The following is a 123,780-nucleotide window of genomic DNA, read 5'->3' as shown; positions in this document are numbered from 1 at the left end:
TCTTTACCGTTTTTGCGCAGACAGTTGAGGTCTTATGTTAAAAATGCTAAACACCGTTTTTTTTAACGTCACCTTGCATAACTATCTGCTTAGTGATCCCCGAAAGTTTTGGAGGTTTTTGAAACGAAAGAAATGTTCTTTCTCGGACATGAAACTGTGCAATATCCTAACAAATAACAAGCAGTTAATTTCAAATGCTTAAACGAGTACTTCACGTCTCTATTTACTGTGAAAACGGGAATACTTCCAAGTTAGGAGAGTTCTAGAATAGTGATACCGGACATCAGCATTACTGAAGAGGGAGTTTTTGCGGCCCTCCTTAACCTTGACGTTAGGAAGAGCCACGATCCCGACGACTTTCCGAATGTTTTTTTTTTTTTTTGTTTAGATACGCTGAATGGTCGGCAAAGTTTTTGCATTTGATTTATTGCCATAGTCTCAATACGGGAGACGCGCCTGATGAAAGGAAAAAGGCTAGGGTGATACCAATATTTAAATTGGGTGACAGTCAATGCGTCGAAAACTACAGACCTGGTTCACTTTTGTGTACGGCCTGGAAAGTTCTTGAACACTTCGTACTCAAACATCTTATAGTATTTTTTTTAGGACAATACGTTTTTTTCAGGACGAACAGCACGGATTCAGACGTGGTTTTTCCACTGTAACACAACTTGTTCATACGATACACGATCTTGCGGTTGTCATTGAAATCAGCGGACAGACTGATGTTATCTTTTTAGATTTTGCGAAAGCGTTCGATCGCGTCTCCCATGGCAAGCTATTGCATAAGTTACGCTACATCATCTGTAACGAGAACATACTACGATGGCTTCATTCCTATCTTACTAACTGTGCGCAGTGTGTTAGCGTTGATTATTTTTTCCCCCGACTCACCCGTTTCATCGGGCGTGCCCCAAGGCTCAGTCCTTGGGCCGCTTTTGTTTTTAATTTTTATTACCGATCTAAAGATACACCATCCCAATCTTCAAAGCCGATTTTTTTTGCTGACGATTGTGTTTTATTTGCTAAGGTAAACAACCCGTCTGATAAAGAAGAATTAAATTATTGTCTATCTTTGGTTCATGCATGGTGCATAAAATAGAATATGGTTCTGAACTCTAAAAAGTGCGTTCAAATGGCCGTGACGCGGAAGAACAACCCTTTGTTTTTTACATGTTCTATGAATGGAGTACCACTCCAGACTGTTAAACAATATCAATACCTTGGAGTTTTAATTACTTCTGATTTGTCATGGAGTGCACATGTTGAGTTTATAGCTCGTAAAGCAATGAGGAAGCTCAGGTTTTTTAAACGAAATATTAACCTCTGTTCACCTGAAACTAAACTACTGACTGCTTATAAAACCATCATAAGACCAATGCTAGAATATGCATGTATTGTATGGGACCCTCATACAAAGCTGTCAATTGATATGTTAGAGACTGAGCAAAAAAAGCATTGCGGTTTGTGTACAACCGTTATGGTTTTACGTCATCCGTTTCACATTTGTACCCAAAATCGGGATTGAGTGATTTAGCAACCCGGAGAAAAGCAGAACGGCTGAAGTTTCTTTATAATATGATACAAGGTAATTTGCGACTGCGTCTCGGTGATTACAGTTCATTTAACGAAACAAGGCCCACGAGAGACAAACACCAATTAACACTTGTCGAACCATTGTGTCGAACCACTTTGTTTAAAGCATCCTTTTTTCCTAGAACCACGTGTGAGTGGAATAAGCTTCCTGAAAGTGTTGTAAATTTGAGATCATTAGATACTTCTAGTGAAGCACTACTCTCGCACTTTGTTGAGTAGTGGCTCTGTCTGTTTGTTTGTACTGCTTCCGCTTGTTCTTGAATATTGTTTTTGTACACCTCTGCCTGGGCGTTCTATAGAATGCTGGCAGTATCACCAAATAAATAAATAAATAAATCACGTACGCGTAGCACATATCGACACCAATACACACCGATCCAGATGGCCCTAACGTTGAGGCGGTTTTGGTTAAAAGCACTGGCCAGCTGGCCAACGGCGTGGGTACATAAAGGTTGGATTGGATTGAAACAACCTTCTGCCTTAGTTTATATTAGTACTATTAATACTCAACATAGTTTTAAAAAAATTAAAGGGATAAATGTATTACCATGTTAAGTTTATTTCTTGTTAGAAAAAAACATTGTTTGTTCATCGTTGGTTGTTTTCCTGCAGTCTGGCTTGCAGCTACAAAATTCAATTCAATCCGATGTGAAATAAACCAAAACCGAAACTACCGCTATGCAGGGCTCAAAGCTGTGAAGCAAACTCCCGTTTATATCGGCCTCGCTTCCCATGGATTTGGTTTTCGCATTTTATGACTTTAAATATGCATGTCATAAAATGGTTGAGTTTGATAGCTGAAACTGTTAAATTGAAATGGCGTATATGTAATTTTCTGATTAAAATATTTTATTAAAAAATTATCACAGTTTAGTTTTGCGGTCTGATAATTTCTGGTCGCGTTAAATAGAGCGATCTCACCAGCCAGCTTGAGTACGCCACCGCTGCCACGGTGCATCGAGGGAACTTTAGTATTTTTGCACGTGCGACAACCTCGCTGGAGCTCTTCGCGTGTAGAGCACGATAAGGCACGAGCCCTCCCGTGCACGGTCGGCTGCCTCCTGTGAAATAAAGTTATGGCGGCTTTAGGCATGCGCCCAACGCTTAGTGAGATCGGTCTATTGTGTATACCGGTAGAGCCTGTACGAGGTTACCGACCGCCGGTTTCAGTGTCGGCGCCGGTAAGGCGTTACAGTTCGCTCCGATACGTGGTTGCTGGTGGCCACGCATCGACTACTGGCCACCGGTACGTTATTATGGCCCACCAGTGTGGCGTGCCGGCTTCGCCTGTTCGTGTTCACTCGCCGCCTTTACATGATATGGGCAACCGGTACGGCGTATCGGCTTCGCGAGTAAGCGGTTACCGAATACCGGTGTTGCGTACCGGCTTTGCCAGTACGTGTTTCCCGGCCGCCTGTGCATGGTATGGGCAGCCGGTACGGCGTATCGGCTTCGCCAGTACGTGGTTACATGTCTCCGGTACAGAGCTACCGGTTACCGATACGAGAATACAGGAGTCCGGTATGAGCCGGTATAGGCCGGTATACATTTGTACAGGATTTTTCAGTAGGGTCTTCATCGTTTCGTCACGTAAACCCCCCTGCAGAAAAAAGGCGATGCCGTATTCGCGCTAACAGTTTCGGACAATGCACATACATGCATACATGAAGCCATTTTTGGCACGGTCTTTAAACTGAATTATCTGAAATAAAAGAAATTGTAACTAATTAATATTTTCATCTATGCGTCTCAGAAATGTTTCAATCTATCTTTTACATTGGTGGATTTCAACCTTTCATCTTTCGCGGATCGCTTGTTGATCGGCGGAGATTATGGAGGACCGCGCTCGTGATGAGGGAAAAGGAAGGGTATAGGTTAATTATGACAATGATTTAATAAGCGTATATAAGTAAGGGCTAGTGTGAGGTATAGACTTCCCTCATTGACATGCACCCGAGAAAACGCATCCGAAATTCGGAACGTTTGTCCTCAATCTAAAGAAATACATATTTTTGCTCGAGTTTGACTGATGAGGCAGGGCTTCGCGGACCCCTGAAGGCCTTGGCAGACCCCAAAGGGTCTGCGGACTTCCATTTGTGAACCACTTTTTACATATTAACGAATATTTGCTCTAATAATCAAACACAAAAGAATTCCACAGCCTGTTTCATAAAAATGCACTACCAAAAATTAATTTTAGACTGGCTGCCGTCGGCTTCAATTTGAAACCGCACACTAGCGCCAGCTTAATCTCTAGCGTACCCTATAGTAACTCTATTGTTTTTGCACGTAAAACTACCGAATTCGAGTGTGTCTGCTTGCATGCGTATGTTTTCGGATATGTTTATTTGATTGTGCGTTCATGTATAATTGGAGAGCAATCTCTGATATATTTATGATGTTCCCGCCTTCCAACGTTATCATTGTGTTGTAATGCTACGAATATAAAACTGTTTTGCAGAGCGCGGGAACAGCGGGGCACGGCACCGAAACTAGGATGAGTTATTTATACACTGTTGTTTTTCAGGTCGCTGCTGTCAGTGTCATTCTCACCGTGCTGCTGGCCTCGCCAGTGTTTACTGCACACGATGTCCTAAATGAACCCGCCGCGGTACACCACCGCTTTTCAGTGTCGGCTTGGCAGTGCTGTGTATTAGCACCGTCTTCGTCAACTCTCACGGACATTTTAACGTACAACTGGCAACACTTGCCGGTATCACCTGACGAAGTGGGTGTGGCGAGACTACAAAAAGCGGCGGCACTCATTGAAGCAAGCTACCAGGGCACGGCAGTGAAGCAAAAATGCGTCACTTATACCATGTTGCTTCTCAGATTGGTGTTTTTTCAACCTCTTACCAAGACAAAACCTACGTCATTGTGGTATCGTGCCCTCCGGATATGCACACATCGCGACACTGTTAGCGCGAACACGACATCGCCGGTTTTTCGCATTTTACTTCTAAATAGTATTAGCGAGCACGAAATTTTATCACTTACATTATAGAACTAAATGAGCTTTTTCCGTAGCAATAATAACTTGTATGACATCCTTTCATTTCAAAAATAAAAACTGGAAAAAATCGGTGATAGCTTGTTCGCGCTAACAGTGTCACACTCTGTACAAACGTTTGATTTTTATGCGGCGTAACCTATGTGATTGTGCTGCGAAAATTTCATCTATTGCTCATTTTGTAGCACACTTGCTTTTACTGTTTGGGTATGTTCAATCTAATCCCGACCCGGATACCCTAGTTTCTGAAGAAAACTACCCGATATCTCAGATTCTCGCCTCGTCCAACAGTATTTCTTTACGTGCAGCAGCAATTTTAAATTAGAAAAAAATCTTTACAAGACAAACGAAAAGAAACTGACAAAGTCCTTGGGGACTTGAGGACTCAAATGGACCATATGAGCGAGACTTTTCTGCCTTAAAAGAGATAAAAGATGAAGGCGCTTCAATATCCACAATCAATTCAAGAGCCGGTACAGATCTTGAACGTGTAATTAAAAAATGCAAAAACCTAAAAAACCACACCAGACGAAATAACCTTTTGTTTTTCAACCTCCCTGACGTTCGCGATGAAACACGGGCAATGTGTGAGGAGAGCGTGATTGCTTTTTGCAACGAAATGCTTCCCCTCCTGCTATCGAGCGGGTTAATAGGCCTGGCTCTTTTGCGAAAACCGGGCATCTCCGGGGCCCTTCACTGTAAACTTCAACTCGTACAAAGCAAAAGAGCTGATCCCGTCAAAGGCGCTTAAACTAAAGGGAAATAGTTTTCGTTTTAGTGATGACTATTCAATCGATGTCCGTAACGCAAGAAAGTAACTTGTCATGTTTGCAAAATCTAAGGGGAAAGAATTTAGATTTCGGCCTGACAAGTTGATAATGGGGAACCTGAAGTTCATTTACGATAAACAGTCAAACACGGTGAAAGCACCCCGTGCATAGCAACCCCGCGTTTATCAACCGCATTTCTCCTCCCCCGAGAGCTGCTCTCACCCTTTCTCAAGTTTAAATGGTTTCATCGACAACACCAGAAGCGTTTATTCAAGGCAGGACGATCTTCTTTCGGCAGCCCAGTCATGCTCAGCCGACAGTATCATTTTAAGGGAAACCTGTCTCACGGCTGATATCTCAAAACAAAACTAACCATACACCCATCATATTTTATTTTTCGTAACGACAAATCAGGCCGAAAGAAAGGAGATGTGCTTGTACAAGTCAAAAAGCCATACGGCATTGATCGTCTAGATACTATTCCAACCTTTGAAGCCATTTGGGTTAGAATAAAAAGGCTTACGATGCTTATTAATTAATTTCTTGTTAGAAGCCCTCAAGTGTTTTAGATTTTGCGCCGCTGCTTTATGATTTTCTGGAGTCGCTTATCCATTTATACCCAAGTTATGTTCCTATCCTTTCTTGTGATTTTAACTGCCCTGAAGTTTAAGTGGCCTCTTCGTTTGACAAAATACCATTTTTACCGTGGCAGAACCTTTCAGAACAATCTCGGGATTTTGTTGACGTTACATATTTCTTTTCACTTTCTCAAAATGTTAACAAAGCAAGTCATGGTGCAACCGTGTTTAAACTTTTTATTTTTATTTCAAAACTCGATCTAGATGTAAATGCTGTGTCTATGGAACCATTAAGTGATCACACATCTATTAATGTTGAACTTTCTATTACATCATATAAGCAACCCATTCAGGCAAAAACAATTTTAGTTACTCTAGGGCAAACCTTGACGCTATTTACCAACACTTATACCTATCTTCTGCTTGGTTCTTAGAGGATTTTGAGTCTAGGTCTCTGAATGAAAACTGGAATTTGTTTAAGTGTAAATTGCTTGAATTGCGTGACGAATCTATTCTGAAACTAACCATTCCCAGGTCTTTTTCGAACCCGTTGTTTTCAACAGTCTTGAAGAGGTTGATTAATAAAAAGAATATGCTTTGTCTTGCTGCAAATGCGTCTCGTACTGCTGTTTCGTGGTTAAAATACGAAGAGTGTTATTAAACTCAAAATATAAAACAAAAAATGCAAAATATAGGGTTCCGATCCCAGTATTGTTTTCGGAAAGTACTTTCCACCACAACACAACTCATCGAAACAGTCCATGACCTCTCTTATACGACTAATTGTCGCGGTCAAACTGACTTAGTATTTTTATACTTCACGAAAGCGTTTGACAAAGTGTCGCATTGTAACCTATTACTAAAAATTAATGTCATTTTTAAAGATCCAGTTATCACACAGTGGTTTTCATCGTACCTTTCTCATAGGGAACAGTTTTCCAAGTTATGGGGCATAAGTCTAGCCTTTCACCGGTATCTTCAGGGGTTCTCCAGGGGAGTGTTTTGGGCCCCCTTTTGTTTTTAATATCCATAGATGTCCTGCATAACGACATATCCGTTCCGATCAAACTATTCGCAGATGACTGTGTGATATGCCATAGGGTAGAAACTCCAGATGACCAGGACGAGCTCAACCGCAATCTATAAAAAATTCAACACTGATGTGATAATTGGCAGATAGTGTTAAATCTTCAAAAATCAGTCCAAGTCAGTATCTAGAAAAAACATTTTTTGGCATACTACTATCCCATTGACTGCGTCGGGCTTCCAAGAGTAAAAGAGCGTAAGAACTTAGGTTTAGTATTACACCTGACCTACGTTGGAATACCCACATTGATGAAGTCTGGCTCAAGGCCAACAAAGCACTCTGGCATTTCATGCGAAACCTTACTAATGCAACTCCGGAAATAAGAAGCACTTGTAAGACCGGTTATTGAGTAGGCGAAAATTCTGTGGAGTCCACGTCCTGCGACCAATTGTCTTAAACTCAAAACAGTTCAGCGACTTGCTTCAAGGTTCATGTGTAACGAACTCGGCCACGCTTTTTTCCCTACAAAACTATGTGAGCTCGCAAATCTCCCAACGTTGACATCCAGGACCAAATACGACAGATTGAAATTCCTTTTTTTCATATTATACATAACTGTATAAAAATCAACAAACCGGATTATTTCAAAATCTACACAAACGAATCCTCAGGGCATCGCCATAGCATGTTCATTCGTAATCCATCCGTAAAAAATGATTGTTCTAAATTCAGTTTTTTTTTCTAGATGCATCAAAAAGTAGAACATTCTGCCCGATCTGCTGTTTCGTCAACATCCCTTAATGCCTTTTTAGAAAGTGTAGACAATATTGTCGAGTGTGACAGTCCTGAAAAGTCGTAGGTGTACAAATACGGACAAAGTTTTTGTTTTTCTGTGAAATATTCACACTTTTGTGGTTTTCAGTTTTGTGACTTTTCTTGTTCCCTTTTAAGCGTATGAAGCGGTCTTGTGAAATCCACTGTCTAGGTTAATTACTCCTTGTATACTGCTTACTTTTATCTTTTTTTATTTTTGTATACCCACTCCCGTAATAGTCCAAAGCGCTGACATCATCAATAAATGAATAAATGAAATACTGAAAACAAACCCCGAAAATTCTGGTCCGCTGTAAATCAAAAGCAGAGTTGGTCAGCGTGACGGACAGCCCTGAGAGACGGTTACCGACAGCCGAGATTTGTGAGCTGTTTTGCACTTTTAGCGAAGTTTTTGTTGATGAAGTATTTCAATTGCCCTTTCACTTCCCATAATATCTAATAACCACCAAAATGGTTCAGATCACTATAGCAGATGGCGGAATTTCAAACTTAATATAAAATTTACCATCCCACTCGGCTCCAGGTCCAGACTTTACATTTACAAAGTTGCTTAAGATTATAAGTGGCATGCATTTCTGGAGTGCTCTTATCTCGCATATTAAAAAAAAATCTCTTGAGTCTGGTGTGGTTCCTGCTGACTGGAAATCTGCAATGGTTGTCCCAATTTTTGAAGCTGGTGCAAAAGACGTCCAAACAACTTTCAGATCCATATTTGTAACCTCTGTTGGAACTAAATTGATGGAACATTTGGCTTATTCGTATGTAATAAAATATTTATGTGTAAAAAATATTCCCTTTACGATCCTGCACGGTTGCCGGCGGTCATACTCCTGTGAATATCATTTTTTTAAATTTTAACTGGACATTCACCATAGCTTTAAAAAAAAGGAGCTCATGCTATTTCTATTGACTTTAAAAGAGCGTTCGATGAAGTCCCCCATTGTCATCTTATACAAAAAATAAAATAACTCCAAGTAGAAATAAATGTCCGTTATAAACTGGATTTAAAACTTATCTTCAAACCGAACGCATAACGTTGCTGTAGATAACATTTGTTTGTCAAGATTCTTGTTAAATCGCAAGTACCCCAGTAAGCCATGCTGGGTTCATTCTTGTTTTTAATTTACATAAATGACCTGTCATATCTACTGAATTCCACATTTAGATTATACGTGGACGACTGCGTTATTTATAAAAACTAACGAGTGTAACTGACTGTACACTTTTGCAAAATGGCTTGTCACATATTCATTCATTGTGTTGAGAATGGTGAATGGAGATCAATGTTTGCAAATTTAAATTTCTTAACTTCACTACAAAAAAAGCACATTGCTCAGATTGACTAATGATTTTGTACCATACCAATGGACGCCGTAACGTCCTACAACTTTAAACACAACTTGTCATGGGAGCCTCATATAAAAAGGAGTTCTGGATTTTTAAAGCTCCATCTCAATAAGGCCACGCAAGAAACGAAACTCATCGCATATAATTTTCTCATCCGTCCTTAACTAACTCGAGTATGCATCCATTGTCTGGAACCCCCATCAGTTGTATCTAGAAGAAAAACTGGAAGCTGTACAGAACCGGGCTACACGTTTAGTTCTCAGCAATTATCAGCCCACAAGTGTTACCGCAATGAAAGCTAAATTAGACCTCCCTCTTTTAATGCACAAGAGAAAAAGTATCGCGTCTTACTAACCAGCACAGAATGCGTCATAATTTTCCTTTAAAAACGGTTAATAGTGCCCCACCGGCCACCCACATTTCCCCCTGCACCGATCATCCACTCAAAAATCAACTGAGTACATCCACGAATAACATAATTAAATTTTTTTTCTGTTAAAATTGGCTATTTCTTATTGGAACAACCTCCCGGGACCTATTGTAAGGATCCCAGAATTCCGTAACTTCAGATCTGCCATTCACTCTCTCGTCACCATCTAGCGTCCTGTTTCCACGTCCCCTCAAACCAACACAAACACCTGTCCTGTATACTTCTTGTCCTAGTCTTTTTTTGCGCTATTTTATATTTTTTACTAACACAAACATCCTAATTATTTTTGTTTGTTGGCTTACTTTGAGTGTTTGAATTTGCCCCCCGTCCTCTTGTATGTAAAGCCCTCTGTGGGAATTTAAGACTGAAATGAATAAAATAACATGAAATTTCACGCACGCGACGCCATTTTTCCTGGCAATCGCGAATGTTTCTATAAATCTCGTACGAAATACTTTCACGTCTTAGGAACTAGAGGAACTGATTAGACAATACAGCCTTTCAGAGCTCTTGTGACTACGATGTTGAATGATGCAAAAGGGTGAGAGTACAAGCAAGCTGGTGAATGCGCACGACTGCATGTGAAAGCTGAGACCCAGAAAAGATGAAAAAGAAAAACACTTATAGAAAGGCGCTTATACACACTGGGAAACGATACACACACTGCCTTTCAGTGCTTCTCTGAATGTGTCATAATTTTTTTCCTCGATCTAGTTATCTTGGTGCGTAGCTCAATTTATTATGTTTATGCCTCGCGATGTCACGTATATATATATGTAAAAAAATCAGATATCCTGAGCAAGCGCTAGATGTTGTTGCTGTTTGCGGGTTCTATGGCACAAAAGCTCCAACGGTCATACTGCGCCAAACTAGGTAAGCTAAAAAAACACTGATAAAAGTGCACTAAGACTAGACTAGAACTTGGTTATAGATTATGTAAGATACCTGTAGTTTTGAGAAAAGCTAAAAGACGTTCGAATGGTATGAGAGGCTGCTCTCCTTGAACCAAGACAGGGTGAAATGGGATGTTGTACTTGAAAACCTCAGGGAAATGCGTCTTGTATTCTTGTAGAATGCGTTCTAGATGACGCATTTTTAAAGGTAATAGCGATCAATTAAGATCTCTGCCGCGGCAAAGTCTGATTCGTGCTTGAACATAAAAATAGATCAAATCCTAGTGTTTAGTAATAAATCCGGGTGCATCAAACTTTGCGAAGAAATTAATTGGGTTAACGATTCAAATGGACATAAATAATGCAGTTTTATTTATTTATTGATTTTTCCATGCCCGATACCCTGGGAGATTATCGTAAGCTCTTAGGGGGCGCAAACCCATTCAAGCCACGATTTTGGGCCTTTTTGTCTGTCCTCTCAATAATATGTTTTTTGTTATGAAGAAAGATTATTTATTCTGAAAATATGACCGTGCTAATGCGTTCACTGGGATGATGCGGAACCCAAGGCTGTGCTAGCTTTACGACCTCGAACAAAAATATGCCTATGGCAGATTTCTTACACCACCAGAGATGGAAGAGTGGAACAAGGTGGTTTGCTCCCACGGAGAAGGATCAGCTAGACAAAACCGTGCCTGTTGTGTTGAGTATAATGCCCAAAAAATAAGACTTCCCCTTCTCTCCGCAGACTGAGCTCTTTCGCTGCAAAATCTAGGCTTGAAAGACGACTGCGCAGAAGAAGAACCTGCATGATTAACGCTTTTATGGAAAGGAGAAAGCCTTCGAGGTTAGCAGAGGTCAGAAGGAAAGAAAACTAGATGTAACCTTAGTGCCATCCTGAAGGATGAAACCTGGAGGCTCTTTACTTCCCATCAGGTTTCAAATTCATTGCAATTCAAAACTAATATGTTGATCTGTCTTCCAAGTTAAATCATCTAAATAGCAGCTTGAGGGGCTCTGGGGGCTCTTTATGTGGGTAGCAGCAACATACACATTTTGCACATTCTAGAAGTTCTAAGTTTTTAGAACACAAACAAACCAAATTATGACTCTAGGTTTTCTATTGCAATTTCTTTCTTTGTATCGTAAGAACACAAAACTCCTAGAATTTACAAAATGTACCATATAGAATATCAATGGGGGTAAGTTCAAATACATAACTGCCTTTCATTTGTCACATAGATTTCGGTGCAACAAAGCAAACCCCATAAAATATTTAACAATACATATAAAATAAGAATGAAGATTAGGATTTGAAAGCACAAATGAATCCCTATGGATATAAAGCAAGGTAGTTAAAATTGACTGAATGATGGGATGGAGAGACCTTAAATGTTAATTTCTATGGTACAGGGGATCCAGCCATTTCTTAGATAATCCAAGAATGATTAATGATTTATTATTAGTTCAAAGTGTGATACAGAAAACAAAAAAAAAGTTGGATCAAAAGCGAAGGGAGTAATGTAAGTGTTACTGGAACTGTGATTTACGCGAGTTCTTTGTATTTAGAAATGTCAGTTTTGTGTAAGGGATATATAAAATATCTGGGACATAAGTCTAGTTGTTTTTTTTCACCAAAGGCATACTATTGAGTTTCATTTACGTTGTAGTTGCGATGAACTGACGGTACGGCACAGAAATGCGATCTGCGCAACGACAGCATGAATGGTGTCCAGACTAAAAGATCACAAAATAGACATGCCCTTTCGTGTAGTGGTGAACGAGAACGGAACGTGGCAGCCACCATCTCTCGATTTCTTCAACAAGGGTTGAATCTTGTGCTGCTTGAAAAAAGTCTGGCCCTTAAGAATTCGAATGAATTAATCAGTATCCTGGAAGAAATTCATGGAAAGAGATGTTGGGTAGTCTCCATGAACATAAAGGACTTATGTTATTCGCTAGACAAGACACGTCTAATGCAGAGGGTTCGTGAGGCTTTGGAATTGAATTTGGTTCATTTTCAATCCAACTTAGGAATACCGGCGGATCGTTTTTTGTTTTTCTTTCAATTCTGGGTCTATACCTCCAGGTAACGGTAATCGAGTACAGTGAAGTCGAATTCGTACAAAGAGATAGCGTATGTATAGGTTCATCGGGTGCTCCAATGCTAGCAGAAATATACCTTAACAACATGAATGCTGCCGTAACAGATAAACTGAATTGTATTTCATCGAGTACGGGCTTTGTAAGGAGATATGTCGATGACATATTGATCTGCTCATTTCGCGAAGAGGATCCACTCGAGTTGGAACGCACAGTGAGGAGAGCGGCGCCGGAGCTTAAGTTCACCTAAGAAAAGGCAGACAATGGTATTTTACAATTTCTGAACTTACGAATTCACATGGAGGGGGGGGGGGAGGTTATGTTGGGAGTACGAAAAAATGGCCGGGAAACCTGTTTTGAGTAGGAAAAGTTGTCATGCTAAATCAGTAAAAGCAGGTGTAGTCAAGTCTCTAATCAGCAACGCACTGGAGAAGTTGTCTGCCCATTTTATGGGTTGTGCGGTAGAAAGGCAGTGGTCAAGGTTAGAAGATGCAGGCTATGACAGTGTGTTCATAAAAAAGACAATTGGAATTACAGCAAAAGGCTAAGCAACGACCAGAAAAGGAAGCGAAAAAGCATTATGCGGTTATTCCCTATTTTCACGCAATTTCTCATAACCTTAAAGCATGCGCAAAACAATTTGGGATAGATGTTGCGTTTAAGTCCGACTTTAAGCTGAACCGTTTGACACCGTTTCAGACGAGTCAGAAAGTGTGTCGGAAAGCGCACTGTGATAAGTCGGTTGATTGCAAGGACGGGGTGGTCTATGAAATACCACTGGAATGCGGTTTCAAATATGTATGACAAACGGCAAGGAGTGTAAATTACAGAGTGATAGAGCACAAAAGAAATGTAAAAATAAACGCATTAATTCAGAGATTGCTAAGCACATTAGTGAGTGCAACGATTGTACGGCACATTGGTCGCAAACTCACATTGTGCACAGAGAGCTCAACAACACTAAGAGGCTCATAAGAGAGGCAGTTCGCATGAAATCCATCGGTAATTGTATTAGCCATGCTTCGATACAACTCGGAAGTAGTTCCAAGTTGTATCGAATAGTAGTAGTTGTAAGTGAACGTGTGATGAGTCATTTTGCGGGCAGGGGTTCAGTTGGAAGTCCTATCAGTTCTTGTTTAGATGAAGCACAGCCTTTCCATACTCCGGCTGGAAAGGGAGTGGGTCCGTGTGTTTGTTTTGTTGTGTTTGTTTTATTTAAGGTCCTAAGCTTTCAGTTTGAGATTGAGGTCACCGTTTACGGTCGAGGTGAAGACCAGTCTGGGTAGGATTGTATTGATAACAAAGGTTGACCTTGTGACGTCGGTGGTCGGTCGTTAGTTTGTGGAGATATAAGACATTGAGGAAATAAACCCAGTAGCTGAGTTTGAGACGTTATTTTCCCCTGTCTTTCTTCTTCGGCCAAGCTTCTCTGCTTTTACCACAGTCTCGAGTTTTCTACATCATGATCAATATCCACCAGCTTTCCTGCGCACTCACTGTTTTCTTGATAAGATCTCTCTCTAGCAACGCAATTATTTTAGGTGCTATCTTCGAACATTACCAACTCAGCTCTATTATCGTGATCTAGATATTCAGGTCTTTGTTTTCATATGCTCTACAGGTCGATGAAAAATACGATATATGCGGTGTTGTTCAAAGAGAAGACGCGTAATAGCTCAAAACTCAGCTTACCGTTTTTGTTTTTAGAGCGCAGCTCTTAGGCGCCCGTTTCCGGCGTGAGCGGCGTCGCCGTCGCCCTCGGCGTAACCGCGCGGTGCACTACGGGTAAATTCTCCCGATAAATTTTGAAAAATTTCCCCGCTAAACCTAGCGAAAAAATTTCCTCGCTAAATCTAGCGGAAAAATTTCCCCGCTAAACCTAGCGGAAAAGTTTCCCCGATAAATCAAGCGGGAACATTTCCCCTAGATCTAGCGGGAAAATTTCCCCGCTAAATCTAGCGGAAACGTTTTCCCGCTAAATCTAGCGGAAAAATTTCCCCCTAAATTTAGCGGAAAAATGTTCCCGCTAAATCTAGCGGAAAAATCTCTCCGCTAAATCTAGCGGAAAAATCTCCCGCTAAATCTAACGGGAAAATTTCTCCGGTGGGTCACGTGACCTGGAGGGTCCCCCAAGGTCACGTGACCCCTCGAAGTGACGTGACCCCCTCCCCCCCCCCCCCCCCCCGCGAACACGCGACCCTCAGTACCCTTCCCACCTCCTTCTCAAGAGCTGCGCTCTAATTTGGCGTTACAGGGAGCTGTAAACGGCTTTCATTTTTTTAACTCTCTCCAAAATTTATGTTTACGGTCTGCCATTCACATTTTGCATACACCTATACGAGAGTCGTCTGAAAATTTATGTTCTGCCTCCGATTCAGGCCCTTTCGTTGCCGCCCGGCCGTCCGTCCGACTCACTGGTCCGACTCCGTCGTCTGTCTTTCAAGGGCGACTCTTTTTTTTTTTTTTTTTACGAGGTTCAGGTGTTCATAACTTTGTTGTCCACGAACTGCGGTCTCGTACGCCAAGGACGACGGGAACCACGGCGCTGCAGAACATGGTGTGATACGGTGCAGAAGACATCGGGTGCCGCGACCGTAAAAAGTGTACTGGATCGTGCATTTCATAATTTCCAAATCCTTTTTGAATTAAAGCACCTCCCACCCTCTCTTTGAACATCGCGGGTCTGACAAAAAGGGGTGCGTAGAATCGAATGATAACGATAGTAATAGGGAGGTTTTGTTGATCGTCTCCGCTGTCCCGCAACGTTGTCCGCAACCCGCTACGAGGTCCGGGACTCTGCAGGCAAAGCTAGCGTCGCTCATGCGCGCTAGGGGCGTCCTTATTCCAGAGGGCGTAGCAGAGGTGCGATAACGGTCTACGAAAACACCCTACTTAAAAAGAAAGATGGAATGAAAATTGTCAGAGGAATCCCAGCGATACGACCCTTCCCAAATCCCGGTTACGTTCGACGTACCTTTAGACGTTCGTCCGGCGTGTCTTTAGGCTCCACGTTCCGGGTACGTCGGACGTGCCTTTAGACACAGAGTATTGTTCATTATTTCTTCTTTCTGAGGGGCCGATTTCCTATATCTCTCTTTTCCAGAGCCGTGTTGGCAATCTGTTAATAGCGAGTAACCTTATAGATATGCTGATTGTTCAATGTAATTTTTTTTTCTCCAAACATTGAGAAAATTAGATAGTATGGATATGAACCTATAGCTTCCCAACACATGTCTGTCCCCGCTCTTAAAAAGTGATGCAACCTTTGCAACTTGCATCAGTTTATGAAATACTCCGGAAGACATTGAAAGATTGAATAAAAACGTCTACGCTGGAGATAGGAAGTCAATAAACAATTTCATTGGTTGTATGTTTAAGTCATTCATATCTTCCTCTTTTTTTATGCTGAGAAACGCTGGCGTTACTCCTCTCATCTGTGGGACTTAAAAACAACGAATGTATGTTATTACTAACGCGCTTGGATAGGTCTTCGCTGTTTGTTACATATTGAGTGTTGTTCGCTAGGTTGACTAAGTAGTCATTAAAGGTATTCGCAATATCTGTACCACACAGTTCTTGCCCACAATGAATAATTTTGTTTAGCGTGGTTTTATGATCGTGTGGCTTCAGGACACTGTTATTATGTTTCATATCTTATCCGGCTAGCGTTTCGCTATATTACCCAACATATTAGTGTAATAATCTAGCCTAAATTTTATATTTAAGGTATTTAATTTGTTGCGGTACATATTAACTTCGCCAAGTCATGACTCTTTCAGGGTTAAAAAATCTAGGATATAAGTAATGTTTCATTTAAATTATTTTGATTAAATCTTGGGGGAGCAAAGGATTTTTTTTTTTTTCAATATTTGCCAGGCTTGATGAACGAGTATGAAAAGTTGTTCTTGTAAATATGTTGGAATGTTTCCAAAAATACCTTATAATCTTGCCGGGAGAATCGTTAGCATTGTCTAAATCCCAGTTAGAGGTTTCGATGGCGTTCCTAAATAACTACAGTCTCTGCAATGTAATAGTGCGTAACTTAAAGCCTTCACGCTTTCTCTTTTTATTTCGGCAATGCTTGTTTCTAAGAATAAGTATAGGCAAATTGTCCCTGTTGTCGGAGCTAATTACAACGGAGGAAGATACATCATCATGAAAGCTATTCGTAATTAAGTAGTTAAGCAAAGCATAGCCCTTATCAGTTATTCTTGTCGCTCCCGTAGCAACGCATTCGAAACCGTTTGATTAAATTCGAAAATGCCTGTGAGATTTACACATGTCACAGGCATTTCCGAAATTACAGTTGAGTACATCTTGTCCCACATCCTAACATGCACAAGGTCTCCGCCAGATGAGTTACAAGATTGCTCTCGTGTGATCACCAGGCACAAACGCACTCGCTACCCCACATCCAGGAAAAATGTCGAGCTACTCAGGTCACATCCCGTAGACTTCCTTGCCCGATTTGTGAAAGTAGACGAAACCTGGTTTTTCCACCTTTAATCCGGCAGCAAAGCCCAGACTAAACAGAATAGAAAAAAAAAAAAAAAACTCCTCTCGACCGCCGAGGAAGGCTTGCTTTGTTCTATCAGCACCCAACGTGATGATCACTGTCTTTGGACTCCGAAGGTCTGCTGCTCAGCTGTTACTTTTTAGAAATGCAACATCATCGGGAACTACTACGCAAGCCTGATTCACCGCCTGCGGGATGCAATCAAGACCAAATGTCGTAGTAATGCTCCGGAAGGGGGCTCTGTTCCATCAGGACAATGCGGCCCCATACCGCGCTGCTGTGGTGATGGCTGCCATCCACTCCGGCGGTTTTTCTGTTGCCAACCATCCACAGTATTCACCAGATCTTGGATCATCAGGCTGCCATCTCTTCCGCCAACCGAAAAAGAAACTTTCAGGTGTTCGCTCTTTCAGTGATGATGACGTCACTGATGCTGTGACCGGCATTTAAAAGAAAACAAGCTTCCGAGTTCTCTTTTTTTTTTTTTTTTGGGGGGGGGGGGGGGATTCAGGCACTGGAGTATCGTTGGGAGAAGTGCGGGATCTCAAAGTTGGCTATGACCAAAAGTAACACAACATCATTCATCTCTATCGCCTCCTGCTGGGTCAAGTCGCGAAATGTTTGGAACCCCGTCGTACTGTAATTGTTCCTAGTAATGATTTTTTTTTGCTTGAACATGTGACACATATCCGAGTATTGTTTCCCCCTTCTGTCTGCCAAACTCTATTGTAATTTCTAGATTCCCCCCCCCCCCCTCCCCCGCGAAGGCTACGTCGCAAAGCATGAGTACCGCTGTGTAAACTACTTTGCTGAAAATCACACTGCGGGGGAAGTGTCCGGGATTTGGAGTGTCGTAGCGTTGAGCACGTACTAGTCACTTGATAAAATCTTATAAATGCAGAACAAACTGTATTTGCGAAAACAAAAAAGTTATTTCTTCTTTTGCGTCGGCGGCGCAAAAGAAGTACCCTCCAAAACGTAGAGATCCGTACCGGGGTTTTCTCGGAGTAAATAAACCAAAGAAACGCTGTTGTTGTTATCAAGTTGGTGACTCACAATAGAAGGGTTCGTTAGTAAAGCTACTAAGAGAACATAAGGGAAGAATAAGCTCGAGGAAACAAAAGCACGCCATCTTCAAAACTGAGAGCACAGTGAATGCCATGTTCTTGATGAACCAATAAACCATTGACATTGCAATAAATATGCGTGTCTGTCGCCAATATAATATAACTAAGAGAGCAGCTACGAGGTACATTGCGGGGGTGCTATTGGACAGTCACTTAGGTAGCTTCCGCTCCACCCACACTCAGCACAGCTGAATTCTGCGCTGTGTATCTATTTAATAGGTTACTTATTTGTGCATCCTAAATTTCAACTCGGACATGACATAGGGGACTGGGGAGACGTGATGCAATAAACATATACCAAAAACAGCACAAAATATAGCAGCTGAAGTTTAGAAAAGGTACGAAAATGGAGGACTTAGTGAATCTATATTTGGGCCGCAGGATGCAAAGTTTACGTAAGATTTGTTTTTATAGGCAGTTCATTCATTTGCCGCTTTATTCTGCCCCAGATATCGTGTCATTTTCTAATTGGCGCTTAGAGTTTAGACTATTCAAATCCGGCTCAGTGCAGAACTTCCCCTCGCCCATCGCTCCTATTCAAGATGTTTCATGAGACCACCATCACAGATATATTGATATAGAATAATTTATTAAAATGGGTGCTTATAGGTGATAAAAAGTAATATTATTGGATTCAAGTCTTTTTACTATTCATATATATATATATATATATATATATATATATATATATATATATATATATATATATATATATATACGTGTTCGATAAAAAATATTGACAATTGATACTCTGAGATTGGTTAAAAGTCGGCCATACTTAAAGTCAAAAGATTCGTTAAGAAGTGACGAGAATCTCTACAGAGCGCTCGAAGGCTTTGTTTCTTAAAATGACATATAAAAGTTTATATTTTCACGGTACATAGCATATGGTGCTTTTATCTAATATTAGAAAGCACCAGAGCAAGAACACCAGAACATTAGGCTTGCATTGCCGACAAGAAAGTCAGCTCAAGGCTTGTCTAACATTGATGATTCGAAGAGTCGTTGGCCTTCTGTAGCTTACATCAACAACCCTCTGCGGCATGCGTGGCCTGCCTGTTGCTTACTGTAGCTTTCGGCTAAAACGTTAGAGCGAGGAGTCGCCTCTATCTGGGCTAGTGTCAGTGGGAACAGGTGCACTGTCATTCTTCCATTGTAATTAGTAATCATAACTTACAGCGCGACTCTTACCAACTCGCCCAATGGTCTATTTTGCTATGTAATAATTCACCTGAAACTTTTCTTGCTTATGTAAAAAGGTAAGATAAATGACATCAATATATTGCCACAGGCATGCCACATCAAGCATTTCATCTGACTAACAAGTAACTTAATGAATGTGCAGTGTAAAATACCTAGTAACGTGTTATTTGGACTACGATAGGTCTGCGACGAAAACGATGTTAACTAAACGACACATCACTAAGAAGAGACATTGATTACGAACTGATATTCTGGACATTTCACTGTCGCCCAAAAAATAATGGAGTCATTACAGCCCTGTCGACGGACGCCCTATGCTCCTAGAGTAGAGAGGCCTTCTCTTAAAAGGAGTAGGAACTCATACGATAGGGTGCCAAAGGTGCCCTTTCTGCTAAAATGTCATTTTCAGTGGTTTACGGATGGCCATTACCTTGAAAAAGGAGCTTTCTCTACTCTATGCCTAAGGGTACACTGCTCGTATTGTATAAACTTTAGATTTAGGTTTAAATAACGTCCGATTAAGAAAATGTGCAACTTTTATTTTCTTCTAGGACTCCGTGCATGTTGATGATAATAACTTGGCATATTCTCCCGGTTGCCGGATATACCCAACGGTTCCTCTTGATATGAGCGGAAATTCGGTCATGACATGAAAACTTGTATCCGCTGTGTGTGTACATGTATTGGTGAGGACATCCATTTGTAGAACGTTAGTAAAACTACCGTTGGCACTCTATATAATTTTAAACAGGTATAAATACTTTTTATATGTTCTGGGTGTCTGGTTTAGGTTGGTACTGGTCTGTCCCAGAGCAGTCATCATCAATCCTAAATCAAAATTCGTCGGACGTGTGACTTCAGCTAATTTAGCGGAATAGCATCTAGCGTAAAGATCGTGTACTGAATGTATTTTTTCGGGCGTCGTGTGACGGGAATTTGTCATGACCCTCCTCTTTTAGACATACAAAACTAAAAACCCTGCCAGCAGGCTTCAAGTTCAACTCCTAGAATCACATATTCGAGTGAGCACCTCCCACTAGCCACAAAAGAACGTGTCTGTGGACAATTGCTGCCTTGCGGCAGACTGTCCGAGTCGCCAAATCATTATTTCGTTGTTCATCGGCGAAGAAAATTGACCCTTGTAGCATTCCGCCAAAATGTAATCAATGTAGCTCCTCTGAATACTGAAACTCAAGCCGCGCGAACTTACGCAACCTTCACAGTTGGGTACGCGCCGCATGGAAACTTTTCCGGAAGATCGCGAGTGTGGAAATGTTCCCGATGAATAAGACCGCGTCTATCCTTTCGCGGCCGAAGATGGAAGCGGTACGGTGTGGCTCCTGAGCTGCTACGCAACCGCTGACGCCGCCCACTATCGCCCTGACCTTGATCTCTGTGCGGTTATCCGGAGGCTAGAAAATAAAAAAAAAAATGCGCTGAAATGCCCGCACCTGCGTCACGCTCGTAATTGCCTGAACGGTTTCCCGCCTTCGGCCGCCAAGAACACTGGTACCGAAATCCTATACGTTATTTTTATTACTTACCGATAGGGAAATTATTTCCCTTTTCTCTTTTTATTCTTTATTCGTAGTTAAATCACATTCCTTGGTGACTTGTTGGGCGGTTCGTGCTGGGACAGACGATATACTCGAACACGCATTAAAGCCGGAAAATAACGGAGCTGGAAAGAGCACCTCTAGTCCGGGGGGGGGGGGGGGGGGAGAGGGGGGGGGGGGGGAGGAGAGGGAGAGAGGGGGGGGGAGGGAAGGAGAATTTACGGTTGCTTTTTTTTTCTTTCTTTCTCTGCTTCCTTCACCTCATAGCGGGAGCAATTAACACAGTGTGCCGGCAAGTACAAAAGTCTCGCTTCCCTCTGTTCATTTTTTTTAGGACCGTGAGCTTGGGAGCCGACAATTGAGTAAGCTTGAAGCTTATCAATTCTGCAGAAAGTGACCGACCATGAGGCCGAAAGCTACGATCGTATTTGTGGCCTGCGTGTTTGGTAGTGTCGTCCTCTGCTCCGATGAAGTGGACAATGATGCGTCGGCGACGACGCACGCACCTAACATGATGGACACCATAACAGCGTTCATGGACAAAGCAATGCAGTCTCCAGACCTGGCGGGAATATCTAGAAAAATATTGGAGGCGGACATATCTACCAGCTGCACGATAGGGCTGCTCAAGTTTATGCGTGGGATCAGGGCACTGGAGCCCTGGGCAGTCAGATGTGAGTACCCTTTTTTTTCCTTACACTTAACATCGCATTTTTAATGCGAAAGCATTAGCTGCCCCATGGTGCAAACCGACGTCATCAGCTTTGAAGCCGCGCAAAACTGCATCTTCCTCTGTGCCAATGGAGCAAAGTCTGTCGTCTGTAGCTGAAATCTGATCGATAGGCTCCCCTTGGCTGGCGCGCGTGATCAAGGAACGAGGCTCCCATAGTCTCTCGCGCGGCGTAGTTCCAAGAAACGCCAGAAGAGAAACCCTCTCCATAGTGGCGCGGCGCACTTATAGGCCCGGCCGCCAGCAAGGCCCGCTTCAGACAATTTCACCTAGCAACTTGTCGTCGCAGCAACAGCAAGCACGCAGCAACCGAATTGCTACGACCTGCCATCATCATCATTCAATTTTATTTTTCCTGCACTATTTCCACAGCTACGCGCTAAAACGTGTTTTTATATCGGCGTTGAGAATACTAACTCATCTTTCTGAAAACGTTTATTTCCAAAAACGATCAATTTAAAACCAGAACCAAGTCTTCAGCTGTCATCATCACCACCACAGGGGTGTCACGTGAAAATATCGCGTCCCTGATTGACTGCTGCCGCTTCAAACGTCTCCCAGTTGCTCCAGTTGCTCGTCCGTTTCGAGCCGGACTCGATCTCAGCAATTCGTGTCGATCTGGGAAAACCTAGGGGACAACCCGCCAGCAACCTCAAACTTGCTGGAAAAGTTGGCCTTTCTGAAGCGGGCCTGAACACTTTCCTCTGCAGTTCTTTGTTTGGTGTTTTATTAGACATTCATTTTGATCACATATTGAAATACACGCCAGCCGTATACCGAAATATTCCTAGAGATAGCCCCGCCCGAAATTGAAAGCAAATCGGGTGAAAGTAAAAGCTGGAAAAATTGTAGTTTTGGATTTTGTGATCTGCGGAATTTGCCACTGCAGAGAGGGGTGATGAACCAGACGACTGTCCCTCCCAGTCAGGAATTTTCGCTTATCTCCCGCCTTGGCTAAGTAATACCGTTTTTCCCGATGTCAGCATTTGACAGGACCGTGCGATTACTGAAGTGGGTTATCTTTTAATGTTTATAAAAGATAGCAAATCGTGCCTTAAATAGGGGTGGATTATCTTTCGGTAGTGGGGTACCTCTCGGGATATTACATTACTTGCACTTGCACGTGATAAGAATTGCTAAATTTACAGGATCAAGGCCTTCCCTACGCAAATTTCAACATGAATATAACCAAGGTGATATTTTTAATTTAAAAAAAAAGGATGGCTTTTACCTGCATGAATGCCTTCTCTGTAGTGTGTTTTTTGTGCTCGGCGGACAATAAGCGGGAGAATAACAGCCACAATGAGTAAACTAATAAGAATAAAAGTCTAATCACTTTAAAATTGATAGTTTAATCGGTCATAATTATAGTATAGAAGGCAATTATTATAGATTGTTTGTTTGGTGTTGTCTATAGAAAAGATAGCCGGAAAACGGTGTGATTAGCATAGAGTTTGTGAAGAACCAACATATTTGAGAGCGCTTAATTTACGCAGCAAATAATAAAGAGATGATACAGGGATGGGCAGTATTTCAATTACAAGTATTCCAAATACTTTGTGTATTTTGCATTTGTCATTTAATTACAAATTGGGTAATGTATTTGACGTATGTATTTAAATACTAAAACGTGGGTATTTCAAATAGAATTGTAATTAAATACAATTTTGTGGGCGAAAATACATCCCTCAAATTTATTGCCATTGTCCAGAGCAGGAAGAAAACTACGTTCTGCACCGAATTCAGTGTCTCTCAATCAAGCACAAGCGTTTAGTGACTTTGTGATTACGGTGCTAGTCCAGGGCAAGAATAGTGAGGAAATCAACGTTCACAGGCAGACTAGCTAAATAAGTGCCTGTGGCAACTTGTGATGCTTTCCAGTCTGATTTCCATCCATATTTTTGCCTGGAAAATTCGAAATGCGCGGGTCGTCCAGACTTTCGTAGGTGGTGCGAGTTGCTACAATAAAAAATTCTCTAGCTAGTGCTGCGTCTCTTGGTCGTCTCGGTTCTTTGTTGGTCAATACCAAAATGTAATGGACAAAAAAAAAGCTGCGTGAAGCTCTGTACTTTTTTCACCTATTACGTCAAAGCTGATTACATTTTTTGTGTGATTATATTTTTATTACGTTACTAGAGCCTCGCACACTAACTCCCGAGTGTGCGATGCAAAATTAAAATGAGATACCCAGAAACTCGTTGCAGGTTCCCTAAAGTCGCTGACGCAAATTTTGAGGAATGTATTTGGAAAGGTATTTGGAGGAGACGAAATACATTTGGTTGTATTTGTATCTTGTACTTAAATGCTTTTTTTGGAAATGTAATTAGGTTTGCGATGAAATACATTTTTGACGAAGTATTTTGTATTTGTATCTCGATACATATTTGCATGTATTTTGCCCATCCCTGAAATGATAGATGCCCGGGATCGATGCCCGGATGATAGTGCGCCGGGAGCGCAAAGACGCTGAAAAGAGTTAGGTGGTCGTTTTAGTAATGTCGTCACTGGCAGCGCATTCTTGTTGGGTTTACCGAAGGTGTTGTACAAAGGCAGTGACGATGCTTCCAAAAACCAGCACGTAACTCTTCTTCGGATTGCTCTGCACAGATAGTGCTGCAATATTTCAAGATAGAGTTCCGGACTAAGACAAAAAACCTAAATACTGATAGATGAATATCTCCAAAGGCTGTTTTCCTTTCTCAGAATCCTTCAATCCTTAAATCCTTCAATCCTTAAGACATGTCACAACATGCCAAGACTTGTTTCCACACGCGTATTACTTTCTTTTATACTCAGCTAAATGCATTAAACGTCTTCATATGCCGGTTGTTTAAGCAAAAAGTCTTAAGAATGCATACCTAGTGGGTGGGGGGGAGGAAAAAAAGACTGCTTTGGGAAAAAAGCTTTCAGTAAAGGCGGACGCCAAGCGTTTAAAAAAAAATTACTCATGGGCTAAGTTTTAAAATATAGAAAAATAAACATATAGTTCGAATTAGAGACTTGCTCTTCAATATGGTAAACATCTAAATAAGCAAATTCTTTTAAGATTCGAAGCACATGTTAAGCGCAAGATTGAGCTAGTTATTCCTGGTGCAGCACGCACAAGGATCGTTGCATAAAACGCACAGAATGATGATACTCACGTTTTCGCATCGCATCTTTGTTCCTGCTACACGAGTGGAAACTTCAGCGCAGCGCAACTCTTCACACGCGCTTTAAACTTCCTGATATTGACTGCTATTGGTGTTTTCGACGGCGCTTGACAAGTTTCTAAATAGAACCATATGTTTATTTCAATGATTAAAAAGTAACAAATACATTTAGTAATTACTTAGCTAATTAATGTATGCTTTTTGTAATTTCTGACGCCCGCGGTGACTGTTAAATGGTTGCCGAAAACTTGGTGGTTTTAAATATCAATTACCCTGTAGGTAGGAAGCTTTAAAGGTCATCGCTAAAAGACCCGGTATATATATTTATTTATTTCAAAATACTGCGACCTCGATGAAGTCATCGCAGGAGTGGAAAGAAAACATGCATATACATTCAGAAAGGCCATCGATTAAAGATGTACACACCCTACGAAGCAAAACTTAGAAAACCGTGAAAAATGCAATATAAAAAGAGTACAAAAACAAACACATACACTTCAATTACAGATTCCAGGCACCATACCAGAACACCTACTGTATTTCTAATACAAACATATCAAAATCGAGACAACAAACTGATCAATTTATGTTATTCCAGTTTTCTATCGTTCGAGGAAAAAGAATATTTAAAACAGTTGAGGTGGGCTCTGTACGGTACAATATTTAATAGATGGAAGCTTCGATTGCGTGATTCAGTAACAAAACTAACGTATTTTCCCGATTAAGTGCACGGTTATTATTGACTATTTTGTGTAGGAGCTTGAGCCGTTCTACAGCGTGTCTAGAATCAAGAGGCGTAAGTCCTATGTCAGTCATAGTAGATGTGGGAGAAAAATTGCGGTCATATCTATTACAAATAAATCTTGCTGCCTTTGATTGTATTGCGTCAATCTGCTTAATATCACCCTTTAGATACGGTTCCCACACCACACAGCCATACTCTAAGATAGGTCTAATCAAGGTCTTATACGCCGTTATTTTAACTTCCCTAGTTGAAAATTTTAAAGTACTCTTGACATATCCTAGCCTTTGCAGAGCACGAGAACAAATAGAACTGATGTGCTCATCCCATTTGAGACTAGGTGTGAAAAAAATACCCAAATACTTGTATTCATGAACTTGACGCACAATTATATTACTAGTACCATACCTAAAATCAGACGGTTCCTTCTTATTGGTAAATGACATAACTACAGATATCTTAAAATTAATTTCCATCTGCCACTTTTTACTCCGATTAAAAAACTGTTCAAAAGAGTCAGTTAGCAAGCCATGGTCATCTACCGAGTTGATTTCGTTGTACGAAACGCAATCATCGGCATAGAGGCGAATCTTAACTGGAAGACCATTTGCGACGTCCTTAGTGTAAAGTAAAAACAAAAGAGGTCCTAAAACTGATCCCTGTGGGACACCGGAACTAACTGAGACATTGCTATAATGAACATCCCGGTATGAAACAAACTGTGACCTATTTTTTAGATAATCTTCGATCCAATTAACTAATGACGTATTATTTAAAATCGCTTGTAGTTTCTGAAGAAGCTTATGATAGGGCACCTTATCAAAAGCCTTAGAATAATCCACAAAGATGGCATCAAGTTGTCCTCTTTTATCTAAAGCTAAAGCTATGTCGTGAGTGAATTCAAGAAGTTGGGTTGAGGTGGAATAGCCACGACGAAAACCATGCTGTTGCGGGCAAAGAATAAAATTAGTCTCGAGGTACTCAGATATCTGTTTATAGACAATATGTTCCAAAAGTTTGCATGAAGACGATGTGAGCGAAATGGGTCTGTAGTTTGCAACCACCTATTTGTTGCCTGACTTGAACAAGGGGACAATTTTAGCCGACTTCCATGACCGAGGTACTGTTGCAGTAGAAATAAATTTTTTGAAAATGACAGATGGATATTTTGAACTCCAAAGTGAATATCGGCGAAGAAAAGAATTCCATCAGGGCCAGGGCTTTTTTTACAGTCAAGGTTCATTAGTAGATTGAGGACACCAGAAACACTAATCTCTAAATCAGATAAAGCTGGGTATATACCTTCAAAGAAAAACTCTGAATCATTGCCGTTATCACGACTGAATACAGATTTAAAATAATAATTAAAGCAGTTCGCTATCTTTGTCGGCTCACTTACAGATTCACCTTCAATAGTAAAACTAGGTTATATGTTACATTTTGGAATAATAGATCTCCAAAATTTGGCAGGATTTGATTTCATAAAGTTAACCAAACTTACATTAAAATATTTGGTTTTAGCTGTTAACATCTTTTCTTTCAAGGTTGTTTTCAGATATTCAAACGAGGTATGAACAACTGATTCTGTGTTATTTTTCGTTGAACGACGTCTCCTCTTCGTTTGCCGCATCAACTGCAGCACCTCTCTCGTAATCTAGGTGTGCGCAGGGTTCTTTTTCTTTCTAGTAACAGGTACAAATTTGTTGATGCATTTATTTATAAGGGAGTTGAAATATCTAAGCAACGTATTGACGTCAGCGTCTAGACTTATGGCACAAAAATCATCAAAATAAAAACTAAGCTCATCAATAATTGATACATCGTCAGCTCTGTTGAAATCAAGGAACGTGACGAATTCAGGGTTCGAACGCTTGATATGAATGTTAAGGCTGACAAGGACCGCTTTGTGATCAGAAATTCCCTCGACCACCTGGCAGTCATAACCTAGGTTTGTGATACTATGGGTTAGAAAAACAAGAGCAAGAACAGAATTATCTCTGGTGCACGTTTTGACAACCTGATCTAGGTCGAATGACACAGCCATATCTACTAGAGCATCACAAATGGCCCTATCGCGGCAGCCAACCACTAGCGTTTCCCAGTTTATATCGGGTGCATTAAAATCGCCCAGCAAGACAAGCTTGAAATTGGCAAGATTGTATTTGTGAATGTAGTCATATATGTCAAAGATGGCTTGCAGGCTCAAACCAGGAGCCCGATAAACCGCGCCGATAACAAGAACGAACTTATCAAGCCGCACCTTACACCATAAAGACTCTGTGTTAGGTAAACTGGGAAGGACAGAAAAGCTAATACGAGATTTTAAAAAAAGCGCAACACCACCACCTCTAGAAGACCTATCGCATCGTACCACGTTGTAATTAGGAGGTGTAAATTCGCAATCAAGAATGCCATCCTGTAACCAGGTTTCAGTATTACACATGACGTGCGGTGAATAAGAAGCTGCAATGCACGAGAACTCTGTAAATTTAGGGACAAGGCTCCGAGCATTAATGTTTAACACAGACAATGGTTTATTCAGTATCTGTCAGTTTGATCCAGTGGCAAGAACCGGAGGAAGAACTTTTATCAGCATTTTATTTGCTGAATCCCACGAGTATCGGTCGTTGTTAACAAGAGCGTGGTCGTAAGGTAGACGCCATTTCTTCGAAATTCGGCAGTACTAAGAAAAGTTGTTTTTGAATGTCTCTGATACGTGGTGAAAAATCCTCGTTAACAAATATCCGTGTGCCTTTAAGTTTAGAAACATTTTTGAGTATCCGAATCTTGTCACGAAAGTCAATCAATTTAAATATTACAGGTCGTATTTTACCTTCTGCGGGGATAGCAAGACGATGACAGCGTTCTATGGCATCGCAAGTTACAGACAGTTTTCTGTTCAGCAGTTCAGTTACACTATCCAGTAGTGATGCAGGAGTTTCATTAACAGGCTCCTCTATACCATACACGACCAAGTTGTTTCTGCGAGAACGTTTTTCTAAATCATCATTCTTATCTGTAAGTTGACAGACAGCTGTCTCGAGAGCGGCACTTTTTTTTCCAGATACCGCAACCGTCGGGCGATATCAGATATCTGGGACGAGCCAGCTTCGATTGCAACAAGTCGGGATTCGTAGTCGGCAAACTTAGCATCCAGAGCCTCTTGTCTATTTTTGATAGAAGTAACGTCCGCAGCAATTTGTGTTTGGCCAGTTAGTATTTGCTGAAGGAGAGCTAGCGTCTCGGGGCCGGGATTAGATTCAATATCGCCACTACACAACAGGATGGATGAACATATGCTAAACCATGACAGTATATCAGAACAAATGCCAACCAGTGGCCCCGGTAGCAGCAAAAGAAAGCAATCATCGGACTTAAAACCGTCAGGCAAAAAAAAAAAAAACTCTACCTGTAGGGTGAGACAGAAGAAACTCAGTGGCATATTCGTCTCGCTGCCACCAGGCCCACTGAAGAGAAGAGACTGCTTTGACGGCCTTATGGCATCTGTAGCGGAAGCAGGTGTCGCTGAAGTGCCTCCGTAGAAGGGCCAATCCAGTGTTGGCAGATGAAGTGCAGGCCAGTCGTCAAAATGTGTCGAATCATCGCACGATGACGGGGGTTCAGGAACGAGAAAGCGGGAACTGGTGAACCCGTGCGGCAACAAATCCGCGGTGACGCGGCATACGGAAGCCGGGGATGACCAGACCATTCCGAAGACAGCGATCTGTAGGGTGAGACAGAAGAAACTCAGTGGCATATTCATCTCGCTGCCACCAGGCCCACTGAAGAGAAGAGACTGCGTCGATGGCTTTATGGCATCTGTAGCGGAAGTATGTGTCGCTGAAGTGCCTCCGTAGAAGGGCCAATCCAGTGTTGGCAGATGAAGTGCAGGCCGGTTATCAAAAGGTGTCGAATCATCGCACGGTGACGGGGGTTCAGGAACGAGAAAGCGAAAACTGGCGAACCCGTGCGGCAACAAATCCGCGGTGACGCGGATTTGCCACTTTATATAAAACCAGATGCTTTACTGATATATAAAGTAAGGTGGAAAGTTGGGCCAGTTGGTTCATGGTTCTTTAAATAAATAAAAGCGCCGAAAAAGACAAGGACAAAGAAGTGGAACGACACAAGGCGCACTCGCAACTGTGGTATAATTTTGAAATGTACATGGATTTATACTAACAGGGTTCTGGGGCCTATAAATGCATGTACATTTCGAAATAAACCACAGTTGCGAGTGCGCCTTGTGTGGTTCCACTTCTTTGTCCTTGTCTGTTTCGTCGTTTTTAATTATTTAATGATAATGAAGTATCGGGGTTGATGGAGTCAGTGCAAACGTGCGAGAAGTATTTTTGAGTCAAATATTTTATTTGGCTTCATCGTTCTATCTTTCTCTCGGGACCCGTCCATTAGTGTCCCTTGGTTTAAGAAAAAGAGTAAACTCGTGAAATTTCGATATCAGGAATAAACTGATTGGAAAGCGGATGTTTTGGCGTTTAGATGAGTTTTTGTCAGGTACTTTGATGCGCTCTTCTTTAGTATGCTACTTTAACTTAGAATGCGAAGTCTTCTTTTGCCTTCACTATAAACTTATCAAGGAGTGAGGTGTCAATATACGACGCTCAATAAAATGCCCCTTAAAATAGAAAAAAAGAAGTAAAACAGACTGGTTGGGAGACGCGTGTAAAAAAATAAAATTTACGCGCAAAGATTTTTGAGAGCAACATTCACAAAAATACTTTAATCAGATTATAAGCATTATAATTAGAGCAATATGGATGGCGAGAGATTTATTTGAAAGTCTGTGCACGAAGTCCATGACGTCACGGGTCATTCCGGAAGCACCATCTCGGACGTGGAGGCGAAGCCGCTCCACCTCTCCTCCACGCTCCCGAAATGCCTAGAGAGAAAACAAGAGGAAAGGAGGTGACTGCCGACTAAATCGCCGTCTCGCGCCGTCAATATTGCTCTAATTTGTTCGTTTTTTCGCGTAGAATGTTTTTGACAGGCGTGTCCCAACCGGACTGTTAGAAACGCTTTTTTTTTTTTTGACGGTCCCTTTAAGCAAATATGTTTTCATTTGTATTTTTTAATACCATGTCACGTGTCGCATGGAAACGTACTGCTGGTAATATTTGAACTTTGAAGTTTATTAGAGCCTACTTGTGCCGATGAGACAGAAAAAAAGGCCTCCAACTTGATGCTTGACTAGGTACGGTGTCCTTGCACATACAGTACACAATACAATATTAAAATTTAAAAAAAAAACATTACTACGTATAGAAAATAGTTGCACACTGTTTTTACTTAAAATATGGATAGGTGGGAGACTTGGTGCGAATATATCGTAGGAAACAGCATGAAAAACAGACGAGGACGAAGAAGAAACAGCAAAAAACTGCAGCGAAAAACTGCTCTGAGCAGGAAGTGGATAAATAAAAAAAGGAAGGTACCGTCCATCCCCTCCGTTCACCGCGTTTCGCACAGGTTAAACGGGATTGCAGCGAGATACGGAGTGAGTGTCGTATTTTCGGCCAAAAGCAAGCTGAGCTAGATATGCTCCGCCATAGAAAGGCGTGTTAGCCAAAAACAGAATAGTCAGGGTTGCACCGTGAAGCATGGCGCGCAGTTCGTATCATGCAACATTGGAGCAGTGTAAAAGATGCCTTTCTCATGCGGGTGGGTATATATTCGTCGAACGGGCGCTGCTTGAACATTCGTTTAGGAGAGCACTAGTGTTCATTGCAGGGGTGTGCATACTTTCATCTTGCGATGTGTGAGCCAAGATTGAGTGACACAAGCGCAGGGACCAAGTGTCTAGAGTGATAGTAGAGGCATACCAAATAAAAATGGCGGGAGCCTCTTGTGTGATTCAACCGTCATTGGGACTGCTGGATAGCGAGGTGGCATTTTTGGATAAGGGATATCACTTTTTATCGTGTTTAACATGTGCCATCACGCTGCTATGAAGTGTCCCGTGATACGCAGACTGAGGGCGTACTAGCAAAGATGAATGGAGGTTTTCATGTGTTTTCCTATTAAAATATGTCAGTTGATAGTCAGCGCTCGTCCCCTGTGTTTCTTCTTCGTCCTCGTCTGTTTTTCTCGCCGCTTCCTACGATGTATTTTCAATTAAACAATGAAGATACACATGTTCGAAGGCGATGTTGCTAAGCAACAAGTGGGCAAGTTATGAACGAGAGATTGAAGTGCGTATTTAGTACGGAAATGCTGAGCAATCCAGAATTCCTGGTGATGAATACTGATCATAGATTCGCGTCTAGCCAAGTTTGAAAGATAGGACAAAGAAGCAATACACTCCACGCTTGAGAACAAATACAAACATAATAAATCATAGACCAAAACACTGGCAAATCTCATGATATTGTGGCTAAAAAAGAATGGTTCCGCATAAATTTCGTAGGGAACATTTTCAATTAAAATCAGTACTTTTTAGAAAAATCATTAGTTTTTTATATTAGTTTCAGTCCTTGTACCCTAAACAAAACGGCAATAGTTCGTTCGTAGAACAAAAAAAGCGTGATAAACTTAATATTTGTAGGCAAAAAAGAACGACCGTGACCGAAAATACACATTATTTTCGCCAGTTTTGCGAACTAAACATTCTACATAATCATCTCATTACATATGTGCCGGAAAATGGCACGTATGTTTTTGCGCTGGTTTACTATGTCATCTGGCTGTTTTTAACAATGTGCCTATTTATGGATATAAATACAATAACTTATTACTTGGCAGAATTTATTTCGACACATTTTTGTCAATAAGAGGAAATGCTCGAGGATACCATTTCCGTTAGCTTCAGGTTCATTTATATTCGTCTCAGACAGAACAATTTTAGTGTTCTGTCTGAAACTTCTTGACGTATGAATTTGTTTTAATATTATTTCGAACAACGCCTCACCCTACCGGCATCAAACTAAGCTATCTTCACAAATTTTATATGGGGACCATGGCGCTTCTTTATGTGTTACAAGGTTGTGCTATATCTGGAGTACGGTCGTTGAGAAAGCACACACTCGTGGTTATCCTTTGCAGGTTTATTGTACACGATTATATAATTCCCCGCACGTATGAGGTTTTCCCATTATGCTACACCTACCATTCCGTTATTTCTTCTTAACAGTTCCAAGTCTACCGGAAAATACCTTCTAGAGGAAAGCGAGGAAAGAAAATAAATTTTTGTTTGATTTCTCGGTAAACTCAGGCAAGCTCAGGCTCAATGGCCCTGAGCAATGATGCTACGAGTTTGGATTCTACGTGACTTCTACCGGACTCTCGGCATGCATTTATGAATGCGTTAGCATTAGTACCGACAGGATAGGGAAAAGTTTACGGCGTCCATCTGTGGACGAAACAGTGGAAAGGGAAGCGCGCCACGTAGAGGGGAGGAGAGTGCTAAAGGACAAAGGCGGGAGGGAGGCGACGTCAAGGGGCGGAAGCCAATGATCCCGCGGATGCTGGGGCTAGTCTGAACTGGCAGGTGTGCGGAGCGCGCATGCCTTGGTTTGGGCTACAGAATAGAGTGTGGACCAAGTACTGTGGCTGGTCCAAGTAGTTGGCAAAAACATTAGAGCAAGATCCATTGGGGGACTTTTATTGAATGCGTTGGTATGATCTTCGTTCGACGCCACACACATCCTCCTTCAGCGAAACGTTAACACTGACCCCGTAACGAAATTAAAAAGAGGCAGCAAAAAATAGCACGAGCGGAAGAGAAAACCAGAAAACAAAACCAAAACAGTAAAGTGACGCGGTTAGTGTTAGCGCTTCCTAACGGGCGACATGTGTAGCGTTTCGCACGGGTCATCCTAACGCAGTCTGTAGAGATCCAAGTACACTGCAGGCACGTTGCCAGGATGTTGTTTTGGGGGGGGCCCGCCCATGACAAAATGCTGTAGGGGGGGGGGGGGGGGGGGAAGAGGAGGCCCCAGACTGGCTACGTGCCTGGATCCAACCAATGGGTGTACCTTTAAAGGGGCCATGAAATTACCTTTTTACTTTTGCCAGATAACTTTTACATTGAACCTTCAACGTTGACTGAATGCCGAACAGGCATCTGTTTTCGTTTGGGTTTACTAACTTCTACACGAAAAATTAATGAAATAACAACTTTTTCTTTCTCTCCAACTGACCGCAAAACAAGTTGCGGCGTAATTTTGACGGTCGTGACGTACCCTGGCGCAGGAACCGGAAGTTTTCTCGGCTGTAGGAGAATGAGAGCCTTAGCGGCGGCGAGTTGGCGGTGCGCCGGTAGGTTTCACTGCGCTGATGGTGCTGATATCACCGACGTACTTTCTGAATCGGCGCCTCTCATCGCCACGATAGCCATGGACACATCGCAGCTGAGCGAAATTCAATGAGATATGTTGCCCAACAGCGACAGCATGGGACTTGTCCCATACGTTGGTATGCCTGTCGGGAAGTGCGGCGAGTCTTCCGGTGGAAACTTCAGAAGTCAACCCAGCTGTCATTGTTGGTAAAAGGCGGCCCGTGTCAGTCGTTTGCACAGCCACGTAGATGGAAACAAATTGTCCCGGCGTTTTTCGCGGCCTCGGAGATGCAGGAGCGAGCCGACGTTAAAAAGATACGTTTGAACTACGACAGTGTCAGCAAGAGCCACGTAAATACCTGTTCACACTCGGAGTGGACGCGCGCGTTTGATGGAAGTGCTGTATTCGAGCTCTTGGTAAGCGCTTCGGGACCGATCTTTTACGATTGCAACTCGATACTGAAGTGACACTTGGCAAAGGAAGGTTGAACCGGCATTGCACGTATATCTCCCACGAACTGTTATAATTTGACAGTGATGTGCAGTCGTGTCAGAAGAAAAATGGCCTCCTAATAAAGAAGTGTAAATACCGTGTTACGAAGGTGATCCATAGGGCGTTTATTTGAGCTCTGTATCCACGAGAGTCCCTTTTCGACGACAGTGTTCATCAACACTGTCTCGGAAGACAAGGGGAAGAGACTGACCTCACCTCATTCTAAAATTGAGGTCAGCGGTTAAACTATAATACGGGAAGGGTCCACAAGAGTCGCGCGGGCATATTCCATTCGCCACGCCAGCCGGTCAAGGGCAGACGGTCTGGGCCAAGTAACGTTGAAGCAACGCTGCGCCGAGTCGGAGTCAAGGAGGATCCTTTTTGGTAGGAGTGCCTGCTAGGCCTATCTACCGAGCTCGCTTGGTCGGGGTTGGTGGATTCTTGGCCGTTGTCACTTTTCTCGTGTGTTTGTGGATCCAGCGTTCTTGTTCGTCGTGGTCTGTTTCAAATACTTTTTTCTTGCTGCTTGGAGTCGGGACGCGCGAGAAGAACACGTAGAAAAATAAACGTTCGTTGGTCGTCGCGACCAATTAACTGGGCGACGCTGTCGGCCCTAGTGCGCACGCTCAGTAGTTGCTTCGTTTACCACACAATAGATGGCGCTTAGCTCTCAGCATTATCAAATTTGGCAATTTTCGTCACATCTCTAATTATGGTACAAAATGTGGATCTGAATATTATTTACCAAAACTTTTAGGAAACATTTGCCGGCTATTTATTTTTACTATCGCGGTGCTGGTCTGGTAGGCTCTTACCCAATAGACGACGTGGATTCGGCTGACGCGCAGCGATTCCACGGATGCATCGCAGTGAAAAGGCAGAGAGCTTTCGAAGGAAAGAAGGCGCAAAAGAGTCCAGTTTTCTTTTAAAAGTTCTATAGCGAAGCGTTTTTTTTTTTTGGCTCCCTATTTTTGTGTTTTTGCGTTTTTTTTCACACCTTTTACGACCATCGGTGGATGAAATTTGATTTCAGAGTCCTTTCATGGTCCCTTTGAATGTTTACTGGTCAGTTTTAGCATTCCGTATACGAGCAAACACAAGCACTGTGGGTTTGTGTTAGCGTTGCGTTTTACACACTCAGCGTCACAAGAGCCCCAAACTACGTCTTAGGCCTGGTTCACATTTGCGAATCGGCGGGCGAATCTGCAAGAATTCGGCCGCCGAGCGTAGCGTCCACTGTGCATTGCCGCGGCTGATTCCGCTTCGGCGGCAGCGGGTTAGCTGTAAGTGTGAACCAGGCCTTAGATTAACAAACGTAGACGAAGCGAATGCGCAACGTGTAGCCCGCAGCGCTAACTCTAACGCACAGCGATCACCTTTGCTCCTATAGATGCTAAAATCTGAAGTAATAACATAAGGGAGTTAAAAAAGTTTATCTGTTATTTTTTTTTAATTTTATATAACTGCAATGTATGAATTCCATTAATGCAAAACTGGTCACGAAATCAATATTCTAACCGCACTACATGGCAGTAGGCTATGTGTATATAAGCTAACCAACGCTGAATGAATAACGACGCGACATACCCCGGCTGTGGAATTCGTTTGTATGTACGTCCGATTAAATTGCCTTGTGACCGACCGACAGCTCTTTCAGGACGAGTCCAGGTCATTATTTTGATGCTAAGAATATTTGATTTTAGGGTGTCTTGGCATGTCGCTTTTGCGTCGGCAAGACTGCCTACACAATAATCTATTTTATATTAATATATAGGGCATCGATGGCCGAAAGTGTATTAGCACGCCGCAGCTTGGAGCACGCGAAGCAAAAGCTCGCGCTGCAGAACCCAAGGTGTTGACCCAGGGATCCTGGATTCAATTCCTAGCCCTGCCAGTTTCGATCTGAATGAGCATCGTACCTGCATGCGGTCATGTACCACTACTGCGTGATGCAAGTTAAAGACCCCAGGCTAACAGTCGTACGGCACTGACTAAATTTCTAATTTACAGCGTAAACCAATCTCGCCGCACCTCAAAGGCAGAGCAACCTCAGGCTGTATAAGCACGAATGTGGATCTCTTTCTTCATAATATATACCGTATTTTGCTCTCCGAATTCAAGACATTATGCATTATTCCCCAACACTCTTTGTTATGTACAGCTCATGCTCACGTATAATCCTACTTATATTTTTAGTGACCTCAAAACAAACAAAAAATTAAGCACAAGCTTTTACAAACTTGTGCAAGCTTATACTTTGATTTGTAAGCTTTTAAAACACGTATGTCCTTTTGAAATCAACGTATACACGCTGATATTTACAATACGTTAATTTCGCAGCGATGAAGAAATTGTACCAATGGCCTCAAATGAAATACGAACAGCGCAGCGCGTGACCGTTGGTACATGCTGCGCCTCCTGGTGGCCTCCTGAAACTGACAAAAACCACGGGTTGGAGAGTAGGACGCTGCGAGGGTCTGTGTCCTACTCCGATGTGTTTGACCCTCGCACAGCACAACCCAAGCTGCGAAGAGGCGCAACATGTACCGACGGCCACGCGCTCCGCTGCTCACATTTCATTTGAGGCCGATAGTTCAAACCATAGCGAAGACACTGTAACGCTTTAATCGCATTACCGAATATAAGACTCTATTTGAAAAACTAATGAAAATTTTGCATAATATGTCTAGCCTCTCAAGGGCTCTTTTTCATGGAGTGTTCCGCATGAACAGCACCTCATTCAAACCTATATGGCGCAGAAGACATTTTGTCATGGGTTTCTATATTAACCTCTGTTCTTGCCATTCGTCAATGGTGAATAAATACAAACGTAGAAACAACTAAATTCAATGTGTGCATTCAGTTTGTTTTCCTTAATCATGACAAAACCGGCTACGAATATATAAATCTATAAAATTCAATGGTTCTTGGATCAATTTTTTATACATAAAATTATAAAGCATAAACCGTTTCATAATATATGTTGTTCTAAACTAAAGCATGACGTCTTGTATGCGTGCTTTAGAACGGACTCTCGCGGTTAGTCGCTTCAACGTTTTTGGGCATCTCTCTCTTCGACAGTAGTCGGAGAGAGAAGGGAAGTTAATCTGGAACACTCTTATCGCAACAAAACGGCGAGCTTGTCTCGGCCTGTCACCTCAGGCGCCTCTCCGATAACGCTCGATGGCGTGGAATATGCAGTATTTTGAAAGGATACACAACACCCACTACCGGACATGGGTGGTGTAAAAAAAAGATTTTTCCTTCCTCATTGAATGGCGAGTACAAATGCATGCCCCAAAGCAGTATCGCTACGCAATGACAAATACAAAATAATAGAACGTCGACTCTGACGTACGTGAGTTGCTTAACATATAAAGCTAATATAGAAATCAGTAATGTATAACCTATGTAACACGTTACTGGCTCCAAGTCAGCGGGAGTACTTTCTTGCTCGTTTAGGAGCGCTTATCCGGTGGTTCGCGTTCGAGCAAGTGCTGACGTTATAGACTCGTTCACTTGTCGCATCAGGATAAGTTTATCAGCAATGGCAAACTGCGGTACTAAATAAATAGCGCTGTAGTAACCGCACCTTAAACACTGTAAAGAGAGCCGGTAAACTGTTTCATTGCGCTTTGGATATTATGAGTGATGCATCGCTATTCGATTCCAGCAACGATTGGCCCCTCACACCATCAGTTATCATTTCTTTCTGGGTCACCTTGATCTCAGTGAAAAAAAGGAAGTTGAGTTGAAAGACGTCTTTATTTAATGCCACACATGGCTGCTCTTGCCTTAAAACATCCGCAGCGGCAAAAAAAGAATAATAACATACACACAGCCGCGCCCGAGAACGGCCGACGGCAGTTTCACTATTGGGCGCTGCAAAACGTCGCCAGACGCTCTAAAGCGCGACCCATGCGATGGGATTGTTGAAGGGAGTTCGCAGTCACCGTTGGCCATTGGTGCAAGAACGCCGCTGGTCCACCGTCCGCGTGGACGGTGGACCAGCGGCGCTCTTCTGGGATAAGCTAGTCCTCAGAGGTGCTAGGTTGGTCTGCTACCGGGACGTCAGCCATGGCCTCGAAACAAGCCGCAGCTTGCTCGGAGCACTCCGAGATAATGTGCTGCGTCGTCGCAAGGGCATGCTGTACAGTAGCCCTGCTGCGGGTCATCTTGAGATATGCGGTTTCGCAGGGCCGGCAGCATAAAGGTGTTCGTGGCGGTATGGCGGACGAGAGTCTGGGCCTCGCGGCTCACTCCTGCAGGCATAGAGGGCATCATTCTGTTGTGCCTGTTGAAAAAGGAAACCGCAGTCCTCAGGTTGCGGAGTATTTTCTTTCGCTCCAGCTTGGCGAGAGCGGGTCTTTCAGTGATTTCCGGTTGAGTGTCGTCGGGTTGCGAAGAATCGAAATGGGGCCCGCTGTACATGGTGGCTACGATTGGCACGGAAGGTTTGCTCAGTGCTGCACGCGCCTTGTTAGTGGCCCATTTGTTTTTTTCCGAATACCCGAGTGGGCGGGTACCCAGGCGACACGGAGTTGAGTGTGGTGGTTGGTATGCAGGCGGGACGCGATGCCGTGGATTTTGCGCACGCGGTCTCTGGTCGAGTTGGATGCGTGGAGGCACTCCGAGTAGGCCACTTGCGAGTCTGTGTAGAGGGTGATGTTCGTCGTTGATGTTTCTGAGTGGTTGTGTTCAGCACGATGGGGCGGCTTGTACAATGACTTCTAACTCGGTGCCCTTAATGCCCACTCCCGTGGAGAGTCGCTGGGATTACACATCAGGATGGGTAATGTTCACCCACGCAGCCGACGTTGGGGGTGCTCCAAGAGGGAGAGGATTCTACGAAAGGGTCTGCGCGGCTATCACAGGTTAGAGGGCATATTCCAAGGAGAGAAAGACGCCCTTCGTTTACCGCGATTTGCCACTTTACGTACTTTTTTGTTAGAAAATACGCTAGGTTAGCAACTGGGCCAAGCAGGAGTGTAAATTACGATTAAAATACAAGCAAACACTTTTAGAACCAAAATTAAACCTCATAGATATACATATCATTTGCATACTGTTATATTTTATGAGATACCGGCAGTTCATTTGTGTCGATGGCGCGCCAGTGGTGACAGCACTAGTTCGATTTCAAGTCGAGAGCTCCTCAGAAAGGAAACACCTGCCCGGGTTGAAGTGTGTGAGTGTGTGTGTGTGTGTGTACGTGTGTTTCGTGCGTGCGTTTGTAGTATGTGTGTATGTGTGTGTGTGTGTTTGTGGTGTGTGTGTGGCAGAGTGTATATATTACTATAGGTATATGTGGGAATAACCCTACCCTCCATATTTCATCTTCCTTTTTATTTTCAAACATTTTGGGTTGCGGCCTTGTGTAAAAATGTGTGTACATGTGGATATGTATGGGTGTGCGTTTTTTTTACTTAATTTATCTTCATTTTTTTTTAATTCAAATGTTGGATGGCGGGCTGGCAGGCACACTCGCTTACGTTTTCTGACTTTTCTTCAGAGCCTTGCACGCCATCCAGCTTCATATTTTTGTATGCTAATAAATAAATAATAATAATAACCCGAAGGAAAAATCCATCAATGTAACCCTGTTTGGCAGTCAATGTTTTCTAGTGGACCGCTGACTGTACCTGACTGTACGTCAAGCATGTCTGATTGGCCAACAAGTTACTCTGACCTACAGTCAAACTCCAGTCAGACCCCGCTTGTCGGCTTTCTGATGGTTTCCTGGTGGCAGTCGGCCGCCGCGAAATGCCATCAGGATGTCTTGGTGGTGATTCTGACTGTACATCGATTGTCTCTGACTGTACGTCAGAAAGCTTTGACGTGCAGACAGACGTACGGTCAAAGGACGTAAAGTTCGTTCTGATACCACTATTTTGTCAAATCTATGAATACGGAAAGTAATCTATGCACGAGAAAACGATTTTGGGACATGAGCCCATAAAACCGCTGACGTTAGAGATATGACAGGCAACCGACCGACAACCTTGATCAGAAGCCCGCCGAAGCGCCGAACACGACACTTCGCACTTCGCTTCGCCCATAGAGGCTTCGCCGAGCTTTCATGAACTATCGCTCTCGACTCGTTTTGTTTGCCCGCTCGCTCCAACCTGTCGATCCTGCCCGGGCTCTACAATGTCTTATGCTTTAGTAGAATTTCTAATCGACAAGACCCAGCCTGTTGTGAGTTCCGACGATGTAAGGGACTTTAGCGGTGTAGTTGAAGACGACAGGTTGTACCAGGTCTACTGGGCCGCTGATGCGCGAACAAAAGGATCGTTCTACGACGCGAAAGTACTCTACATGGCAGGTGAGTAGAACTGAAGTACGGCGAGTGATGTACGAGTGCTTTGCATAACATGGTGACGGCTTGACTGCATTTGCAGCCAAAGCATTTCGTATAAAACGAATAGTCAAATCGGGTTTGTCTAACGGTGGCGTAGCATAGCGGTTGAGGTGCCCGATTTGTACGCATGTGGTCGCGGGTTCGATGCGCGGTGGTGCTGCTTTTTTTTTTTTTCTCGAGCATTTTGTTTTATCGATGCATTTGGCGATATTTATGAGTGCGTATAGCTTTACTCTTATATAAATGCTGCCCTTGTTGATGAAATTCCATTGGCAGTGGCAGTCAGACTTCATCTGATGGACCATCAGATGACGTCTGATGGTCCATCACGTTCCACCAATGCTGCTGACTGGCAGTCAGTGTCCCAAATTACGTAGCTTGATGGAATTTTCAATAGGGAATATTATTATTATTATTATTATTATTATTATTATTATCATTATTATTATTATAATGATGATTATCATCATTATGATAATCATTCGTGATGATTATCATCATCAAGAAGTCCCCAGGAACTGTCGCTCCTTTGACTGCTCTAAAAGTTTCTACTCGTAATCACTTCAAATCGAGACATCCGGCGCCAACGAGCGGTCTGTGGCGTGGATGGTCCCCCCGCGTCGTCACTGGCACCGCCTTTGACCAAGATTGGGTCCCCAACGTCTCTTCTCGGCAGCAACGTACCAGGTAGGCCTAAGTGCCTTCGCGTCTTCGCCTGGCTCGGTTTCTGGAACGCCCGTCGTGCGCGAGCTTGCCTGGCACGACGATTTTCACGGTGAGCGACGTATCTCGCGGCAGCCTGCCAAATACATCAGGGCGCCGCACGTGACACGGGTGTGCAGCACAGAGCAGAGAAAGCTTACCGACGGCGGACAAGCCATCCGAGACGCAAGTCAAGCCCTCTGTGATCCCGGGCACGTTCATTGCTCCTTACAAGGCCTCCACCGCCTCGATCGGCTGTCGGCTTCCAGTCAAGCCTCCACAACATTACCCGGCCGACCTGTTTTCACGCTGCCAGCTCTACGCCTTTCTTCTTGAATGAGCTCCAGTACTCAGATCGACTAAAGGGACAAGACATGGGGACGAGAAATACGGAAACCTTTTCCAAGACGCCGGGCACGGTCATTGTGGCCCTTACGACATCTACAGTTCTCACCCATTGAATCTCTGTGTCGTACAGATTCACGGGTGGGACACGCCGCTCCAATCCAACACGAGACAGCCACATGAACTGAGCGTGGAGTTACAGTGGCGAATTGTTTTCGCGTGCTAAGCGCTGCACAGGACATAGGTGAGATCAGAGTTCACTTTCCTTTCAATTTTGCCCTGTTTCGCCATAAACAGTCGATTGCGACTTTTCAATTGTCATAGTTCTGATATAGTTTCATAGCTACTGTACTCAACATAATGAATTGTATCAAATGTGTTCGCGCTCTGCCGGCTGACGGAAGGTTTTTGACATGTGCATCTTGTCGGAATGGTTACCACCTTGGTAAACCCTGCTCCGGTGTAGCGGATGGGACTTTTGCGGGAATGGGCGCTGCTTGACGAGAAACATGGAAATGTCCCACTTGCCGGACCGGCGAGATCCGTACAGGCGAGATCCGTACAGGCGAGATCCGAACAGTCTCAGGGACTGCTGGTAACTGCTCACTAGAGGATTCCGGCAACGCCGACGTGAGCAGACAGGAGCTTGTAGATTGCGCTTCTGTTACTAATCAGCTGGCTTCGATCAGCGCTACGCTTAACCAGCTTCTTTCGTTGAAGGCTAGTGTCGATACCCTTCTGCCCCTTCCATCTAAAGTGGATCAGTTGCTGGCTCTAAGACCAGCCGTCGATGAACTGCGCAGCACGGTCGAAGGATTACAAATGACCGTTGACTCTTTTAGCCTAAAATACGATTCCGTGCTCGCTATGGCAATGACCAATGAGGAAGCTGTGAAGGATTTACAACAGGAGGTGGACACAGTCAGGACAACAATGGAACATCAGGCTGACACAATTGAGCGACTGAAAGAAGAGCTCAATGATACGCACCAGTACAATCGCCGTTGCAATATGGAGCTACACGGTCTTCCCTTTGTTCATGGCGAGGTCCTGATGCAAATCATGAACGACCTATCTCAAAAGCTTGATGTTCCAACACCTCAGCCTTCGGACATCCTGGCAATTCATCGCCTTACAAAAAAACCTTACTCAGTTGCAACAGTTCTGATAAATTTCACCTCTGTCGCCATAAAGAACTCTTGGATGTCTGCACGAGGGAGGCTACGCAAACTGTGCCGGTCTGAAGATCAACCGAACTTATTCTTCAATGACAACCTTACACCAGCGAATAAAGAACTTTTTTGGCTGGCGAGAACTCAGGGCAAAAAACATGGATACCGGTTTGTTTGGACAAAGAACTCTAAGATTTACGCAAAGAAAGCCGAAGACTCGCCAGTCGTTCGCGTTAACACACAAAAGGATCTAGTGCAACTGGTCTAAAGTATGACCATTTGTTTGTCGGTTCCAAATTTTTGTTCATTTAATCAACTGTTGGGACCTGTTTCTGATAACACTTTCACGATTATTCACGTAAATGTTAGAAGTTTGCGTAAACGCTGGGACGAGTTCCGTGCTCTAATAAGTAACTTAAACGGATTTATAGATGTTTTCGTTCTAACTGAAATTGGTATTTCATCTTTGCAAAGCAATCAATATATTTTAAATGGTTATAGGGAGTTCTTTCACACCCGTGACCATGGTAGAGGCGGTGGTATTGCAATATACATTAAAGATAAGTGGTTCCCGGTGAGTCAGAACGTAAATTTGGCTCATGCTGAATCACTAGCTGTTCACATTTCTCTGCCTGGCTTCTCCATATTCTTGCTCGCGGTCTACAGGCCTCCTTCAGAAAACGTTTCGCTTTTTCTTACTGAACTAGATGTCGTGCTAGACAAGTTTCGCTCGGAAGGACACTTTTGCATGGTAGGTGATTTAAACATTGATACTCTTAAACCAAATAAATCGATAGTCTGCGATTATTTGACACTGCTGTCAGACTATGGCATTGAAAATACTATCACCCTACCCACTAGAGAAGAACTGCTGGCTGGACGGTTAGTAACTTCCTGCATTGATCACATAAATATTCGGGCCCCTGATATATCAGTAAAATCTGCCGTAATTACTCAAAAACTATCCGACCATTACTTCACAGGCTGTCGTCTAGATGTACCAGTAGGTGAAGAGCAGATGTCAAGGCGCGATTCTTCGTATGTCTCAATTATAGATACAATTACATTTGATGCTTCGGTCTCTGCCTTTGACTGGAGTGAATTTCTAATGACCGTCGAACCTCACCATGTTTACAGTGCCTTTGCTGCGATATTTCAATCATTTTATAGTACCTCAAGAAAAAATATCAAATTCAAGAAACGATCTGATAAGCCTTGGTTTAATACTGACATCATGACTGCAATCAAGGAAAAAGATGTGTCGTGGCTACGTTGCCGTCATGCCCCAAAAAACGTGGAACTAAGAACACAGTTTCGAAGCGCTCGAAACAAAGCCAATGCGATCATTAGGTCTGCTAAACGACGCTACTTTCAGAAAAAGTTTTATGAATTCCGATCGAATGCACGCGAAACATGGAAGCTGATTAACTCTATTAGAGGACACGGAACGAAAAAATCTCTCCTTGACTTTCTTCAACAACACTTTGGTTCCGATCTTCAATCTGTTGTCAACGACTTCAACAAGCTTTTCGCTACTTCATCCGGCATTGCAAGAGATGATAACTTTATAGCTTTGAACTCAAGTGTTATTAAAGGTATGTCTAAGTCTGCGTTTCTTCCTCTTCTCACTATGGACACACAGCGATCAATTTTGTTTTCTTTAAAATGCAATAAGTCTCCTGGTATTGATGGCATTCGAATTATTGACCTCCGCCGCAACATTAGTCATATTCAATACGTGCTTCTCACCATAGTTAATGAGATTCTTGATTCTGGTGTAATTCCCAATGACTTAAAGACCGCTCTTGTTAAACCAATTTTTAAAGGAGGAGCTCCGGAAAAAAAAGAATGTTATCGCCCAATCTCCATCTTGCCTTGCATTGGCGAAATTTTAGAAAAGCATCTCTATATTGTGATGTCCGGCTTTATTGAAAAGTCAAACCTGCTCTCTCCAAACCAATATGGTTTTGTCACTGGGAAGGGCACCCAACCTCTGCTTGAAAATTTTTCTGACCTTTTACATCGGGCTTTTGAACAAAATTTATATTCCTGTGCTATTTTTTTAGATGTTGCAAAGGCCTTTGACACGGTTAGTCACAAAGTACTACTTTTTAAACTGCACAACTACGGCTTCCGTGGACCATTTTTTTCCTTACTTCAAAATTTCTTTCTTGATCGTACTCAAGTTGTATCTATGGGAAACTTTAAAAGTGATTGGGTCAGGTTAAAAGCTGGTGTGCCACAAGGGTCAATCTTGTCACCTTTGTTATTTAATCTTTTTGTTAATGACATCTCAACCAAGCTTACTAGTTGCAAAATTTACTAATATGCGGATGATACCTTACTTGTTTCTAGCCACGTCAATTACCACCAAGCTGTACGCGCGCTGCAACACGACGCCACGCGAGTAATGGATTGGTTCTTTGAAAATTTTATCACTGTTAACGCATCTAAAACTAGACTTGTGTGCTTCAGGAATCCGTTAAAGCAAGTGAATTTGGACGAATCTCTTGTTTTGCACAGATCCAACTGCCAAGATTGTACGTGTGCCCCCCTAAAATATGTTGAGACCGTAAAGTACTTAGGCATATTTTTTTATTCAGATTTATCATGGACAACGCATTTATCGTATGTATCTGGAAAGCTTCGATCCGTCAGCTGCTTACTTTATAACAATAAGATATTTATGACATTTGCCGTAAGAAAATCAATTACATATGCTCTTGCTTATAGCATACTCAGATATGGAATCACATTATTTGGTAACTGCGCAGAAACTTGGAAAACAAAAATTGACAGAATTCTTAAAAGTTTGTTAAAAAGCGTTGGGTATCATTTCGATCTTCCATTAGATACAGACATCTTCGAGGCTTTACAGTTGCCGAACTTTCGTTCACTCCATCTTCAATGTGTTGTGATCTCTCATTTTTGGTGTAATGATTTCAAGAATCCCCTTGTGTCTAGCAGGAATTTGCGTAGCTCAGAGCGTTTCATAACCCCCCGATGTTATACGAGATATGGTAAACGAGTCCGTTCCTACTATGTGCCATATATATTTAATAGACTCCCTGATTCCTTTTTTAAAGCTACCACTAAGAGAAAATTGAAAAAATTGTTGAACAATTTCTCAGTGTAATTCTGTTGTAGACTTCTGTTCATTACTGCTCGTTGTGTGTGTGTTTTTGTTTAATTTTTCCACTGTTATTTTGACTGATTATTTGACTGAAATTACTGTCAGCTTTTTGCTCCCTATGTGTTCCTAGGACTTCTTTGCAATTTGTGTCATTTGACTTGTTGGGTTCTGTCCCTCAAGCCTCCACTGGCTTCGACAGACCCGTTACTTTATTCTGTATTGAAGATATGCGAAATAAAATTATTATTATTATTATTATTATTATTATTATTATTATCTAAAGTGACTGCTATTAGCCTACCAAGAACGCCCGTTTACCACTCACATTGGCTAACATCATTGCTGGGTCGTGTCACACAAGCCAACCCTGGCTTCGACAGACCCGAGTCTAACATAATGGAAAAAATCAAATGCTGGAATAAAATAATATTATTATTATTATTATTATTATTATTATTATTATTATTATTATTATTATTATTATTATTGTGAGCTCTTTACTTAGAGGCATTTTGCAAAGCATGGCATTTAGTAAAAAGTAAACGTTCATGCTGTAATGATTTGCGAGAGCCAACAAAACAGCCCAATCCACTGTGGCTCCTAGCAGCCATTCGTTGGCTTCCACTCAAACCACTGCGAAAAAAGGACGCGAGGAACACCAGATTTTCTAGGAAAGTATGTGTTCGCGTTTCTGCGCTGCTCGTGGGTGGCGGCAGTGGTCGTCGTGAATTAACCTCTGTAAAGGGCGCATTCCTTCAGCAGCTGGAAGATATGTTTTAACGGCAGAAAAAACGCTTTTTGACCAAAATGAATGCAGCCAAAGCCACAATTCGCAGCATGTGTTTTCTACGCTTAGCTACTTCATGATGCGTACGAAAACCTGAAAATCGTCTGGATAACTTGAGTACTATCGGGGAAAAATGAAATGCGAACAGAGGAACGCGTGGCTCGCGGTACAGGCTGCGCCGCCTGGAAGTGAGCCTAGGAGCGAGGGTGTGTGGCCTACTCAGACGTGTTCACGCCCCTCCCTCTGCGCTCCCCAAGCTTCAGCAGTGCGCCTCTTAGTGCGCTGAAAGCTATCACCGCTATCTTTGCTGGCTCAGCGCGTGCGGTGCAAAGAAGGTCGCCGCTCTCGCCGAGCAGGCAAAGATAGCGGTGACAGCAGTGACAATTTTCAGCGCACTGAGAGGCGCACTGCCGAAGCTGGGGGAGCGCTAATCGAGGGGCGTGAACACATCGAAGTAGGCCACGCACCCTCGCCCCTAAGTTTACTTCCAGGCGGCGCAGTCTGTACCGCGAGCCACGCGCTCCTCTGTTCGCATTTCATTTTTCCCCGATAGTACATACGTAACTATGTCGTGCCCGGTTTTACACTGTCAGCGAAAGATATAAAAGTTTATTGGCCGGTTATTATGTTGAGTGGCTCTGGCGAATCCGCGGAACTACATCCATGTACGCGGAGCACTCGGTGTTCCCAAGTTGGCAGTGCATTATTTTGATGGTGAGCTTTATATGTTTAGAGATAATAAATTTGAAATCGACGAGAGAACTATTAAATGCACATACGAAATCGAAGCGCGTTTGGGCTCGATCCAACAACCCGAGGTTAAATTTGATAAAAGTAGCACGAACGCGGTTTTGCTTCAAGAAATGGACTGAACAGCCTCGGGTAGTTCGAAACATGTGTCCTTTATTAGCTGCATGAAGTTCCGGGATTGAATGAGTGTGAAAATCAAAAAAGAAGAAGTTCGATCGGTGGCACGTACGTTTCGTAGGCTGGGCCGACTGTCGTCTAAACGCCATTCGACTCTACCAGAGAGCAAATGTTTCTAGCAACACACCGTTGGATCTCTGTGATTTCCTTTAATCCTCAAATTCCAAACTCTAAATATACGTACGTGCTCTCTTGCCTTCATATTTTAAGCCTGTTCAGCCCATTCCAGAAGTGCCCAACCGCTCTCGGAGAGAGCACAAAACGACCTTGCGGACAACAGTTACATTGGCCACTGCACGATAGGAGCTATGGTTCAGACCAGCGTTCCGTCATTACTATCCGCAGGTCAATTCATTGCACCCTAATCGCCCAAGCCGTCTTCCAAAACTCTTTACTGTAAAGACGAATGTCAACCTGCGACCGTGAACATCATCACATTTCGCGGTTACAGTGCTGGAACGCGAAAGAGATTGACGACAATTCCATACTTTCTTCACAACGCACAACACTGTCGTAGCGATGTTTGTGACTTCCAGACATACAAAACCAAGTTGGTTGTCGGATGGCACACAATAAAAGGAAACAGGCCCAAGCCTAGCGCACAAGGCGCGGAGGGACCCGGCAAGAAAACCCGCCCGACTTGCACGCAAAGTTGGCAAAGGTACGGAGTCGGCCGTCTTAGCCCAGGGGACGTACTACGTAGCACTGCCGGCACTGCTCTGGAATTGGGCTCTTCGAATCGTTTGTCTGCTCTTTTGACAAAATTAGCGCTTAAATGCGCCAATGGAACCAAGGTGCGTGTGAAACTGAGAGGCTAAATTAGAGGCAACGAAAGTTTCGTTGCCTCTGACGCTCACTAAGCTCAATGGCGTTTATTAAACATCGTGTGCGACGTTCCTTGAAAATGTAACGGAGAGGAGGCGGGAGTACGGACCGTTCCTTACCTCTACGTGAGAAGGAGAGAAGACGTTTCGTTCCCGCCTTCTCGTGTCCGCCCGTGGGCGCGGATGTAGAAGGGACGAAAACGCGCCTTTGCTACCTTTTCATGTTTTTATTGTTTTTCTCATGGAGAATTTTACAGGTCGTTTTGGAGTGCGTCGAAACCGACTTTTTTTGAAGCACGTGTATTCCACTGGGCGATCGATATCGAGACGGACGTGTTACAATTGTCATTTTGGATCAGCTCCAAGCCCACATCTCGAACCTATTCCGAGAAAAGTCGCTCCGCTAATTTCGGAGGATTCGACCGGAAGCCAGTCTAGGCTGCCCTCGGCACGCACACGTGACTTGATTTCTCGACAGGCATCTCGCCGGGACCGCGGGAAGAGGATTCCCGGGGAGGTGAATGACGGCAAGGCACGAAACGATTCCAAAGGAGTGCTTATGTTCCACTTGGGATCTGGAGCAGGAAGCCGAGATAAAGATCAGAGGGTAAAAAGTGTCTACCTCGTGTCGAAGAGATTGACGACAGGACGCAAATGTAATGTGTCCCTCAATGGCTCCGTGTGGGAGTATGGTCGGACGAGGCAGTCATTGTTTGCCTGATTTCTCATGGTACTGATCCCAACAGCATGACTTTGCATAGACAGCAAACTTCCCATATACGTCAATAGTGCTTTGAAGGCGTCATTTGAGCAGGCATACTTTACTTAATAAGGCCAGCAGACGAGCAGACGGAGTCCGGTAAGGCAGAATGGCTGTGACTCGAGCGTCTCACGCAGAGTATCGCGTCGATAGTGGTAATCAAATCGTTTTCAGTCCGTTTCACCAAAACAGACCCCGAACAAACGCCAGTCCAACGGCCACATCCAAGACCGGTTCTAGGGGTAACCGACCTTGGTGGTCGCCCAAGGCGAAATCAGAAGGGGAGCACCGCGGAGACCCCTTTGGAATTTGTTTTGATCTCCGATTTCTTTGAACACGGCGCCCGACACGACGCTACACGCTCGGTCGCCGTTCATTTTTTTGGAATACGGCTCTCGTCTAAGAAAATGCTTGTGTTTGGCCCACTTGTTTACTAAGAACGTGATGTCGTACGTACCTAGAAGATAGGGGCGCATAAAAAAAAAGGAAGAGGCGCCGGAGATCGCCCAGGGCGCTCGATGGTATAGGCCCTGCGCACAGCATCGTGATTTCTCCACCCAACTTGTCAAGGGCGAACAGCAAGCGAACCAAGCCGTGGGCGCCGACAAGGCTACCTCCGGTCTCAACGGGACTTGGTCTACCCGATCGATCAAACGGAGACATTGAACACTCGACGGCAGTACGACAGTTGAATACTCACGTCGTCATATAGAAACTACGCGCACAAAAGCGGATACCGGCGTAAACGTGCGTCGAGAGAGACGTAACCCGGGAAGGTAAAGAGCAGAATAATCTGTCCGAGTGGCAGGAAGCACGCGCGTTCGGCAACGCCGTCTTCGTAGACGGCGGTTATTCTTGAAGCACGCTATGAGCCCGTGATAAGCTCTTCTCGAAAAACCGTTGTGGCGCGGGAAGGAAGCGCCCTCCGTGATTGCCCGCGCCCCCGATACAAGTGCCGGAAAAGTTGAAAACTTTAAACTTAAAAAAAAAAAAAAAAACAAGACAGGAAAACACAAAATATAGCGGTGACGTCCGAAGCGGGAATCTTTCCGTGTTCGGGCGCACGTAGGCGTTGTTACGTAAGTATCGGCTTGGCACGCTCTTCGCTCTTATGACCTCGGCCAAGCTCCAGAGCAATCGCACAAAACCCGTGTCTTGGCAGGTCGCCCAGAGGTATTAAGAATGAACAAAATCGGTTGCCGAACGCAGCGCATGCGAACGCGTGGAATAGGTCGTTAGCCTACTAAGCACGTGGCGAAAGTCTACTTGAGACGTTCCATTTATTTCGGGCGACAGGCTGACAATTTACGGCGCTAGGCTTTCCACCTGAGGCTGGGGCTATCTAAATTGAATCGGATGAAAAGTGAATTATCCGAAGCAATGAGTTGTATCTCGGAACCACTTTGAAAAAAAAAAAAGACGCTTATGACACGAAGACATTATCTGTAACTCCATAGAAACAGCGATGCCCACTGCTCAATTCGGGTGCAGGCGACGCTCGCTTCACACAGCGCACACGCGGACATAAAAGCGGAGCGTGTGGAAGGTTGAGTTTACGCGAGTGTTTTGCATAAACTCGAAGAAATTGTTTAGAGTGCTTACGGGAAACAATGGGCACAGCTGTGTACATTGACATATTCGTGTTGCCATTTAAAATCGATACTTCCGTTTCCTTGGTTTTTGCGCCCAAATATATGAACACGCTCAGTCTCGTCCTTACTTTAGTCAGTGAAAATGATTGAGACTCAATTATATTTGCGTTGCTTAGTTACTCCAAAACAATTCAATCGCCTTTGTCAAATTCTTTTCGCGATAGATCTATTTACCGGAAAAGATATTCCGTGGACTACTTTATTTTATCTGAGCTTTAAAAATGAATCGATTATGCATTATATCTTCACTAACATTGTAATTTAAATATTGCTCAAAATAGTTTCTCCTATTTTCGGCCTGAACAAAGTATTTAAAGTTTTTATCAATCAGTGTAGTTCGTTTCTTGATATCGAAAGTAACATTTTTTTTAATGATTTAGGGGAAAGTTCTTTTCACCCAAACGATAGCGAGTAGCAAGTCTTAGTCACTTCTCGTTATGTGTTAATGTCCTTTGATTTGGAACTGAAGTTCAAGGTTAGAAGACGTTTTTACTTGAAATGCTGCGAAACACGAAAAGCGTCGGAAACTTTCTTTTGTATTTATTAATTTATTTAGTATGCCTCAAATGCCCAAAAATGGGGGGTCTACATATAGAAAAATGACTGGTTCAATGGCTGTCATATAATTTGCAGGGCTAGAGAGGGGTACGGCGGCGGTGGGCATAATATTCCAGCGCTTAGCTGCCTCCGAACACCAACAGAGATGGGTAGTATTTGGGGGCACATGTTGGATAAAAGGTTCGCTCATGAGAGATGAGACGGTAAACACAATGAGCTGGCATGATGGCAAAGTTAAGGCTTAAGACAATTTGCATAAATGACTGTGTCTGGACATTTTGCATGGTAACTAATTGTTCAGTAGATTAGCCTAGTAGTCGGAGTAGAAAAACGTTGTTGAACGATATGCGCAAATATGCCAGATAGATAATCAAGTAAAAATGATCTCCTGAGTACATATGTCATTTTTTGTTTTATTCCAGTAATCGACGCCACTGCCAAGTATCCTACCGGGCTCTTCCAAGGAACATGGGCGGATATCGGTGCCTACGACGAGTGTATCGAAACCATTGTAAAAGATGAATATGGTAACGAAAAAATTAGAGGACAGTATTGCAACGTCTACGTAAGGATGATGAACGACACCTCATTTATCGATGCCATGCTGCCAGCGTTTCTCATGTCTCATGAACGGGTAAGTACTTCGAGGTTCACGCTAAATTCGTGTTATTCCAATTCATTCGTGTTCAGTCTAATTGTTTCAAGCTGCTCAAAACAAAATAGATACACCATCATTTACGGCATCTGATTGAAACCACCTTAGTCCAGTCAAGTAGCCCTGGAGTTTAGAAAAAAGATTATTAGCGGTAGAGAAATAAATATATATTTAAATCTTACGCATACTCCAAGCCCTTAAACGCACTTTGCACATAAATTTCCAGTTGGGATAAACTTGAAATGGAAACGCAAGTAAAAAGGTTGTGTACATGGATCTATATGTTGAGTTTTGAAGCACATCGTTGTGTTCATGATATGTTCCGCAAACAACCAATCGTGATGCTGAATGAAAATAATATCCATTCATTCGAACACTTATCACCACTTTATTATTAATTCTTTTCTGGAGAATCCTAGTATCTTCTTCCAGGTTCAGTTTCTATTTGATCTTAAAAAAAAACCTATAATAAATGCCACTAAAGGCCCGTTCACACACTTTCGACCTCTTGGACCAAGTGCCTTAAAACTATGGTGCCTGGAACGCGTCTCCGACTGGTGTGTTTACCGCGGCCAAAAAAGTGGTCCCTCGATTCACGCCTGATGACGTCATACAAGTGTCATGCTGTCGCCGGTTGTGATCCTGGCGGCGCCCTAACAGTTGTGGTGTATATGGCATACGCCTGTTCTGCTGTAGGTCGCTCTCCCGCTCTCCACTGTGACAATCCACGGATGCTACAGCAGCTGGAAGTTGGGACACTTGGGACGCTGTGACAACATTGACACTCGCGTTCGCTCGTGCTTTTCGCCAGCATTTCTACGAAATGCTGGGGAGGTTCAAGAGGTTTCAACAGGTCTCGTCTCTCTCGATCGTACTTGGTTGCAAGTGTAAAAACGGGCCTTAAGGTCAGTGACAAAAAGGACAAAAGGAACGTTCCGCAGATAGTGGAGCCGACATACAAATGTGCGTGTTCACATTATTCTATAGAAATAAAACTGAGCCATACGGTGTATAATGTGATCGAAAGTGGTCCTTTGTGAACCACGCTGTGCTATATTTTTTATCCACTACCCTGTTTGAATAAAACAAAACAAAAAAACGCCCCAATGTCTTGCTCGCGCTGTCCCATCAGTACTCAAAACTCAAGCTGAAGATGTTAAACTTATACAGACGCATAGGTACACTCCATTATTTTACTTCTACTCAGACTCCCGAGATTCTGAATATTCAGAAGGACGAAAGGGTTCCGGGAATCCGACTGGGAATCTGCTTCATTTCGGACTGCGACAAAAAAGATATGCAAGCTCTCGCAAACACGTGTAAGTTGTTGACACAAATATTTTTTCTCGCTCCTTCTTTTCTTAATTCTGTAAACCGAAAAGAGCAAGATTCCAGTGTCGATGGAACAAAATGTGACTTCTCCTGCATTGTTGACCAATTAAAAAATCATTACTCAATCACATTTTTAATTCCAATATTATTTATTTTGAGAGTGGTCGTTTATCTATTTTAAAAATGTATCCGCGTCTACTTTATCACAGACAACTCAAAAAGGCTATTGGGGAGTTCCGGGGATTAAAAGAAAGCTCCTTGAACGTCTGACGCGTGCCTTGTTCTGCTGAAGCACGTTTTAGCAACGAGAAAGTCAGAATATCAAACTAAATTATTACCACTTCACACGCAACCTGCAGGTAACTGCAAACTTGAGTGTTTATTCTTAGCGATCTTGTCTGTGAAGCAGGAACCTAAATATCTGCAACCACAAAGGCCCTTCCGCAAACATTCAAGGCGACTTACTTTATGTGCAGTCTTGGTAATCAACGAGGGGCCATTTTGTGAATTCCCCCTTTATTAATTGTTAATCTAACATTTTATTACTTGAATATTTTTTAGTTCAGCTAAAAATACTAAGTAAATACAAAGTCGCATCTTTTATAGGACGGAAACGGTATGTCTAATCTGTCCAGATGCTAAGTGAAAGTGTAAACATTTCCTAGAGCAGTCAAAGCATAAGGGTCATACATTTTTTTACGAGAAAATGAATATGAAAACAAAACAAAGGAGCAATGGTGTCGTATTGTTTAACTTGACGTTCTAAATACCGGAAGGACCTTAGAAGAGAAAGTCGTGTTGATCGTCCTCCTAATTAAACTATGCACCGCAAAATGTTCAGAATCCATGTGGATGTGATATGCCAGTGGCTGGTATAAAACGCGAAAGCTTGAGTACATGACTTTACCGGGATAAAAAAAAATATATTAAAGAGAGACGAAAGTACTCAATGAGCCGACGTCGACCTAAGCCTTAATTTGTCAAAACAAGAACTGACATGTTGGATATACCAGTGAAAATCAGTTTTTAGAAAGAAATACAATATTGCTCCCTTTCTTTGTGACAAGATGTATTCTTCAAATTAAATGGATGCTACAGGCGCCCAGAATGTCATTTCTTGTTTTCACTGGGCTCAGGTGGACGTCGGCTTATATAAACATTTTGACGACCGCAATTATTATTTGATGCAGGTAAATTAATAGTCTAAAATTTCCGCTTTATACCCAACCACTAGCCTGACATTCTCGTGGTGTTTTCTACATCTGTGATGCTCAGTTTACTGACCCGAGCCGAAAAACATGTTTTTCTTTCTCCAGAGAACGCCCTGTAGTTTTTGTTAAAGATGGTCACGAATATATAATGCATTTTAATTACGCAAATATTGTATTAAACTTTTAGAATAATCTTATGAAGATATTATTCGGAGAAGGAAAAAATGAAAGCCGCTTACAACTCCCTGTAACGCCGAATTAGAGCGCAGCTCTTGAGGACGAGGAGGGAAGGGCACGGGGGGGGGGGTAAACTAACCAGGGGGGGGGGTCACGTGACCTTGGGGGTCACGTGACCCCCAATGCCGATGATGTCATCACTGACGTCACTGATGACGTCATCCGTGACGATGACGATGCGGGTACCGATGACGTCATTAGTGACGTCACTGATGGCTTCACCAGTGATGATGACGATGACGATGCGAATGTCGGTGACGTCATCAGTGACGTCGCTGATGACGTCATCAGTGATGATGACGATGACGATGCGGATGCCGGTGACGACATCAGTGACGTCACTGATGACGTCATCAGTGATGATGACGATGACGATGCGGATGCCGGTGACGTCGTCAGTGATGATGACGATGACGATGTGGATGCCGGTGACGTCATCAGTGATGATGACGATGACAATGTGGATGCCGGTGACGTCATCAGTGATGATGACGATGACGATGTGGATGCCGGTGACATCAGTGATGATGACGATGACGATGGGGATGCCGGTGACGTCATCAGTGATGATGACGATGACGATGCGGATGCCGGTGACGTCATCAGTGATGATGACGATGACGATGCGGATGCCGGTGACGTCATCAGTGATGATGACGATGACGATGTGGATGCCGGTGACGTCATCAGTGATGAGGACGATGACGATGGGGATGCCGGTGACGTCATCAGTGATGATGACGATGACGATGTGGATGCCGGTGACGTCATCAGTAATGATGACGATGACGATGCGGATGCCGGTGACGTCATCAGTGATGATGACGATGACGATGTGGATGCCGGTGACGTCATCAGTGATGATGACGATGACGATGTGGATGCTGGTGACGTCATCAGTGATGATGACGATGACGATGTGGATGCCGGTGACGTCATCAGTGACGATGACGTCATCGGGGGTCACGCGACATCGGCGGGGGTCACGTGACCTCGGGGGGTCACGTGACCTCGAGGAGGGGGTCACGTGACCTTGAGGAGGGGGTCACGTGACCTCAGGGGAGTCACGTGACCTCGGGGGGTCACGTGACCCCCCACGAGGTCACGTGACCCCGGTGGGGGGGCTCGCGCGGTGCATTATGGGACATTTCCCATGATGCACCGCGCGGTTACGCCGACGGCGACGGCGACGGCGACGGCGACGGCGACGGCGACACCGCTCAAGCCGGAGACGGGCCCCTAAGAGCTGCGCTCTAAAAGTTACTTGGCAAAGTTCATGTAACGTTACACTAATGCCAATACAAAAATGTATCTAGGAGCGACGAAAATCGAGTCCATTCAAAAGCGAAGTATAAAAACAGGGAGAAATGCAAACACAAAAAATATATTTGTGAATGTTTTGTTGAATAGTTAGAATAAACTGAACCAACAAACAAAATGCTTGATGCTAGAACTCTATAACAAACCAATCTACAAATAGTGTTTTTATGTATTACAGGCTACAATTTAAACAGCCGTCAACTTTTTAGCATAAAACAGAGTAAACCTTGCAGTAAGGTTTGCTCTGTCTTATGTCTGTCTAACATTCTCTGCATAGGTCTAGCAGAGTGACTGTAGGTTACTGTGGTATGCTGAAAAAACACCACACAAGGCGACCACTCTCTGTGTGGTTTGCAATTTGGAGTCTGTTCAAAGTCTAACAAAGAAATATTATATTTTTTTTTGCATTGATCAGATAACAGATACCACGATGTCCCTTACGTTGACGAGTCAAATCTTTTTTTTTTTTTTTGACCTCTTTCATTTTGCTGTATGACGCTTTAACTGACTCGCTGTAGAACATATAGTCATTCTGTAAAGTAATAGGAAGATCCACGTGACTGAGGAGCGCCTGACAGGATAAGAGCATTCTCTAACATATGTCTCATTCGTCAAAACAAGCATCATGAGCTATTTTGTCTGCAGAAACGCCGCACGTCATTAAGAGTCGACAGACATATGTCACTAAGAACGATTCAGCTATCTTCGGCGTCACTGTGATGTATGGCTGCATAAACTCCAGTATTTTTCACGACACTCAGGCGTTCGGCGCTCCGCGGCCTTTTGTGAGTATTAACAACTTCAGCCTCACCATTTACGTATTTACCGTGGCCTGCCTCTGCTAATCATCGCAGTTCAGAAAGCGCGTTTTATATTTATCCTAATATCCTAAGAATTCGGTGCAGTAGCAGTCCCACCTGACAAAAACGAAACACACAGCTAGCGAAAGGTAAGAGGTCAAAAAACAAGGCTTGCCTCGTCAACCTAAGAGACATCGCAATATCTGCTATCTGATCGATCCCAAAAATAAATATATTATTTCCTTGATAGTCTTGGCACAGACCACAACATTGCAAAATACACAGACAGCGGTCGCCTTGTTTGGTGCTTTTTTCAACTTACCATAACTAAATACAGTCATTCTGATAGACCTATGGCGTGAATGTTTACTATCCACGGAATACATACGCCCGTTCGGTTAACGAGCTGGACGCTTTGCCATCGGCCAAATATCGACCAGTAAGAACTAACCACCATGTTTAGTTTTATTGTTGCTGTTGTTGTTTTGTTTTGTTTTTCAGTGATTACCGGCCCCACGAAAATAACTGTGAAGAACTGCGTAACCGGCGAACCTGTTCTCTGGACGACTGCCCAGCTGGTGATAGCGTAAGACTTGCTGTATTTCTGTTTCTAGCCTCAGAAAAGAAAACAAAATGACGGGCTCCAACATTTGATAAAATGTACAGAAAGTTGACATCCGTACGAAAACTGTGCCCATAGGATTTCTGCATAAAATTTGCCTAACGCGGACCCGATCAACAGTGGCGATTGATTGACGAAAGCGGGTGGAGTTGAAAACGTCACAAAAAGAGCACAATTACGATGAATAGTAAAATACTGGACGGCGAATTCTGCGAATCAGAAAGAAATCACGACAATCAAGATGCCAAATTTTAAAGTTATTTTTATAAAGATACTTTAAAGAAACACTAATGCGCTCTGAGCAGGTGCGTTATATTGCTAGGGGGACAATATGGAGCTTGCTAATCGTCAGGATAAGTCAAATCATTAATTAAAATGTTTTTCTTTAACTTTTAATTTGTGTAACTAAATGTATGGTTTCAATTAGAAATTATCAGAGCTCGCTGTGGATAAACAAGGATGAAAATATTATCATCTGCGTTTTCTCCGTGCCGGACTTCTGTCTCTTACACGAGTGGTAACTTCAGTGCGCCCTCGCGCTTCCCACGTGCTTCGGGCTCTCCTAAAATGAGCCGAATGGGTTGCTTCAGATGACGCTCAGGAGGTTTTTAATTGAACTCATCTGGGCTTAGATTGGTTGACTAAAAGTGAATATACATAGTTCAGTAATTATTTGACTGACAGTGAAGGTGATCCTCTTGTATTATGATCCGCATGCCGTAGAACTCACCTGCAGAGATTTCATTTAAGGTTTTCTTTTTTCTAAGAAATATGTTAAAATGAAAATTAAAAAAAACTCGTTTTTCTCTAAAACAATCGTAATTGTATCTACAGACAAAAGGGCTTATTGAAAAGCTTCAATTTTTGTCATCTATACATTCTATTTGCACACTCTAGTTTTTTCGCTGCATAATATTGCATACTGGTGTAGGCTCTATAAACAATTTACTGTGGTCACTTCCCCACTGAGCACTCGCATTACCGAGTATATAGAAGACGAGCCTAACACAGCTCAGAAATACGCAGAGTGAGGCGAACTATTGCTGGGAACGTACCGGAACAAAAACTACAATATTACCATACATACCTTGTTATGGTCTGGTCTGCAGGCTGAACAGACAAGAACATTATCCTTGTCGAAATGTATTACAAGAGTTGTGTTGCAGTTTTGGAAAACGTTAGCTCTCTTAGCTCGTAGTTTTTAATATGACATCAAAATAATCTTCGGCAAAATAATGGTTATTATAATCGATCAAAGAGGTAATCAATAACCAATCACGAGCACCATCATCTCAAAGCGCTGTCGAAGAGAAATTGATCTTTAGATGTAGGTAGGTAGCATACATACATACATAAAAAGATTATTGCAGAATGAACAAGTACATGGATCGTCAAGACCCGCAAAAGCACGTGTGTTTGTAGACGGGACTCTGTTGTAATGGATATGATGTTGTTATTCTTACACAAAACAAAGTACCATGCCGGTACTTTAGGCGTAGAAAAAAAGAAAAAAAAAGTCTCATTTAGTTTTCCGGTACTTCAAAGACCACACGCAATTTTTTGTGGGTTTTGAATTTTGACTCTCGAGTGCACTCGGCGAAAAGATAGGCCTTGGCGGCGCGTCTTCTTTATGCCACTTTTAAGCAATGCTTCGCCGGCCGAATAGCGCTGGGATTAAGACAATGCCTCCTGCTCGAGTTTTCGCTTTTCTCTGCCCCTTCTTTGGTTTGAAGAGAAAGGAAAAACGTGACCCCACTCTGCATTGAATCAGGTGCGACAATGTGGTGTAACATATCAGAATCAGCGTAGGACTTGAGGAATATTTGTTAATGTCGCATCATATCATCGATAGAATCATCGGGAAGGTTTTATAAATTATCTCCCCATGAATTTTAGTTTCATTTTTGTAAAGATTGGGACTATGCTGTAGATGTATCATCGGTTTTTAGGAAAGAAAAATGAGGAACGTTTACTGAATATGCATATAAATGGTGCAAAGCCATACCTGGTACTTAATTCTTTGTGACATTTCACTTGATTAACAGCTTAACAATGTCCATGTTTTTTTTTTGTTTTTTTTTCGGAAATGCGTATGAAAGAATTGTCAATTTCTTCGGAGTTTAAAGTTGCGCAAATATGCAACCCCATATTCTAAAGTGTTCATATGAAAGCTTTCAAAAATCCCTAAATATATGATGTTCTAGATAAAAAGAAACACTTTGCGGGAACAAACCAACAGTCTTGGCGGACGTCAAGTATTGTAAAAGCGCACTAATTCGCAAAAAGACTAACCAACATTTTTGAATTATTTTTAATTAATGAAAATGAACGCATGCTTCACTGAGAAACTTGCCAAGCATCATCGAAAACCATTAAATCAACTCTTTTTAGAAATATGTAAGGCAGGGGCAGTTCTGTCCAGTAAATGTTAAATGTCCAGTAGGTGTTGACCTTGCAGTCAACACCTACTGGACATTTAGCTATGCATGTGCGAGATTGCTCCTGCACACCTTTGCTTTCAAACACAAAAGTGATCAGACGTTTTAAAGACAAGAGGAACAGGGAAATCTTTGAAGCAGAAACCGTACAAGCCAATGGAGAAAAATGTGTCTCCGCACCATCTTTGGCGTTGACAGACAAAGAGGTTCAGTACTTGAACCACTATACATAATCACGTTTGCACGTGAGCGCGTGAGGTGGTGCACCGGGTGGGTCTTCGCGCTCGCGCCGGTATAGCTTTGGCTGTGGGGCCTGTTGGATGTAAAAAGGTAAATAAGCTGTACGAGGCACTGATCGGCGGCCTTTGGACGATCACTTATTAATTTTCTATTCATTTTTTGTCCATTTTTTTATTTTTTATTCTCATTTTGTCTCCCCCGGTCCAGGGGATATTTTCTAAGCCTTCAGAATAGTATCGTATAGAGTTCAACATATTTACCTTTGTTTAATTTCTACTAATTTCGTTTTGGTCTACTGTGTTTTAGTCTTTCTAGTCTAACAATATTCTTAGAGCGCCCGGTTAGAAAAAGACCTATTCTTTTTTCAACTCCAAACACTTCCTTCACCTTCTTCTTTAACGCTGTATATAAAACCGTCAGTTGTGAGTTAGCGCCGGTCCTGTCCACTTCTTCGTCTGTCCTCGTCCTAGCGCTATTTGTAATTTTGTGGCAGTTCTTTTACGGCGTTTCCGTAAAAACGCTCAGTTTGGACGGGTTTCTCGGTGTCGCTTTCTTATCGGAGCGCACCTCTGCGCCCGCGGGCCCGCTTCCCAGTGGTCGAAATGCGCAACACACCTTAGCCATACAGACCTCTATACTACGGAGGCAAGGCGGTGGCTTCACGAAGCGACCACCGGTATGCTCTTATACCATTATTACAAGCATAAGACTCATTGGTCACAAAACATCTCTCTATTTTAAATGTAGATAGAAGCTGTGTGCGTACTATTAAACGGAACGCCGCAGGGCATCTTTATAAATTCACTTTTTCCCGTGCTATTTCAGCCTTAAGCGACTAAAATGTGCCATTATTATATAATGTTGAAAAATGTGCTACTATACGATACCGTTTTTTTAACTAAAAATATAATATAAAAATACCTATACTAGTAATACTCAAAACAGTGATCTTGCGGTATTCGAGCTTGCATTATCTGGCTAGTAAGGAATGGTTGTGTCATTCCAGTAGAAAGCGTATATGACTGTAGAAAATATATTGTATCTGACGAAAGAACAATATATGGACAATTTCATTTCAAATACTTGCATTAAAAAGTACTGCTATCTTAAAAACGCTGGTAAAAGAACATTATATTGTGGGAAAAGTCTTCCCATAGACAAAACTGAAAAACATGGCACTCTTCGTCCTGCAAAATTTTAAACTAAATCGCAAGAAATAGAAGAACACTTACTCTATGCCCTTCGGCAGCCCAATTTTCAGTTTGGCAAAACAGACCAATATGGGAAGCTTAAAAATTAACTTTTTTGTCTTTATTATATTGTTTGAGAATCTGGGCTTTTAATATATATATAGATAACGGGCATGGTGGCGGGAGGCCGAAGGCGTGTGTATATAACTGAGGAGAAGATTATATATATATATATATTTAACTATTTTAAAACATTCTTGTTACTATTTTAAGTTCATTAAACATGTAAGCGCGTTCGATGCTCTGTCGTGAAGGACGAAAATAATATTGCGGCCGACTCCGAGCCGAGGTAAAACGGTTCCATTTCATTTCTCGTGCGCTGCTACGTGCACCATCCCGTGACGTCAATCACATCGAGCGCATCTGCTCTTTTTAAGCGGCAGCGCTTTTTTTTGCTTCTTTTTTTGACGGGGAACATTTGCAAATTATGTTGGTGATTTGATTAAAGTAATAAAAACAGACATAAGAGAGCTTAAGAGCTGTATCAGAACTCATGCATATTATTACCCTTCCAGATCTCTCCTCGGAGCGCTAATTTTAGTGTCAGTCATCAGCACCATCATTGACGTCCGCGTGACACAAAGTGAAAAACTGCAGAGCATGCCAGCACGGAGAAGTAAGTGAACATTACACATTTGTTTCTAAACCTGAGCAAGGGTTTTTTTGCAAGTGGTCTCTCACAAACGGAGAAAGCATCACAGCAAAGATGTCGCATCTTAAAAAGCATTTATTTTAAGAAGAAGAATATGTTTTGAGAACTTCCTCTTTTGTGTTGAATATTCTACATCTGACCTTTTTTTTTTCCAAGTAAAACGCATATACCTAGATTTCCCCATAAACATGACGGTAAGCCCTGTTCGTAATATTCTTAAGTAATAATCTCAAAATTGGAAAATGCATTCACAAGTATTGATTGCAAAAAATACAATTTTGATTCCGGTATTTTTATTTAATGAATAACAAGTACCTGGCTATTATATTTGTTAAAGGAAACAAAGACTGCACAATGTGTTTGCCTCTTTTGATGAGAGGAGTATATAGGCGAACGAACGAGTAGAAATAAAACTCATGACTCCGAAAAAAAGAAAACAAACAGAGGCAGCTGCATATCCTTCTTCATTTCGTCTCATATAACTATAAGACTAAAAGAATTGCCGTTTGAACGTTACCAAGCCTAGCTTTATTTTCCTTTCTGGGGAGCTGTTAGACTCAGCAGTAATAGAAAAGATGAGCTAATAATGCAAATATCAATTTTATGTGTAATATACGTTTCTACCGAAAGCCTTAGAGCAGTAGCTCGTATATAGAAATCTACTGGACATCTCAAAGATATGCGCTTAATTATACGTAACGCCTGTAAAGGCAGCTTGTCTTTCACTTTGCTAAATATTTGCACATACTGCGACCTCATGTGCGGTCATTGGGGGAGTGGGGCTGCAACAGCTCACAATTGGTGAGAAAAATAACAACACTAAACCCGAAGCACCCTATGATACAACCCTTCATGCCAGCCACACATTAAGACAAAGGAGATGCATAATTGCCGAAGTAAAACTGCCAGAATAAGCTATCTCGTAGCACACTCGACCTTCCACTACCTTATCTCTTTTGTTTTTATGCAATGGAATACAGTAACCGTGGTGCATCCGCATTTAGGTTAAACAAATTCAGAAAACCGTAAAGCTTATGGTCACTCTGGAACTGTATACCATTCAAATGAACATATGAAGCATAACACCCCTTTTTTTCCTATTACAGGCAAACTGATGAAGTGCATCACAGCATTCTCGATTCCTGCTAGTACCCGCCTCCTCCTTGCTGTCTCCCACGACAAAACGGACGAAGCTTATTCCTACCGCTTTCTGCACGGTCTGCGGTTCTTCAGCCTATTCTGGATCGTGCTTGGCCACACTTCCATCGCTTTTGACCCCATCGTGTGTAAGTTGAATTCAGTTTTTCTCCTGAAAGTAAAAGTTCGAAAATTTATTTAACTATGGTAATCGAAGTAAAAATACATGAAACCATCCAAATCTATGTTCTAGCCTGGCAGCTCTGCCGCAAATATAGTTGACAGAGTCGCGTTGCTTTTACAGTATTACAATTCATTATCAACCAGTTCGTAATAACCTAATGCTTTATTATTTCATGTTTTGTTTGCTTCTTTGTAAGTTTTATTCGTTGGATTTTCTGAAAATAAAAGACAAGGACTTATCAAGCTGCATATGTAGACTTCTTTTATCTACTTTCCTGGTGTACTTTCCTAAAGAACACTCGGTATTGTTATTATATCTGTAGTAGCGTAGCCAGTGTCGCTAGGGTAGGAGACGACGCCAAACCGGAGGACGGTGCAGTGAGCGCTCACGACGTTCATGTGCGATCCTGGAACCTATACGTAGTAAATGCTTGTGTATGTACTCTGTTACAAGCTGGCGGCGAGGTGTCCTGGCAGACAACTAAAAAACGACTGAGTGCAATGGCCAACTCGGGTGATGCATTGCAGAGAGCGTCTTCAAACGTCTTATTTTTTTATGGGTCCAGGGCCACTAGATCTGCCAAAAAAGGACTGGAACGTGTACCAGATAAGGTTTCAAGCACCTCTGGACATTGCCAGAACGACAGATGATGCTACTAAAACAAATTTCTTGATCTCATCGCTGGGGTCGGAAAGGCTCAAGCTGCTGCACTTTCTGGTTCAGCCAAGACAGGTCGCTGAATTCCGTTATGCGGAATTGGCGAAAACACTTAAATTTCATTTTGCGCCGCAGTGCTTCAAGGAATTTGAGCTAGCCAAGCTGCTTTCAGCGCGCCAGGATGAACGTCAGTCACCCACCGGCTTCCTAGCATGACTACGGTCAGTCATTAGCGACTACAAATTTGAGAACGAAGCCGATGCACGCACGTGTTCGTTGCTCACTGCTTTCATAATTGTACTAGGAGGTCAACGCTTGAGAGCACATCTCGTCCAAGACGAAGAGCTATCGATTGAAATTGCTCCAAGATTGTCGAAAAGCGTTCTTTGAGCGGAAAAAGAGTCTCGCCAATTGCCAAACGCTGATGATACCCATCTCGCAGTCAGTAAAGTAACAGAAGTACAAAGACTGTATAAAATGAGGTAACTCTAATCATGTCACAGACAAGTTCCGCTTGGAGTCTGAAGACTGCGGAGTTGACCGAACAAAGAGCACATTACCAATATTTGCAGAAACCAAGGCCAGACTGGCAAGCATTGACCAACAAAGAAAGGGTAGGCACAATTAGTCACAAGCGTCCTGTGCACATTACACCAAGGCGGCAAGCTTTCTGGAATATCAAATTGAAGGCAAGCGAGTGGAACTTCCAGTAGAAACAAGTTCAAAAATCACCTTACCAGACATTTAATCTTAACATTGTCTCGGGAAACCAGAGCTCGCTGAAGCTCATCACAGACTGAAATATGTCAACAAGGAGCCGATCAAGATCAAGGGCCAGCGTACATTTCAAGTGCAATTCCAAGGAAACGAGTAGTCTTGAGGCAATCGTTTCCAATACGAGTCACATATACTTGCAGGGGAGATTCTGGGTCAGATCGCTCAAACTGGACCTGAACAACATATTCGTCGCGCCTATGAACACGAAAAAGGGCCTCAAGGTATCGCCAACTAAGTGTGCAAAACTATTGGGAAGTGAGCTTGGCCTGTGCACGAAAATCAACGTTACACTTCAGCTCAAGGAGAACGCCCTCCCCAAGTTTGTGCGGCCACAATCACTACCGTTTGCATTACGCGAAGTGGTAGAGTCTGACTTGAAGAGGCTAGCTAAAAATGAATTTTTCACTTAAGTGGAAACAGCGCAGTGGGTCATCCGTTCGTTGTTGTCCCGGAGAAAACTGGATCCGTGAGGGTATGTGGAAATTTCAGCGTGACTTTATGTCCCTAGTTGTATGTCGCACACTTCCCGCTTCCACCAACTGAGGAACTTTTGTTGAAGCTCAAGAAAAGACAGAAGTTCTCGAAATAATAATAATAATAATAGTGTTTATTTCCACCATAAGATGATGGGGGCGATCAGGAAAAAAAGCTGCGAGGTACAGCTTGACGGGTTCCTGACCACCTACAGCAGCAGTGACAGAGTGGGGAAATAATACAGCAATCAAAAGAGGAACACAAATGTACAGAAAATGATCGCCATCACAACATGTTAAGCACAACACCTTAGGTGATCACAATGTTGACATATAGGGCATGACGGGCAAACAAAAACAAAAACAAGCTCATAGTATTAAGAACAAAACACGGAGTAAAGAGAGCAACTACATCAGTGAAAAAAGGGTGACCTCACTTCCCTCAACGATAATTTGTCCCAATCAATACCTTTAGCTAGAAACAGATTAAATAATTTGGGAACAGCATATTTCAGCGTTTGTGTGCCATAGTTTGTTCTCGGTGTGACCACCCCCCAACATTCAGCTCCGCGGGTAGAGTAACTATGAATGTGTTTCGAGATTTGTGCAAGATTTATAAAGAGAATTCGTATTTCTAGTTCGCTCCACTTTTAGGCTAGTGGCAAGCCTGTAATCATATAATGTGTGAACATTTATGACTTGAAATTTTTTGAATAAGCTAGCTGTATGAAAGTCAAACGGGACATCTCCTATAGCTCTAAGTGCTTTCTTTTGCAACACAGGCAGCTTTTCTAGATTAGTAGAAGTCGTTGTACCCCAAACTAAGTGGCAGTAATTTAAGTGGGAGTGGAATAAAAAATTATACAATAATAATTTTACGTTTTCTGGCAAAATATAACGATGACGATTTAACGTGCCCACAGCCCGGGATAGCTTTGGAATAAGGTTGTTTATATGATTTTCCCACGACATATTCTCATAGAAAGTAACACATAAGAGCTTAAAGGAGTTTACCATTTCAATGTTGCTAGATTTTAAATTTAGGTCCTTTGTAATGTTTACAAGTTTATTTTTTGGGCGAAAACGCACAGCTTTTGTTTTCTTCATATTTATTTGCAACGCGTTGTTTTCACTCCATATTTCTAATCTAGACAAAGTCAGGTTTGCCATATCAATTAAGGTATCAGCATTATTTTGAATTAAATAGTATACTTGTGGTCGTCAGCGTAGTTGACAAATTTTGCATTTGGATTAATATTGGTAATATCATTAACATATATATTAAAAAAGAAAGAACCCAAAATACTGCCCTGTGGTACTCCAGAAAGAATAGGCTTTATCGTGGAGGAGTTTTCATTAATACTAACATATTGCATCCGATGCCCCAGATACGACCGTATTAACTCTAAAGCGTACCCTCGAATTCCATAATTATCTAATTTAGAAAGTATAATTTGATGAATGCGACAGTCAAAAGCTTTAGTAAAATCTATGAATATTCCAAGGGCCATCATTTTGTTTTCAAAGCTTTGCAAAATGAATTCTTTTTGAACAAGTAGAGCGGATTCCGTCGATTTGTGCTTTCTAAAACCGTACTGAGACGCTATTATCAAGTCGTACATATTAGAAAAATTAGTTAATCGGGTATGAATGACTTTTTCGAGTGCCTTGGAAAACACTGGCAATATTGAGATAGGTCTGTAATTTCTTATTTCATTTACGCTTCCTTTTATATGCAATATTGAAACCTTAGCAATCCGCATTCGCTTAGGAAATACTTCTGTGGATTTAGAAATATTAAATATGTGAGTTATTACAGGTGCTAACAAATGAATCACGTGCTTTACAGGCCTTATTTGAATACCATCTACGTCACAGCTTCCACTATTTTTAAGCTGCAAAAATACACTCAACTCTTCGGGTTCTACCACAGGGTCTAAAAATATCGTGTCACTGTTTCTTTTATCGCTAAACATAGCAGCATTATTTATTGCAGACGTACTCGCAAGATTTACAAAATGTTCATTGAAAGCATTTGCCAATGAGCAACCAGTACGTTCAGTGCCGTTATGCATAATTTTTTCAATAGAACTGGATGGGCGATCACGATGAGAAAGAGAGTTTAGCTGCTTCCACATGACGTCTGCACGACCCTGTGCGGCTTTAAACATGTCGAAATGATAACCCTCTCTCGCACGCCGTAGTTATTTCGTTAAGCTGTTGCGATAGTTTTTGAATATTGATAGATCATTCTTGTCTCTTGATTTTGCGAATTTGCCATACAAGACGTTTTTTGTGTTAGTTTTACAAAGTAGCTCTGGAGTTATCCAAGGTTTTCTTATGCGTTTATTTGTTTTTATAGCTTTGAAGGGAAAGTATGCCTTATACAAACTTAGAAATAATTCAATAAAAGTGTTGTAAGCACCATCGGCACTAAGTTCGCAAAGTATACTATTCCAATTTGTCTTTGACACAGCGATTTCAAAGGCGTCTAGTCGATCTAAAGTTATTTTTTGAATCAGTGTCCGCTTCGTTCTGCAGACCTTTTTCGGGACGTTTTTAAGAGAAATGACTATAGGGAGGTGGTCACTCAGATCACAACCAATGAAACCGGCCTTTATATATCCAACAGGGCTATTAGAAATGAACAAATCTAACTTTTACCATACAGATGCTCTTTTTGTCCGTTTTAATGTTGTCAGAATAACACACCTACATTACTACCGCCTTCTTGTATCTTATAAAATAGCACAAAAAAATCAGCATAGTTGTTTTCTGCAAATAGCAAATTTAAATAAAAATATTAGTGTTTATAAATCACGGCGAAGTGAAGAGTGGAGTGTACCCACCCCCCGAACAAATTATGGACTGACATCGCTCACATACATACTTCCATCTTTCTTGAATAAGCTGAATGTTGAAACAGATCTTAGCCATAGCTTACCATTTGAAGCTTTAATGTTGATACTGTCGAAGTTGTGAATTTCAGGCTTCGTGTTGTATGTGTACCGTGTCAATTGATATCATATGTTACATTAGAATCTTGTTAATGTCTTTATTTATTTATTAATTTTTTGTTTTTTTGTTTTCTGAACTTGAAGAGTGTTTTCATTTTAGATTTGATTTTTGAGCAAAGCCCTGTACGCGCGCTGTTGTCTTGGAGCTGGGGCCTCGTCAAGCTGCACATGTTGCAGCTTTTTGCCCCAGCTACCATCTTTCCTGTGAAAGAAAAATAAAACGATTGATTGATTGATTGATTGATATTAGCGTTTCAGATGAAAGAGTAACACGTGTCGGTCTATTGATAACATTTGCGCAGCCATTTGCATTGATTAGCAATTCTAAAGTCCTTTTAACAGCGTTATGAGCAAACATATCAATGTTTAAATCCCCACCACATATTAAAATGCAGTTTTCTTTGCTAAGAAAAACCAAGAAAGATTAAAAAAAATCAAAAAACGACTCAACATTACCGTTTGGTGGTCTGTAAACCGCTGCGAAAATATGCTTATTATTACGTATACACAGCATTTCGTCATCCGGAGTGATAACACTGTAATCACTTTCTAATTCACAAAGAACATACTTTGTCAGTATCGCTAAACCACCACCGCGTTTGTCAGTACGATTTATATAAAAAGAACGGTATGATGCAGTCTTAATATATCAGTTTCTTCTGTGTACCAAGTTTCAGTAAGCATTATTACTTCAAAATTAAAACCAAATTCGTCAAAAAGCAACTCGAGTTCGACAGCTTTGTTTTTTTCCGACCTAATATTTAAATGAAAGCACGTCATACATGATATATAGTCCGCACCAAGATTACTTTTCAAGTTTTTACGGTAGCACAAGGCCTTCATTTGCCATTAAAAATTAAGATAACATACGTATATAGTACTAGCGCCCACCGTCGGATAGAGAATTGTAAATAAATTGTATAAAAATGTCCTTCATCGTGAAAGTATTCATTAAAAATAAAGTTGTTGTGATAGCCGTACACATATTGCCTGTCTGCCGCGAGGCAAGTCTGCTTTAGGGCTGCCATTTCAAAGAAAAAATAAAAAGAAGTTTATCATAAATACTTCCTTACTTAATCTTTTCCAGATCGCCCACGTGCTCAATTCGAATTGTCGCTTCGCCTTCTTGCTTCCTCACGTACGAGCACCCTTCTTTGTGCCAAGCAAACTTATAGCCGAGGAGTTTGGCCTTCATTCTGACGTCGTAAAACAACTGTCTGTTTAATGCCGTCATATTCTCTGAGCAATACACGTTATCATTACGAGTTTCAGACCTCAAATTCTGCTTGTTATGAAGCCATGCGTTTCGCTCATGTTGATTTACAAAACGCACAATCACCATGGGCGCTTTTTTTGCTTTAGTTGGAACGCGGTGGACCGCCTCTACGTTTTCTTTTGTCAGCCGTGGAACTTTTATCTTGTCAGCGGTTCTGTTTAGTTTTTCCAGAAGGTTTTCATTCAAGGTTTCCATGAGACCGTGCACTTCGAGATTGTTTTTCCGTCCCTATTGTTCCAACTTATTTAGTTCTTTCTTCAATTGCGCAGTTTCATCAGTCTTTTGGTCTTGTTCCAGTTGGTTTACTTTCTTTATTAATTGTTTAATCTCGCTGTCGTGTTTTTTCATCTTTTTTAGCACCTCGTCGTAGTGGTCAGACATTGCCTGCACTGACTTTTCAATGTGCATGACGGTTTCTTTTATCACTGCCAACTCGTCAACTTGTTGTTTGAGTGGCGCGAGTATTGCCAACATGCTCGTTATTTGAGTTAACTGCTGCTGCACATCTGGTGTCACCTTTGTAGTCGACACATCGTCATGAGTGCTGCGAAGTTTTCCCTTGGCTCCCAGACACGTTTGGCACTGCCAGGTTTCTTTGAACCCGGGCTTTTTCCCCCGGAGCGATTTTTCGGTTAGGCCCGCGCAAGTACCAAGGTGATAATTGGAGTGACATTCTGTACACTGCAAAACAGTGTTATCGTATATTGTCTTTTTACAATGCAGGCACACGTCGTCAACGTCATCACTATTCAACATTTCAAATGGCACTCTCGAGCAGCAGTCAGCGACAGGGATTACCTAGTGTTTAGTTAAAAATAGACACTTTTTCCTACCTGCAGAAACAGTCGATTAGTGTTTCGCCAAAAAGCCCTGTCGCCGACTGCTCTCCGTCGAAGCTGCGACGCCCCTTTTTCCAGTGTCTCGGGAGCGTGGTGTAGCTGCAGCCGCTCTTATCGCTGATGATCCAGTAGCCTGGTTGCGGCCGCTGGCTTGAATCCTGTCAGCCAAAAAATTGAAACGTCGTCTTGCAGGTGTTGATGCCGCGCAGCTTTCCGTTGGCAAAAATGACCGGATCTGCAGAAACAGGCGATTAGTGTTTAGCCAAAAAGCCCTGTCGCCGACTGCGACAGGGCTTTCGGATCTGTCGGAGGCATACCTACAGATGAAGTTGGAGGAGGATACAAAGTATCTCGTTATCAACACACACAAGGGATTGTTCCCGCTTAACCGGAAGACATTTGGGATATCATCAGTGCCCACCATTTTCGAGAGCACCATGGAACAAGTAACTTCTGGCCTGGAAAACGTGACATGCAACTTAGATTATATAATTGTCACCGGGAAAAATGACAACCAACTCACAAAGAAATTGGAGCTCATTTTCCTACGGCTCAAGGAATATATATTCACACTGAACAAAAAAAAAAGCGTGAGTTCACGTGCTTCGGAGTGGAGTGCTTGGGTTAGATTTTGTCAGCCGTAAGATACGCCGATCTCAAAACAAAGTGGAAGCAATATAGAACATGCCGGAGTCGACTAACCTTCATGATATAGGAGCGCTTTTGAAGAGCGATACGTTCAATGCGCTACATTTGTAAAAAAAAATTGTTGCACATTATACGAGATGATAAGACCAAACTTTACTTAAAATTCATTAATTAGGAGGACTTTATAAAAAAATGAGCAATGGAGGAAAGGAAGAAGCACGAGAGAATGCAAATGTCACCAGCTGTTGAGCGTCATGCTCTCCGCGGTTATGTGCGATGACTAGTTCTAAGGAAATGTTGCACCATACTACCGGCGCTTTAGCTTCTCTCCACGACGCTTCAAATTGGGAAAGCCACAAGGATTAGTGAACACACTTTCTAGACTCAGAGGTAGGAATGATTGCGACCATTAAACTCGTTTACTTCACGTTTGTCTGCTGGTAATAAACGGGTCATGAAACAATATTGGGTTAAAATATTCATGACTTTAGAGAGCTGTCCTGGTCCTTCTGACCCAAGTATGCTCGCAAAGACCGCCACTGATTCACGAGCTTCTTTGTCGTGGTGAAACTGCGAGGATAAAAGAAGACTATTTCTTTCAGTCTTGCCTTCGCAAAGCTCGATGACGTAATTGCGGAATTGAAACCGCCCGCCTGACAACAGTGGAGCGCGGCTCGTGAATTGAACACGATAACTGCGTGAGGACTCGACTTCTGTTCGTAAGAACCAACGTCTCGGCGGACACTCATGTAGGGGCTCGTGTCCAACCACTGCGGCGATGACAATAGCCGAGTGCATCCGAAACCGCTTAGTGCCTATAGGCTCTCTCTTAAAAACGCATACGCGTCTACTTACCCGCAAAAAACTCGAAGAGTCAATCTCTGCGATCTACCAAGTAAACTCACCTAATGATGAGGCGGAACATCCGTTTACACCTCGGAACACCCGTTTACACCTCAAAACTACGTCTGCGCTCTGGTATTAATCTGTGCCGAAGTTTTCGGCGCTGCAGGTTTTTTTCTGTAAATAAACAACACAAAAAATTCAACCAAGACGCCTTGCATTGCGTAATGCCACAGCGTAGACTTCCGTTTTAGGTCTAAACAGTTATTCCGCCTCATCATTAGCTGATCTGATTTCGTAGATCGCGGAGATTGACTCTTTGAGTGTTATTGCGGGTATGCAGAAGCGCTGGCATTTTTCAGAGTGTACGTTTTTTACCGGTTAAAGCGCTATCTTGATATGGCTGTTTTTCGCGAGCACCGCAATAGCTTATTAACGTCACGAGCACTCACTGCAGCATCCTCCGGTTCATCATCGTCGTCTAGCGACACTGAATACGCTACTACATTCCTCCCTTCTCAGATTGACGTGAAACGGTCAGGAGCCTTGAGTAGTCTGGGGAGATAACGACGAACACAGTAGCAATATCTGTAGTTACGAATGGTTCCACAGTTGTATTGGTGTGCCGGATACAACTAGCGTTCGATCACCCGTGTCTAACTTGATCGCCAGGACTGGGCGATATGTTGCTATCCAATTTTTTTCGCAGATTCTTTTCTTATGCTGATCTGCTACTACCAGTTGTCGCGTATTTTTCTCTGTTTTAATTTGCAGCAGGACCCGGCCCTCTTGGCCGGTGATGACACCTTTGCTCCAGTGATTCTTCTTTAGACTATCTTACATCCACACTTTTTGATTTATCTATAACGGCGGTCACGACTTTTCTTGTAGTAGTTGGTCTTTTCAGAAATAGGATCGGAAAACTCTTGGATTGACACATCAGGGTTGATCAGTTCCAATGTCGTTCTATAGTGTCTCTCGTTTAGCATGTCACACGGAGGCTGTGCTGTTGTGGAGTGAGGCGTTGCCCTGTACTTCTGAAGGCACTGTCTCAGTCCTTACTTTTCTTCCCCATCCTTGGATTTTCGTAAGGCGGCCTTCAGCGTTCGGACAAAATTCTTCACCAAACTGTTTGATTAACGATGATAAAGTGGTGGTAGAATGTGCTGGATGCCCTGCTGTTGTAGGAAATTCTTGACCGTGGCGCTAGTGTACTTTGGGCCATTGTCGCTGACCACCTGATTTGGCGGTCCCTGACGACGAACAATGTCTCTGAACACTTTGACATTTGATTCTGTTTTTGTCGACGGCATAAGAGAGACTTCTGGCCACTTCCGGTAGGCGTCTACTACCACCAAATACATGGTGTTCTGGTATTTTGCGAAATCGGTGTGAATTCGATACCAACGCCGTTTTGGGACTTCCCACGGATGTAGTGAAACTTTCCCGTTCCCATCGCACTTTGAAGCGCATGCTTCACATGCTTGACTCTTCGCATCAATATTTTTGTCCATGTTCGGTCACCAGATATAATAACGGACAAACATTTTCATCTTCGATTGTCCTGGATGTTCCTTAAAATTGGATAGCCCAGCAGACACTGTCGAAACTTTGAAGGAATCACTATTCGCATACCCCATACTAGACAGCCGTTTACTACCGTGAATTCTGACTGCCTGGATGAGTAGTGTTGTATTTCGGCGCTTCGTTCAACTGACAGCCATCCTTACATTGCATAGCGGTAGACCTCCAACAGTGTTTTCTCCTCAGCTGCCTCTTCCGCGATGTCTGATACTCTGACTGGAAGTTTTATCATATTTTACTCAACGGTTGCCAACATGACTGTAGAAATCAAGCTCACAACACTGGCCAGTGCATGCGTCAGGTCCATGAGGTAGTCGTGACAAGCCATCCCCGTTTCCAAACTAATATTTTGGCGCGTATTTGATTTTGTACGAGTACCCTTGCAGAATCAAGGCCAATCGTAAAAGTCTCTGGCAGACGTCACAGGGATTTTTTTTCACTGAACCAAAATAGACGCCAATGGATTACGATTGGTGTACAAGACACACTTTGTTCCACAAAAATATTGGTGAAACCTTTGTACTCCAAAAATAAGTTCAAGAGCTTCTCGCTCGATCTGGGCCTATCGTTTTTCTGCTGACGTTAACGTTATATATGCATGTGCGATTGCACGTTTTATTCCGCATATCTTGTGAAAAATGGCGCATTCGACGCCAAGCGATGACGCATCAGCTACCAGGTAGATTCTGTCACTTCGGTCAAAATGAACGACGGTCATCATGGATGTCAAACAATATTTTATGTCATCAAATGCCTCCACGTAGGGCAAGATCCACTGCCAAGGAACACCCTTCTTGAGCAGCGTATTCAGCGGTGCGCCAATTTCTTCTAACCCGGGCAAATAATTCGCGTAATATTGTACCATGCTCAGAAACGCTTGAAGATTATCAAGGTTAGTTGGCTCTGCCATGTTCCATATTGTTTCCACTTTGTTTTGAGAATGGCGCATTCCTACGTCTTACAAAATCTAACCCGAGTACTCATCTCCGAGGCACATGAACTCACGCTTTTCTTTGTTCACTGTGAATATATATTCCTTGAACCGTAGGAAAATGAGCTCCAAGTTCTTAGGGAGTTGGTTGTCATTTTTTCCGGTGACAATTATATCATCTAAGTAGCATGTCTCGTTTTCCAGGCCAGAAGTTACTTGTTCCATGGTGCTCTCGAAAGTGGTGGGCACTGATGATATCCCAAATGTCATCCGGTTAAGCGGGAACAATCCCTTGTGTGTGTTGATAACGAGATACTTTGTATCCTCCTCCAACTCCATCTGTAGGTATGCCTCCAACAGATCCAGTTTCAAGAACTTCTGTCTTTCGTTGAGCTTCGAGAAAAGTTCCTTAGTTCGTGCAAGCGGGACGTGGGCAACATTCAACTGGGGATAAAAAGCCACGCTGAAATCCCTACGTACCCTCACGGATCCAGTATTCTTCGGAACAACAACGAATTACCTATCTCCAAGGGCAAAATGCAGACTGCTACATTCAGCAGATCCACTGCTACACAACGTTCAGACCCTCGTTGCTACGACGTCACCACCAAAGGCCAAGCCAGATATACAGGGTGAGGCAAGGAGACGGCAGGCTCTCTAAATCGACCGAAAAATTCGGTTTCTTAACCTATCGCGCTACGACTTTGTGCAGCGTTGCCCACAGATGGTGCATTTTTTTTTTTTTTTGTAAAATTTGCGAAGAGCGAATTTACCCGAGGAAAAAGTAAAGAAAGAAAAAGGCTTAGCTCCTATGGAAACGCAGCGGCGCCTCCGGTCTGCAAACAAAACGGCGCCGCTTCGCACGGGAGACAAGAGATGGCGCAAGCGGTCGCGACGCCAACTGCCGCCAACGAACGAGCAGACGACGCCGAGAGTCGGCCCTTTTGCAGAAAAGGAACTGCAGTTCCTTGCTGTTACCGCGCCTGTCTTTTTTGTTTCTGCGACTGTCGCCGCCTACGGAACGCGCTCCGCTTTTGAGTCGAAAAGATCGTCTGCTAAAAAGGCCTGCTCTCGGCGCCGTATGCTCGTTCGTTGGCGGCGTTTGTTGCGCCATCTCTTGTCTCCCGTGAGAAACAGCGCCGTGTTGTTTGCAAACCGGAGACGTCGCTGCGTTTCCATATCAGCTAAGCCTTTTCCTTTCTTTACATTTTCCTCAGGTAAGTTCGCTCCTTGCAAATTTTACACAAAAAAATGCACCACCTGTGGGCAACGCTGCACAAAGTCGTAGCGCGATAAATTAAGAAACCGAATTTTCCGGTCGATTTAAAAAGCCTGCCGTCTCCTTGTTTCATCCTGTAGATTTCATACCATACTATCACTTGTGATCTGAGCTATCAGAGATCGATGGATTACTTGTACGTTGAAAACGGACAGTAGTTCCCCCTGCAAGGACTCAAATCATCTCCCTGGCACGTTATTCACACCTGGGAATCGTCCGTATACCAAACAACAATTGAGGCATTGGTACTGGTGGCCGGCCATGTATGCTGCTGTGGAACGTGCCGTTCATGTTGCTTGACCTGCCAGACAGCTGACAAGCTGGCAAAGACTTTTGCTACTCCTTTGCATCCAATGCCACTTCCTGCGCATTCAAGACAGAAGCTTGGTTTTGATATTGAGGGACTAATTCAGGGAGCATCAGAGCGTCATCGCTTCGTCATCACAGTCATGGATTATCACTGTCGCTGGCTGAAATTGCTTTTGCCGTTACGGTAACACCAGAAAAAGTGACCGACGTCCTGCTGACTCTTTTCAGTCGTGAAGGTTATCCGAGTTAGATCCTATCGAATCACAGAAGCCAATTTACATCAGCAGAGTTTGAAGATTTCTCACGGGAGAGTGGCATTTGTAACATCTTCTCATATCTCTAATATCTACAGTATAACGGAATAATCGAAATAGTTTACAGAGTTTTGAAATGCTTTACTTAGATGGCATTTCTCGAAGAGCGAAAGCTTGATGAGGCGCTTACCGAATACATCGGTGTTTATCGTGGAACGCTACACTCAGCTACGGGTGCGTCACCTGCTTTTCTGCTACACAATCGGTACCCCGAACGAAGATGAACCTCATCGGAAAGCCATCAGAAAAGTTCTCCACGGGCACAACGGCCGCGCTGAGCGAGCTGAGATAACGAATCAAGAACGAAAGCGCGCCTCGCAAGAGTACGCTGATGACAAGCATGCCGGCATTTCAGCTTGTCGACTTTGTTTCAAGTGAAGGTGCCGGGACTTCTCGCGAAAGTAAACCTGCCTTATTAAAAGCCAAGAAAACTTATCGATCGCCGGGGACGGAACGCATTCATACTACTAGATGGAAAGGTGTGGAACGCAAGCAAGCTTGCTTAAGTTCCATGTGAGGTTCTGCCACAACTTATGTCGGATAAGGACAACGAGTTGCCACCTGTGAACTTGTGGAGCTCATTACAATGTGCACTTCAGCCACACGACTTTCCATTGACTGACATCGCAGTCAATTAATCTTGATACCGACAGACAAGACCAGCAACCCCTTCGTCGGATTTGCGGACAGCGACGACCTTCGGGGAGTTTGGAGACTATGTGTTATGTGCAGTGCTATTCATTATCTGGGGGTTTGGTTAACTGATGAATTTAATTATTTTATTAATACTCATTTTTGCTTCGCCTGATGCGACATATGCATCCCTTTTAAAAAAGGGTTCATGTTATCTCAGAAGAGAATTATGTGGAATTAGGGAAAGGACTCGTTGGTTTTTAGAATAACAGAACATGGTTTATTGATATTGAAAACTAATTTAAGCAAAGTTAGAGAAGGCACGTCCTCCTTCGACTGTCGTTCCAACAAGAAGGGCGCAGTCGCCCCCACCAAGCGTCGGTCCAAGAGGGGCTCGTCGTTTATGACCCCACGGTGGGGCGCGCTCTCCCCGCGGCTCTCCGTCCCTCTTCCCGGTTTCCCGGAAAGGGGCTGGTGCCTCGGTTTCTGCTCGTCTTCGAAGTCGCTCTTCCTTCCCTCTTCCCGGCTCGGGCATCTCCACGTTTTCTTCTTTTTATTTTACAACACATTCCCCCCCAAAATGACAGCGTCATTTTTTTGTCCCGTTATGCGATCTCTAGAGGGTAAAATAACTGTATGAGTCTTTTGAGCGTTGACCCTCCGGGCATCTTGAGCAGGCATGATCGTACTTTCCCGTCTCTTCCCGGAAACACCTTCTGGATCCTAGCGAGTCTCCACTGCTGTCGGGGCCGCAGGCCGTCACTGAGAAGAACCAGATCACCCTCTTCCAGCAGTTTTTCCTGACGTTGTTTCTGGCTTTGCACTTCCTCAGTTCCGCCAGGTACTCTTGGCTCCATCGGCGCCAGACGGCTTCCGTTATTATCTGTCGGTGGGTCCAAAACCTGCGGAGGTCAGTGTGAACACCTTCGACATCTTTCCTCCCCATGCTTGGCAGCGTCGTCAGACGTCCGCCCGTCAAAAAGAATGACGGACAGAGTGGCTCGGGCTCTCCGGGTTCGTCGTAGACGTGAGTAAGCGGTCTCGAGTTCAATACCGCCTAGATCTCGGTCAGTGTTGTTGCCAACTCGTCGAAATTTAAACATCTGGCACCAATCGCTTTCTTTAGTGAGAGCTTCGTTGATCCGACGAGGCGCTCGTAGAACCCGCCCCACCATGGGGCGCGCTCGACGATGAATTTCCACTCGATTCGTGCGTTGGTAACGTAACCAAGGACCTCGGGATCACGAATAGCGCTCTATAGTTGTTGGAGGTCTCTGTTGGCTTTCTTGAATGAGAGTGCGTTATCGCTGTAAATGGTCCGAGGGACACCTCTTCGTGAGATGAAACGTCTCAGCGCCATCAAAAATGACTCGGTAGACATATCTCTGACGAGCTCCAAGTGAATCGCTCTCGTCACGGCACAAGTGAACAAAGTCACATAAGACTTGTGCAGTCCGTTTTCTCCCTTTACCAGCAGTGGTCCTGCAAAGTCGACTCCAGTGACCTCGAAGGGCTGAGCCCGTGTCACTCGGTCTCGTGGAAGCGGAGCGGTCACTTCCGTCGCCGGACGGGCATTGAAGCGCTGGCACGTCACGCATCTCTTGATTATCTTCTTCACCAGTTGCCGTGCTCGCACCACCCAGTACCTCTCTCTGAGCTGGACCAGGGTGTCCCGAACTCCCCCGTGTAGCACCTGACGATGCGACTGTCGGACAAGCAATTCTCCCAAGCGATGTCTGCCTGTCGATACGCTGGGGTGTCGTTCAGAGTACGGCTTGTCACTCTGTTGAAGCCTACCGGTGACACGGAGAGTGCCGTCATCACCATTGTGCACTGGGATGTCTCGTAGAGGCGAGTCCGACGGAAGACGCTCCCCTCTTTGCGTACTCTCGATTTCCCGTTGAAGCTCTTCCCGCTGTACTTGACGTATCCAGTATTTTTCGGCCTGATCCAGCTCGATGGCTGTTAGTTGACCGGTGTTACTGTTTACATGCCTTAGCTTGCCGACATAGCGCAGAATTCACGCTGTCACCCGAAAGAGGCGTGCTGCATCGCTGTAGCGTTCAATGTTCAGCACTGAAGGAACTGCAGTGGAGCTCGTTGCCTGGAGCACCTCAATCGTCCTTCTCTCTACCAACGCTGTCGGCGGAGAGTCACCCACTAGTGGGGAGTGTGGCCAAGACCTCTCGTGCATCTTGATCCACGGAGCTCCCTCCCACCAGAGAGAACTGTCAACAAGCTGATCAGCACTGACCCCTCTGGTCATGAGATCTGCCGGGTTTTCCAGTCCGGGGCAGTGTCTCCACGCAGAGATGTCGGTGAGGCGTTGAATCTCAGTCACCCGGTTCTGCACGAACTGTTTCCACTGAGATGGCTCCCCTGTGATCCAATGCAGAGCTATCGTCGAGTCCGTCCAGAAGTGTGACTCGTCTGGGGTTTGTTTCAAGCTTCGCATGACGTAGCTGTGCAACCTGGCCGCCAACAGACATGCCATCAACTCCAGTCGCGGTAGTGTCAGTTGCTTGACTGGAGCGATTCGTGACTTGCTCATCAGGATGGTCGATGTAGTACTTCCATCCGTGTCTGTGACACAGATGTAAGCCACTGCTCCGTACCCGATTGGGCTGGCGTCGGCAAACACGTGCAGGGTAGTTTTCTCCGCACTTCCAGTCGTGCCGGCTTGGTAGTAGCGCTGCACCCGAATGTTTTGCAGATTGTTCAGTTCACTACACCATTGCATCCATTTCCCGTTCAAGTCCTGTGGCAGTTTTTCATCCCATTCCACATGTCGTTGCCATAGCTGCTGGAATAGAGCTTTTGCCCTAACAGTGAATGGTGACAACCATTCGAGGGGGTCGTACAGGCGAGCCGTTGTTTTGAGAAGGGATCTCTTCGTGCTCATTCCAGAATCTGGTTGCGTAGTCGTCGATGGAGTGAACGTCAGGTGATCAGTGTGGGGGCTCCACGTCAGTCCCAGCACCTTGAGGACGCCCGTGAAATATCCCAGGTGCTTGGCCTCACAACTGTCATTCATGAAGCGTTCGTTCATACTCTGGTTATTTAAGGCCCACTTGTGGAGTGTCATGGAAGCAGTTCCGAAGATGGCGTTTGCGTCGTTGTAAAGCCTCAGAGCTTCCTCCTCGTTTTCTGCTCCCGTCAGGAGGTCGTCGACGTACAGGCAATCCGCAAGAAGCGTTGCTGTGTCTGGGTAGTCTTCCTCCATGCTCTTCAGATGATGCCTGAGGGTTGCCACGAGCAGGAATGGCCTGGCTGTCGTTCCGAAGGGAACTCTCGTCATGCGCCAAGCTTGTACCTGGGGTCGCGGTTCAGTCGCGTCTGGCGTCGTCTGGTACCACAGGAAGCGCAATGCGTCCCGGTCCTCTTCCTGTATTACAATCTGCAGGAATGCTTTTTCGATATCTGCCACCAACGCGATTCTGTGGCTTCTGAAGTTGAGTAGCAAGCCAACGAGGTCAGCGGTCAAGTTAGGTCCGCTTTCAAGGTTTTGGTTAAGTGACCTTGACCTGTTGCCATGCGATGAAGCGTCAAACACGACGCGCAACCTCGTCGTACTGCTTGAATCTCGGAGCACCGCCTGATGTGGCATGTAGTAGGTCGGCTTCTGCTCGTCGACGTCGTTCCTCGTTACCGGCTCTGCCATTCCTTCCAAACAGTACTGTCTCATTACAGCGTCGTACTCGCGAAGCAGGTCCGGTGTTTTTTGGGGACGGTTCGTCAGCTGGGTCAGTCGTTTTTCTGCTATTTCCCTGTTGTCGTCGAGATTCACGTTTGATTTCCAGGGACCACAACTTCGTATCGGGAACCACCTCGTTTGATGGTCTCCTCGAAGGAGTCTAGCTGCCGTTGTTTCGCCGAGTCAACTCCTTCGTCTTCAGTCACTCCGATTGACTGCAGTGTCCAAAACCGCTCTAAGCAGTCTGTTGCTTCAGCCGTTGCCACTGATGTCTTGAGGGCGATCGTTTGCGTACATTGTACGTCGTGAACTGTTCCTCTCACGGGACCCTGGATACTCCATCCGAATGCAGTCTCGACCGCTCTTAGTTTCTTTTTTAGTGGTTTGGATTTCCCCGTCACAAGGTCCCAGTAGTGCTCTGAGCCGATGAGAAGGTCAATATCACCACGTTGCTAGTTTTTACTCGAGTCGGCCATCCTCAATTGCCCGAGTAGTTTCTTCAGGTTGGGTTCTGGGATAGGGATCTTCTGATCGCATATCACGTCCGTTTCAAGAACTTCGAGCTTATGTGTCTTGCCGTTTTGTGCCGTTAATGAAACCAGTACCCTGCTAAATACTCGTTCTGATTGGTGTCCGCCGAATACTCCGACGGTCAGTGTCTCCTGTCCCAAGATCTTGCACTCGAGACGTTCGGACGCGTTCTTTGTAATGAACGAACGTTGGCTCCCTCCATCGAAGAGAGCTCGGACGAACATCCAGTTGGTTTCTCCTGTACACCAGATTGTTGCAGTCTGGAGAAGGACAGCTGGCCCGGCAGCTTCGCCTGTGGCGGTTTCCAGATTCACTGGGACGCTCGTTATCGCATTTCGGTTTGCTTCTACCTTGGTTGACGTGTAGCCTGGGTCGCACATCGTTGTCGCATGCCGTTTCGAACACTTCGTGCATTGCATGCTGCTTCTGCATTCATTCGAGCGGTGATTAGGTTTCGTGCAACGGAAGCATCGTCTCTCCAAGCGCAGCAGTCTTTTCTTCTCTTCGATTGAAATGTCAGCAGAGCAGGCAGCTGTCGCGTTGTTTTTTTCTTTGCAGAAGAAACAGCTATCAGGTTTCGTTGTTTGATGCAGTAATGCTGCGGAGGATTGATAGCGTTCTCTGGGACTTCCCTTTTTCTCGTTTTTTTTCTCTGAACTGAATCCACGCGGCTGTTGCCTCGTGTCCATAGCTTGTTGTGCAGCTAGGTTCTCGCGGCTCTGGACTTCAGCTCTCAAGGCAAGCAGTCGTGAGAATAGTGTCACGATACCTCGTTCAGTGGTGCTTGTCTCCGTCGGTCGTTCCTGAGAGTCCTCGGATCCGGTGGACATCCCTCCGGCTGAAGCGTCCAGCGTCGACACGTCCGATGCTTGCTCGTTCACGATCGTTCTGTTAAAATCCAGCAGGATTTCTTTTGGCAGCGCACGCTGAACCACTGGAAACAAAAGAGCACAGAAGGTCTGATGCCTCTGTCCGAGTGCCTCCAGTCCTCGGAGATGGGAGATGATGGTGTCGTAGAGTCGACGGAGACCCCGGACGTCGTCGGCGTCTCGCACTGGCTGTAGATCTAGGAGCTTCCGCATGTGTGTCTGAACAAGGACATCCTCATTTCCGAAGCGTTTCTTCAGCAGAAGCACGGCGTCCTCGTAGCACCGTGATGTGGGAGGCAAACCCCTGATGGCACTTGACGCCTCGCCGGTCACCGCAGCCCTCAGGTACCCGAACTTGTCCAAAGTCGTTAGCTGGTCGTTGGTGTGTATTACTTGCTCGAACTGCTCCCAGAACTCTTGCGAAGAGATGCTTTTGCCGTCGAACTTGTGTAGCTCGAGCTTCGGGAGCCTCCCTCGGCAGGCAGTGGTTGTCGCGTTTCCGTTGTTGCTCATCGGCGATGAATCCAAATTTCGTGGTAATCCTGCTCGGACTTCCTTCAACTCTTCTTGAAGTGTTGCAATACAGGTGACGACCCGATCATTGTATTCAATTGTTCGCATAAAGTTTTGCTCGGCTTCTCCTTCCGGCACTAGTGGCTCGATGGCGGCGTCCACCTCGTTCAGTTGTGCTTGGAGGGCGCCAAGCCTTGCGGAGGAGATGCTGAGGTTTTTTTCGTTTTTCTCGTTCCTTTCGATGTACGAATCAATTTCAGAAAGGAGTTTGGTCACCTGTGTTCGCAGTGCAGTTCGTTTCCCCTTGAGTCGTTCCATGATCCGGAGCTTGTTTCCTCAGTCGTTGGCGAATCCAAGATGGCTCCCGCCTTCTTCTCGTTGCCTGAGCCGTTGGAGAATCCAAGATGGCTATCCAAGATGGCTCCTGCCTTCTTCTCGTTCGTTGTTTTCACTTTTCTTTCGTTGGATGTTCTGCTTTGAAGTCATGTCCTAATTTCCTTCATCCCGGGTTTCGGCACCAACTTTTTAACAGTGTGGAATTAGGGAAAGGACTCGTTGGTTTTTAGAATAACAGAACGTGGTTTATTGATATTGAAAACTAATTTAAGCAAAGTTAGAGAAGGCACGTCCTTCTTCGACTGTCGTTCCAACAAGAAGGGCGCAGTCGCCCCCACCAAGCGTCGGTCCAAGAGGGGTTCGTCGTTTATGACCCCACGGTGGGGCGCGCTCTCCCCGCGGCTCTCCGTCCCTCTCCTTGGTTTCCCGGAAAGGGGCTGGTGCCTCGGTTTCTGCTCGTCTTCGAAGTCGCTCTTCCTTCCCTCTTCCCGGCTCGGGCATCTCCACGTTTTCTTCTTTTTATTTTACAACAAATTATAAAGAAGTAGATTGAGTATATAAAAGCGTAGAAAACGATGCAACGCCTACTAGTCTGTGGGTGTTCATGCATTACTCATTCGGCTAAACCATAGTCCTGCGCCGTTATCGCATCGTCGAGGCCGCGGCACGTCGCCATGGTGAGAATGACGTCTACATGTACTTTCTCTGCTCTGTGCAACAGTCTTTTTGATAACCGTGATTGCAGCTTTTTGGAAGCCACAGAAACGGGGGTTCGTATTCGTTTCTATTTTTACTATTGAATGTGTGCCTTAGATGACTTACGACTTTGATTATATTTGATATGGATCGGTTCGAACGGCACGTGATCGTGGAAAGAGAGTTAGCGCGACTGAAACCGGTCGATTGTCGACCGCTGATTTTGCGGGTGGAAAGAATGCAAACTTCTAGCGACAAATTGTGTTCTGGGTAGTCGGGCTCTTGTCGGTCATGTTCAAACAAAAATCTCGGAGGGCACAAATGCCCCGTCAGTGTCCCTTCAGTCTCGACATTCATTCTACCATCACCTTGCATTATAGACACAATGTCGCCGAGGTAATATTTCCTCAATTAATGCCTAAATATAGCTGAAGATCTTTGAAATAACAACTACTTTTATGTTGTTATGACGTAAAGGAAGGAATGAAACTCTAACGAAAGTTGTTAATGGATCATCCGCATTGCACCACCACGCCGGCATTTCTTTCTTGCCACCCTACATATATGTATACATCTCTTCAGTTATCTGCATAAACCTGGCGGTAAAAGCAAAATATGGTTTTAAGTATATTAATATATTTTGATACCAAAATGTAGCTCTGGCGCTCCTATAGTGCCCGGAAAGGTTGCGGAATTGTATGTTCCTAACATGAAGTGTAGGCGACACGACATACCTAATAAAGTTTAGCCTTTCAACAAACTGCTTAGACTTTTTGAAGGGAAGGCACGCAAGTCAGTATCCACAGTGTGTTGCTAGCTCGAATGTGTATGCCAGTACCCGAAAGTGTGTCTCAAATTTAATTTCTCTATTCATATTGTCTCTACTTCAGAACTTCGTGGATTTAGGTTTTTCAATAATGCGTTACTTACCCTATTCTTTTAAGCTTCTAATATTACATAAGGTATTCTATTTTACTTTTTATTATGATGCGATGTGACTCTAATGGCGTATTTCCTCCCATATATTCTTAATAATGTTAGTAACCTTTATATACTTTCAGCGCGGTTTGTCAATCTCCTCGAGATGGCGGGCAGCTGGTCTTTCTGTGTGTTTTCGTCAGCGTTCCTGAGTGTGGATACATTCTTCTTCTTAAGGTAAACAACACGAAACGCTTTTTTATGCACGTTTCTATAAACAACAAAACAATATAATTACACCTTTGCACCGAACTGTCGGAAGAATACATGGCTTTAAACAGTTCCAACAAGTAATAGCCCACACCCTCGTTTAATCAGATTTATGTGTTACTCCCTTCAACTGCGTTGAATAAGTCAGATACTTGCAGATGGAAAAGCACATGACTTCGTTTGAAAAAAAGAAGAAGGATATAACTGATTGCGAAGGCTGTGCCACGCTCAGTTCACTGTTTTTGTAGTGTTTCGAACAGTGCTGGCAAAGCCAACGGGCATTCTCGGTGAAAGCTGAGGAGAAAACAACACAGCCTAATAATTTCTTCTATGTTTGTTTTCGCAGTGGTTTCTTGCTTGCCTACAATATCGTGCAACAAGATGCCAACAAGTTCTTGGTTTTTTTAATAGCCATCATACGCCGACAAATCAGGTGAGCAGAGAGTAAACAATGATAAAGATATATTAGTCTTGTGGCTACTGAATTATTCTGTAAAAAAAATGTAAGCTCATTTACGCGGTTACACAGGAACAGCAGCTTGCTGCTTGCGTAGTTCGCAATCACTGAGGCTCTGTTGTCCTATGTGCGCTTCCTCGTCAGGACGATTCTAGGAATTTCGAAGACATTTTCGCTTCCGCCTTCCCTTCCACCCCCGTGCCTCATTCGTACTTCGTCTACAACGAGCTTCCTTACGCCGCCGTAACTCAAATCTGCATTCTTCGATTACAGAACGGAATTATTTTCGAGGTCGAGTTATACGGCGTGCTAAATCGCCCGGGCAGATGGTTGCGCTCATGTACGTGCAGGCACTGAGGGGTGTCGACCAACTTTACTATCGACGCCCTCAGATCTATCAGTACACAAGCTGTGCGGAAGAGGCGTTTGAAAACAATTCTTCTCCGTTGTCGCCACGCGAGAAAGTACTAATTAGCGCTTTGGAGCCTACACTAGCCTCGACTGTGTAGCACCGAAGAACCTTGGTTGCCATTGACGAGGTGAGAGCGAGAAGGAGAAGCTTCAGTTGTCTGGCCTCCAGCGTGAGCTTCCTACCTTTCAGAACGCTTCGGCGTCCCGCGCACCTCGATCGTGCACTCGCAGCCAAAGCACGACGGAAGGCATGAAACACGTGCTAAGGCCGGGCGTTCGAAAGACGCGCCATGGTGTTCTCACTCTGGCAGTGACCATAGATCAAACAAACCGATTTGAACGAGCATTTGATGCATGCGTGACGCCGCCGTCACCTAAGTTGGCCTCCAGCGAGTTCGGTCCTTGTGCGAAAATAGTTACATTCCCTGGATGGAACGCTGCAGCGGTATCGTAACCACGCAAGCTGATAGCATCGAGTTATTGGCGTCCACTACAGCAAACTTTACTATAGATCACGGAACTTCCCCTCGACGATTCAAATACTTTACTAATAAAAATGTATCCTACTCCTCGATAATAAAATGGCATCGGCGCGGACAGGTCTGGCACAGTGGGAATGGTTGGATGAACAGGAACCTTGGGTTTTTCCCTGTTTAATTTGGAGCCGTGGGAGGCGCCGCCTACTTCCATTAAAGTCTCCTCGGTTATCAGGCATTCGCGCCGGTGGTCGAAAGTCGCGCCCCAGGCTTTTGGCGTTTTCAGACACGATCGAACAACCATGTCCGGCGACAATTTTTAATTTTGATGAAAAAAAATATTTTGCTGGATTCGTGCCCAGAAAAACAAAACTAACCCTTGTTTTGAAAAAAAAAATAGCGTATTTGATGAAAAAAAATTATAAGCACCCTCTTGGTCGCGTGCGCATTTTGCGGATCGCGCGATGTTAGCATTTCGGGCGGCTTTCCCCAAAAAACTGTTCTCGCTCCGGGTCTAGAAAATTTACTGTGAAATTAGGCTTAGGAATGTATGACAAAAAGTATTATTCACTGTCAAATAGGATCGTTATTTTGAAAAACGAAATCGCAAATATGACACAATGCGCAATAACGCTCTGGATTAAAGATTTGTTTTCTCCATATCTACAAAAGCTAAGGTATTCAAACTTTGCCAGGGTGTTTCTATGTATATAGTTCATCTTTACATAAAATATTGATGTCCTGGTTACCGGGAAAAAATACAAGAATTGCTCACATAGGGACATTTGACTAAATATTCATTATTTTGAAAACCAATTTTCAAATAAGGCCATCGTGAATATTTTTTAAACTATCCGCATTTAACGTTTATAATATGTACTAAAAGAATCTGCAAAAACATAATAAATATTAGCGTGGCGTTGAAGTTAAACATGGATAAATATAAACAAATTGACGCTAACGCGATTGCCATAAATGGGGTCGTGCACATACATATTCTTGACAATTTCATTATTATTAAAATTCTAAAAATGCTATCGGGTGGTTAGAAAAAGACAAATTGACAGCACAGAGCTGGACGGTAGTTTTGAACGGAAACTTCCTAATACATTTTTGTCCAACCCGGCCACTGATCTTCATTATAGGAGGCTGGATGGCGCATAGCCGCTCTCCCCGCAGGGCGTAAGTGAAGCCAACTGAAGTGTGATGCTTGCGCCGTAAGCCCGGCCTCTGCTGAGTTTCCTAGTGCATTCAGTCGATGCTTTGGTCAGTACTTTTAATTGTCTTTGAGTGGATTTTAATAATGATACTCCGAATTAAGTCCCGAAAATGAGGCATTTCAAGCTGGGAAATATGCACCCTTGATCAACTAGAATCTCGAAATGTTTACATTGAATGGTTTCCCATAATCCTTGTCGGGTCTGCATGCGCTCTTACTGCGTAACAAGCAGGCTCTCTTGAGGGGACAAGCGAAAATCCAGCGCCGTCGACGCTTTTCGAACCAGCACTCTGAAGGGACTATTTCCGGGACAAGCCGCTCACTTCCGGTGTCTTCATAGCTGTGCAACCGACCCAAAAATGTTCATTGGGCGGAGAGATAGAGCGGAGGTGGTCCGTGGAAGCAGAAGGGGGTGGGTACTCTTCGTGGAAGCAAGGTCTACGGGTGGTTCCGTAACTGAGCTAACTTAATTACTATAATTGCAGCCAACACCTCGGACAATGTGGGAATCTTGGTACCGCAACAGCGGGTCTTTCGAACGCCCGACCTGCAGCACGCGCAGAGCTAACTGCCTTTGTCTCGAATCACTCTTCAAACGGGTTCGAAAGCCGAACGCCGGCGTTCCCATGTTCGGCCTTTCCGTTTGAAAGCGGGCACTTTGCCGTCTCCGCGTGCTCTCGCTCTCCTCTCCTCCTTTCTCTCAATTTGTACCCGTTTACCGCCTTCAACTTGCGGAAATATGTCCCGCCGACAGCTCAGTTGGTAGAGCGGTTGATTATAGAGGAAGTGATTGCTGTCATACGAGCATCCCTGGTTCAAATCCGGTTTGAGAGGACGGGGAATTTTGTTTCCTTATAAACCCAGCGCCGGGGGTGGTGGCGGCTGGGAGTTATCACGTGATTAATGACGCCACAGGGAGTTTTCGCGAAGGACGAGCATGCAATTTACTGGTCAGGTTCCCACTTAAAGCTATCGTTGTTAAAGGAATCACTTGGCAAGAATCTGTTCGCTTTAGTGTAAAGTGAGCTTTCGCTTAACTTGTCTCGAGTCACTTTATTTACTCGCCGAATGAGTGAAATCATATCTTTATTTTCGACATATTCGATTATCCCGAATTAAAAACAAACAAAATGTTGCAATACCCCGAACAAAACCGCATATTTTTTATGCGTTAAGCGTAGTGGTGCAAAACGCCAGCGAAGCCATAGGAGCGCGTGGCCTCGGGCTATCGCGGTCCTCATACCGGCAGCAAGAGTGACCACTCACGTCGCGTGCCGGCCGGTTCCAAGATTAGCGGCTACTCACGGTGTTATTTTTGACAGCGATGTTCGGAAACGTGCCGAAACAGCCAGACCATGAAAGCCGCTGACCTCGGAACTCGTCTAAGCTCGATAGGACTGCTTCTTTTCGTCGCCGGCACAACGCGCGTGCCTAGTCCGAGGCCACACGCTTCATTGGCTCCGTTGGCTTGGCTTCTCCACGCATATAAAGATGTGCAAGCAAGTATGAACCATATAGCCAAGGAAATAGCATAGTAGAATCTCATAACAAAACAAAATACACAAATTATTCGCATTTAATCAAAAAATCAACGTAGAAAAAGTAAATTGGAAGTAATTTAATTCAGTAGCTTATTTTAAATTAATATTGAACGTGACAAAAAAAACTACTATTTGAAAGCAATATTGCGGCGCGCCAAGTAGGCAGCGCGGCCGTAGCCTAACGGTTATCGCGCTTGCCTCCCACGCGAAGGGCCAGGGTTCGATTCCTGGCCGCGGCTATGCATTTTTGTTAACTCTGTAATGTGATGTTCTGGTGAAAGCGAGAACCGTCTAGCTGATTCGAGGTCAGAATGTTCTACGCTTCGAACCTTCTACGTCGAATGCTCCAGAAGCCAACGTGTGTACAAAAGCAGCTCCGCGGGCCAGCCAGAGCCAGTCTCGCCCCAGCGTTCGACTCCGCTGCCACGCCGAATTCGACGCCCGCGACGCTCTATTATTATCTTTTGTACTCTTTTATTTTTCGGCACAAGTTCGCCACATTAAACGTTTATTTCTCCCTGTTTATTTCCTGTTTTCTTTTGGTCACCACCCGTGACATTTTGGTCGAGGTGCGGGGTAATGCCGCGCGCCAAGTAGGCAGCGCGGCCGTAGCCTAACGGTTATCGCGCTTGCCTCCCACGCGAAGGGCCAGGGTTCGATTCCTGGCCGCGACTATGCATTTTTGTTAACTCTGTAATGTGATGTTCTGGTGAAATCGAGAACCGTCTAGCTGATTCGAGGTCAGAATGTTCTACGCGTCGAACCTTCTACGTCGAATGCTCCAGAAGCCAACGTGTGTACAAAAGCAGCTCCGTCTAGCTGATTGACGTAGAAGGTTCGAAGCGTAGAACATTCTGACCTCGAATCAGCTAGACGGTTCTCGATTTCACCAGAACATCACATTACAGAGTTAACAAAAATGCATAGTCGCGGCCAGGAATCGAACCCTGGCCCTTCGCGTGGGAGGCAAGCGCGATAACCGTTAGGCTACGGCCGCGCTGCCTACTTGGCGCGCGGCAATATTTTTACGTTTAAAATAGTTTGTGTAGTATGTCCTTATCTTTTCTATGTGTGGCCATGAGGGGCTTGAAGATTGTCCGACGATTCTTTTATGCTAGATGGTCCAAATACGCGTCCCACGGTGGCTATAAAACAGCCTTATGACAGTGCGTGGAAAGGGTCGTAAATATAAAATTAATATTTGCGAAACAAACCCGAACCGCCCAAGGGTGTGGAGGCTATGTGCAAGCGCACAAGGGTGTGAAGGCTTGGAGAATGTCGTTCTGTCAAACATCAAAAGTTTGAAAAATATAATCGTTTTATGGCAAGCGGCACGTCTGGTTTAAAACTATTCACATTTCCTTTGTATGTGTCACTTACCTTATGCGTGTTTATTTTGAATATTTATTTATATATAGGTAAGCGACGAAGTATTAAAAACTGCGATAAATACATTTGAAGCCATAAAAAACGCAGACAAGAGAAAACGAGAAGAGTACCAACCCAACAAAGTATATTTTCGCATTTCGTCGTGATTGTCCTCTGCATTCCTTTCCTGCTTTGTTTCTGGATTTCTTTTCAATACGTCGTGCACCAGCTCACCTGATGTGTAACTCTCATTTCAACATGTAGTCCACTTCAAAGCAATTCGACTACTCCGACAAAAAAAAAAAAAAACGGAAACAAGATACAGACGCGTTTCTGAAATGCAAACATCGATTGCTGCAGGTTGGCATAAGTGCGCACAGCGCATTTGATCTTCAGGTTCCGCATTGCTCTTCGGCACCTCGCGCGCGAGCTCGATATGTTACGTAACCATACAACTCACAGAGCGCTAATTCTGCAAAGCTGTTCGTCAAAATTTCACATTCTCCAAGTCCTATGTTTGCCTTATAAAAAAAAAAACATTGTGTTCCAGGGTGACGGTACCGCTTGTGTTCTGCATCGGCTGTTTCTACCTCGTTCCTCTTCTTACATCGGGTCCGAATTCCGAGGTCCTGTTCGATAAGTTCTACAACGAAGTTCAGACGCACTGGTGGAAGCTTCTGCTGCAAGTCCGAAACTTTGCGAAAGCATCTGATCTGGTATGTATGATTTTGCAGGTGTATTAGGATAAACGTGAATATTAAATGACGACTGCAGAATGATAAAGAACACTTCCTCATTCAGCGCGAATAAAGAACACATAGCTTGAAAATGTTGCTATTGCAAAGTTATTTTCACTTACTGGTTTCTTCGAACCACAACTTCCGTGGTGTGAAACTAACACAGCGAGCCGAACGCTCGCGGCGCGTAAAATACTGGCATGACCGCAGCAAATGACGCCACATGCATGAAATGCATTATGTTTCGCTTTAAAAGAAGGTTTCTACTTCAAACGCCAATGAAGGTATGGCGCTAATATAAAAATTGGCGAGATCCCTGCTGGATCTTAGACTGTTCGCAGGGTTATGTTGTTTCTTTGGCAGAGCTCAAAGTGTCATATTTACTCTGGTCATTTGTAGTTTTTTTTTTTTTTTGTTCTTCTTACGAGAGATTGTCATAAGGCCAACTCATAGTCCACCAATCTGCGCAGCTGGTATTGCTAAGTTGTTACAAACGTCAATACTTTCCTGAACGCTTAGATAAAGCGCGAAACACATGTACGACGAAACCGTCCGATCCGACGTGCGAACTGCCGGAATGACCTTGGGGGCGAGGGTTTTCTCAGCACCGGAGAGCGTTGAAAACCCTCGCCTCCGACCGTCATATCGCCTGATCGGACGTCGGATCGGACGGTTTGGTCGTAGTGTGTTCCGCGCTTAAGAGATACAAGTAGTGTTTTTCCATGCCGTGTACATTGCCTGAACTGAAAGTCCTTCAAGGATAGCGCTACCGCCTTTTCTTGTTGGTATGGTTTGAGTCTTAATAGTATTATTTTTCAAGGTAGGCGAAACAAGAATTACATTGAGAACGACACTACATGACCTCAAGAGAAAAACGAATCCTATAATGTTCAATCGAGTGGAATTCGAGTGCAGAGTGTGTTAATACTATTGGCACCTCAATAAAAGGCCATGCTCTTTTACCGAGAATTAAAAAGGAATTCCTAAGAATAATTATGCAAGTTACTCATTTCAATCCTGGTTGAAAGTTATTCTTAGGGAACAATTAAGCGCCGTTCACACTCTTGCGACCGACTTCGACCGAGAGAGACCAGACCGGTTTTCAAGCCTTTTGCGACTTCTTAGGACCGGATGCCCTGCAGCGGAGCTGGTCCTAAGAGGTTGCAAGAGGCTTAAAAACCGGTCTGGTCTTTCTCGGTCGTACTCGGTTGCAAGAGTGTGAACGGACCTTTAGAGTCATATTGTGGAGTGTAAAATTTGTGATTTTAATTCCTTGCTGCTTTCGACTCGCATCAATCACGCTTTTTACGGTTCAGAAACAAGATCTTAGAACAGTACGGTCAGTCTATCCGCTTGTGTTTCTTGATAATTTATTAGTTGAGCCTTTGCATAAATAAATCAACGCTATGTCTTTTTGTTTTTTTCCAGGAATGCTTTTCCCACCTATGGTACCTCTCAACGGACTTCCAATTATTCGTAATTGGCCTCTGTATTCTCCTTATTTTTAGAAAGTAAGATTTCTTGCTTCACTTTACATTCTCTAATTACATTCGAACAATTCCCGTAATAATCCTTTGCAGTATTTGGAATTAAATATTAACTGGCAATCTGCAAAGGCTTATTAGCACCGCTAAAATAATGTATCTGCCCATAAATAAGGTCTTACTTCCGAACTTTGGGAGGCAGAATAATCGCCACAAACTCAAAAGTTTTATTCCAATCAATTTATTTAGAGTTTTTTTTTAAATACGAATACTCGTCTGCTCTCGCCTGTTAAGAATATACTAAATTTTGAATATTTAAAAGCGCGTTGTTAATGATTGCAAAGCTTCATCAGTAACAGACTTCAGTCTATTCTAGTAGCTCAGTATTCGTTCTAATAATAAATACACTGTACCATATCTCGTTTAAAAGGTTTTGTTAACAACGTCAGCACTCCGTGGGCCTCCACATCGACCAGTGATCTGGATTACTCAATCAATTAATATTTCAGTTTGAATACAAAAACTGAAGCTGTTGAGTAAAGCAGTGTTTCTCAGTTTTTAAAATGTATCACGAACCATAACTGACACTGCTCAAGGTTTTTCTTCTTGTAGACGGTACAGTTGGTCAACACACACCTGAGACATGGGTTGTATTACAAAGTATACAAGGGTAGAAAACAATATCAAATTCAAATTATCACATTATAGTAAAATCAAATTTAAAAAAACAACAATTGTGACTAACGTATGTTAACATTTACATAGCGTAGTTTGTTTTAAATATGGGTAATAAAATTTTTTTTATTGTATATTTTATTTATAACATATTTAAAACGTTCGAAGTCTTGAAATCAGTAGTAATTATTTGCTCTTGTTCCTTACACGTAAACATAAAGATATATATTCATAAATGTTTTTTTCCGGTCATAATTTTAAATTGTAAGTATTTTATGGCCGTTGAAGAGTTATCTGTCACACTTTAATTTCTCAGCATTTCATTTTTCAAAATTATATTTTGGAAAACTAGTCACCACCTAGTTACTCCAATCAATAAGTTGGTAACCTAAATGCGAATATCAAATAAACTATGCCTTCAGTGGTAGAGATATATGAGTCCATCCCATCAAACGCTGTCGAACACACATGGGACTAAAATTCAAGAAGACAAGAAAAATTAAGGTAATGCTTTATTAATCTCCCGGAAGCAATAAAATCAACAATTTTAAATTGCAGTGTCATGACTCGCTTTGGAATACAGGCGTTTCTATATAGTACGAACGATTGCAACCCCTTGCACACAACCGAATGCCAAATTAAATGGAAGGACTGGAAATAAACTCACGATTTTCTTATTTGTTCGATATATATGGTGTACCACATAACTTGCACCAAACATAAAAAAACGTTTTGCTATGTGCGAGTGAAACCAACTGTATATTGTTAGCAAACGTCTGATGAAAGTAACGAATTTTTCTTAGTGCTCCTCGTCATTTAAATACTTAAGACTAATCAGCTAACTTTGCATTATTCGTTAAAGAGCCAAGGCATGAATTGGAAAGTTGTAGAGCGCATTAAGGAACAACGAAATAAAGTGTTTGCTACATGGCACGTTTTGCGTGCTTTTTCTAATTATCCCCAAAAGAAAGCTCGTGAAATATAAAAAAAAACACAACTTGACAACGCGTTCTCAGACGTGCTCTTAAGGAACGAAGTGCACCTTATCACTAGCGCGCTGTCCGAGACCGGGTTCTGCGGTAGCAGGTGATCGCGCTTATCTTCGGGGCTTTCACCGACACAAAGCCCTCGGAGAGCAAGCCAGGGATAAAATGCCTTTAGTTCCTTCAAAGCGCATTTGAGGGCGCTGCAAGCGTGACGCGCGGGCGCCTTGTCAGGTGCTCTTTACGCACAGTGCGCCTTAAATGTAACGCCGCCACGGCATTCGCCGTTTCTGAGAGTCCCTACGGCGGCCGATTGAACTATATGAAGAATGTTTGGGTTCCCGATTTCTATCCCATCCTGAGAAGGCATCTCGAACGTTTTGGTGACCAATTTAACAGTAAGTAGCCGACACAAGCTCAATGTTCGGGACCACAATGGCGGCGTTAAGTTTGGGATGCACTGTACATTTTAGAAGCTTTATTTTGTGCTAATTAGTAGAAACGTGCAAAGCTCATTTTATGCAAAACACCTTATTTTGGTGTTTCCTAGTGCTCTTTATATCTTTCCATTTCACGCCTCAGCCGCTAGAGAAATAAATTTAAAAAATCGCTAATTAGACTTAAATAGCTAAATAACTAAGCAAACTAATGCAGTTTTGTGCACTTTCATAAGATGCATGTAAACAATATACTTTTGGTTTCACTCCCACACTGCACTTTGCTTCTTGTTTTTTAATGTTTGGTGCAAGTTATCTAGAACACCCCGTAGAGTGCTACAAATTATAATCTGGACAAGATTATCATCCGCTTCAACGTCCCAAAGTTTATTTATAGCTTCAAATGTCCACAGTCCGAAACCATTTTAGGCATTTGTGATATATGACAGTCGCATTACTGTAAACAAAATGATTTTGGTCACTATGGTTATGCTCCAATATCAGCATTCTATAATATATGCTCCAACATATAATATAGAAGGGTTCTGAGCTGGGCTAGTTGGTATGAAGGCACGTGGAGGATAACAGCGCACAAAGGACGAAGACAAAGGAAAATAACACACAAGACACACAAGCGCTGACTCGCAACTGAAATATAATACGCAAAGAAAGAGAAGGTAAAAGCATCAGAAGGGCTCGTACTACAAGAGCGAAACACAGACACAGTTTGAAAGGCAGATTATACACTGCATGGAGAGGCCCCTGGTTTGATACCATGACCAGGCAAATTTTTTGGGTGGCGCACTAGTCACTTAGCTGTGTTTGGAGATTTGTGTTTGTCCTTTGTCCCACTTGTTCCCGTTCTCCAGGGATTATTATTGTCATTATTATTGTCATTGCAAAGTTGCACGCTCGCTTGAAACTTTGCATTACCTGCATTATCGCCATAAAAGGTAGCGTACACAATCTTAATCTCGAACTAGAAATTAAGTATATTCCATAAGACCTACCTAAATGTAAATGTATCCTCATCCGAAAGCCCCACTGAAGGCTTGCTAATGAAGCGTTCTTCCAAATTTTCGATAATGTATGCTTCAACTATTTTGCAAGTATTGTTTTTTTAAATCTTCCATTAATTGCCGCCCTCTGAAATTATATAAGTTGCAGCTCCCTGCTTTCATCATCTCCTTTCTTTGTGTATTGTATTTGAATTGCAAATTGTTGTGTGTATGTTTTTACAGCCGGAAGTTTGCCTCAGCGGGCGTTAGTGTCTCAGATGTAGACGAGCGATTTAGCCTGTGCAGTACATCTAACCTGGGGTTTTTAACGTCCACCACGCAGTAGTGACACACACCCACACACTGGTACGATGCTCATCCAGATCGCAACGGGCAGGGGTGGGGTTGAACCCAGGATCCCTGCCTTCTGCTATTTCAGATGCGAGAGAGCGCTTGAGTGTCATGTATGTTGCTTTCCTTTGTCCTCGTCCTTTCGTGCGTTGTTATGTTCCACGTACATTATTTTTTAATAAATATTGGGGGTCTGCTTCGATCGTCAATTAGAATTACATTTTCAAACATGACTATGCATTTTGTTTCAGCAAATGGTTTTGGATGAACGCCACCTTCCTTAGCTTGTCCCTCATCTGTTCCTGCATTTCTGCGTGGCAGATGTCCAGTGAAAACTACCTTCCAGTCATTCCTCCCGTGGTAGACAAAATTTCGTAAGTTTCAAGCAATACATAATAAAAGAACTCTTTACATAAGTCTTGGTACAACCGCATCTAAACCACTTACAAGGTGCGATTTAATGTAAAGGTTTTTATTTGGTATATTGAAATATTCTAAGTGCGGTGGTTAGAAACAAAAATTCTTATATAGCAGTGGGCCAATACACTCTGGTCGAATTTTCTTTTTTTCATGCTACTATAAAAATATGCAATTCAATATAAATTTTAGACACGTGCTTCACTAAGAGAAATGTACTTGCGAATCATCGCACTCATGTCGAAACCTTGTTAAAAATGATCGGTCTACAGTCAAATACAACCTAATATTCCTTGAAAAAAACTCCATCCCGTATCAGCCACCACTTTGAATCGCTCCAAGAACGAACCAGGGAAGGCAATAGCCATGACAAGTTATGTAAATTTAGCTTGACGGGAACCTCGGTAGTGAACTATTTTTGAATTGCGGAGGAAGGGTGGCTTGGCGGTAATGAGAGTGTTAAAAAGGCTTGTGCTGCATTTTTTTGTTGTTTTGTTTTTGTTCTGGCAATATTTTATTTCACTTTTCGAGGAAGCTGGACGGACGCTGTGAGCCACCAGACGTTGCGGAGTAAATATTTAAATGAGCGTATAGAAGGCCTTCTATATGCTTTGAATGCCAAGTAGCACACCAGAGAAACACCTTACTTCGCAAAGCTGGCAATCCTAAGGATTTTAATTGGGCCTAATACAGTTTTCCTCCAAGGAATTATCAAGTTCCAGGGAACATTTTTGCGTTTTTCAAGCTTTCTTAATTATTTTTTTTGCAATTTTTTATATGTGCGAGACTTCGCCTAAAGGCAAAGTCTCGCACATCAAAAACATGGTTTGGACATGAACATGAAGATGGTTTATATGAGCCGAAGAACCATCAGTGAAGCTTAAATCTGACACTTGTTAGGTGAATTATGTCCAAAGTACCCAGACTCTGGCAAAAAAAGTTCAAGTTTGGCTCCACCTCTATTTCTTCGGGCTTTTCTTCGAACACCACACCACATTCTTGCGCCGCGGTTTGATTTTCGCTCAGCTTCTTGATGACGCATCTTTTTCACCATGTTAAAAGTTACCCGATACTGTGGTAAAAGATTGTAAACTTGCTAGAAGAAAAAGACACGCGTCTTTTCATGTGCCTTTTACTTTCTAAGAAGCGAACAATGTTTTACCACAGTCTCGGGTGTTTTTTAACGCAATCAGCATTCGCCGTCTCGCGTGCAAACTCACTGTATTTGCACCTTGCTTGTTGCGATTAATTGTACATCATTGTAACGGTGTATAAAATATCTCTAAATACACCTTCTATATCCTTTGGATGCCTATGGATTGCCTGCTGTGGGCTATGCATAATTTATGTTGCCTTGACTGTTTTGTAACGTTTTAGTGCCACATTCGACAGGTACACTTTCGGCGTAACATCTAGCCCGTAAACAGGTTTTGTATGAAAATAAAAAAGGTGTACAAATAAAGCGCAATCAAGCACAGGCTGTGTAGAGCGTTCCTCAGATACAGATATATCCTCAATCGCGGTCACAGTGACCACTCCAGCGATCATTGCAGTGCTTGTTCTCAATGATGTCGGTAGAGCAGCTAAACGGAGAACTAGCGTGAGCTCGTCAATTTCAAAATGATTTACTACGCACAACCTTTAAGGGGCCATGCAACAAATTTAACGCGTGCAGTAAATATCGCTTAGAATTATTTCTTGACTTTTATAAGCGATGGAACACGCATTTTCTTCACGTCCCAGACAAAAATACCGAGAAAAACGCGTAGCCTTCATTCACTCCCTAACTTGCAGCGAGAAGGGGAGGTCACGTGATCTGAAGCTGACTACATATAGGGGGAGGGGAAGGGGGAAGTGGGGAGGGGGTGGAGAGGGGGGAATCGGGCACTCGGATCCACGAAGTTAATCGGAGATAAATCATTTTTATTATCATTAAATTTTGGTTTTAAGGTTATATTTTTATGTATACAAGTATAATAAACAATTGAACGGTTTGAATAAAGGTTCTTTCTAATAAAGTACTGTACACAAGATAATATAGGAACATGGTAAGGACTCACATGGGCTATTATTGTTTTATATAAACCCTGGCTGCTTACGTAATTTACTGTATGCGCAGCACCTGTCTCCAGCCTAGACATGTTCGCTTTTCGGGTATAGTGTATAAATTGAGAGAATGTTCTCCCAGGATTACAGATTACGTACATTTGAAATGCTCAGTTTCTCACCCTTTCTACCTCTCTTTTTTGTCTTTGCGCTTGTTTAAACGCAAAAAAAAGAACAAAGAAAAAAAAGCATAAAGGCAACATTTTAGGGCTCAATATATTTTACTGCAGCCCCCTAAATCTTAACGATTCCAGGACTGTTTGCGAGGTCTGGAGCCAGAGCACACGCACCTACCAACTCTTTGTTTCCTAGAAACTATTTCCGGAGCGGAGTAATTTCGAAGGTGCTGGAATTCTATATCGGAATTGGGGGGGAAAATATGGCTTTAATCCGATTTTCAAGAAGCATGACCGGCGTGCAAATATTGTGAAATATCTGGTTTTACATGAAAAAAGGACCGTAATTATAATCCACCAGTGTTTATCATAACATTCTAATTACAAAAGCGCAAAGGACAAGGACAGAACAAAGAATGAACAGGACAAGCGCTTTTCTTTGTTCATTCTTTGTTACGTCCTTGTCTTTTGCGCTTTTGTAATTAAGATGTTTAACCAACTAGCCCAGCAGTTAATTTTAATTTTATCATAACCATGCGCTCGGGTTCGCAAAGCACAGGGCACGCGCTGAGTTCCACACATTGTTGGGTTCGGCTGTTCCCGTCATAGCCGCTATTGGGTATTGAGCCACTACCCGAATGTATGTCAAGACATTGATCGTCCCAAGCTCTATCGAATATTCATGCAGTGCTGGTGTGTTCATTGAGCTGCATTGATATATTGTTGCCACGATGATTGCGCAGATTGATTACCAAATTCTGCCGAACGGATTGTTGACAACTTTGAGAATGTAATCCACACAACTTCATCATCAAGTTGTGTGAAGGAAATACGGAAAAATGTCCCCTTTTATTCTTAAAATTACGTGGCAACGAAGAAGCTTCTTGATCCGTGGCGCTTCCTCTGTGTATACTTGAGTCGCACTAGTGCCAGTAATATTGTAATAAACAATCTTACCTAATATTGCCGCATGCTTCCTTTAAATTTCGGCTAAAATGGTTCAATGACGTACAGAGGAAAAATTAATACAGGATGCAAATTTAAGGGGAATTGAGGACTTTCGATACATCTAAAAATTAATATCTCCATATCATAGGTTTGAACGATGACATCATACAAACTGGCGTAAAAATCTTACTAACAATTACGCAATATTGATTTGTCGGTTTGAATACGTGTTTTGTTTTTTTCCCAATATTCTATGAATAAAAAGATTTTCATCTATTTTCAGAACTCTGGCCGACACTTTCAACTATGTGTATATGACGCCCTGGAATCATGGAACATGCTTTTTTATTGGTTGCGCAACATCTCAGTTTATTAAGAAATATAAGGACGCCAAGATATCTAAGGTAAGGTAGTTTTAGAAATCTGATCAATCTCATTTTTTTGCATGTTAGTTCGTTACGGAAGCACGAATGGTGCGTTTTTTCTAGAGAACCTGATTTTATATTTGCGTATGAGATATTCTAATAGATGAAGAATGAATGGTATGAGATATTCTAATACATGAAGAATGAATGGTAGACGAATTTATTCGACGTGGGTATAAATCATTTCTGCATATGTTCGCATCGATTGGCGATCTTCCAGAAGAATGTAATTTTTATAAATTTGTACAGGCAGCCTGTTCATAAATATTAGTTTGTATTATGCACCTGATAAACCGGAGCATATTACGCCTAAGAACTTAAATGCGTCAAAAAAATTACACAGGTATATTGTCTACAAAGTCCTATGCCTATCATGAGATATCGGAAATATTGCAAATTGAGAAGAACTTCGGCTGGTGTTCCTTGTAGAAGTAGATTTTTTTAGATACATGTTTAAAATATAACCTTGCATATATTTTGATTCAACTCATTGGACCTATGCATGCTCGCAAAATAGACAAACTCTAGAAAAAACATTAATTTTTCTCACACGGGGAATATAAAGATTGCTATAATGGCTAAATGCTTAGTTGGACTAATTTTGACTAAAATATAAACGAGCCTAATATCGGAAGTCCTCAAAATTCTTCAAAAAATGTATCGAAAAAGAAATGCTGAATACTTAGACAAAATGTATTTAACAACAAGTCCACCTACACGTTTTAGAACATTATTTAAACGCAGGATACAAATACGCCCATAGAATTTGATCATCTTCAAATACTTTTACAAATACATTTTTCTCCCATTATCTCGCATCATACACTTTTTCCTACACCCGCTGACAAACGCGTCAGCCAGCGTTCCCGGTATCCGCTGCCATTTCCGCATTTTTTTCCGACACCAGCTAAAAACTCGACCGCCAGTGCGCCCGGCGTCAACTGCTATTCACGAACTATTTCCGACAACCGCAGGCAAACTCGTCTGTCAACGTTCCCGGTGCCAATTGCTGTTCCCGCACATTTTTCCGACACCCGCGGATACAAACCCACCTGGTCCCCGGGCCTCGACACGCTCTTTCTTGCTCACCACTTCACCCCAAGTCAGGATACCCTGCTCTCTCTTGCAGCGTACTAAAACTGCTACGAGACCCGATCTCCGAGTCCGCGATCTGTCTTCTCCACGTGAAGCCGGGCTCCAGCGTGTCCTCGGCTGGCTAGGGGGTTAGGGCTATGTGCGCACATGGATCCTGTAGAAAATTGTGGACCGACTTTCCATCAGTGTGTGCTGATTATATAGACGTCGAGACGTTGAACCGCCGTCGGCGCACAAACGTACGTCCAGCATTCCCAACACTAGCGAAAGCGTCACGTACATAGCCGCCATGGCTCGCACAAGCTCACCAACACCTCCCACGTCCGCCGCAGGTGCTGGAGCCCCAAGCTCATACAGCTTTAGGGAGCTCAGGATTCCATTCACGGGAACACGCCCGGTGGCGTCCGACACTCGCCGTGCCTCGCTAGGACAGAGCGTCTCTATTCGTAGCCACGCTCGACCTCGTATCGACAAGAAACGTTGGTTCTCACGATAACGAGCGCTCAGCGATTTAGGGGCGCCATTCCCCCAAGATGATCGAGAAACGCTTCGAATGTGTCCACCTAGGGACCACCGAAAGCGAGGACCAGCTGATCGAGCGTCGCGTTGGGCGCCAAATAAGGTTTTTTTTGTTTTTTTCCTTTTAGCCACCGCACGATCACGCGCCGCGTCTACCGCCCCGAAGGAGATCGCACAACGCAAGGTACGAAGGATCGACTGTCCCACAGTTGAGCGATCTCGAGGCAGCGCCTTGTCCTTTTCCGTCACCGACCATCCGCAATCTCGCCACACGAGCTCTGCCCCGTGCCATCCTCGTCTTCTCACTTGGCTCCCGCGGGCCCGTGGCCGGCCGCCTCGTGGCCAGATCCCCAAAAATTTTACCACGGGTAAAAAAAAAATACTCAGCACAAATAAAGAGCTGTGCAACTTTCTTTCAGTTGCTCGATTCAGCATCTTGGTATACTGGGTGTTTTTATTAGCTGCATCGAAATTATAAAAAAAGTGCTGTATTGTAACTATATATATATATATATATATATATATAGCAGAAGACACAGCACAGTCGGCACAGCAACAGACTCCAAAATACAGAGCTGACGCCGCAAGAAATGTTTAAAAAACGAAGAATAGGCGTCCCAGGGCAGTGCCGGCGGAGGTGCCCGCGGGGCAGCATCACAGGGGACGCGGTTACTGGGACAATATGCCAGGGAGGAGGTGTGACGTCACGGTCGCTTTTTTCTAAATTAGTTTTGGTTTGGGATTGTCTGCGGAACTGAAATCATTTGGCCACTACCGCCCAAATGCTCCCAAGTTCATTACAGCTCGCGGTTTGAACATACAGCCTGGATGCTTGGACATCAATATACACCAACTCATGTTTACAAACAAACCGGAGTGCCCCTAGCGGACGCCACCGGCGCCGCGCATGCGCGGTGGATGGTGGGCAAGAAGCCCGCCGTCGCCCATAAACAAACCATTGAATTGCGTTGTTCTCGGCGTCGGTGGGAGTCCCCGTGCTCTTTTTCGCGTTGGAATTGTTGATTCTACGTCCTCCTAACAATGTCTGACTACTTGAGCGGCTTCAGCAAAACTATTGAGGCAAAACTTTGCGTGAATAATATGACGTGCGGCGATTCACATCACGTGGACGCCGCAGAATGGGCGCTAAAGCCTGACTCCCACGATGAGATTCTGCTCGCTATTTTCAGTCGCGACGTCGCTCGAACTGCAAAAGCGTGGACCGTAGTTGAGATGGTGGACGTCGATACTGAAAACCGCAAGTAGAATCGGGCATTACAAGTCGGTGATGGCCACTGGTAACAATGACCAACAACTTCTTGTATCTGTTTACACCTAGCCGACTTACCCCAACCAACCTTCAAAAGTGTTTTGAGGCCTGCACTTAGTTCTTATCGCAATTACCGGGTCAACATTTGGCTTACGGGCCGCTGTCGTTTGAACGAACTGTCGACAAAAAGCAGTTCAGTTTGAAAGAGCAGACGACAGTTCGAACGCACGCGCAATGGAGTACCGGCAAGAAGCACCGCGCCCCGCGTGAACAAACCATTCGAATGTCACGTTGTCAACGTCTGTGTGAGTCTGCATACTCTTTTTCGTGTTGGAGTTGTCGATTCTACATCCTCATCGCAATGTCTTACCACTTCAATCGCCTGAGCGAAATTATCAAGGCTCGTTACGCCGCTAAACTTTCCGTAAATAATTTGACGTGCGGCGATTCATTCGCATGAACGCTGCAGAATGGACGCCAAAACCATGATGAGATTCTTGTTTCTATTTTCGGTCACGACGTCGCTCGTGCTGCAAAAGTGTAAAAGGTAGCGGCGATGATCGACGTCGATACTGAAAATCGGAAGCGGGAACAGACCAAGCGTAACAAGTAGGTGATGGCCACCGGTACCAATAATTAACATCTTGTATCTACTGTTTACACCGAGCCTACTTAAGCCTTTTGAGGCCTGCAATTACTTCTTATTGCAATCACCGGGTCAAAGTTTGGTCTACGGGCCACTTTTGTTTGAACGAGCAGACGACAAAAAGCAGACAACTTTGAAAGAGCAGACGAAAGTTCGAACGATCCGGCGGCCATGTGAATTTGAAGACGCACTGAATCCGTGGGTGGTCTGGACAACTTGGGGGTTTTCTCTCGGTCATGTTGGAACAAAGCAAATACATCTGGCGACCACAAATTGTGGCCCGCACACGCAATCGTAGTTCGACAGCGTCTGGTTTGCCCTTTTCACGGCTGCTATCCACGTTCTCGGACGAACTGAGGGTGCAAAAACACATGAAAACTGATCTTCAAACCTTCCCAGACTCTCTTGGTAAAGCCCCATCGCAGCATTTTGACGAGAAGGCAGGTTTTTTGTCTCGTTTCTTCCAAAGGAATACAGGAATGCATGTCTGGCACGGCGACTTCTGCCCACCGCCCCAGACCGGAAGTGCGTCCGGCGCGCCACCACCGCAGCATGACGTAGGAGAGTTGAGTTGGTGTATAGGAAATGCAATAAGCCCTCTCAATTCATTATGTAAAAAGTTAATTAAACTATTTGCGCTAATTAGCCGCCTAATTACAGAAACAACCTTGGTCATAGGGTTCACCAATTCGGGTGAGTACTAGACAGATTCGGGTGAACACAAATAAAAAAAAATCCTGTACGCCACGCAATTGAATTAATCACTTGCAAGAAAGTTGCAGCTCTAAAACTGAAGTCTGTCACGAAATAGGCGGGTACAACACCAGTAAACACAATGTATTGCGTACAAATTTGATCTGAAAGGCTCAAGTGAAGCAATAAAAGCTTTTCAGGTATGTTAATAATGCAACGTCTAAAAAATTTCATCAGTCAACCAAAACGTATTGTACCAACCCCGTTCATTCCTTCTTCTAGTCTTTCTTGTTTTTCTTTTGCCGTGTTTAGTATGATTAAAGCACGGCAAGTTTAATATTCTTGCATGCACTTTTTGCGATGCTATCACATCGCCAAGAGTGCATTATATCGCATTTAATTGCGAAAAACAGCGTCCACAATTGTATTTTGACTGTATTTGAAGTATTCACTTTTTCAATATTTCAACATAGTTGACGAATACATTCCTCAATATGTAATTCTATATAAAAAAAAGTTCTAATAGTATTTTAAATGCGTACTTTCAAATACTTGCATCTAAAATACTGCCCATCCCAGCTTAAAAAAATACAAAAACATTAATATTTTTTTTAATACGCATCGCTGTGAATTTGTTATCTTTTAAGGCAGCTCAATACTCGCACTTGTCTCTCGAATTATTGTCACCCGTGCAACGCTCGCGATGGACTTAGATTTATATCGAGAACTCAACCAAAAACAAAAAAACACTAACACGTGGGTAGCTCGTAGTTTTCTGAAACATCTCGTATTTGAAGAATGTGAGCACACCATGATGAAACGTTATCTAACGCCTGTTGCCCGGCGGTTAATGACTACCTATAAAATAATCACTAACTTCCTAAAGACGTGGGGAAGGGAGAATGTAACACGAGGGAATTATCGCCCTATGAGATTGCCGCATTCCCCCGTTAGAACAAAGCAAGCATTAAGAACGTGACGAACGGGGTTTTATCTTTTGTATTGCCTATACGAGCAAACACCAGCACTCTGCGTTAGCGATAGCCTTGCCTGTTCCACACTACGCGTGCGCGGGAGCACAAAATGCGTCTTTCATTCATACCTGTCGACGACGGAATTTTTGAATAACGTGAAGCGGCCGCCACTAAGTTGCTTTGACTCGTCTCTTGGATCTCCATTCGCACCATGGCGGATGCCTGTGTTCGTGTTTTTTGTAACGTTTCGGCGCCCTTTCTTGCCTTACTCCTTAAGGTAGAGTACCATACACATATCTACTACCTGCTCGTATCGCATCATGATATGCAAAATGTGCTCAGTTAATTTTGTAGCATGATTTGACTACTTTTACCGTCGCCGCTCCCAATGCATGTGAGGATGAGGCACAAGAATCAGCATCATCACTGAACAGCGTTGATTATTTAAATGACTAAGACAGCACGAGGGTTCAAAGGTCAATTACTTGTGACAACGCAGGTTTGTTTACTAATTGCGGCGAAACATCTGCAATTAGTTGCATGTATATTTATGATCGAGCATTTAGGATTGGAAGGTGACAAATATAGTCAGCGTAAGGAGACTATGCGTGTTTCTGAAAGCATCTTCCTATGTACTTATATCAAACACAGTTTCTCTTGATTACGTGTAGGAACTCGTAGAGGAGATCGGCAACGAACGTCCAACTTGCATCTTATCTAATGCTAGGGTCAATGACGCGTCAACATCAGGTGATTTGTTTGTTCTAAATATCACACCTATGTGGGTTTGCGTTCTTTGTAGTTTTTGGGATATAAGCAACTCGTACGTCGGTTTTCTTATGCATTTTAAGAAACTGTATACCGCGTTCGGTCTATGACGGCAGTCTTTCGAGTGATTTATTGACCGTCTTTAGATGAACAGTCCAATGTACTTAAATTATTTTACCACATAGGTTGGGACTTCCTGTGTAAGAAACTATCACAGGCAGCTTAAGATCACCGAGCTTTTAAATAACGTACGCAAAATCTTTCAATATGCTAAGAAATAGTGTCTCCTGCAGGTGCCTATCCAAAGCGCGATTGGGGGTCGACGCACGCGCAGTAATTACGATGCTATTTATATTCTTGCATAGGAAAACATTTTGCAAACGCTGCTCTAACTCATGCCAGTGCCCCGAGTCAGCCATAACGCCGAAAAAAAGCCGTTTCCATAAAAGTCCCCGAGTCCAACGTTATCGATGGCCAATAATGTGCTTGAGAGTATTGAACAATTGCGTTAAAATCTATAAAATGATATGTTTTTCGTGTATATAGGGTAGTGATTATTGCTTATGAATTATTAAGGTTCTTATTGTTTGTGATCTGATTTGGATATTAAACCTATTTGAAATTTCTGTATAGTGTGTTTTGTATTTGTAATTTTTTCTTTGAGGCTTTTATCTCTAAGATGAACACTGCATGCCAAGAGGGGGCTAAGGCCTTGCCAGGCGCTTGCGCCGTTTTCTGCAAAACTAGTATCCGAATACAAAAAAATAGAGGTGTTTTTTGTGTTTTTTTTTAGTGCCTGGCGACTCCCGAATTTGCAAAGCGCATCTGTTCAAACAAATAAAGATGTTCTTACACTGGTTAACAAATTGGCGCCTAGTGTTAGACTTCAGCCAAACTTTCCGAGATACGTGTCCGACACCATTTAACTTTATTTGGCTAACTTTACGGAAGACAAATGACAAACTTAATTTGATGATATCATGTGTACGTTGCGAGCAAATGTTCATATAAATATAGTTTATTTCCTAGGGTCAATACTGTGAAATGCTGCTTATGAATAATTGAGGGGTTGATAAATTTCCAACTCTGCCTAGGTCACTCTGTCAAAATATTTCTCGTGTACTTCATTGTTTTAATTAAAACAGGGGGAGAGAAAAATACTTGCTTTTATAAATTACATGTGTCATTGTCCGAGACTTGATTATTCTGCGAAATTTACTAAAAGTTGGGAGTTCATGCAAACAAAACTGCCAATAGAGAACAGTCTTGTACCGTACGCATTACAAGTAATCAAATTACTGGTAATCGATTACTTTTTGGAGTAATTTTGTAATCAGTTGATTACTTTTATTAGGCAGTAATCAGAACAGTAATCTGATTACTTTTTCAAGTAATAAAATTACTTGTAACCGTTACAATTTGTCCACGGGACTCTCTCCCCCCCCCCCCCCCCCCCCCCCCCCCCCCCCCGGCCCGGGCACACGCCTTTTTTTATAAAATGACAAAAATAAAATTTCCTTTTTTTTGTTTCGAACGGAAAAAATGAAGATTTTTGCGGAGCTGTAGGCAACGAGGTCAATCTCTTTCTATGTACAGTTTCTGTGGAATGTCCTTTTTTTTTTTTTTCGAGCTGGGACTGGGAGTGGGAAGCCCCATGGAAGCCACAGTGTGTGACAAAGGCCATTCAGGGCAAAGTTTGAAGAAGCAGAATGTAGCTTTGTGAGTCCTTCGTTCAAACTAGCCCCCTCACGCACACACACACAGAGAAATAAAAAAAATTAAAAACATCCTGCTTAGGGCACCTACTCGCAGCCCGTAGGAGAACCTGAACCGAAGAATGCCTTAAGCGGATGCAAAGTATAACAAAGGCAGTTGAAATATTTCCCTATTTCCCCTACGTGGTATTTGTGACAAGCAATGTTTCGAGTTGAGAAGTGGTCGGGGGGATCTCTTCCGCTAATGAACACTACACATGAACCGTTTCAAATCCTGGAGCTGCTGCTCTTTTGTATAACATGCGAGTTCATCCACATGTGAATAATAAAGTGAACGACGCAAACTTAGAGCGACAACCCTTGCTCAAGCTTAACAAGATCTAGAACCCCCTCCGGCTCTCCCCCCCCCCCCCCCCCCCCCCACACACACACACTGGCGCGCGCCCAAATCATTAAACGTTTTCAAACGAATTCTATGCTTGTGTCCGCATTGTGAAGGTGCAACGACCACGAAGAGGGAGCCAGTTTTTCTTCTTCAATACTTGTGCAAATGTGAAATATAGGTTGGAAGTAGTTCATTGTTATGAGCGCTCAGAGATGTGTCTTCACACAATAAAGTAATCGGAAAAGTAACTATTACTTCTTTAAGTAATGTCCAATTACTTTTTCCGTCGTGTAATCGAGTAATCTAATCGAATACTTTTTAGCCAAGAGTAATAGTAATTGTAATCGACTACTTTTTTTTAGTAACGTGTACAAGACTGGTAGAGAACTAGGGAGTTCGTCTGTTCTTCCCGATTCAGCATAGCGCGTATCTAGCTGTCAGCCTGCTTCTTTAAATTCATGTATTAGTCTTTTTATGGGTTTATTTTTCTGCAAACAGGTGCCATCCGGAATGGCTGTAGACAATGGTAGTCTTCCCTCTACATAGTGTTCAGTCGATTTGCCGCCGACCATAGTCAGATGCACATAGGGGTTCGTAAATATACCCGCAAAATTCCCATTTCACAAAATTAACCAGAAGATACATAAAACAGCAACATAGCCGCGTGCACGTTGAAAGCGAAACCACCCAAATTGAAGCAACCTAATGGCGGCGAGCGCTTCAGCCCCCTCTATCCGCCGGTCAGACAACTACTCAGATGAAAATGACTATAGGGAATACTAAAACTCACTAGTAAAGTATCGCAGCTCGCAAACAATAAATTTTCTCAATTTCTTTAAATTATGACTTCTGAAAGTGTTTTTTTTTTCTTTCGGCTTTCCGTATGTCCTCCGAGAAAATAGGTCACACCTTATTCCTATTTAAATCTTAATGGTTGTACCTTCATTGTCACGCATAATCTGCTGCAAAGAAAGCTCCTGAATGCCTGTGCTTCGCTTTGTCATAGGTCAGAGCGCAGCCGATACTACTAGATGATAAACGCAATTGTTCAGAGAAAACACGCAACGTCAGGGCGTTCGTCGCCTTTCTGTGCCTGTGTTACCACCAGCTACGACTAAAGGAGCTCGGTTGATATACCGTGACCGTGAGGCTTTAGCCTTCGCGTCTTTGTTTGAACTACGTCTTCACGCCTTCCGTTGTACGTTGACTTATAATTAAAGCAAACATAAAAATGGCAGTCGGCATTCCGCTGAGATATACTTCAACCATAATTCGGGGTGGACTGAAAGGCTGAAAGATGCGCATCCATGCAGACGAGAAGACGAGGCCACTACGAACTATCTTCGTTTATTGGATGAGCCAGCGATGATACACAAAAATAAAGACGAATAAATCGAGATTGTTCATTCATTATGGTACGCTGTTTCATTGGTCCTATGAGTTCGAATCCCTGCAGGTGATAGGATGTAAGTATGCGGATATAAAATCAGGGAGAGAAGGAAGGAGCACCAAGCTCTGACTGGAACGATTACTGTCTAGACTTAAAGCCAGCTTTCTTTGTCTCATCAGGGCGACACTTTAAAGAAACGTCCCCTGCTCTACACGCTGATGCTCACTGTTTGCTTTATCGCGAACCACCCCCTTCCTCCCCCCCCCCCCCCCCCCCCGAAGCTCTTCAACTGTCAATAAACTTTTACACAGAAAGAAGACACCAAGCGACGAAATTTGAAACTGCGGTTGGAGTTCGAAAGGAGAGTTGTGCAACCTTTTTCATCTCCTCTGCGACTCATCTGAGACGCGGAGGAGGCAAAACAGGCAGCGGAACTCCCCTTCCGGACTTCAACCGTAGTTACATCTTTTGACAATACATGAGGAGGGCGCGCGCATGAGCAGAACTCTTCTTGAAAAAAAAATAAAAGAGGTTTACAACACCCTGTTACGCCGATTTGAAGCGCAGCTCTTGAGGAGGAGGAGGAAAGGGTACTGAGGGGAGGGTGAGCCACTCCTCCTTATCCGTACCCTCTCCTCCTCCCCTCCTGCTCCTTTCATGCGCGAAACACGTGTCGTCACGCGACGTTTCGGAGCGGTACCGAAACGTCAGGTGATGTTTCGGTGAAGTCACGTGACGTTTCGGCGCGTGGCTTCCACGAAAACATCACGGTGTCGTTTCGTCACCGTGACGTTTTCGCGCGAGTGCCGCGTCGAAACGTCACCGTGCTGAAACGTCCACGCGGTGAATGATGGGGCGTTTCCCATAGTATACCGCGAGGTTACGCCGACGGCGACGCCGCTGAAGCCGGAAACGGGCGCCTAAGAGTTGCGCTCCAAAACGCTCCATAGCATGCGGCTGTTCGGTTACTTGATAAACTTCTACAATCCGTTTTTCATGAAGGTGTTGCAAGTGCTGCTTTGGTGCATCTCTCTCTCCTGCGGAGCGGCCTGCATTCTTTCCCGGCATCACTGGAACCCTGGAACCATTAAGACTGGCGCCGCAGAGAACATCGCATTCGCTTTCTTTGATCGTCTCATGTGGGCTGCCTTCTTGGCATGGCTAACGTTTTCCTGCGCAACTGGTGGAGGAGGTAAAAGAGCCCTTTCTTATCCTTCAGACGTTGAAGACGTTCTATTACATCAAAATATATGTACCTCATCGGTCCAACCTTTAAACGCTTAGGATAAAACATCGTCGAACACTGTGGCAGATTACGTGGTGGCAGTTAACGCTGTGGCAGATTACACGGCGGCAACTTATACGGTGGCAGTTAACAAGAATCAAATACACAAGAAACTTATCTGGATGTTGATACAGCGTGTGTTGCCAATCTCCGTGCCACTCCTTAATGTTTGAGCCACATAAATTGCGGTGGCCGTGAATATATCGTAATAAGTATGAAGGCAGATTGCCTAAGGATTTGCACGAAAAGATATGAAAACTGTGCTTTTAGGATAAGCTACTCCAGAATATGCAAATTCATCGCCGGTTTATCTGCTACAAAATGTGTTATATTGCTGAAGGTATCTCAGAATTAATTTATATATTATTTTATATAGGATATGTGATTGCATGTCAGACAACGTATCAAAGCTTTATATGTGAGCAAGTCAGCACATAAAAACGATATTTCTCTTGCAAATAAATAAAAAACTACATCTCATTGGGTCCATAGAAATAAAGCAGAATAATTGTTGCATTAACTTAAGATAATCAAGAATTTTGCTTATTCATTTTTTCTTTACTGTGCATGACAATCTTTACCAATTTTTTTCACGTTACCTTAAAGGAACCCGCAGATATTGAAAAAAAAACATCCCACAATTATCATTGTCTTTTTTTCACATTTTAAGTTTTATTAGTAAAAAAAAAAACATAGATTGAGAGTAAACGGGTGCTGACCTGGGCTAGTCCGTAGGCGTTAAACATGATTAAAATCAACGAAAACAAGGCAGGTAACTGCTGAAGAATACAGGAAACAAAACAGACGCTCAAAGTAGTTTTGTACCTTTCCTTTTGTTATTTTTAACTATGTTTGTTTATAGATTAAGACTTGTGTTATAATCTCGACATCGCATTTCCAGGTTTTCTCTGCCGTTTCCTCTCCTGGGGCGCCTTCGTTCCGCTGAGTAGACTTTCCTACGGCATCTACATCATCCACATGCCGTACTTTGTGACTTCCTACTACGTGGCCAGAGAGCGCGTCTTCTACTCGTTTTTTACTGTGGTATGTAAACAGATATACCTACTCTTGCTACGAATTCTCCCATTTGATGCCACCATGGGTTATGACGTACATATACCAATTAAACTCTTGCATGTTAAATGGGAAGCTCCGTCTATGGTTCCCGGAACATGTCTCTGACTGGTGCATTTTACCGCGTCCTAAAAAGGGGTCCTTTGATTCCCACCGGATGACGTCATAGACGTGTTATGTTGTCGTCGGCCGCGATCCTGGCGGTGCAGGTGGCAGACGCCTGTTCTGCAGCAGGTTGCTTTTCAGCTTGACAGTCCACCGAAGCCTCGGCAGACAGGAGACGGGAAGCCGCGACGGCAGTGACTTGCGTTCACTCCGACTTTTTAGCAGCATTTTTACGACCAACAACCAGGATTAGGACGTACGACAGCATGACACTCCAGCTTAGTATGCCTTATTTATTACCTTTTCGGGACTACTTGGAGGCATGGGCAGATACAGCGATAAACATATAAATCGGAGACACTTCCTTGGCATTATAGCTATGTCTTTAGGGATATATTAAATATCTTATTGCTATAAAAGCGGAAGGAGAAGGAGGGAAGGGGCAGAATTTAGTTGGAGGCAATGCTTGAATTTCTCAGTAGCTAACCAAAAATGTAGGACAGTGCGGTGTAAACCCCATAACCGAAGTAACCTGAAGTTTCTTCTCATATACCGCGACGTAAGCATAACAAATTTACTGAGTGCGCAGGCGAACTGGTGGATGTTTACCATGATGCTTTTTAACCCGAGACGTGGGCTGTTTTCACTGCAAAAACATTTTCGCCATTCTGCCCCTCCGGTTAAAAGGCATAATTTGTGTTACGTTTGTAGTTTTTCCAACAAAGCAGGGCCACTTAGATGTCGGCCCCTGTCCTTCAGGAGCGTAAGAAAAACCTAAATTGAGCTGTTCATACATAATATTTAAATTGAGTTTATAAAATAAACAATATGTTGTATTTCGTGTGACTTAAGTTTTTTTCGCGTAAATAACTTTTCTACGCGAATAATGAAAATACAATTAGACAGTGTAATATTTAATGCGAGCTATGAATACAAGCACGACTTTCACTATATGTTTTGTACAAAATAATTTTCCCGGATGCAAAATGACGCTTCTCAAGTTTTTGCGAACAAAGCACGAACAAAGCAGACATTTTAAAGAAAAGACATGACAAGAACCATGCGTGAAGATTTTAGAACAGCAGCCCACATTTCGCTTGGAGACAACAAAAAAACTAATGTCTATTTTCTAAACACCCCTGCCATTATCATGGCTTAAATGTTTTTTTTTTGTTTTTTTTCTGGTCTCACGCATGAGTAGGTAAAAACGAGGAAGATATGTAGGCAAGCCCCCGGTTTTGAAAGATATAAAAATAAACATGCGCTTTTCAGAACCTTAAATGTATGTTGTGGCTCTGCCCGATTCTCGTCGCATACAAAGGAGATGGTTGAAAATCATTCTGTGCACGTCATAATTATAGCCGAAATAGTCTATACGAGATTGGTTTGAAGAAGCTCAGTTTGTTAGTAAAAACGTTTCAGATAATCTAGGGTTCACGGGATGGTTTTTTTCTAAATGCGTAACCGTGACATTTACAATTCTATTATGGCATCGCTATGTTCCTTGTTTTGATCCTCTCGTTTCTTTTTATTTCAGATATCGAAGACGTTCTCTATTTTTGTATGGAGCGCTCTTCTAAGCTATATAGTCTTCGTCATCTGCGAATGTCCCACCGGCAGGATTGAAAAGATGTTCTTCATGCCCGAGCGACTGAAGATGACCAAACAACAAAAGAAACTTGAAGATAGTGACAGGGAACACCTGGGAATCAGAAAAAAGTTCCCAGAGTTAGTAATATCCCAAGCAAACCCTCCAAAATTTAATGGCAATGCTAATGAGTACTACTCTCATTTATAGCCTGAAGACGCACGTTTTTTATTTCTCAATTCTTGAAGCACACGCCTTTATATGTTCATGGAAGAATATAGATGTTACGTTCTGTGAACGTCTCTAGAAACATAACTGCTTCATTCAATTTCGGAAGTCGGTGGACATCAACGTTACTAGAACCACTCAGTTGGGAAACTGCCATAAAGCCTGCTCTGAAAAAGTCGCACTGATCCGTACTCGACAACCAAGCTAATGGCGATCGCAACGCCGCAATTTCTCCCGCAGCGACCACTTCGGGAACTGCACGTGACTTCTATTTTAACTTTAATCGGACATTTTGGCGCCGAAACAGATGCGGTGGAAGAGGTTTCAGGGGTGCCAGCCCCGTCACCCGAGCGGACGCGCCGTGGATTACTACCGAAGTTAGAATGCGCCTAGGTCGGGACGTGCTGCTGAAATCACCGTGACGCATGGTTGTATAAAGACAATATTAATTGTGCCGCAAAACCTTGCAAACTAAAGATTTTAGAAAACATCACGCGCCCTTCATTTTGTACTAAACTCCTATGAACGTTTTCACAGTTTTTTTCGTTGGTTTTTACGCAAAAACATGCTTTCTAAAAGCTCTAGGTGAGCACAGTTAAGACAAATGACAAAGAGTGGCGCTGTTGTCCTGTTTAGCTCGGTTTCGGTGGACGCCAGCGGCCCAGGTTTCAACCGCGAGTTTCCCAGCTGAGTGCTCTAGTGACGTCGGTGGACATGAAGGGTATTATTTGTGTTCATCTGTGCTTCATATGACTCATTTATGACTTCAGTATATTATCGAGTAGATTAGCGATTTTAATATTAAACATGATGTTTGATGTAAAAGCTACTAAAGAATACCTTTGTGCATAACATTTTAAGCATACACCAAATGCCTGTGACATGAGGATCTTGAATCATTCTAAAAGCTTTCGTCCAATCAAACATAGTAGGTATTTGCGTGTTTCACAGGCTCAAAAAAGCATGTTTAAAAAAAGGATACGCAGCCTGTTAATATGTGGAATTTCTCTATAAAGATGCGATATTTAGATAGGCCATATTATTGCGCACGTTGTAGATTCCTTGATTGCATATTTGCGCAAGCATTCCTGAACATGTTTTCTTCGCATTCAAAATTGTTGCCACTTTATCAATCAATATCCGAGTATTCTATCGCGTAAGTATTTGAAAAACAGGCGATGTTGTTCACGCACAGGTATTGTGCACTATTTGGTTAAACTGAATTTATGTTAAGTCAATTAGGGCATTTTGTTAATGGGGCTTTCCATTTATATTCGAGCTTCTGATTTCTTATGATACTAACTCAGTAGTGCTTCGAGCTACTGATGGAACAAATACCAGCCACATGGAGTGGTATACAGCAAAACCACATAAAGATATTGTTAGGAAAGCAGACGAAGGGGAGCTCCATTGATCGCGCTGGTCACGCCCGCTCCTTCAAATCGGATGGACCCGCCGACAGAACTGGCTGCTGAATGTCCGCCATTGCTGCACCCGCGTAATCACCATCCTAAACTTACCGACATCATCTTCGATGTTGGTTGAGGTGTGTTCGCTCTCCCACCTTTCGCATATCTTTCACAGCACAGCCTGTAGCTACGTAGCGAGCGAACTACGCTATAAGTGATACCCGACACTTCTAGGCCTCCCAACGTTCCGGCGTCCACTGTAAAACATCGGCAACTAGACCCACAGGTTTTCAATGAATCCCCTGAGGCCGTTGTTGACTACTGGGTCAAGAGCTATGAAAGTGTGAAACAATACAATCGTTAGGACAACAGGGTAGAGCTGGCCAACATTGTATTCTTTATCATGGACATGCGCTTCGCTATTAGATAACCACAAGGATACCATCAATTTTTGGGACGCATCTAAAACGGCCTTCACAAATATCTTTGAAAAACCCCGACACCGAAAACAAGAGGATGATTCGCTTTTGCGCCGCTACCAAGGTTAATCTGAAACCGCAAGCGCATACATGGATGACGTGCTTCGCCTATGCCGACGTGTAGATCATAAAATGTTAGACGACAAAATTCGCCATTTCTTTAAAGCAATTTAACTCCAGTTATTTTTGATCGTCGCACCAAAGACACCGACAACTGTTGCGCGGCTTATCTCAAAGTGTCGCAAGTATGAAGAACTTACCAGCGCTCAAAGCTCCCAGAAATTATTTGAGCGACTTGCAGAGCTTTCCCGAGATGTGACCTCAGGCACCAGTCTCGCCACGCTTATCTGCACTATCATATGCGAGGAGCTGCATGGTTCCGTCACCCAATTACAGCCCCCATGTGACATCCCCCAAACCAAATACCGCCTCGTATAAAATTAAAGAAGCCGTTCGATGTGAGCTGCGTGCCGGTATTGAACTTGTGAAAACGAGCACCGCTTCCGATGCACTTCCATCACCCTCACCAACACCCGCTAGTGCGTATCAGTCGTCGTACCCTGCGGTTACGTCGGCCGAACTTCTCCGACAACAGAGGACCTATCCCCCGTGTGCTAGGCGCCAGGACAGATTGTCCGAAACTCCCATACAAAAATGGGCTATGGTCGGCTACAGAAAATCCTTAGTACGGCCGGCTATAAACAATTTTCCCAATTAGCTAGTGTTGCTTCCATAGTTGTCTATAGCTTTTCTATGCTCACTCACAAGTTAGCTAGAAGCATTTATAGCTTTTTCAATGGATATCTATTGAGTTTGTTATGGTTTACTCAAAGGGTTTTTAGAAAGGATGCTGTTTTAGGCACCTGGACACATTATCCGAAACTCCCATACAAAAATGGTCTACGATAAGGAAAGACGTACATTGAAGACAAGCAGAATAGACAGGCTTGTCTTGTCTGTTTGTCTTTAATGCCCCTCTTTCCTTATCGTAAATTAGAAACCAACACACTCAATCATGATGATGATGATTGGGGGCTTTATGGCGCAAAATGCTACTGAGGCCAAAGTGCGCCAAACTAGGTAGTTCATTCACATTCTAGATAAAATGGGACATTGTTCGTCATTATCATGGGTATTAGAGCTGGTGTAAAAAGCCAGTGCTAGAAATAAAACTGAGCACTGGTTCAAATGGGATAAGAGGGTGATTTCCTAATAACAGAACAGGGTGAAAAGGTATACAATATCTAAACAATTCAGGAAAATGATGCCGTCGTTTTTCATCAAGACCGGAACAGAGCCATAGAATGTGTAGGATGGAAACATCATCCCCGCAGTGTATACATCGGGGTGGTTCTTCTCCACAGAGGAGATATTTGTGGGTTATATAGGAATGGCCTATGCGAAGGCGACATAACAATACCTCATGAAATCGATTTTTTAAAGAGGCACTCTCCCACAGTCCAAGAATGGGCTTGGTGAAGTGAAGCTTATTGTTGGATTCTTCGTCCGATTCTGTCTGCCATCTCTGGAAAATTGATGCCCTCACGACCGGTTTGATATCCTGGTAAGGTAACGAGGCTGCTAACTGCCGAAGATTCCTGGAGGAAGAAGCCATCTTATCAGCTTTTTCATTACTCCATATACCTACATGACTTGGCACCCAGCAAAGTATAATATGATGTCCGTTCTGCAATGCACGATTAATTTTGGTACGCACAAGCTGTACAAGCATATTTTTGGTGTCTTTGAGGGAACTAATTGCAGGGATCACACTTTGAGAGTCCACATATATAATCGATCTTACTTTTCTCTTCAGTCTAATATGGTCAATTGCTAACATCACTGCATACAGTTCTACTGTAAAGATACTGGCGATCGAATTAAGGCGCTTCGTTCGAGAAAAGTTCTCAGAATATACGGCACATCCAGTGAAGGATTGAGCCTCAGCACCGTCAGTATAAAACTGACAATAATCAGCATACTTTGTCTTCAACTCTTGAAAATCTTGCAGTATAACCACTGAAGTAACGCAGTGCTTATTATATTTCGTAAGTGACCAATCGCAACAAACCGGCAGTCTCTCCCAGGGAGCAATACAGTCAACTTGTGAGAGTAGGGACATCCCATCGGGAGAAATCTGAAGAGAGGTATGATAGTCAGCAAGGCGGAGGCTTAATGGGCGTACAATGCTGGGCTTGTTTTCGAAAAGGCGAGAGAACCTTGAACGTTTTATGGAATCATATGTTGGATGGCGAGGGTTAGCTAATATTTTGTAGGCATATGTCATACTTAGATATTGGCGTCTTTTATCCAACGACAACTCGTTGGACTCGGCGTATAAACTCAGAATGGGGGATGTACGGAAAGCGCCCGTGGCGAGTCGTAATCCAAGATGGTGCACTGGATCTAACATTTTCAGAGCTGATTGTCGCGCTGATCCATACACTATTGCACCATAATCAAGACGGGATCGCACAAGGGAATTGTATAGGCGCAGCAGACATCTTCTATCTGATCCCCAAGTCTTCTTAGCCAATACTTTTAAGAGGTTCATACTTTTAAGGCATTTTTCCTTCAGACACTTCAAGTGGGAAATGAAATTAAGCTTCCTGTCGAAGATCACCCCCAGAAACCTGTGCTCATTTTTAACAGGCAACCGCATGGCTTTCAGTTCGAGGTCTGGATTCAAAGGCAGCCCACGGCGCAAGGAGAATGGCACACAAACCGTTTTTTCTGGGGAAAACCTGAATCCATTTTCATCTGCCCAAGTACCAAGTTTCTTTAGAGCCAACTGAAGCTGGCGTTCACAGGTAAAACTGTTACAGGAGGAACACGAGATTTGAAGATCGTCTACGTAAAGTGAGTATGAGATGGAAGACGGGAGAATTGTGGCAACGGAATTTATCTTGACTGCAAACAAGGTAACACTGAGGATGCCCCCTTGAGGAACTCCGTTTTCTTGAACAAATGGATCAGACAAAGTAGAGCCCAATCGAACCTGGAATGTCCTATTCGTTAAAAAGTCTCCTATACACTTCAGCATACGGCCCCGAATACCATAGTTGTAAAGGTCTTTAAGTATTCCATACCTCCATGTGGTGCCGTATGCTTTTTCTAGGTCAAAGAAAACCGAGACACAGTGTTGTTTATGCACGAAAGCTTCACGGATCATTGTTTCCAGGCGGACTAAGTGATCCACTGCAGATCGTCCGCGACGAAAACCACACTGGTTATTTGCAAAAAGATTCTCTTTTTCTAAAAGGTACATTAACCGTTTGTTAATCAGTCTCTCATATGTTTTCCCCAGGCAGCTAGTGAGTGCAATGGGTCGGTAATTGGAAGGGAGCGTAGCGTCTTTGCCATGTTTCAGGAGTGGTATGATGTGAGCCCGCTTCCATGCCTGGGGAAAGCAATGCCTTCTCCCACAGAGAGTTGAAAAAAAGAAGGAGTGTTCTGAGCGAGTCACGTGACAACTTTCGAAGCATAGCATAGTGCAATGTGTCTGGCCCTAGAGCAGACATCTTTTTTACATCGAGAGCTTCTTCTAGCTCGCACATTGTAAAGGGCCCATTATATGGCTGCGAGTTAGACCCCCCCCCCCATAAAGATAGAGCAACTCTCTGCACGAGATTTAAACTGTTTAAATTCAGCACTATAATTACGAGAGGTAGATACACTATGAAAATGCTTCGCAAGAACATTAGCAACGTCTTTGACTGACCCCAAAGGCAGATTAAATACTGGAATGGTAAAAGCCCGGTAGTCACCTTTGATTTTGCGTACACGATCCCAAACCTCTTTAGCCGTAACAAAACTACTTATAGAAGAGAGATATTTCATCCAAGATTTCTTTTTTGCCTGCTTTCTTGTCCAGCGAGCTTGCGCTTTTCGTCTCTTAAATTCAATTTTGTTGTCCACGGTGGGGTACCTACGAAAGACATCCCAGGCTCTATTTTGTCTTGTAAGTGTGGTTTAACAGTCTTTGTTCCACCATGGCTTGCACTTTTTTGGCAAATTACCGGAGGTACGTGGGATAGATTGCTCAGCTGCATTGACTATCTGTTGAGTAACATATGTTGTAGCCTCATCAGGGGACAGAGTGGCCAATAGTGAAGCATCAAGTGTAGCAGCTAGGCTGAAACTTTCCCAGTCCGCCTTGTCAAGTTTCCACCTAGGCATACGCTTTTGTAGTGTGGGGAGATCGACCACACTCTCTAAAACGACTGGAAAATGGTCGCTGCCAAATGGATTATGTAAAACCTTCCAAGAAAAGCAAGGAAGCAATGATGGTGATAAAATAGATAAATCAATGCAGGTGAAAGAGTTGTGTGCAGCACTAAAAAAGGTTGGGGCTTTGTTATTTAAAAGACATAAATTTGAAGACAATAAAAACCGTTCAATCACTTTTCCGCGGGAATCAACTCGTGCACTGCCCCACATGGTGTGATGAGCATTAAAATCACCCAAGATTAAAAAAGGTTGTGGAAGTTGAGTTAAAAGCTTTTGGAGGTCATGAATATGTACGGGGGTGTGTGGTGGAAGGTACAGCGAGACAACAGTAATGAGGCGGTCCGTAAGAACTCGTGCTGCCACAGCCTCAAGGGGCGTGTCAAGGGGGACCTGGGCACATGCCACTCCACTCTGCACAACAATGGCAACACCACCGGATGAATGAGAAGATGGGCGTTCTTTCCGGAAGAGGTGATAGTTTCGTAAAACTTGGGTATGTGTGGACGTCAAATAGGTCTCCTGTAATGCTAAAGCGATTGGGCGTAGCTCATTAAGTAAAAAGTGAACATCATCTATATTATGAAGGAGACCCCGACAGTTCCACTGCATGAAACTAAAATGACTCATCACAGATTAATTAAATTATAGTTAAAATTGTGGGGTTCACAGCTGTGAGTGGACACAAGCTATGGTACACTCGGGGCAGTGACTCGAGGAGGTTTTTTCTTTTGGTCCCCCTTTTCGGGGGTATGCTTTGTACCTCCCTTGGCGGGTGGAGGTGGTTCTGTTGGATCAACAGATACCTCCATGGCCTCCTCCTCCCGCTGTGAAGTGGAAGGAGTGGGCCCCTCGCTGCTCTGAGAGCAAGTGGTGTCAAGCACCACTCGGGGATTAGGGCCAGGACGATGGGGAACCGTCCTGGCACGTGGGGCTTTGGGCAGGGCCGCTGGGGTCTGAGAACCCACAGAGGCCTCGCTGGTGGTTGGGGGGCTAGGTGAGCACTCCAAGTCGCGAAGACTGTACTGAGTGCCCACCGTTGCCTTTAGTGGCGGCGCTGCCCCCCTGGCAGCCGCCTCGGCGTAGGTGCCTCCTTGGAGGAAGAAAAATCGCTTCCTTGCTTCAGGGTACGTGAGGTTTTCTTTGATTTTTAGTGTTAGAATTTTCTTTTCCTCCTGAAACTTTGGGCAGGCTCGAGAGTAAGTGGGGTGGGCACCAGAGCAGTTGACACACTTGAGAAGTGTACCCTCGCATGTGTCAGCTGGATGGTCCGTAGCTCCGCACTTTGCACATGTCGTTTTCCCACGAAAGGTAACAGAGCTGTGACCAAATCGTTGGCATTTGAAACATCGTCTCGGGTTTGGTATGTAGGGGCGCACCTTGCAGTGAAGATAGCCTGCCTTGATGTTCTCGGGCAGCACAGTGGAAGCAAAAGTGAGGACTAAGTGCTTCGATGGTCTCTCCTGTCCGTCTCTGCGTATGAAGATCGCGTCGCACGGCGACCACACCCTGCCCGGAAAGGCCCTCCAAGATCTCCTCTTCGCTAGACTCCAGCAGGTCGTCCTCTGAGATGACGCCCTGGCAGCTGTTCAAGGTGCGATGTGGGGTGACAGATACTTTGTAGTCCGAGATCTTGTTTAAGTCAAAAAGAACAACACTTTGCACTCCGTTTTCCACCTCAACGAGCAAGTCGCCAGATGCTAGTTTCTTTGCTTTGAAGTTTTTACCAATTAGGTTTTCTAAAGTCTTTGAAATAAGAAATGGTGAAAGTTTGGCAAGTGGTTTTCCATTTTCTGAGTGCATTACCAGAAAGCGGCTGAAGCTATTCTGGGCAGCAACTGATGTCTCTTTGCTAAATACTTCGGTCCGGACCCTTTTCAGGGTCCGATCGGGGGAGGTTTTTTGCTTGGAACCCATATGAAGGGCAGAAACTTCGGCATCCGTAGCGCACCACCCACCGCGGAGTCCAACAAGGGGATAGGTAACATCTCATAACAGGTCTAGCTTGTCTGAGTATGTTACTCTACCAGTGCTACTAGGAAGCTATAACCAAGTGTGGATCAAGAGAGTGTTCTGTCGCCACCCAAGGTTAGCCCTTGCCGCCAAAGAAGGTGAAAACGAAGAATAGGAGAAAGGATGAAAGAGAAAGAAAAGAGGGGATAGTAGAAGAAATGGCGACTGACTGAATCATCCTGGTCGGGCCAAGCCAGGACACCCGTCTACAGGAAGCAGGGGCCGAAGTGGTGTGTTGCCTCGCCCGGGGGGCCCCGAAGGGTCCAAACCTACCCCGGGCTCAGCTCAACCACCAGGATGCCCTTTTCCCTGGACACGGGCTCGCCACGCACAGCCAGACGTGGGTGGGTCTTAGGCACTTTTACTCAGGGTCTGTGGTGTCGCCAAAGTGGCTAGGGTCCGTGGTGACGCTACTCACCAAGCACCTAGCACCTAAGGTGCAGGCGCCCCCTGCGGAGCTCGGGGTCCGTGGAGACGCCACTCTCCAAACACCTGCTTTCACAGGTGCCCCCTGCGGGGAACACGCTCAACCATCTACAAAAATGGTCTATGGTCGGCTACAGAAACTCCTTTGTATGGCCGGCTATAGAAAGTTGGCCCAATTAGCTATAGCTGCTTCCATGGTTGTCTATAGCTTTTTATATCTCAAGTCACTAATTAGCTAGAACTCTTTATAGCTTTTAGATTGGATAGCTATAGAGTTTGGTATGGTTTACTCAATTGGTTTTTAGAAAAAAAATGCAATAGCCGCCTATGGCTTTTGTTGTGGTTTCTTTACCAGTGTATAGTGTATTGTATGGTCTTCTATAGACCTTTCCAGGGATTTCTTTCTCGGTCTCTTTAGTAAGCGTGCTACAGCTGTCCTATGACTTTTCCTATGGTTTCTTTTGTCCTTTATGGGTCTCTTTGGCCAGCGTGCTATAGCTGCCTACGGCTTCTTCTACGGTTCATTTTGTCGTCTATAGCTTTTTGTATTGTCTGCTATAGAGATTTCTATCGCTTTCCTTACGAGTCTTTCTAGACAGCTTTCTATAGCCGCCCACGGCTTTCCTTGTGTTTTCTTAACTATCTATAGTTCCTTGTATGATCTGTTATGTAGATTTCTATGTTTTGCTATACCGGTCTCCTTAGCCGAATTTCTATGGCTGCCTATGTCTTTTCCTGTGGTTTTCTTAGTCATCTATAGTTTTTGCATAGTCTGTTATAGCGGTGTCTATGACTTACTCTATTGGTCTTTTTAACCAGCGTGCTACAGCTGCCTATGGCTTCTTCTAAGTGTTTTGTCAACTATAGTATTTTGTATGATCTCCCTAAAGATTTATATTGGTCACATTGTCGGTCTATTTAGCCAGCTGACTATTGCCGCCTATGGCTCTTGTGGTTTCTTCAGCTATTCAGAGTTCCTTGTGTGGTCTGTTATATAAATGTATATATGTCTTACTATACGTTTTAGAGCGCAGCTCTTAGGGGCCCGGTTCCAGCCTGAGTGGCGTCGGCGTCACCGGGGGGAAAGGGGTCACGTGACCCCCCCCCCCCCCGAGGTCACGTGACCCCCCCCCCCCGAGATCACGTGACCCCCCCTCCCACGAGATCACGTGACACCCCGGGGTCACGTAACTACCCGCAAGTGACGCGACCCCCCTCAGTACCCTTCCCTACTCC

At 43.5% G+C, this 123,780-nt stretch overlaps 1 protein-coding gene across 1 annotated transcript; it reads left to right on the top strand.

The window, feature by feature from the left end:
• The first annotated feature begins 21,393 nt into the window (after nucleotides 1–21,393).
• Nucleotides 21,394–114,072, top strand: LOC115309012 (nose resistant to fluoxetine protein 6-like). The gene is made up of 15 exons (XM_029967144.4): nucleotides 21,394–21,664; nucleotides 52,044–52,255; nucleotides 53,484–53,595; nucleotides 57,678–57,762; nucleotides 62,242–62,342; nucleotides 63,485–63,664; nucleotides 84,980–85,073; nucleotides 85,453–85,539; nucleotides 91,129–91,294; nucleotides 92,744–92,826; nucleotides 96,495–96,617; nucleotides 100,114–100,234; nucleotides 110,713–110,902; nucleotides 111,897–112,039; nucleotides 113,712–114,072. Exons 1-15 carry the CDS (start codon nucleotides 21,394–21,396, stop codon nucleotides 113,970–113,972), a joined length of 2,229 nt encoding a protein of 742 aa, XP_029823004.3. The 3' UTR covers nucleotides 113,973–114,072.
• Nucleotides 114,073–123,780: the final 9,708 nt, after the last annotated feature.

Source organism: Ixodes scapularis, unplaced genomic scaffold (assembly GCF_016920785.2).
Source record: "Ixodes scapularis isolate PalLabHiFi unplaced genomic scaffold, ASM1692078v2 PGA_scaffold3__209_contigs__length_174095766, whole genome shotgun sequence".
Classification (NCBI taxonomy): Eukaryota; Metazoa; Arthropoda; class Arachnida; order Ixodida; family Ixodidae; genus Ixodes; species Ixodes scapularis.
Note: the sequence above shows the minus strand (reverse complement) of the source record. Positions and strands in the feature narration are given on the sequence as shown.

Coding starts and splice junctions, on each gene's coding strand:
- LOC115309012 (XM_029967144.4), top strand. CDS start 21,394: ATGAGGCCGAAAGCTACGATCGTATTTGTGGCCTGCGTGTTTGGTAGT. Junction 63,665..84,979: donor CGCTTTTGACCCCATCGTGT/GTAAGTTGAATT, acceptor ATATACTTTCAG/CGCGGTTTGTCAATCTCCTC. Junction 112,040..113,711: donor TCTACTCGTTTTTTACTGTG/GTATGTAAACAG, acceptor TTTTTATTTCAG/ATATCGAAGACGTTCTCTAT.